Here is a 120,112-nt window from a genome sequence, read left to right as displayed (position 1 = left end):
GGAGGGGCGGGCAGGTGGGACAGTGCGGGCCCCTGACCGACCCTTGCCAGAACCCTCCCCAAGGTGGGGGGCTCAGCCACCCGCTGGGGGCAGTCTCCCGGGTGTCGCCTGCCTGGCGTGCACACGTGGGGAAGGGGCGGCCTGGCAGGGACTGAGGCCCCCTGGGGTGGCCCTCGCACACCCCGCGCCCCCCAGGCTGTGAGCGGGCACTGCTGCCTGGCTCTGCAGGCGGAGGAGGAAACAGACCAGCTGAGCCGCCGGCCCACAGCACTCACACCGGGCACAGCCCGCATCCGAGCCTGGCACACCCCCGCCCCCGCTGAGCCGCCAGCCGCCCACCTGGGCCCCGCTGGCTGACGGGTGGTCCGCTCAGCCCCTCCCAAGCTGGGCGGAGACCCCGGTTCACTCCCTCCTGCGCTCCTGCATGTTCATGCCGAGCCCAGCCCCCAGCACGCCCACCTCACCTCTGCGCGCTCCTGCCTCAGGCCCTTTACGCCAGCTGTTTCTGCCCAGGTGGGGCTGGCGTAGCCCCCTCCTCATGCAGGCCTGCCTGGCCACCTTGCCTGAGGGCTCGCACACGCCCTGCCCCCCGCAGGCCTGGCGCCAAGCGTGTGGATGAAGGAGAGGCCCACCGAGAGGCCCAGAGGTTGCAGGGAGGCTGGAGGCCACAGGGAGGAGTTTCCCAGGGCTCCGCACCCCTGGGCTGGCAGGACTGAGCGGGACAGCAAGGCCTGGGAGGTGCCCGGCCAGCCTTGGGGGAGTGCCAGCCTTCCCTCCCCCTCGTGAATATTTTTGAACTTCTGGTGTTCCAGGCGGTTCCCGCGCAGTGTGAACAAAGCCCCAGGAGCCCCACCGGGCAGCAGTCAGTGGTGGATGCTGACAGTGGGTGTGTGTGTGGCCAGGGTCGGGGGGTGGCCCTGTTCAGACACTGAGAGAAGGGGGCCCTGCTGATGGGGGCCGTCCTCACCCCTCCTCCCGGGATCCAGGAACTGAACCGTGCGAGTCGGAGCTTCGGGCCCTCCAGAGGGACACTAAGGCCCAGAGAGGTGCAGGAATCTGCCCAAGGTCACACAGCTAGTCAAGAACAAAAATGCAGGAGAAGGAGCTGGGGAACTGGCCTGGGGGTGGATCTGTGCCCACGGAGTGGGGGTGCGGGGGGAAGCCTGCGGACCATGGCTGCGGGCAGAGGAGGGCCACCCCGACCCTGGGGGCAGCAGGACAGTCGGTGCCCTCAGCCAAGGGGCGCTGCAGTGGCTGCTGAGGCCACAGGACTGGCACTCAGCTGGAAACTGGACCCTTCAAGGGGGCGCGGTGGCCTAACGGGGGTGGGGGCGCTCCAGCTCTGCCAGGGAAAGGTGACCACAGAGGGCAGTCAAGCCAAGGCAGAGCCGGACACATACGGGGACCCTGGGCCCACCCGTGCCCGAAGCAGCTGTGCAGCGGACCTCCTAGTTACTGGGAGAAGTGCTCCGGGATGTGTGTCTTTGCCCACTCTGACCCCGTCCTGCCTCCGCTCAGTATGGCGCGTTGGGCAACGGATGCTCCTACGCCGAGCCCAGCAGCCCCGGCTCCTCCTGTCCTGCCCCCGTCAGTCTGACCTGGAGCTGCAGCTGTGACCTCATACTTCGAGTCTGGCTTTACCACCACATCTTCCAGGAAGCCTGCCTTGACTGCTGTGAAGGATGGAGCTTCCTGTCAGCCCTACAGGTGACCAAAGTCAAACTCAGGACCATAAAGACCCACCTTCCCCATCCCAGGCTGGGCTGGGGGCCAGCCCATCAGGTAGATCCTGCACTGCTGAGCTCCTGAGTGCCCCATCCCAGCCAGGAGAAAGGGTGGGACAAGCTGGTGGGCTCGCTCCCTCCCTCCCAGTCAGAGAAGTCGCTGTCCCACGGCAGAAAGTGATCTGAGTGCCCCCAGCAGTGGGCTCCATCCTTGGAGGAAATACCTTGTGTGGGGGAGAAGCAGAGACTAGTCAGAGAGAAAAGCGCCCAGGACAGGAGGTCTGCAGGTGAGGGTGGCCTGGAGACAGGCAAGGGGGAGTCACTCCCCTTCACTCTGCCTGCACACCCACCTCCACAATCTACCCTTTGACCCGTCCTTGCATGTTAATTCATGAACCACAAGGGCATCCTGAAGCCAGGGGCCCACTCGCCATTCCTTTCCCTCCCATCAACCATAACCAACCAGGCATCATGCGTTGGTCTCCCACCATCCACCGATCACCCCATTCATCTCACCATTCATTCCCAGCCTGTCCCCTAACAATCAGTTCACCATCCACCCATCACCCATAAACCCGTCATCCAGGTTACCAAGCCCCATCCATCTGCCCACCCACTCCCTCTCTGCCATCCCATCACCAGCAAATCCATCCACTCCCCACCACCCACCCCCATCCCTGTATCCCATAGAGAGAGCCAGGCACCCTTCTCTCCGATTAAACACAGCCATCCACCCGGTTTCATCCTTCCACATCCCCCATCCTCCACCCATTCACCCATCCTGCACTCATTCACTCTGCTCACCTGTCCATCCACCCATCCATTTATATCCGGTCACCACTCTACCCTCAGCCAGCCAGCCACCACCATTCTACTGATCGCTCATTCACCTGCGTCCCATTTGCCATTCATTTATCTGCCATCGATACCTTCATCCACCATTCAGCTCATTTACCATCCATTTCCATCCATTCACCATCAAAAATCCACAGACTTGTTTTCATCATTCAGGTATGACCTAAATCAAATCCCGCTATACAGGGGAAGTGACCGATTCAAGGAATTATATATATATATATAATATATATTTACATATGTAATATATATTTATAATATATAATATATAAAGTATATATATTATATGTATGTAATTTAATTTATATATAATATAAATATATTAATTATAATTTATATTTATAGATATTAAATATATAAACAATATTTTATATTAATATATATTATATATAATATAATACATTAAATATATATTATAATATATCTAAATATATATTATGTTATATATAAATTATATATTACATATATATGTACATATATATTACATATAATATATTATGTATGTTATTTATATTTATATTATATACATATACTATATATAATATATATTTTAATATTTAATATTTTAATATATAATGTATATTAACATATAAAATTGTTATTATATAGGTTATATATATAGATATATATAGATTATATATAGATAGATAGATTCAAGGAATTAGATCTGATACACAGAGTGCCTGAAGAACTATGGACAGAGGTTATTGACATTGTACAGGAGGCAGTGGTCAAGACCATCCCCAAGAAAAAGAAATATAAAAAGGCAAAATGGTTGTCTGAGGAGGCTTTACAAATAGCTGTGAATAGAACAGAAATGAAAGGCAAAGGAGAAAAGGAAAGATATAGCCATTTGAATGCAGAGTTCCAAAGAATAGCAAGGAGAGATAAGGAAGCCTTCCTCAGTGATCAGTGCAAAGAAATAGAAGAAAACAATAGAATGGGAAAGACTAGAGATCTCTTCAAGAAAATTAGAGATACCAAGGGAACATTTCATGCAAAGATGGGCTCAATAAAGGACAGAAATGTTAGGGACCTAAAAGAAACAGAAGATATTAAGAAGAGGTGGCAAGAATACATGGAAGAACTGTACAAAAAAGATCTTCATGACCCAGATAATCACGATGGTGTGATCACTCACCTAGAGCCAGACATCTTGGAATGTGAAGTCAAGTGGGCCTTAGGAAGCATCACGATGAACAAAGCTAGTGGAGGTGATGAAATTCCAGTTGAGCTATTTGAATTCCTAAAAGATAATACTGTGAAAGTGTTGCACTCAATATGTCAGCAAATTGGGAAAACTCAGCAGTGGCCACAGGACTGGAAAAGGTCAGTTTTCATTCCAACCCCAAAGAAAGGCAATGCCAAAGAAACTTCAAACTACTGCACAACTGCACTCATTTCACACGCTAGGAAAGTAATGCTCAAAATTCTCCAAGCCAGGCTTCAACAGTACATGAACCATGAACTTCCAGATGTTCAAGCTGTATTTAGAAAAGGCAGAGGAACCAAAGATCAAATTGCCAACATCCGCTGGATCATTGAGAAAGCAAGAGAGTTCCAGAAAAACATCTATTTCTGCTTTATTGACTACGCCAAAGCCTTGGAGAAGGCAATGGCACCCCACTCCAGTACTCTTGCCTGGAAAATCCCGTGGACGGAGGAGCCTGGTGGGCTGCAGTCCATGGGGTCGCAAAGAGTCGGACACAACTGAGCAACTTCCCTTTCACTTTTCACTTTCATGCATTGGAGAAGGAAATGGCAACCCACTCCGGTGTTCTTGCCTGGAGAATCCCAGGGATGGGGGAGCCTGGTGGGCTGCCATCTCTGGGGTCACACAGAGTCACACACGACTGTAGTGACTTAGCAGCAAAGCCTTTGACTGTGTGGGTCACAGCAGACTATGGAGAATTCTGAAAGAGATGTGAATACCAGACCACCTGACCTGCCTCTTGAAAAACCTGTATGCAGGTCAAGAAGTAACAGTTAGAACTGGACATGGAACAACAGACTGGTTCTGAATCGGGAAAGGAGTATGTCATGGCTGTATATTGTCACCCTGCTTATTTAACTTCTATGCAGAGTACATCATGAGAAATGCTGGGCTGGAAGAAGCACAAACTGGAATCAAGATTGCCGGGAGAAATATCTATAACCTCAGATATGCAGATGACATCACCCTTATGGCAGAAAGTGAAGAGGAACTCAAAAGCCTCTTGATGAAAGTGAAAGAGGAGAGTGAAAAAGTTGGCTTAAAACTCAACATTCAGAAAACGAAGATCATGGCATCTGGTCCCATCACTTCGTGGCAAATAAATGGGGAAACACTGGAAGCAGTGAGAGACTTTCTTTTTCTGGGCTCCAAGATCATTGCAGATGGGGACTGCAGCCATGAAATTAAAAGACGCTTGCTCCTTGGAAGGAAAGTTATGACCAACCTAGTCAGCTTATTAAAAAGCAGAGACATTAACTTTGCCAACAAAGGCCCATCTAGTCAAAGCTATGGTTTTTCCAATAGTCATGTATGGATGTGAGAGTTGGACTGTGAAGAAAGCTGCTGCTAAGCTGCTAAGTCACTTCAGTTCAGTTCAGTTCAGTCGCTCAGTCGTGTCCGACTCTTTGCGACCCCATGAATCGCAGCACGCCAGGCCTCCCTGTCCATCACCAACTCCCGGAGTTCACCCAGACTCACATCCATCAAGTCAGTGATGCCATCCAGCCATCTTATCCTCTGTCGTCCCCTTCTCCTCCTGCCCCCAATCCCTCCGAGCATCAGAGTCTTTTCCAGTGAGTCAACTCTTCGAATGAGGTGGCCAAAGTACTGGAGTTTCAGCTATAGCATCATTCCTTCCAAAGAAATCCCAGGGCTGATCTCCTTCAGAATGGACTGGTTGGATCTCCCTGCAGTCCAAGGGACTCTCAAGAGTCTTCTCCAACACCACAGTTCAAAAGCATCAATTCTTCGGCGCTCAGCCTTCTTCACAGTCCAACTCTCACATCCATACATGACCACAGGAAAAACCATAGCCTTGACTAGACGAACCTTTGTTAGCAAAGTAATGTCTCTGTGTCCAACTCTGTGCGACCCCATAGACAGCAGCCCACCAGGCCCCCCCGTCCCTGGGATTCTCCAGGCAAGAACACTGGAGTGGGTTGCCATTTCCTTCTCCAGAAGAAAGCTGAGCGGCAAAGAATTGATGCTTTTGAACTCTGGTGTTGAAGAAGACTCTTGAGAGTCCCTTAGACTGCAAGGAGATCAAACCAGTCCATCCTAAAGAAAAGCAGTCCTGAATATTCATTGGAAGGACTGATGTTGAAGCTGAAACTTCAATACTCTGGCCACCTGATGCCAAGAACTGACTCATCCGAAAAGACCCTGATGCTGGGAAAGATTTAGGGCAGGAGGAGAAGGGAACAGAGGATGAGATGATTGGATGGCATCACCAACTCAATGGACATGAGTTTGAGTAAATTCTAGGAGTTGGTGATGGACAGGGAGGCCTGTACCTTCCCACCATCCTCCACACACCAGACACCAGGTGCCACCGGTCTGCCACCATCCACAGTCCACCAGCCTAGGAGGCAGGAGGGCCTGCCTGGACCCGGCCCCTGGACAAGCCAACACACGGCCCCAAAATGCAGGCAGCTGAGTGCAGCCCGAGCTGCATCTGGGGCAGAGAGGCGCCCCGCCCGCAACGCACCGTTTCCTTGGGAAATGGTGCCCTCAAGCTCCCTTTATGAGCGCCTAAGGTCTTCAGGTCCTGGAGCTGGGTATGTGGGAGGGGCCAAGGAGTCGCTGCGGGCGGGTCGGAGGTGAATGTGTAACCCTCCCGGCCGCCCCCACCACCCCGACCCCGCCCGGTCACGTGGGCCCCGCAGGGCAAAGTCTCAGGGTCCGAGACGGCGAAGTCCGGCGGGATGAGCGCGCCGGGCCTGGTGCTGCTGTGGCTGCAGCTGTGCGGTAAGGGAGTGGCGTGGGGGTGCGCCGGGGGCCCGATGCACCCGGAGACCCATGTCCCCGGGGGGCGCGCAGCGGGAGCGCGAGGGGCTGCGAAACCCGGCCAGCCGTCGGGCTCCTCCTGGCGCAGCGCCCGCGGGGCCGAGCGGGAGGCTCTCCGGGCCCCCGGGCCAGACCGACGGCCGGCCGCGCACGCCTTCCGCCCCTACTCCGCCCGAAGCTGGTCCCCCGCCCCGCACCCCCACCCCCCGGCCCCGGGGCGCCTCTGACCACCACGTGGCCCCTAGGCGGGGGCGTGTGCTCGGGGCGGCCCCCTAAGCCCGGGAGCTGTGAGAACTGCAGCCCTTCCCGGTTCCCCTCTCTGAGCCCTGGGCGGATCCGGTCTGCCGGCCGCCCCCCGCCCGGTCCCGCAGTTTCTTCCCCTGGGCCGAGGCCTCCCTGGCACGATAGCCTCAGCCCTGTGGTTGCCACCGTTCTGGCAGGGCGAACTGGGGGTGGGGAGACCCTGAGGAAGGCACGTTTGAACGGGCTCTGCAGATTCAGAAGAAGTTGGGGAGCCTCGGGGCCAGGCTCCCACAGGGTCTGGTCCCACACCTGGACCCTCTAGCTCCAGGTCTCTCTGGGCAAGGTCATCCTTCCTGGGCACTGGGGGTTTTGGGCAGGAACTCCAGTGCTCAGCCGTCCTCTCCCCAGCCCTGACGCGGGCCACCTACAAAGTCTGGGTCCCCAACACCAACTTTGATGATGCCACCAACTGGAGCCAGAACCGGCCCCCGTGCGCGGGCGCTGCTGTGGAGTTCCCCACGGACAAGGTGCCTGACCCCACTCCTGGGGCCGTGGGGGGGTCCCGGCGTGGTCCAGGCCCCTGGAGCCCAGGGAGGGGGGCACTCGCTGACGTCCTTTCTGCCTGCAGACGCTGTCAGTCCTGGTGCGAGAAGGTCACAGCATCTCAGACATGGTGAGCAGGGCTGGGAATGGCCTCCAAGTCAGAAGGGGGCCCGCAGGTCCCGCCTCAACTCGAGGCCTCTTCCTGACTGGCCTCCACCTGGGGGGCAGACCCTTCAATCCACTGGCCCTTAGCCTGTGGAGGGGGTTTCTGGAAGGGTGGGGAACCACATGGGAGGGGACCCCGGTCTTACAGTTGCAGCCCAGGCTGTGCCCAGCTTCGGAGCAGGTATGGGGGCGCCTCCTGTCCCTCCTGCCCCTGACTCGGCCCTGTCACCCAGGAGTCCATCCTCTCTAGGTCTGCCCCAGGGAAGTCCCCTCCCCGCCCCACCAAAGCCTTTCCTTGTCCTGTGCCTCGGAACTCCATCAAGGGGCCTTTTTCTCAAACCGCTTCACAGTGTGAGTTCCAGGGCGGGGTCCTCACCCGGAGGCCACTGGACTTTGTCGGTGAGGGGGGGCTGCTGGTGGCCTAGGAGGCCTGGGCACCACTCACTCGGCTGCCCAGATGCAGGGTCTGGGTACCCCTTATTTCCACCTGGAGGCAGCTCTGTTAATTGATGGTTTTTGAAAGCGGCATCAATTCTGGGAGTCTGGCCCCACGGGGGACAGGGCAGGGGGCGTTAGAGACCCCAGCCCTCACCTGCAGCCTGGGAAGGGGCCTCGGGCGGGATGTGCCGGTTCCTATAGATCCCGGGTCCAGACGCCCTTCCCACGTGTCCAACCCAAAGACTCAGGTGTGGAGGGGGCAGTGAGGGGGACGAGGAAGTGGCAGAGCCAGGGGGGAACCGTGGCTACACTCAGGAGCCCCCACAGCCCTGGCGACCGTGGCAACCAGACAGGGGCCTGGAGAGGGCAGGGGGTGCCTGGAACTGGCAGGAACCCGCGTATAGAGGAATCAGTTGAAGATGGGGGTGCTGGGACCTGGGGATCCCTTCTGGCCATCTTAGTTGCCTGGATGATCTCCTTGGGGAGTTCAGTTCTGTTCAGTTCAGTTCAGTCCAGTCACTCAGTCGTGTCCAACTCTTTGCGACCCCATGAATCGCAACACGCCAGGCCTCCCTGTCCATCACCAACTCCTGGAGTCTACGCAAACCCATGTCCATCAAGTCGGTGATGCCATCCAGTCATCTCATCCTCTGTCGTCCCCTTCTCCTCCTGCCCTCAATCTTTCCCAGCATCAAGGTCTTTTCAAATGAGTCAGCTCTTTGCATCAGGTGGCCAAAGTATTGGAGTTTCAGCTTCAGCAGCAGTCCTTCCAATGAATCTTCAGGACTGATTTTCTTTAGGATGGACTGGTGATGATCTCCTTGGGGAGTGCTTGGGGATCTCAAAAGAGACAACAGTCATGCATTCATTCATTCTTCACTCCCTCTCTCTGCCCTGTCCTCCCCCTGGCCCAGCCAGCCCTCCTCTTTGTCCTGCATGTCTGTACCCCTTGCATGGTCCCTTGGGGTGCCCCCCTCACTTCCCCTGCTTATGCTCTGCCCGGAGAGGTCAGCTCCCAGAGGTCCTGGGTGGAAACAGCCCAGGGGCACAGAGACGGCCGAAAGGACCCAGTGCTGTCTGAGGGCCCTCCTCCAGCCCTACCCGTGGGGCCCCAGTGTGGTCCAGCTGCTGAGATGTCGCCTGTGATGAGGCACAGCAACTCAGTGATTTAATTTGCATTTCTCTTGGTTTGGAACGTGGGCTTCCCAGGTGGCTCAGACGGTAAAGAATCTGCCTGCAATCCAAGAGACCTGGGTTCAATCCCTGGGTCAGGATGATCCACTGGAGGAGGAAATGGCAACCCACTCCAGTACTCTTGCCTGGAGAATCCCATGGACAGAGAAGCCTGGCAGGCTACAGTCCATGGGGTCTCAAAGAGTCAGACACAACTTAGCAACTAACACTTTCACTTTTCACTTTGGTTTGGAACTTCTCTCCCTGGGATTTTTCTCTTCCTGAACACCTCCCCTCCCATTTCTGGGCAGATTGCCTAGGAATCTATTATTTTCTACCCATTAATTGTCGAGTTACTGCAAATGTCTTCTCACTATGGATTCTGCCTGTGTTTCCCTTTGCTGATAAGAAACCCCCGCTATTAATCTATCAGATGCAAGATCGGTTGCTTTAAACCTGTGTTTTCGGTGTTTTGTTTAAGCGTCTCTTCCCTGCTTCTCGGTCACAACCATAATCAGCCATATATTATGTCTATCGGGTCATGGTTTTCCCATCAGGGGCACATGTCTGAGTCAGACGATAACTAGGAAACCAGCTGTATTCTTCTCCTTGGATTAAGCCCAGTTTCTCATGTCCTCCTCCAGCCACCAACCTTGCCCCTTGCTTTGCGGCACTGGGGTCACTGCTCACCAGCTGCCCAAGGTGTGGTGGGGGTTCTCCTCGAGCTTTGCCAGCAGTTCCTTTGATCTTTCTGCCTGTTCTCCTGCCAGCACCACAGTGTCCCCACTCAGGCTCTGTGAGTTGTCTTAAAATCCACTGGGTCAATTTCCCCCGCCTCTCCCCCACTCTGAGAGGCCAACCCTCAGAGGACCCAAGTGGAAACCGGCCCCCCTGCGCCACCTTCACCCTTCTGTTTCAAGGTTGACTAGTTCTTTGTGGATCTGACTGTTGCAGAGAAATCATAGCGTAGGTTTATCAGATAACACCAGTTCAGTTCAATTCAGTTCAGTCGCTCAGTCGTGTCCAACTCTTTGCGACCCCATGAATCACAGCATGCCAGGCCTCCCTGTCCATCACCAACTCCCGGAGTTCACTCAAACTCACGTCCATCGACTCGGTGATGCCATCCAGCCATCTCATCCTCTATCGTCCCCTTCTCCTCCTGCCCCCAATCCCTCCCAGCATCCGAGTCTTTTCCAATGAGTTCACTCTTCACATGATGTGGTCAAAGTACTGGAGTTTCAGCTTTAGCATCATTCCTTCCAAAGAACACCCAGGACTGATCTCCTTTAGAATGGACTGATTGGATCTCCTTGCAGTCCAAGGGGCTCTCAAGAGTCTTCTCCGACACCATAGTTCAAAAGCATCAATTCTTCGGTGCTCAGCTTTCTTCACAGTCCAACTCTCACATCCATACATGACCACAGGAAAAACCATAGCCTTGACTAGATGGACCTTTGTTGGCAAAGTAATGTCTCCACTTTTGAATATGCTGTCTAGGTTGGACATAACTTTCCTTCCAAGGAGTAAGCGTCTTTTAATTTCATGTCTGCAATCACCATCTGCAGTGATTTTGGCCACCCAAACCCTGGAATTTGATTGGGAATGAATGACAACTTTATATACGCAAGTCATCCACTTGAGAGTATGGATTTTCTCTTCAAATATTTCAGGTCGTTGGCTATAAAACTCTTTACTAGAGTCTTAAAATGGTGCACGTAGAGGTTTTGTGTAGTAGTGGCTAATTTATAAATCCTTTATATAATTTGGTTCCTGTTGTGAATGGTGCCCTATTTTTAAGAATGATATCGTCTATGTGGTTATCTTTGTAAACAATGACCATTGTTCCTCTTCCTTTCCAGTCCAGACTCCTTTTATTTCCTTTTCTTTCCTTATATCACTGTCCAGGATCTCTACCCCTATGTTAAACAAAAGTGACGAAAATAGGCCTTCTTGTCTTGTTCCAGCATAAAAGAGAAGACATGTCGAGGTTCTCCACTGTGTGATGTTTGCTGTAGCATTTTGTAGATAACTTTATTTAATTGTGGAACTTCTGATCTATTTCTAGTTTGCTGGCAGCTTTTTGAAAAATCATAGATGGGCTGCTGAACTTGCCAGTTTTTTTTCCTGCACTGACTGAGATGTAACCCCCCTACCCCCGTAGCCTGTTAATGGGGTTTTCTGAGGCGGAACCGTCCTTGTGAGCCGGATGCCTTCCTGGCACCTTCCTTCGGGTACAGGTCGAAGTGCGCCTCTTCCAGACACTTGCCTTCCCTGTCACACTGATTTTGGTGGCACAAGACTCTCCACTGCCATCTGCTGGGACACCATTGCACACGCTGCAGAGAACTTGGGATGGGGGCCTTCTCATCCCTTCCTTCCTGCGTTCTTGGGACGTGATACATTATTGGATCCAATCAGCTAATATTTTATTTAGAATCTTCAGATTTCTGTTTGTAAGTCAACTGAGCCTATAATTTTTTTCCTTTTGTTGTTCATTTGGTTTTGGTTTATTTATTGTTGGTTGCAGTGGGTCTTTGCTCCTGAGGGGACTTTCTCTTGTTGCGGGGGGCTGCTCCTCTTTCTGGGGATGGCTTCTTGTCACAGTGGCTTCTCTTGCAGAGCACAGGCTCCAGGGTGCACAGGCTTCAGTAGGTGTGGTGCATGGGCTTAGTGGCTCCGTGGCATGTGGAATCTCCCCCAACCAGGAATCGAACCTGTGTCCCCTGCATTGGCAGGTGGATTCTTACCCACTGTACCACCAGGGAAGTGCCTTCATTTGGTTTTGGAATGAAGGTTACAGTGGCCTCATAAAATGGACTGGTGATTTTTCACTCTTTTTCTGTTTTCCAGAACAACTTCGGGAAGAAGAAATTAAATTTTCCTTGAAGGTTTAGCAGAGCTCACCTGTAAAACCCTTGGTTGGACTGGGAATTTGGGGAATAGGAGGTCTTTGACTGACATTTAAAATTCTTTAATGCTTACTTGTCACTTCAAATTCCCTATTGCCTCTTGCATCAATTTTTATATTTTAAACTTTCCTAGAAATTGGTATATTTCATCTAGGTTTTTGGCAGTGTTACTGATTTCTTAACCTTTTCAGTATCTGTATTTTCCTTTGAACAAGTGAGGTCTTTATTGTATGTCCATGGCCTTTCGGTCTCTCCCTCCCCCATCACATTTTAGTCCTTGATTTAAACATTTATTAAGAGACAGCAATAAGTATTTTTGTTATTTCATCACGAAAGTATTTCACAAAAGTATTTCATCACGCTGCTTCCCATATCTCTTCTTAGCTTCTGCCCTTACTTCCTCCAAGCATGTTTTCAGCGTAGGTTTGTCTGTGGCAATCCTGAAGTCTTTCAGGCTTTCAGTTCAGTTGCTCAGTCATGTCCGACTCTTTGCAACCCCATGGATCGCAGCACGCCAGGCCTCCCTGTCCATCACCAACTCCCGGAGTTCACTCAGACTCACGTCCATCGAGTCAGTGATGCCATCCAGCCATCTCATCCTCTGTCATCCCCTTCTCCTCCTGCCCCCAATCCCTCCCAGCATCAGAGTCTTTTCCAATGAGTCAACTCTTCGCATGATGTGGTCAAAGTACTGGAATTTCAGCTTTAGCATCATTCCTTCCAAAGAAATCCCAGGGCTGATCTCCTTCAGAATGGACTGGTTGGATCTCCTTGCAGTCCAAGGGACTCTCCAGAATCTTCTCCAACACCACAGTTCAAAAGCATCAATTCTTCGGTGCTCGGCATTCTTCACAGTCCAACTCTTGCATCCATACATGACCACTGGAAAAACCATAGCCTTAACTAGACGGACCTTTGTTGGCAAAGTAATGTCTCTGCTTTTGAATATGCTATCTAGGTTGGACGTAACTTTCCTTCCAAGGAGTAAGCATCTTTTAATTTCATGGCTGCAGTCACCATCTGCAGTGATTTTGGAGCCCAAAAAAATAAAGTCTGACAGTGTGGATCACAATAAACTGTGGGAAATTCTTTCAGGCTTAGAGATTGTTATATTAGCCTTTAATATATGACACACTATTCTGCAGGGCAGAGCCATGTCCAGGGCCGTGTCTGCTCTACGGACTTGGGACGTCTTCAGGCAGCCTGTTCCACTGTCTGCGTGCATCGTTGCTGAGAAACCCAATCCCTGAATGTTTTTCCTTCCTGGGTGATTTCTTTCCCTCTGCCGCTTCTACAGCGTTCTCTTTGTCTTGATATTCATAAACAGAGTGTTCTGTGATTTTCCTTATTTGGCATTCAATGAGACCTTTCCTTTTTAAAATATTTTTTATTTTTTACATACATAGTTGGTGGTGCTGTGTGGGATGTTAGTTCCTTGACCAGGGACTGGTCTGGAGCCCCTACACTGGGAGCAGGTTTAACCACTGGCCTGCCAGGGAAGTCCCCAGTGAGAGCTTTCAGGCGGTTTCCCAGCTTTCCTCGGATGCGGAGAATTCCTCTTCGCGGTTTCTTCAGACGCGCCCTGCCCTCGTATCCGAACGCTGGCGCTGGTGTCGAGCTCCCACCTCTCCTGGTTTCTCTTGGTTTCTCTCTCTCGGCCGTTTCCTGCTGTCTTCCAACTATGGCATTCATCGTGTATTATTCACACTCCCCCTCTTTGGCTCGGTTGAAAACCAAGTTCTTGTTGGAGCCTCACACTGTGGACACCCACCGCCCCTCCCGATGCGCCTGCGCCCCTCGGTCCCCCGGGCTGGGCCCTGGCGCCTGCAGGGGTGGGGGGGTCTGCCTGGCTGGCACGGGGCTGCACCCCCAGCCACGGACGAGGCTGGCCCGTGACCTTCCCTCTGCCCGGTGTCAGCCTGCGGTCAGGCCCAGTGCCTGGGGGGCTGAAGAGCAGACCCTGCGGAGCAGGCTGGGGCCTCTCCCCAGAGGTGTTAAGCGTCGGGGACCCCCACACGGAGCAGCCCCCCGGTCCCGCCCTCACTTCCGCCCCGATCCCACGGTGGGGTGGGGTCCCCCGCTCCCGGCCTCCGCGCGGCTCCGCGGCCCCACCACCCCAGTTCCCTCTTCCCCAGCCGCCCCGCTGCCCTTCCTCACGGTGAGGGCTGCTCCAGGGGCGCCGGCGGCTTGGCTTCGTGGAGCCGACGGGCCCTTGAATTGTAGTTTCTCGGGGGGCCGGCCGCCCTGACGGGAGCCACGCTGCCGCAAACTCCCCGCTCCCTCGGCCCAGCGGACCCTCAGCCCGGGCGAAGTGCCCCCCGGCCCCGACCTCAGCGGCCCAGTCGGCGGCCTAGACTCTCCCGCCCACAGGGACGGGGCTCGGGGGTGGGCGCACAGCCGGACCCTCCGGTGCCCACGCGCCGCCTCAACCCGTGCCTCCTGCAGCTCTTGCCGCTGGACGGGGAATTCGTCCTGGCCTCGGGAGCTGGATTCGGCGCCGCGGACGCCGGCTCGCGCCCGGACTGCGGCCCAGGTGAGGGGGGCGCGGGGCCAGCGGGGCGCGGCCGCGGGAAGGGCCGGCCTGGAGGGCGCGTTCCCGGCGCAGCTCAGGGTCGCGCGCCCGCCCAGGAGCCCGCGCGCGCTTCCTCGACCCCGACCGCTTCCTGTGGCTCGATCCGCGCCTGTGGCGCTCCGGGGACGCGGGGCGCGGCCTCTTCTCCGTGGACGCCGAGCGCGTGCCCTGCCGCCACGACGACGTCGTCTTCCCGGCCGACGCCTCCTTCCGGGTGGGCCTGGGCCCGGGCGCCGGCACCGTGCGCGTCCGCAGCGTCCAGGCGCTGGGCCAGGTGGGCCGGGCGTGCGCGGGGCGGGCGGGGGTCTCCCAGGAGCGCCTCCCACCCTGCTAGCCTGGTGGGTTCCGGGCGCTCAGGCACGGTCTCTGCTCCGGCCGGCTCCCGGGCTCACCCGGCCACCTGCAGACGTTCGCGCGCGACGAGGACCTGGCGGCTTTCCTGGCGTCCCGCGCGGGCCGCCTGCGCTTCCACGGGCCGGGCGCTCTGAGCGTGGACCCCGAGGCCTGCGCGGACCCGTCGGGCTGCGTCTGCGGCAACGCCGAGGTGAGGGCGGCCCGCCGCGGGGCGGCCGGAGTGGCGCGCGGCCGGGCCCGGAGCTGGGCGGGAGGTAGGGGCTCTGCCGCCGCGCCCCGCCGTCTCCCGCTCGCTCTCTCCCAGGGCGCGCGGCGCTCTCTCCCGGTCTGGCCGTCGCTCTCTCCACGCTGACCCCCGCTCCCCGTTTGCAGGCGCAGCCGTGGATCTGCGCCGCACTGCTCCAACCCCTGGGTGGCGGCTGCCCCCAGGCCGCCTGCCTGGAGCCCCTCCGGCCCGAAGGGCAGTGCTGCGACCTCTGCGGTGAGCGCCCCGCCGCGCCCCTCAGAGCTGGGGCGGCGCGGCCACCCTGGCTCGCCCCAGCCTGCTTCCCTGCCGGGCTCGGACCTACGGGGCTGACCCCTCCTTCTCTTCCTGCTGCAGGAGCTGTCGTGTCGCTGACCCACGGCCCTGCCTTTGACCTGCAGCAGTACCGGGCGCGGCTGCTGCACGCCTTCCTGGCTCTGGTACTGAGGCCGCGCCCCCAGCCCAGCCCCCACCCTTCCGCCGCCGGGGTCTGGGAGCACCCCCTCCGCCGCCTCCCTGATGCGTCCGCTTTCCGCCTGCAAAGCTCTTGTCCCTGCCCTCTTTGTCCCCGCAGGTCCGAGGGACGGAGTCCCCGGGCCAACTCGGTTTCCCTCTCCAGCCCCAGTACCAAGGGCTGCAAGTGGCCGTGTCCAAGGTCCCGCGCCCGCCCGGGCTCCGCGAAGCCTCAGACGCGAAGGCGGACACGGAGATCCAGGTGGTGCTGGTAGAGGCCGGGCCCGAGACCGGCGGCGCGGGGCGCCTGGCCCGGGCCCTCCTGGCGGACATCGCGGAGCACGGTAACCGCGGCGCCCCTTTCCCAGTCCGCCCCCCGCCCCGGTCCCGCCCCGCCCCGGGATTCTGAGCCGGCGCCCTGCGTTGCAGGCGAGGCCCTCGGAATCCTCTCGGCGACCGCTCGAGAGTCGGGCGCGCCCGTCTGGGGCGGCTCGGCGGCGGGGTTGAACGCGCCGGCGCGCGCGGGGCTGGCGGGCGGCTTGGCGGCCGCGGGGCTGCTGGTGCTAATGGCGCTGCTGGCGGGGGCGCTGCTGCTGCGCCGCGAGGGGAGGCTCAGGTACGCGGGGCGCGGGGGCTCGGGGACGCTGGCCGGGGGCTCGGGACTCCGGTACGCGGGGCAGGGGTTCGGGGCTCGGGTGTGTCGGGCTCACACGCGTCCTCGCCTCCAGGTGGAGGAGGCGCGACGAGGCGGCCCCCGCTCGGGCCGGGGCGCCGCTGGGCTTCCACAACCCGGTGTTCTACGCGGCGGACTCCGCGGAGGCGGTGAGGGGCGCCCGGGGTCGGGGGTGCGGGACCTCCCTGCGGCCGGGCTCCCTGACTCTGCGCTCCCGCAGCTCCCGGCCCCGAAGTCGGACCAAAGGAGCTCCAGCCGCAGCTACTTCCTTAATCCGCTATTCGGCGAAGCGGAGGCTGAGGCCTGAGCGGCCACGTGACCGGCCCGTCGCACCCCGACCCCAGCCCCATCCAGCGGGCATCGCGGGCCCCGCGGGATCCCCCACTCTCTGCTGGCCTAGGATGGGGGTGTCCTGGCCCAATAAAGCTATTTCTTGCACCTGCTGTCAGCGTGGACACCCCGTGCTTGTCCTGCGCCCGTCTGTCCCTGCCTGGTCGGAGCTGGGAGGGCCAGTTCAAATGGTGAGGGGTGGTCCTCAGAGCCCGTGCCCGCTGACGCCTAGCCACCCAGGACAGTCCTGGGTGCTGCCTGTCGGCTGGGGCGGCCCAAGGTTCCGGCCTGAGAAGGTGTTTCCAGAACTAGGACGGGCCTGCTGTGTTCCGGAGGAACCCAGGAAGAAGCCCTTACTGGTGGCGTGTGGGGGGGAGTCGGGAGCCAACCGAAGAGGGTGGCAGAGCCGGCTGCCAGCTGCTCAGGCCCAGGTTGTGTGGGCTGTGCTGGGGCCAAACAGTTTGGCCTGGACTTCCGACGGGCTGGGCACTGGCCTGCCCAGCAGGCTGGCCCAGCCGCATAGTGGATCTGTCCCCTCCGCGGGCGGGGGCAGAGCTGCCTGCTCACCGTGGTCACAGGCGTTGGCGCGCTGGCGTGTGTCCTGCTGGGTGGGGGCTCTTTGGTGTCGGAGGCCAGGCCTGGCCCGTGTCCCCCTCCTGCGGGCGGCTGTGAGGTCTGCGGTGGGTGAGGGCTGAGCCACTCTGACTTGGTAGGTAATGACAGACCAGCGTGGGATGGTGGTGTGTGTGTGTACGGATGCGTGCCAGCTTGAACTGTCAGGGAGACACCTGTGTGACCAGCGTTGGACACACCTACCCCCGCTGAGGGTGACCACCCGTGACCTTCTGACGGTGGATTCGCTCTTAAGCTCCCGTCCCTCTGTGCTCTGTGGCCAGTACCTTTTGAAGCTCGCCCACATTGTGGGCGGTGGTTACTTACAATAGCTAGTATTTCATTTAAAGACGGCTCACACCTGAGCCCCTGTGTTTCAGACCGGTAACAGGTACTCCTGTGGGGCAGATGCCCGGGCGGGTGGGGCGGGGTGGGGGTGATACGCCATGCCCTCCGACCCGGCTGCCTGGCTGCCCACTGCCTGCTCACTGTGGGCCTGCACTTGCGTCTGGTTTTCCAGATGCTGGACGTTGCCTCAGGGGCATCTGCCTGTGCCTTGTGTGGGGACGGGGGAGGCAGCTCGTGGTGCCCCTGCCCCACCAGGGGCAGTTGCGGGGCCGCTGGCCGCGCTGACTGGCAGAGCTGCAGGGGGCCCGGGACGCTCCCCAGGGACGGCGCATCAGCTCTCTGCGTCCTGTCCATCCTCAGCGCCCCCTGCCCGTGTGTCACCAAGGGCTTACTGCGGGTCAGAGCGAACAGTGTACCCAGTCAGCCACAGGCTCCTGGGCCCCCAGACCCCCGCCCAGTGCCATGTACCCACCCTTGCCTCCCCATGAGCACCCCCTCCAGGGGGTGGTCAGCCCGGTCCTGTTTTCTCTCTCTGAAGCCTAGCAGGGACAACGGGCCAGACAGCCCGCTCTCTCCAGCCAGAAGCCCACCCCAACCCTGCCTACACACCACGCAGGGCATCCCTGGAGGCCCCCTGGGATCTGCACAGGCGAGAGGTCCCGGCCCTGGAGGCCGGCTCATGCCACATGGACTCCGTCCCCCACTGCTCCAAGGCAAGATGGTTCTTCCCAGCACAGGGTGGGCCTTCCAGTGCTGGGGGCCCCAGGCACCAGCTGACTGCACATGCCATTCAGACAAACCACCCAGAACTTTAAAACTGCCGTCTTCTGCTTTATTGACAGGTAAATTGTTCAAAAATGTTCTCACAATTCAATAATTACAAAGACTCAGACTTACATTAAAAAAGTAAAAACCAGAACCCCCAGCAGGTGCCAGCCCCAGCGGAAGGCCCGGGGGGCAGGCAGGCCGTGGTGCCCACGTTGCTCAGTGCCGACTCATGGAAAATGCGCGTCTTCCACAGCGTTGCGAGGACGTCAGCTGGCACGGGGCAGAGGGAAGCCTGCCGGTGGCTCACGGCGAGCTTTCAGAGGCCGCCCCAGGCCCTCGTGCTGAGAGGGGAGGCAGAAGCGCGCGGGGTGGAGTGTGGCGGTGTCTACACCATCCAGTAGAGGGCACGAATCATGGGGCTCCATGCGGGGCAGGGCGCCCCCGGGCGCGGACTCTTGGCCCGCGGGCACAGGGCCCAGCTACCCGCCACCCACTGGTTTCAGGGCCGGAGGCTGAGCGGTGGAAGCGAGCAGGACAGAGCACAGCTGACTTCACAGTAGTAGAGACTGGTGACACGTGTGGCTGTGACTGGGAATGGACTGACTCCAGAGGCCTCTGTCCACGGCTACAAGGTCGGCAGGAGGACTTCCGCCTCTTGACTATGTACGGGCTAAATGAACAAAATGGCCACAAACTAACCTCCACGTTTCCTGTCTTCAAGACTCTAGTGACACTGGGAATGATATACAACTTCCTACGATGCTCCTAAGCGCCTAGGAAACGGTTTCAGGGAACAGGGGCCGGACGCGGCACGGAGGCCGTCCTGAGCTGCCTGCGTCCCGGGGCAGCAGCTGGCCCTGGGTGGGCGGGAGGGGCCGGGGGCATCCTTCATGTGCAAATGGAGCCGCGTGGCCTCACAGCCGCGCAGAGGGTGATCTGGTCTACCGCCAGACAGTGCGGCACGGAACTGGTCATTATTATAATAAAGCATTTTCTTCATCTCATATCTACACGCCGACTCGACGCTTCCTTGGACAACAACACTGGAGGCTCCGCTCAGTCTTGGCACTGGCGTCGGGGGCCGCCTGGGCCCCGGCCCTGTGGCGGGAGCCGGCGGCTTCAGGCGTCGCGGGACGGCTGCTCTAGGCTTTCGAGGGGCAGCTGGCTCCTGTGGGGGGAATTGGGGCTCGGCGGGCCGCTGGGGTTGGAGCTGTTGGATGGAGTCGAGTGTTTGGTGGAATCTGAATCAGGCTGTGAAGACAGAACGGGGCCAGCGTGAGAACCGTCGCCTGGGCCTGAGAGTGCAGCTGCCTGGGTAGGCCCCGCTGTCTCCTTCCGAGATATGAGGACACACCCTCTACAGACTTTTCATGTGGCCCCTGCAGGAGAGATCACAAGCCAAGGCCCAACACCACCGATGACTCGTGCAACTATTACAAAAAGGAGTAACTCTGCCGTGAAGAAACCAGGCGGTGTGGCAGCCAAGTGGTCCAAGGCCACAGACCTGAGGCTCTTGGGTGGTAAAAGCACAGGGGATAGAGGGACTTTCTCCACATGACAGAGGTGTCAGGGAGCAGCCCCCTGACTGCACGCCCTGTGGTGAGAGGCAAAGCTCCCATTCAGAGCAGGAGCGAGGCCAGGCTGCTGCCGTCACGCTGCTCAATACCGGCTACAAGGTCCAGCCACTGGGCAAGTAAAGACGGCGTCCACGAGGGACAGTAGAAGGAAAAGCATCTCTGCTCACGGCTGACCAGACTCTGTAGGAATATAAACGCTAAAGAGCTTAACGAGTTCAGTAAAGCTGCAGGATGCAAGGTCAACACAAAAATCAGTTCTGCTTCTATGGAATCTGAAAAGGAAACTAAGAAAACAATTCCATTTACAATAGCATCCAAAAGGATAAAATATATCTAAGAATAAATTTAACCAGAGGTGAAAGACCTGTATACTAAGACTATAAACACTGCTGAAAACATTTTTTAAAAAGACCACCTGAATAAATCAAAGGCATCCCATGTTCATGGATCAGAAGACTACTGTTAAGATGGCAACATTCCCCACGTGATCAACCTACAGATTCAATGCAGTCCTTACCAAAATCCTAAAGGACTTTTTCGGGGAGGCATAGAACTGGAAAAGCCAATCCTCAAATTCACATAGAATTGCAGAGGACCCAGAAAAGTCAAAAGAAAACTGCATAAGAAAAAGCTGGAGGACTCATACTTCCCAAACTAACTACTTCAAAATGTACTATTGGAACATCCCTGGTGGTCCAGAGGCTAAGAACTCGCCCGCCAATTCAGGGGACATGAGTTCGATGCCTGGTTGGGAAAGAAAGATCTCACACGCCACGGGCCGACTAAGCCCATGCTCCACAGCAGGAGAAGCCACCACGATGAGAAGCCTGTGCGCGACTGGAGAGCCGCCCCCACACACTGTAGCTAGAGAAAGCCGGGCAGCCACCAGTAAATAAAGCTGAGCGAGAAGCTGAGACTCCTGAAAACCGGGGACGAACAGGTGCGTTGTGCTAGCTCTCAGGTTGCAGGTGGTGCAGCAGAGGCTCCAGGAACAGAAACACGTAAACACAAGAATTTACTAGAGGGTAACCCACAGGATAGAGGGAAGTAAGTGGTGCCACGTGCTTTAGAGAGAAAGCGGCTCAGATCCTCACCCATACACGCTAAGACACACTTACACACTCTCACACTCCCTCAGACACTTTCACAACACAGGGACAAACAAAGGAAAAGCCTGCCCAGTTCTCAGAGTAAAAGAGAATTTACCTTAATTGAAAAAGATAGACTAGACTGTATAAGAAGTAAAAATTTCTATGTGTTAAATTTCTACATGACAACACCTTTACAATTAAAGACAAAATTAAGATGTCAGTGATACTGGGAAAAGTACTTGCAACAGGTAATACCCATAGTCCATGAAGAGTTTCTGTGAACACGTAGGAGGACACAGCCCCTCAAGAGCAGCTGGGTGAAGGGTGCAGAGGTGGACTTGGAGGAGCAAGCGGCCGACCCACACACCTCGAGTTCCAGGTGTGCCAGGAAGGTGAGGGACTCGTGCAGCGGAGCCCTATTTCTACCGTCAGCTCAGCAGCCCTGCGCCTCTGGCCTCCCGTCACAGAAGTGCCGCCGGGGCCCAGCCCTCAGGCCACCCTGCCTCCTGCTCTCCTCCCGCACCACACGGGGACTGAGGACACTGCCGTCTGCGGTGGGACTGCCCGACAGCACTGTGTTGACCCTCAACACTCCGATCCCATGGGGCTGTCGGAGGAAGAGAGAGGGCAAGACGCACAGGCCACCTGTGCACCTTCTGGCGTTCCAGCCATATGTGCAAGACTACCCAGAAAAGTCTAGACAGGAGCAGCCTCCCTGCATGCTCCAAGCACGCGGACGCCCACCCAGTCAGTGCCCGGGAGGAGAGCTGGGCCCCAGCACCTCAGGGGCCCTTGGCTGCACCCTCCTCAGTTAGGCCAGGGGGCCAAGCCACTGGGCAGCCGGGCCTGAAGGAGGCCTCGGTCTCCTGAGGCCACGAGGAGGAGGGGAGAACCCTCATCTTTCTCCCGACAGACTCACGGCCGCGGAGCCCGTGTCCTCCCCTCTGGGCGGAGCCTGAGCAGTCCAGAGAAGGCGGTTCTGGGGGGCTGGGGACCACGGAGGCCCAAGGTGACCACTCCAGGGCAGACAGAGCCTCAGACCCCAGGCCTCCGCCTTCGCCAGGCGAACCTCACCTCTTTGTCAAAGTCCTGGTCAGGGTCAGACATACTCCTTAGCGGCACAGCCACTCCAGGTTCCGATCCCCCTACAAAACAAAGACGGCCATCACCCTGGGGAAACAGTTGAGAGCAGAACCGCAAACCCAGCCCCGTTTCCAGGTCCCCCTCTGGGCCCCTACCTGACGAGGGCCACGAGATGTAGGGCTTGTTCCTGGGCGGAGGCGGGCGGGACAGGCTGGTGGGGGCAGGGCCCGGCCTCTCCTCCTGGGCGGGGGGCACGGCGCTCTGCGCAGAGAGCAGTATGTCAGCTCGGGAGCATGCACCGGCTGCCGCAGGCGGGTAGCCAGGCCCCGGGTAGAGTGTGCAGGCCATGTGCGGAGCCTGTAGCACCGCCAGGCGGAGGCCCTGGGCCTCCGTGGGGAAACAGGCTGGGAAAGCCCTCTGGACAGCTGCATCGGGCCAGCTTTGGACTAAGAACTGGCAGTGAGTGAGGGCAGTATGCCACCTGCCCTTACTGCGCTGTTCCAGCAGTCATTTTTGACAGCGATTTCCTCACGACACGGTAAGAAACGGTGAAGGCCACAGACCCTTAGGGAGCTGTGGGGAGGGGGTGTGGCGGGGGCGGCCGGGGCTCACCAGAGGCAGGTCCATGAGCACCTGCATGCCGTCGCCCGGGCCCATGTGGGCCACATGATTGAAGTTGGTGGGGTTGGAGATCATCTTGGACCGCAGCTCCGGGTCTCTGAGCATCTCTCTGCGGAGGGAGGGGGCATGAGGCCCCGTCCCGCCCCCGCCCCCCACGGCCCCGTCCCACCCCCGCGGCTCCTACCGCCGCTGCTGCAGCCGCTCCTCCTCCGGGACCTTGAAGACAAAGCGTCTCTTGCTCCGGGTCCGCAGCATCTGCTTCCGGCTGTTGTCCGAGGTGTCAGGCACGTTGAGCACGGTTCCTGCGGGCCAGGGAAGGGTCGCACGGCTGCTGACTCCTGGGAAGCACCCCCCACCCCCCTCCATCCTCCGCAAGAAGGGCTCACCCGAGGCCTTGCTCTTGAAATAGATCAGGCGGGGAGGCTCGCAGTTGAGGAGGTTGAGGCTGCCTTCCAAGTTCAGGGGACGGATCTGCGTTGGGAACCAGATGGGTGAGGTGGCTGCCCTGCGCAGGCGGCGGGCACCGCGCACGCACCCCGAGCCTTACCCTGCGCAAGCCGACCGTCTGCACCCACTCCATGGTGCGCACGTCGAAGACATCCACGCCGTACTCGCTATACACCGTGACGTGCGTGGGGCTGCAACCTGGCGCACACGGAGCAGAGGGGTGAGCCCGGGCTGCCCGGTGGCAGAGGCCACCAACCCGCACGGGGGTGCGTCGGCCCAGGCCCCGGGGCCCCCACTGTGGAGGGAACCTCCGCTCCTGACATCTGACAGCGTTAAATACCACCGCACATTGAGCGCTGACGACGACCTACTCAAAACTTCGTTTTTCATTTAGCTTGCTTGTTATACAGTTATAGCAGAAGCTTATTACTGCTCAGGCTGAATGCATCGCAAATCCAGGCAGGGACCTAACATTTTTTCCTTAAGGCAAACAACTCCTTTGAGATTCCAGGAAGTCAGACTTCTGAGTAAACAGTTAAAATCTCGCCCAAGAAACTATCCCTGTGCTCTGAGTGAGGTGCTGGCCTTCCCTGAAGCTGTCTACAGGCTGCCCTCCTGCAGTCGGTCTGAACATACACGATGACAATCACTCTCCTGCACGGGCTGGGGGCCTGCTGCTCTCCCCCTCCCGCCACAGGTCTGGATGGAAAACCCTCCTGGGGCAGGGCTAGGAGACGGAGGCCTGCTGGCCCGTGGCACCTGAGGTCCATGGGGACTTCCCCACTGTTAGGACAGCGGGGCAGGCGTGAGCCAGCCCAGAGAGCATCCTCGAGGGCGCAGCTGCCATGCCAAGCGGGCGGGGGCTCTGGCTCAGCCTAGGTTCCTGTCCTCCTATGTCCCAGGGCTGAAAGTCACTCCTCACCACATCACACTTAACTGAATTTCTAAAAAGCTTCTGTTATGTTGATATTAGATTCCAAACGGGCTGCCTGATCACACCTGTTCTTTGGAGCACAAAAAAGAAAATACAACAGGGTTTAGGGAACAAAAGACGCTAAAACTAGTCGCCAAACTGTCCCGGTAGTGACATTTCAGACAAACCGTGAGGCCTCCTGAGTGCCACACATGATGAAGATGGCCAGAGGGCCCTGAAGGACCTCAAGAGACCTCACCCACGCGGGGGCTCCGGGGGCCGCTCCCCTCACGCGGGAGCATGTGGGGCTCCATCTGCAGACAGTTTACTGACAGACTAATACACTCAGCTGCCCAGTTAAAAAAAAAGTAACCGGTTAAATCAGCAGGAAGGCCCCTGCTGTTGGTGGGCAGGTCACTGCCCTGTGTGGCTCCCGGAAGGATGGGGCTCCTGTGACCAGGGTGGGGTGGTGTCTGTGTGTGAGGACACGTGTGTGCTCACGTGGGGCTCGCGATGAGCAGGAAGCAGGGCTAGGTCTTCACCCTGAGAGCTCCTGAATGAGTCCTGTAGCTCTAGACCTGGCTGGTGTCTGTACCGTGCACAGAGATGAACCGAGCACAGAGGAGGAGAGGGGGCTGGACTCGGAAGAGAATGCAGCAACCTCACGGCCAAGATCAGAGTGCGCGGCTCCCAGCGACCTGTATCCTGCTGGAGTTACCAGGTGGCCGCGAGCCCATTCTTGCACTGGCCGCCCACAAGGACAAGGGGGCACGGCGGGGGAGACCAGGAGGGGAGATGCTGAGGCCACAGCTGCCCGCATCGTGCCCGGGCCCCGGCCAAGGGCGAGCAAGGCCGAGAAAGAGCCAGGTCCCCTCGGGCCCTGGCTCCTGGTCCCAGTGCCCGTAGGTGTTCTGCCAGTTTGGTGAGGCCAGCGACAAGGCAGACCCAAGAGGTACCTTTAGGGAATCAGGGAAAAACAGAACACCCCCTCCTACCCTGCCAGCTTGAAGTAGATGTGTGACCCGCGAGTGACCACGCAGACCACCTGCTACGCCCTGTATTGAGTGGGTGGGATCTGAGGTCAGGCTTTTTGACATGAGAGCAGACGGCAGGCCAGCAGGGCGTGGAGCACAGACTCCAGTGGCTGGCGCCATCATCCTGGCAGACGGACGCTCGGTTGACCACCCAAAGTGGTTCCTGCCCGCAGCATGGCGTCTGTCCTGAGAGGACCCCGACCCAGAGGTCAGGGCCATGTACTTTCTGCCCAAGGAAACCTTTAGCTTGTTGTCATGACTGTGTAAAGTTTACACGTCACCAAGAATGTCTTTTAAAAAGTGAAACAACGCAGATCCTTCTCCCATCCGCCTTGCTTTCCCCTGGCGAGGCCAGCCGGCTGCTCGGCTCCTCGGCTGAGGGCCCCCCGAGGGAGGGGTGGGCAAGCCCAGCTGACCGGCCAGGGAATGGCCCCAGGCCCACCCTGTCCTCCGCAGCAAGCTGGGGAGTCCGCCTCTCCTGCCGCCCACCCTGAGCGCTCGGCTGAGGGGCAGGAGGACAGACCAAGGCAGAGAGGACACGTGCTGACCGGCGGGGCAGCAGCGGCGACGGGGTATGGCAACAGAAAACATATACATACTACAGGCAATGGGCGCCGCAGGCCACATGAGCTCCTGAGCGCGTGACCTCCGACCTTGTGGGTCCACGTACAGTCCCATGTGGCTGAAGCAAAGCAGGTACTCCTCACTTTTGAGCTCCACAGCACAAAGGGCATCAAAAGACTGTTGTGAGAGGAACGTAAGCGAGGGGTCATTGGGATTTACCAGGTTTAGAGCCTGCCCATCTCCCTGGGTGCTCAACAGAGAGAACCCGGAAGGGTAGCCAACACAGAGCCTGTCCTTGACCGCGGCCATCCACTGCACATTGCCAGGGGCCACAAGCTCGCTGAGCTTCCTGTGCAAAGGCTTAGTTCTCTGGATCTCATAGCAAAGGACCAGCCGCTTCACTGCCACAAACAGGCAGGTGGGGCCGCTCTTCTTCAGCGTCCCGGTCGCTATGAGCTGGCAGCCTTTTGTCTCCGGAAGCTTGATGTCCATGTTGCTCTCTGCCCCATCGAAGGAGGACCACGGACAGAGGTGGACGTGGTGGTTCCGGCCGCAGAGGAGGACAGCGACTCTCTCTTTGGGGGCGAGCTCGATCTGGTACACCTTCTTGTAGTCAGCCACACGGACGATCACTGTGGGACGGGGCGGGAGCGTGAGGCCAGGGTTCTGCAGACGCCCCCCGGAAGCCCTCCCGGTTCACGCCCTGCTGTCTCGTCTTTCTTGTACCCCTGGCTGGGAGGTGCTGAGTGCAGGGAGGCCCTGAGGGTGCACCCTGGATACCCCCTCATCCCTGAACCCAAGACCCTGCATCTGGAAAACAAAGGGCTGTCACCAGCTTCATTGGACCCTTAGATATACTCACAGGATGCAGCCACCTATTCCTGAGGGCCCCAGACCAACCCAGGACCCTCGACACCCTCCCCGGGTCAGGACCTCCACTGGGGTTTGAGTCAGAGCCCTGGGTCTGGATCCTGATGGGGAACAGCTCTGCAAGAGCAGCCACCACCCCAGAGCCACACACGCTCCCCTCTCTTCCCTGGGGCTGGAGTGCCGAGACCCCAGGCTCCCGGGGAAGGGGCCACTGCCCTCTCAGGGAAGCCCCCTGTTCACCAGGGAGATCCCTGGAGCCAGGCCCGGGCAGACTTGGGGATACTCCTGCTTTTTCTTCTGGGAGGAATGAAAAGTCAAAACGTGAAGCGAAGGAAGGAGCGTTTTGTCTGATAAGGCCTTGGTGTGCCCGGGAATTAAGGACCCGTCTCCCCTTGCCCCGTCCTTCCCAGGAGGACTCTCGAGACTGCTCTCGGCATCTCACTGGACCAGGCGGGCGCTGGGGCAGGCGGACAAGCGCCAGACAGCTGTCCACCATCGGTCTCATTTGTGGCCTGTTCCTCTCCTCAGCCGCTGGCTGATCTCCTTCTCTGTGAAGCTCTCTGATGCGGAGACTGAACTCCGCCATCCAGGGAACCCACCTTAATGCCCACGCGTCCCCACCACTGACCCCTGCCTGCGGCACAGAACGGACGGCCCAAGTGCCACACACTCACCATCCCGGGTCACCTCTATGACGTAGAGCCCTTCCTCGAGGCCAATGGCGATCCGGTCCCCGTCTGTGGACGACGCAAAGGAAGTCACGATCCTCTATCTCCGGAGTAACTACGAGTCCCCATGCTGCCCACCCGCCCTGGCCCCCTGCGTGGGCACCGCAGCGCGGGACACGCACCCAGGATGGCGGCCGTGAGCACGGCCTTGATGAGGGGCAGCGAGCTGTCGTAGGCCTCCTGGGGCACGTGCACCGCCTGGCTCTGCAGGCGGTTCTTCTGGAGGATGGCCTGCAGGCCCTCCAAGATCCCCACCCACTTCCGCTTCTCGTTTTCGTTCTCCGTCAGGATGAGCAGCGAGCTGGTCTTAGAAGGGGCACCTAAGAGAGAGGCCGTCACCTTCAGGACAGAAAACAAGACAAACGAGTCATAAGACAACGGCACACGGAGCCAGTGCCAGGCAGCCTAGAGGGGCGAGCACGAGGCCGCTGCCTGGAGCGTTCCCTCTGGGGGCCACCGGGATCCCGGTGCAGCCGCCCGCAGGGGCCGTGAGCAGCCTGACCTCTGAGTGCAGGGCACTCCACTCTCACCAAAACCAGCTAACTGTTCTTTCTAACTGCTCTTGTCACAGCCAGGAAACCCACTCTCAGAATGCGTCCAGCTAGAGTAGGAGTTCCCTGGCAGTCCAGTGGTCAGGATGCCACACTCTCACTGCCAAGGGCCCAGGTTCAACCCTAGGTCAGGAAACTGAGATCCCAAAAGCTGTACAGTGCAGCCAAAGCCAAGAAAACAGACAAAAAGAAAGGGGAAAAACAACATAAAACAACATCCACGGACAAGGCACTCTCGCACACCCACCTCCCTGGGGGCTCCCCAAACCCCAGGCACCGCAAGCGACCCTTGCTGCTACAGAATCATCTGGCCACAGCGATGGCAACTCTCTGTACGACATACAGAGGCAGGTTCTGAATAGAGACGCGATTTAACAGAAAATGACCCGTGGTCTTGGTTTTGTGGTCAACCAGATTTTACTGCAGCTGTGAAAATTCCCAGTGGAGGGGGAACTCAGTCTTCTGGAAGCTTCCTGAAGCCACAGCACCACCACCAGCCCAGCAGGGTGCGCCCCCCCTCCGCCAACAAGGCTGCTGACAGCAGCATCTACTGATTTCTTTCCTGCTTTGCTCGGGTCAATGGCCAGCGAGTCCCGGGAGGGAGGCTGAAGGGCCCGTTTCCCTACAGCCAACCCATGAGGCAGCTTCAGCGGCCAGTACCCTGGACGGAGGGGCCAGGACAGACTGCAGATGAGGATGGAGCTGGAAGGCCTGGCCCTGGGGGGCTGGTGGCTGGATGAGCCGAGAGGCCCACAGTCTAGAGAAACAGGAGGTCCCTTCACGCAGGCCCCTTGCTACCACACTAGGAAATGCTCAGTAACAACCCTTTCATTTTAGCCACATGCACTTCTTTAATGATTAATGAAACATGTTGAAAAACCAGGAAAAAACGTACCCTGAATATACATGGAATATCTCGGCGTGAGGCGTGTATGACGTCTGAAGCCAGGACGGAGCTCACAGAGAACTCTTCATCTCTGTAAGAAATAACACGTTCAGAACACAGGGCCTGTCCTCCACCCATGGGACCACGATGAGAGAGGACACCTCTGGGAAAACCTTCCAGAACACAGTGGCGGCCCCCTGCCTCCACCCGGATAGGAAACACTGGTACTGACAAAGCCAACCTACGCAGGGTGAGCCTCGCGCACGCGTTTCGATGGTGGGGGGCGTCGGGCACTTAACCCCTCCCCGAGCCACACTGCTCTGGCTGTGCCAGGCCGCGCGGCAGGCACACACCACATCTCTGCTGTGTCCTCTGCTTGGCCGTAAACAGGGGAATGAAGTCTGCTGTGGCAGCCAGGGAGTCCCAGCCACTCTCGACCCTGGGCTGTGAGCAGCAGACGCCCGGGACGCCCAGTGCATCCTCAGCACGGCTGGGCTGGGCACACCTATGTGTGTGTGTGCACATGCATGTGCGTGCGTGTAGGGGGGATGGGCAGGACCACCTGGGGACGTTTCCAAACCACAGGTGCCCCCAGTCACCCCTGCCCCACGGGCCCCCAGGTACCGATGCTGCAGAGGCAGCTGCAGGGCAGGTGGCAGAGCAGGTGGCTGGGGCAGGTGGCAGGCTCTCCACGTGGGGGATGTGGCTGCCGTGGCAGCTGCAACCCCAGGCTCCAAGCTAAGCTCGCCCTGTTTCTTAACTGGCTTAGTCTTCCCACAGCCCCAGGCCTCAGAGTGCTGCTATTCTGCCCATTCCAGGGAGTGAGGTGTTAATGGGGGGCTCCGTGCTTTCCTGTGCTGATGGCAGGAGGGAGCTGAGGAGGCACGAGGGGGTTACGAGAGGTGCCTCTGAGCGGGCGCGGCGGCCACAGGGAGTCAGGGCTCCCAGAGGCAGAGCAGACAGGCCGCCCCGGCTGCGCACTGCCTGGGCTGTATTCTCTCTGTATTCTATCTGTGCATCATTTTCTCATTAGATGCCTACTTGGCAAATCTTCCAGGGCAAAAACATCCACAGCGGGAAGGTTTCTAGCGGGCCCGTTTCAGAGTGGCACAACGACTAAGGATGTGAAGGAAGGAACAAGGTTAAAGACGACCAAGCAGTGAACCCCCGCCGTAAGACACGCAGGTCAGGCGACAGGCCCAGGACGAGGGCGGGCCGCACACACTGACCTGAGGTCCAAGACTTGGCTGGCCAGGACGCCGGGCTGGGCGGACTTGCCCTCGGGCAGGTCGTACAGGAAGAGCCTGCAGTCACAGACCACCGCGAAGGCTCGCTGCCACCCCTTCTTCACCCCGGTTGGTTTGGGGATCTGCAGATCAAAGTGACCGTGTTCCCCAGGGCCAGGGCGCCAGCCGCAGGCAGTGCAAAGGCAGGCCCGGGAGACTTCTCTGAGGCGGCTGCCGTGCCAGGGTCCTCCCCCGCTGCTGCTTGGCCAGCCGAGGCTAGGAGCAGAGCTGCGTCTGGGCCCAGGAAAGCTCGCGACGCTGCTGGGGAGGAGCCCCCCATCACCAAAGGGGTTGCAGGAGACAAGGTGGGTGGCTCAGTGCATGGGCGTGCTCAGAGCAGACATGGCGTGCTGTGACACGTGGCGTGTCATGGAGTGCTGGGCCCGGCACAGCACCTTCAGATGGCACTGGGCTTAAAGCCCATCAGTCCAGGGGGTGGGACAAGAGGCCTTGGATGAGTGTTTCTGCGGGGTCCAAAGGACCCAGGAGGACAGTGCACCCGGAACCGGCACATGGGGCAAAGGGATGGATTTCCAGTGCAGCCGGACTTGGCTGTGGGCAGCAGGCTGGCCGCCCGCCTGAGCACGGCTGCGGGTCACATCCTACCTTCACGTAGCCCTTGTAGGCTGTCCCTATGCCTCTCTGCACGTCCACACCTAGAGGCCGCTTGGACTGCTCGGGGGGGACGGGGCACACCTGGGGGGCGCGGTCTCTGCAGGACGCATGGCAGGCGAACGAGCACACTGCAAAAGCGGGGAGGTGCCGTGAGACTCGCACCCCACAGCAGGGGGGTGTCACGAGGGACGCGTGGCGCCCCCAGAAGGGACAGTTCCCACAGACACTCAGGGACACGGGTGTCGATTAACTTCTCTGCACACTCATTGGCCCTGGCACAGGGCAGGCACACGACTCGGAGGCGTGAAATGCTGGTAATGACAGACCCGGAAGAACAGGCCACACGGCGGTGCTTCTCCAGACGACTTGGTAGTGAAATACTTTAAAGCTCTTTTTACTCTGCTTTCCCTTACTTTGGAAAACAGACGTGGATGTTAACTTTACAGCAAACAAGGATGAGAGGTGCCCTGGCCACCCCGGAGCAGCGCGCTGTCCGCTGCAGCAGGACTTCAACCTTGGCTGTGCCTGGCTCAGCCAGCAGAGGAGCCTCCGGGGCCCCCTCCCGGTTGGGCCACCCCGGGCTCCAGGCCTTCACCACGCCCCAACCCCGGGCCCTCGCGGCGGGCAGGCGCACTCACCATCGCAGGCGTAGCCCTGGCGGATCAGCCCCACCATCAGGGAGGTGCAGTGGCTGCATTGTGTGGGGCTGGAGAAGGACTTGATGCTCAGCTGGTGTGCCTTTGGCTGCAGGAAGGACGTCGAGGGTGAGACAGGGAGGTGGGGATGGGGCCACCTGCTCGTGAGCAAACGTTTCAACCTCCGGGGCGCGACCTCTAGAGGCTGAATCGCGTGCTTTCGCCATGAGGTACACGGCTCCCAGGGGTGCCATCCACGGAGAGGCTGACCCAGAGAACGAGCCCACATGCGCCTCCCACAGCGAGCACCCTCTCTGCCCACGCCGGTGAGGCTGGCGGGCCGGGGCGCCGCAGAGACACCACTGAAAACACACTGGCGCGAGCAGGGGCTCCAGGGCTGACCTGGGCCACATTTTGGGGTGCACAGCCCCCCACAGCAGCTCATTCCTCCCAGGAAGAGTCTGTAAAAACCCAACACTCCTCACTGGCAGACCAGACGGGGACGCCATGGACAATGGAATGAGAACCTCAGCGCTGGTGAAGCTCAAGGCAGCAAAGAGCAGGGATCCGCGCCCTTCAGGGCCCAGAAGATGTTGAGCCGTTCGTCAGAATGAGGGCTCGACCAGCACAAAACCCAGAGCCCGGTCTGCTCTCTGCCTCCCTGAGAGCCGCAAGCCCAAAGCCTGGCTGTTGGCTAGACTCAAATGAAACCAAGCCCCCTGTCTCTAGCAGGCACGGCTGTCTGCAGCTTCAGCCTTAAGAGAGGCCATGCCTAAGTTAAAGAAGAAAAGCACCCAGCACGTGAGGCCAGATGTCTGCTCAGCTGGGAACCTAGGGCCTCATCACACCCTCAAAGTCGGGCTCAGCTCTCCAAGATACACTGACGAGCACGACAAGTTAGGAAGCAGCACGTTCAGCAGCTTTCCATTTACGTGGGGGGAAAATTGCCTCCCCAAAACCACATGCTTCTCTAGGGCTCCAAGTGCAACCAGATACATGGGAAAACATGTGAAGCAGGGACTTAACAGACACTTAACGGAGAGCGGCACACTACCAGGGAAGGAGACGTGGTCTGGGGAGAGAGGGAAGAGGACCAGGGAGACCAGACTCTGAAATTTTCCAATTAAAATACATTCATGTGTCACTGGTTTAATTAAGAAAACACAGGGTCCTGACACTTTATGGCTCAACACACTACTCAGAACAAAACATTACTCTGTAAACGAAAATATTAAGTTCGGCTTGTTTACACAAAGTCACCTAAAACCAAGAAACCCGCCTGCCCCCCAGGGAAGAGCAAGCAGCCCTACCTTTGGTCCCGCCAGAGCGAGGGTCTGTGCGGTGGGCAGCGGTACGGCGGGCAGCCTCTGAGGGGCCCGGGCCACGTCCTGGGGACAAGCGGGGACAGGTGAGCAGCGTCCAGCTCAGCGCACGCCTCACTCGGCAGCACTGATTAGCAGGAACCGTTCTGCAGTCTCAATCCACTGTGCTGTCGGGACAGCCGTGGAGCCGCCCTCAGCAGGCTGAGGCCCCAACGGGAATTCTCAAACGAGGCTGCCTCAGAGGGACAAGCTGCCAGGGCAGTGCCTGTGAGGGTCCGCGAGGCGCACAGACATGGGGAGGGGTCAGAGCCCGGCTCTTGGGGGTCGACGGGGCGATGCTCACCTCCGGCTGCTCTGCGCCCGTGGCCACAGAGACCACTAAGGACGCCTCTGGCTTTGGAGCTTGTGTTTCTTGCTCACTAGTGGAGCTGGTCTGAAAACAAAGGCAGAGAAACACTGTGGGGATAAGGGAACTCATCCTGCGGAAGTCAGAGGCTAACTGCACGTTCTTCATTTAAAAAGTGCGTTTCACTCGGGACCTGGGGTCCCAGCCCAGACTCAGTCCCACCACGGACCCCACCTCACTCACAACTGTCTTGCCTTCCCGAGACCACTGCCCTCAGCGTCCTGGGGTGGGGGCGACTGTGAGGGAGGGTTACCGCCGAGGCCTCACCCTCCAACCGCAGCCTGGTCCGCCCGCCCTCTGAGCTCGCAGGCCGTGACTCACTCTACACCCGGGAGCCCTAAGCTCAAGTGGCCACATGCTCCAGAACCTCATTTCTGGGACCGAGAATAAATTCTAACATTGAAAAGGGCTGTGGACCTATGACCAGAAGGAGGAATTTCCCTTTAAGTTCCATGACACAGGGAAGCAATGCTTGGTTCTAAGAATCCAAGACTCTCAAATTACTTTTACAAGCTGAAGCTAGAGCCGCATTCTAAAACCACCTACAGACGACCTCAGGAGTGCTCCCGACTCAAACATTCCCCTGTCACCAGCAACTGTGTTTTACGAACACACACAATTTACGTAGTGTTGTCTACAGGTGACCCAGGGTAGCTGGGCAGGTAGTTCCACACTGAAATCCCATCGAACCACATCAGAGAAACACTTTCCACTGGCTCAAATTAACCAGGCTGCTGCCTAAGGAGCCAAATTCACAGGGAAGGCAGGGTGCACACAGAGACACACGCATGACTATGAACTGCGATATGTAAATCCAGTGAGCACACTCGTAAGGGAAAGGCCAGATCCATTAGCCACAGATATAAGCAACTTTCCCCCATAAATGAGGTATATAAATGAGTTTTTAGATAAATGCATTTTTAGATAAACGAAGGGCAAAAGAACATTTCGTAATTTAACTGCAGCCAAGGAACAGCCCTGCTAGTTTCATTTGGCCGGACAATTAACCGAAAGGGTGTAGACGGGATGGGGAGGGGTCCGCACTCGGAGGCGATGAGCGCAGGCCCCACGCTGGCAGTGACTGACTTCTTCCCAAGAGGCTGGCAGAGAGGACATGCGGGAGGAGACGGAGCCCTTGCTTGTGACAGACGGGAGGAACGAAAACCAGCATTCCCACCTGATATAAACCTCCAGGAAAATCTACTGATTCAGTGCTGTGGCCAGCATTTTAGTGTAAAGCACAGCTTCGCACGGGGAAGGCAGATCAGGAGCTTCTATCAGAAGATTCTCAGGTCTGCAAACCCTCCTAACACACCCGACTCTGACCAAGCAGTTTTTCATCAGTAACTGTTCTTCCTACTTAAGTCACGGGGTAGCGAGGGACGAAAACTAAACGTGAAAAACGGCAGGAGTGCTGGCTACAGGGGACGGGGTCTCGGATCACGCGCAGCCTGCCCCTCTGGCCACCCCCTGTGACAGGAGGGACGCGCTAGAGGCCACCTGGCCCATGGCCTGCTGCCGTCCATGAGCTCTAGAGAAAAGCCACCCCATCCTGGCCATGACCTGAGTCTCAGCCTCTTGGGAGTCTGTGGCCCTGCAGCGCTGGGAGGAGGCACGGGGCTGACCAGCAGCCTGTGTCTGGAAGAGCCACCAGCGTAAACAGTTACATGTATTTGCTTCTTAAAAACTGAGGACTTAAGGGAAAAGGCGGCATCACACATTCGATAAAAACCCCTCTTGACAGGTTCATGTAAATAGGTGGGTGCCCAGAATGCTGAGAGCAACACAGATCTGCTTTGGTTTTGTAACAACTGGTCTAGGCTAGGATCATGGTGGTCCGCTAACCCACAGATGACCACTGGTGCCTCCTGAGTCCCTCTGGGGCAGGTCCGCGGACACCACCTCCACCTCAGGGCCAAGAAGCTTAGCATCCCCAGTGCTGAGCCAAGTAGCCTCCACTCGCAGGAAGAACACACCATCTCCGGTATAGAGTTCACATCAGAACTTCCAACCCATGTCTAATCAAGAGGAAGAGTGGAGGATAATCTACAAGACAACCGGTTTGGACACTACAAAAATATCAGGTTATAAATGGGGGTGGGGGGGCGCGACTCCAGATGGAAGGAGACCAGAGAGGTGCTGGCTCCTGGGCACAGGGGGGTGGCCCTGTGCTCAGTGACCTCAGCAAAGAAGCACCGGACAGCTTAGTGTCTGCGGGTCACAATGCTGCACCTCACACTCAGAAAGCTCCGTGTGTACAGAGAGAGGGAGAGAGCAAGGGGCAGAACGCCAGGCGAGAGGCACGTGTGTGTTCACCGTGCTGCTTTCCGCTTCCTGCAGGTGTACAGTGTTCTGGTAAAAAGGAAACAAAAGCAACGACAAACACATCAGGGGGCCCGTTAGTGAGACCTGCCGGCGTGTCTCAGGGGTGGCCAGGAAGGGTCCACCCTGCAGTTTGGCGGAAGAAGGACCGACTGCCCCGCCTCCAAGGGGTGCCGTGAAGAGCCTCAGCGGCCGAGGAGGACGGGCCCAGCTGCTCCCAGGAGCTGCTTTCTGTGTCCCAGGGGCTCTGGCTGCCTCTGGCGTGGTCACCCCGAGCGGAGGCACTGAGCTGCACCACCAGGACCTCAACAGGGGGCCCGCAGCCGGGCTGTTCTTCCATACCAGCCACCCCACCCATCGGCGAGTCTGCACAGAAGCCCCTGAAGGGGTAACGTGACCGGCTGCCCGGGGAGAATGTGTGTTTTAAAAACTGTCTGAAACACTCACTGCCCAGGCGGAGGCTGGCGGGGGTCTCTTTCCTGAAGGTGCCAAGCACTTCCTTCACCCCATGTGATTTGAGGAAGTGGGAACACTTCTCTGGGTGCACTTCACGTACCTTAACTGTCTCAAACTGTCACATGTTAACTTACTGGTATGTTTGTGGTCACAGGTAGCCAAACCAAATTAAACTATTAATACTTCTAATTTATCATAAATTCATTTGTCACTTAAAAAAATACTTACTCTAAATGTCAGATCATGTGCAAGAGGTGCAGTGTTGAAATACTCAAAAATAGAATCCTGAAAATCTGGAAGTTTGAGTCCTGTAAGAATAAAACGAGACTTGTCAAGGTATAAAATTTAAGACTGTTTCTTAAGCTTTATGGGAAGAATCAGTATCATCAAGATAGCAATTCTCTGTAAGTGAACTGACAAATCTGATGCGATTACAGTAAAAATACCATTAAACTTGCCCCAGAGCTGGACATCTGGAGTAACCAAGGAAGACTACCTGGCAAAAAGGTGGTAGGAAGACTACCTACCACCCCTCTAAAAATTAGGGGGTGGTAGGGGAGGAGACCTACCAAATACTGACGCCGATTCACTGAAGCACATGTTCTAATTAGAAGCATGGGTCCTGCCTGTGGACAATGAACAAGGTAGAAACCCAGAAACAGCCCTCAGCCCCCATAGCAACTCATCTCATCTATGGTGAGGCTGACATCTGAAGTCAGCATCGAGAGGAACTGTTTAATGACTGGCATCAGACAGCTAACAAGTCTCGGAACAAAAGACAGAACGGGTCCTCCTCAAGCTGTACGTCACAGTAACTTCCCGATGGGTCAGTAATCCAAAGTTTAAAAATGAAGTCACAGAAGTATCTGAAGAAAACATGGGTGAATTACTTGAACAACTGGGGACTTGGGGAATATTTCCCTATGACTTAAAATAGGGAAAAAAACTAACAAATCTGACACATAAAAATTAAAATAGCAAAACAAAATGAAAACGGTAATAAAAAAAACATGTAATGCTTGGCAAAAAAAAAAAAAAAAAAAAATCGGGCTTCCCTGGTGGCTCAGTGGTAAACTGCCTGCAGACGCAAGACGCACGGGTGTGACCCCTGATCCGGGAAGACCCCACTGGCCGAGGGGCAGGTAAGTCTGTGCCCCACGACTACTGAGCTCTGTCTCTAGAGCCCAGGGACCGCAGCAAGGGAAGGCCACATGCCCTGGAGCCCGTGCTCTGCCGTGAGAGAGGCCACAGCGACGAGAAGCCCACTGCAGGGGCTCCTGCAGCAACAAAGACCCAGCACAGCCAAGGATAGATAAAATAAAAAAAAATAAGCCAAGTAAAAAGACAAAAAGACAAACTAGGAAGATTATTTGCAACTTTTGTCAAACAAAAGACTCTAGCCCTCAACATATAAACAGCTTCTAAGAATTAAGAAAAAGCCACAGTCTGAACTTATACAAATGGGTAGAAAATACCAATCTATAAACCACAGAGTGAGGTACAAACTGCCCTCAAACACGTGAAAAGATGCGCAACCTTGCTTGTAAGAACTGTGAACGTGGTGCCACTTCTCACCCGCTCCAAGCGAGGTCACCCCTGGTGGGCGAGGCTGCAGGGCAGGGACCCCCGCCTGCCCTGTGCCGGGGACACAAACCCACAGCACAGGAGCAGAGCCCAGAGCCGGCGCGGCTGGGCCTGAGTGTGCGCACGCTCCCCCTCCACCAGCAGCCCTGCAGCAAATGTCGCACGCACGCGGCACGCCCCGCCACAGGGGACCGGAGCAGCAGGACTCCCAGCGGGTGCTGTGCCGAGCTGGCTGCACGAAGGACCCGGGCCGCCAGCCAAGGGTCGTGGCCTCACCCGATCACAGGTCAGGGCAGGCCAGGCCTCTGTGAGGCCTAATGACACAGACACAGGCACCGGCTTTATATTTTCAAGGTAGAACAAAGGGAAGGACACACCGAAAACTGTGGCTGCCTTTTTGGGAAGGCGTCTTTGGACAAACCCTATTTCAGAATTTGGGCTTTGGGATTAGGGCAAGCGCTTTCCTTATAGAACTAAAAACCATTAAAATTAAAAGAAATTAAATCTAAAATAAAACCATTTCATTAAAAAAGGTTTATATGTAAACAATTCAGAAGCTTATGATACTAATTTACCAGTATCTGCTCTAAACTTTTCTTCCATCTTCTTCTTCAAAATTTCCATTTCTTCTAGTAGTTCTCTATTTTTGGCTTCAGAATCCTTTAGTTTGCTAAAATACAAAATAAAAGGCTTTAAGTGCCCTGAGCTCAGGTCATCTCTGTGCTGGTTCAGAGCGTCGAAGTAGGTAGGTTGGTAGGAAGGGTGTGTGTGTGGGGTGTGTGTGTGTGTGTGTGTGTTGCGGGGGTTGCTTCTCCCAGGTGTCTGGGAAAGCACCCAGACCCACTTGACAGACACTCAAGCCCACTCTCAGCATCAGCTGCTGCTCACTGCGTCATGGATCATACATGAGCGTCACTTAAAAAGTCACAGTTTACAAAGTGTATCTCATGAGGCCCTAATGGAGTCCCCGATGGCCCCGCCTCTGAGGACGCATGGCTCAGTCACTCAGCTGTCAGGCCCCAGGCGTCTTCCCTGGAATGAGCGCGACAGCGGGCCGCGCCGAAGACCCACACCACTGCACGCGCAGCGGGGCCTCTGCTCCCAGAGCGGCGAGGACGGGCCAGCACCGGGCCCAGCGGACCCCGGCGGGGAGGCAGGCAGCAAGCCTCGCTCAGAGCCCCGTGGTGATCATGGTGACGCCAGGGGAACCGGTCACCGCCCGCCCCTCACCCCGCTCTGTGAGGCGGGGGGTGTACACGCGCTCGCCTCACAGGGATGCTGGAAGGGTCATGTGCGTTCACAGTAACGGTCTCACAGCAGCTCCAAGCAGAGGCAGTATATTTAAACAGCAGCTGTTACCACCATCAGTTTTTCAGCCCCAAACTGACACGATTTCCTGTCACTGACACCATCACTTCCAGGTCCCCCCCTCATGAAGACGTGTCAGGGCTTGGCCAACCACGTGGACAGGTCCACCGCAGGCAGGTCGGCCCAGCTTTCTTAAGGCTGCAGCTCATTACAGATCCTGAGGGAACAGAACAGAACCCACAGACGGCAGGCTCTCATCAAACGTCTGCTGAACTCACTGCCTTGTCAAACAGTGTTTTCTATGACTGCTTGAAGGTGGGGAAAAATTCTGAATATTTTAGTGTGTTGATTTTAGCTTTTAAAGAAAAAAACGCTAAGCTGAAGAGGTGGACAGGAAGGCCAGAGAGGTGTCCATGGATATGTGGGTCCTGTCACCCAGCTCAGGGCGGCAAGCACCCTGTTCACACTCAGAAAGAGACACAGATGCTTCAAAACTGCAGACTCACACACGCTCATTCTGTCCTGAAAACCCTGCACATGCTTATCCGTGCCCCAGGCCTGAGCACCGAGCGCCAGGAACAGCACTCTGCTCGTCCCAACAGCCCCGGGTTGGCAGGCACCTTTCAAAGGAGAGGTTCATGTCCTTGACCTTCCTCAGCTCCTCCTGCACGAGCTGCTTGGCCCGGATCTCCGCCTCCAGGGCCGACTGCAGTTCCAGCCGTGCAGACATGTCCAGCTTCTGACTGCGGCGAACTTTCCAGAGCGGGTCCTGCAGAGGTGGTTTCAGACGTTAAAACACATTCTGAACCAACTCACTCCTTTAACAACATTAATGCTAACAGGTAATTTATCTTCTTTGAATCTTAAGACTTTATTATATTTAAATATTAACTCTCGGATGTTATTAAATTCCATGGGACCCAATTTTAGTTTTGGTATTTTGTAAGTTCTTTCTTAGAGATCTTCTAAAGAATACAATTTACTTTCTTAAAAATAAAACTGAGCTGATAGGGTAATTTCTCTACATGGTCCCAGTACACTCTTTTACCAATTTAAGCTATATTCTAGGATCAGAGTTATTCTTATTTTTCTACCTCTTGAAACATCGTGCCCTGTTATCATCTTAGTAATTACATCATTAAAAGACTGAAATAATAAGAGAAAGGAAGCGCGATGGGATGAACTGAAGGATGAAGCTATAGTGAAATAAACCAGCTGAGGACAGCTTCTTTCTTATTGAGACTCCAGATGTATTTCACTGACTTTCAAGAGTATAAGAGAAATCTGGAGAGACTGTCTTGGTAGGCTTTTATTTACGTTTTCACTGAAAACAGTTAAGAATTTTTCATATTTCCTCCGTAGGAGTAAAGAGGAGACGGGGGTGTGGGGAGCACATGGGGCGCCACCTACTGGCGACGGAGGGACCAGCCACAGAGAGGCTCAGGTGACCAGACCCAGGAGGAAGTAGGTAACACACTTCCAAGGATGGAGCGGCGAGCTGCGCGGCGCTGGAGCAGCGAGCGGCCAAGAGGAGATACCCCACGTCCAAGGTCACAGAAACTCCAGTAATATGGTAGGGCGCTGAGAGGGCATCCGAGGGCAGACAGGCAGAAACCACAATCACAGAGAACTAACCAATCTGATCACATGGACCAGTCTTGTCTAACTCAATGAAACTATGAGCCATGCCGTGCAGGGCCACCCAAGACAGACAGGTCATGGTGGAGGGTTCTGACAAAATGTGGTCCACTGGGGAAGGGAATGGCAAACCACTTCAGTATTCTTGCCTTGAGAACCCCATGAACAGTATGAAAAGGCAAAAAGATGGGACACTGAAAGATGAACTCCCCAGGTCAGCAGGTGCCCAAAATGCTACTGGAGATCAGTGGAGAAATAACTCCAGTAAGAATGAAAAGACGGAGCCAAAGCAAAAACAACACTCAGTTGTGGATGTGACTGGTGACTGAAGCAAGGTCTGATGCTGTAAAGAGCAATACTGCATAGGAACCTGGAATGTCAGGTCCATGAATCAAGGCAAATTGGAAGTGGTTAAACAGGAGACGGCAAGAGTGAATGTAGACATTTTAGGAATCAGCGAAATAAAATGGACTGGAATGGGTGAATTTAACTCAGATGACCATCATATCTACTACTGCGGGCAGGAATCCCTCAGAAGAAATGCAGTAGGCATCATAGTCAACAAGAGAGTCCGAAATGCAGTACTTGGATGTAATCTCAAAAACGACAGAATGATCTCTGTTCGTTTCCAAGGCAAACCATTCAATATCACAGTAATCCAACGCTATGCCCCGACCAGTAACACTGAAGAAGCTGAAGATGAACGGTTCTATGAAGACCTACAAGACCTTTTAGAACTAACACCCAAAAAAGATGTCCTCTTCATTATAGGGGACTGGAATGCAAAAGTAGGAAGTCAAGAAACACCTGGAATAACAAGCAAGTTTGGCCTTGCAGTACAGAAAGAAGCAGGGCAAAGGCTCATAGAGTTCTGCCAAGAAAATGCACTGGTCATAACAAACACCCTCTTCCAACAACACAAGAGAAGACTCTACACATGGACATCACCAGATGGTCAACACTGAAAGATTGATTATATTCTTTGCAGCCAAAGATGGAGAAGCTCTATATAGTCAGCCAAAACAAGACTGGGAGCTCACTGTGGCTCAGACCATGAACTCCTTATTGCCAAATTCAGACTTAAATTGAAGAAAGTAGGGAAAACCACTAGACCATTCAGGTATGACCTAAATCAAATCCCTTACGATTATACAGTGGAAGTGGGAAATAGATTTAAGGGCCTAGATCTGATAGATAGAGTGCCTGATGAACTATGGATGGAGTTTCATGACATTGTACAGGAGACAGGGATCCAGACCATCCTCAAGAAAAAGAAATGCAAAAAAGCAAAACGGCTGTCTGGGGGGGCCTTACAAATAGCTGTGAAAAGAAGAGAAGCGAATAAACAATGGAGAAAAGGAAAGATATAAGCATCTGAATGCAGAGTTTCAAAGAATAGCAAGGAGAGATAAGAAAGCCTTCCTCAGTGATCAGTGCAAAGAAATAGAGGGCAACAATAGAATGGGAAAGACTAGAGATCTCTTCAAAAAAATCAGAGACAGCAAGGGAACATTTCATGCAAAGGTGGGCTCAGTAAAGGACAGAAATGGTATGGACCTTAACAGAAGACGTTAAGAAGAAGTGGCAGGAATACACAGCAGAACTGTACAAAAAAGAGCTTCATGACCTCGATAATCACGATGGTGTGATCACTCACCTAGAGCCAGACATCCTGGAATGTGAAGTCAAGTGGGCCTTAGAAAGCATCACTACAAACAACGCTAGTGGAGGTAATGGAATTCCATTTGCGCTATTTCAAATCCTAAAAGATGATGCTATGAAAGTGCTGCACTCAATATGCCAGCAAATTTGGAAAACTCAGCAGTGGCCATGGGACCGGAAAAGGTCAGTTTTCATTCCAACCCCAAAGAAAGGCAATGCCAAAGAATGTTCCAACTACCACAGAATTGCACTCATCTCACACGCTAGTAAAGTAATGCTCAAAATTCTCCAAGCCAGGCTTCAGCAATACGTGAACTGTGAACTTCTAGATGTTCAAGCTGGTTTTAGAAAAGGCAGAGGAACCAGAGATCAAATTGCCAACATCCGCTGGATCATAGAGAAAGCAAGAGAGTTCCAGAAAAACATCTATTTCTGCTTTCTTGACTACGCCAAAGCCTTTGACTGTGTGGATCACAATAAACTGTGGAAAATTCTGAAGAAGATGGGAATACCAGACCACCTGACCTGCCTCTTGAGAAACCTGTATTCAGGTCAGGAACAAACAGTTAGAACTGGATATGGAACAACAGACTGGTTCCAAATAGGAAAAGGAGTACGTCAAGGCTGTATATTGTCACTCTGCTTATTTAACTTATATGCAGAGTACATCATGAGAAATGCTGGGTTGGATGAAGCACAAGCTGGAATTAAGATTGCGGGGAGAAATGTCAATAACCTCAGATAAGCAGATGACACCACCCTTATGGCAGAAAGCAAAGTACTAAAGAGCCTCTTAATGAAAGTGAAAGAGGAGAGTGAAAAAGTTGACTTAAAGCTCAACACTCAGAAAACGAAGATCATGACATCTTGTCCATCACTTCATGGGAAATAGATGGGGAAACACTGGTAACAGTGGCTGACTTTATTTTTCTGGGCTCCAAAATCACTGCAGATGGTGACTGTAGCCACGAAATTAAAAGACGCTTACTCCTCTGAAGGAGAGTTATGACCAACCTAGACAGCATATTAAAAAGCAGAAACATTACTTTGCCAACAAAGGTCCGTCTAGTCAAGGCTATGGTTTTTCCAATAGTCATGTATGGATGTCAGAGTTGGACTATAAAGAAAGCTGAGCGTCAAAGAATTGATGCTTTTGAACTGTGGTGTTGGAGAAGACTCTTGAGAGCCCCTTGGACTGCAAGGAGGTCCAACCAGTCCATCCTAAAGGAGATCAGTCCTGGGTGTTCATTGGAAGGAATGATGCTAAAGCTGAAACTCCAGTACTTTGGCCACCTCATGCGAAGAGCTGACTCATTGGAAAAGACCCTGATGCTGGGAGGGATTGGGGGCAGGAGGAGAAGGGGACGACAGAGGATGAGATGGCTGGATGGCATCACCGACTCGATGGACATGAGTTTGGGTGAACTCCGGGAGTTGGTGATGGACAGGGAGGAGGCCTGGTGTGCTGCGATTCATGGGGTCGCAAAGAGTCAGACACGACTGAGCGACTGAACTGAACTGAATTTGTAAACGTGATGGGAAGAAAAAAGTAGAAATGAGAAACATAAACTGCTTGTTCTAATCGGTGTTTATAAATGTAAATACGAAAATGTTTCCAATCACAAAGAACACAGCTGTTTTTTTCCTTCAATAAGATCATGAACCGTCAATATTTTCCAAAGTATTGTGTTTTGATGATGGAAGCATGAGAAGAGTGAGATGTGAGGATGCGCTGGAACCCGTCTGGGAGGGACTCCCGAGGTTCTGGGTCTACGGGCCGGGTGTGCTGCGGGTTCTGTGTGCTGGGACAGGCAGCTCAGTCTCCCCGGCCCCCGCCTCAAACCAGAACATGGAATAAAACTGTGGGTCCACGAAGTTTAATTCTAGCTGGAATTCTAATGAAGTTGTTCCTCTTTCCCTGCACTCTTACGCTGCGATTCTCACACGCGCATGTTTAACAAGGGGGACAGAGGAGAGAGGGACCAGCACCACCAGCCTGGCGCTGGCCGCGCTCCGGGCTCACAGAGTCACACGGGTCACCAGACAACGGATCATCACACTGACGAAGCACCCTCTACAAGGGCGGCTGCTGCTGCTAAGTCGCTTCAGTCGTGTCCGACCCTGTGCGACCCCATAGACGGCAGCCCACCAGGCTCCCCCGTCCCTGGGATTCTCCAGGCAAGAACACTGGAGTGGGTTGCCATTTCCTTCTCCAATGCGTGAAAGTGAAGTCGCTTAGTGGTGTCCGACTCCTAGCGACCCCATGGACTGTAGCCCACCAGGCTCCTCTGTCCATGGGATTTGCCAGGCAAGAGTACTGGAGTGGGGTGCCATTGCCTTCTCGGTACAATGGCGGAGTCCCGTGCTAACTTAAGCCTGCTAACTCAACAGGGATTTGCTAGACAAATGAATGGTGGGGAAGCAATCTGTGATCCCCTGACAACTGACAAGGCGCTGGCTGCAGGCGGTAACGAAGCTGCCTGCCGATGCAGGGGATATGGCTTTGAGCCCCGGTCTGGGAAGACCCCACCTGCCGCAGAGCGGCTACGCCTGCGCACCACCACTACTGAAGCCCGTGTGCTCGCAGCCCGTGCTCCACAGGAGACCCGCCCCAGCGAGAGGCCACACCGCGCAACTAGAGAGCAGCCCGCGCCGCCACAAAGACCCCACACAGCCATCAATTCCTAAATTAGAAAAAAGACGCAGGCCTCACAGGAGCCTCTGACATCACTGAACTCACACTAAGGTAGAGCCACTGACAGTCACAAAGCAACACAGACGCGGCTTCCAGACCCAGACCCACCAGCGTCCTCGACCCCAGACTGGAGCTCCGCAGCGTCTCGAGCTCTTCGGTCATCTTAGACGCCAGGGCCTGGAGGTAACCCCGGGCGTCCTTCTCGTCGCTGACCCTAGAGGGGAAAGGGCCGTCCTGTGAGCGAGCACTGCCTGCTGTCCCTCCTCAAGACACGGAGGCTCAGCACCTCGCCACCCAGGCACCGTGACCGCTGACCCCTGGTCAGGACAGTCCCAGCTCACTCTCTGGGCTCCCGGAAGCCCTGCTCCATCGCCACATGCGGGGCCAGCCGGACCCACACCGTGGGCCATGTGGGTGCTGTCTCCCACTTGCAGTCCCACGTCACGGTCACTGGACCGAACTGCTGCCCCCGGACGTTACCGATTTGGGGGAGATGAGGTGAACTGGGTACCGAGCCCGCAGAGGAGCAGCGTGAGGTGTGGAGGCAGGGGCAGTGGCTGGGGAACTGTGACCAGGCCCGCGGGCACGTACCACTGGATGATTTCCGCAATCTGGGCCTCCCAGTGGGCGACCGACTCCTTCTTGGCTGCCAGATCCTGTAGCTCATCCTCCAGCTGCCTATTCTGAGCCGTGAGCTTGTCCACAAAGGAGCAGAGCTAGTGGGAAACAGTCGGGACACATGACTCGTTACTCGTTTACACATGATGTCAGCACCGCAAAACTGCAGGCTCTTTCGAAAGGTCTTCACATTTTCATTCACCTTTATGAGGGTTTGCCAACCTAACTTCCAACGTGGGGTTCCTGGCCATATGTAACTTAAGCCCTGCTTCAATAGAAATGTGAGTGTCAAAGTGATCAGAGCTAGTGGTTACAGGTAATCAGCAGCTTGTAACTAAATGAAGACATCCCACTTTGAAGACCAAACATATTCCATCATTTAGAAATTAAGTTACTTAAAACCTCAACTTCTAAGACTCAAGAGTGAAAAGAATGGCAGCTTCCACAGAGTGACACTCAGCCCTTCGATCACCTTCTCGTTCTCGGCAGTCAGCTTCTTGTTCTCCTCGAACAGCATCGCCCTCTCCCGCTCGTACTTATCCCTGATGGTGCCCACGGCCTCCTCCATCTCGCTGTGCCTGAGGACGCAGGACAGGCGTCAGGGTCCCCGGCCGCCGGCGCGCCCCCGGCCCTGCCCCCGCGCGCACTCACCGCTCTCGCCTGGACTTCTCCAGCTTGTCCTTCAGCACCATCACCTCTTTCTGCAGGGCCAGCTGCTGGCTTTCGGAGTCGTGCACCTCCTTCTTCACGTTCTTCACCTCCAGCACGTGGGAGGCCTCACGTCTCACCAGTTCCTCTTCATAAAACAGGACTTTCTTCTCGAGCTCAGATTTTATCTTGGAAATCTCCTGCTGATGTTCTAGGGCGGCACCTGGCCCACGGCCCCCCTGCTTCATCTGAGGACAAAGGTTGGGACAGATCAGAAATCTCTGCATCCTCCTCGAGGGCCCCGCCTCACCCCGCCCACGGCAGACACAATAAGGGCTCCAGATGGCGTGCACCGATCCTTCCCACAGCTGCAGGGCAGGCTTTGCGGGGGTGGGGGGTTCTGCCCTGGAAAGGGTGAGTCCAGATTTGCCTGGGACCCCGAGGCCCTGCTCACACTCAGACGTGAGTGGCCCTCAAGGTCTCGTGTGGTCTGTTCATTCATGCCAGAGGATTCTCTGGAGGGCCCTGAGTCAGGCACCTCCTGCTGACAGGGTCACACAGGGTTTCTGCTGTCACGGGTGGTGACGTGGGCACTGAGCTGCCAGGCTAGGAGGGTCGTGGGGGTGAGGGGGTGAGGAGAGCGGGGTGGGGGGCGAGCTGCACGAGGCTGGAGAACAGGAGGGCGTCGGGGAGGCTGGAGGGTGGGGTCGGGGTTATTCGAGACCGCGGGAAGCCATCAGCGGCCAGTAGAGACTTGACGGGCTCTGACTCTGGAGTGACATGCTGCCTGGAGAGGGCAGACTACAGAGGTGAAGAGAGGGACCGGGAGACGCAGTCACGGCACCAAGTCTAGGCGAAGGGCCAGCTATGAGAGGGAGGAGACTGCTGTCTCCATCGCACAGATGAGGAGACAAGCTCAGAAAGTGGAGGCCCGTATCTGAGGGCTCTCAGCTAACAGGGAGCTCCTACAGCCCAACCCCACCTCAGCCCCCTGTGGACGACCAGCAGGACATGGGCTGTGAGGAGCCCTTCCAGAATGACCTGCACTGAATTCACAGACCAAGACACAGAGAAAGCAAGAGGTGTCAGTGTACAAGGGCTGGTTCTAGGAGGTCAAGTGAAGGATCTGGTTCTGAAAAGCAAAAAGCTCCCACGAGCTTCCACGTCGGGATCCCGGGACTCCCACCCAGCAGCTGCCAAGGACCACGGCCTGCCCCGCTCCCTCGGTGAGGAGAGACTCGCAGCGCTACCTTGAGGGCCTCGAGCTCACTCTCCACTTGCTTGGAAAAGTTCTCACTGTGTTCCCGCAGCTTGCGCTCCTTGGAGGCCTCGGCCACCGCGTCCTCGAGCTGCGCCTCCAGCTGAGGAGGGAGAGAGCACTGCTTACCGCCACGTGCCAGGCCCACCGTGGCTGGAGCCCTCCCGGGGAGGCAGTCCCAGGGAACCGAGCCTCCAGAAAGCTTCCTGATTCTTCATGCTCCCTCAGATTCCATCCAAGTTAATGGCTGAGAAATACACGTTGGGACTTAACTAGAATGGCTGGTTAGCTTAAATTCTAATTTAAATGGATACACTGAAACTAAATTTCAAGAAAAGATACAAATTTGTGAAAACAAGGATTTCTGATGCCTGCAGAACACAGATTCATTGTCCAAAGGGGAGATTCCAAACACACCAGCGTGAGAGAGTAAGGAGGTCTGTGTACCATGACCCTGCCTCAAGCTGAGCACCCCAGGCCCAGCTGCTTTGGCTGCAGGGCTACCCCCAGAACCGGAAGGGCTGTGCCCAACCAGGGGTTCACTGAAGAGAGCTGTAGTTGGCTGTAATTATTAACAAGTGTCCTGGGCTTGCACAACCAACCGTCTAAGAAGAAAGCACAGCCATCTTGAGGCCAAAGGACAAAGAGCCCTGAACATGAATGAACAGAACAGGTATTTCCAGGCCCTCCCGGCAGTGTACTGAGGGAACCCCAACAAATTTATAGGTAGGGCTGCAGGAAATATGCTGCCTGTTAAGAGCAGAACATATCGAACCTTCTAGGATAGCAGTTCTCAAAGTGGGGTCCTGAGGCCCTTGAGGATCTGCAAGGCCTTCCTCCTCTAATTCCCTATCTTAGGAGCTGGGTTTTCTTCATGTAAATTATACAGCAAAGGTTATCACTACAGACAACACAGAAACACATATGAGAACCTGGGTGCTTTCTACTAAATCAGACATTAAAGAAACGCGCAAAAATGATCATGGCATCCAGTCCCATCACTTCATGGCAAATAGATGGGGAAACAATGGAAACAGTGAGAGACTTTTATTTTCTTGGGCTCCAAAAATCACTGCAGATGGTGACTGCAGCCGTGAAGTTAAAAGATGCTTGCTCCTTGGAAAAAAAGCTATTAAGAACCTAGACAACATATTAAAAAGCAGAGACATTCTTTTGCCGACAAAGGTCTGTCTAGTCAAAGCTGTGGTTTTTCCAGTGGTCGTGTATGGATGTGAGCTGGACCATAAAGAAGGCTGAGCACTGAAGAATTGATGCTTTTGTGGTGTTGGAGACTATCGAGAGTCCCATGGACTGCAAGGAGATCCAACCAGTCAGTCCTAAAGGAGATCAGTCCTGAACATTCACTGCAAAGACTGATGCTGAAGCTGAAACTCCAATACTTTGGCCACCTGATGCGAAGTACTGACTCCTTGGAAAAGACCCTGATGCTGGGAAAGATTAAAGGCAGGAGGAGAAGGGGATAACAGAGGATGAGATGGTTGAATGGTATCACCGATGGACATGAGTTTAAGCAAGTTCCTGGAGTTAGTGATGGACAGGGAAGCCTGGTGTGCTGCAGTCCATGGGGTCGCAGAGTCAGATACGACTGAGCGACTGAAATGAACTGAACTGAATCAGTCTGTGGTTATGTGAACATTTTTCAGTTTTAACTTCTAAGTTGTTAAACATTAAGGCCTGTAACCAAATACACATAAGCTCCCTGGGGCCTTGGTGATCTTCTGAGTGTCGAGGGTCCCAGAGTCAGTCTCGGTCCCTGGGCTGAGATGGGCCCTCCACCCGCTTCTAGCCTTCAGTTCTCGGAAGCCATGCCACATCACGTCACAGCATGTTTCTATGGTACTTTTGGGGCACAAAGCCCTCTACTTTACTTTAAAATTTTACTACTACAGAGACCTGTTTTAATAATTTCACAAATGTATGAAGGGCTGAGAACTACAAGATAAACACTTGGCAGAGAAACTTACTTGGCTTCACATGAAATTTAAGATCCATTTTACTTCCCAGTGATTTACAGGATGCAGCCCGAGCTCTCAAAGCCACCTTACTGGGACCCTTCAGACACCCATCAACACAGCCCGACGCCCCGAGACGCTACCTCCTTCCGGCCCTTGTCGGCCCTGCGGACCTCCTGCCGCAGCGCGTCAATCTTCTGCATGGCCGCCTCCACCTCCTCCTCTCGGTCCCGCAGCTGCCGTGACACCTTCTGCTTCTGGGAGCGCAGCTCGGCCATGCGTTCGTTGAGCTCCGAGAACTCCTGCAGGGCCAGCTTCCGCTGCTGGTGGGCGTCTTTCAGCTCTCGGGCCTGGGACTTTAACCGCTCGGAAGCCTCGATCAATTGCTGAACACAAAGAGTTACAGGCTGTTTACATTTGCCTAACAAGGACCGGAAGGTGAGAAGCATCACCTGTTGCTGTGTCAAGGGTTTGAAATGACAGCAAATGCTGGTGAAAGGCTGCAGCCTCAGCCCCAAAAACTGAGCTCCCCAGGAAGGCCCTCTGTCGGCCCCAGCACAGCCTGAAGGCCGCCCGGGCCCAGGGAGCCCACGAGGCACCCAAGCTTGCCTGGCTCGGGAATCCCGACCTGTCCCGTGTCATCACACCATCACAGAGGCAGATGAAGGCCTGCAAGTCTCCAATGTCCCCAAGAACGCAACCGCACACTCCGTGAAGCCATGCACTTTCCCACAGACGGGTGTGCCTACCTTGTGGAGGTCCTCCTTCTCCTGCCGCACCACGCGGTACTGCTTCTCCAGGCCCTTCAGCCGCTGCGCGGAATCCTCGTGCTCCTGGCGGAGAGTCACCGTGTCCTCAAGCTGCCGCTCCAGCCGACTGGAATCTGAGCGAAACAGGAAACAAGCCAGGATCCCTTACACACGCGTGGCCGCCACACATCTGACAGACCCCCCAGACTTGGCTCTGACGTGTGTCCACACCCTCTCCCTGGGGACGTGAGCCCCGGGGCACCTGCGGCCCCGTCTCGCCCTCGCTCCCGTGTAACAGACGAGCACAGCTGGGCGGTGCGGGAGGGTCTCGGTGAGTAAGGCACTCAATGGCAGCCTTTTCTCGGATCAGGATGGTGGGTCCCAGAAGGAAGCAGAGAGACGGCCACTGATTCGGGGTTGATTTGAGATGAGTCAGGTGTAGCGCCGACCCACATGTCAGGCTAAGGGCTGGGACTTAACGGTGCCTTGAGTCTTCAGGAAGCTCTGATAACTGGGAGCCACAAAACATGACTCTGGTGACACCAGATCTAGCACTTTAACATCGAAGAGGAAGCCCAGCCGTGGGAGAGAGCTCCAGAAAGACAGAGTTACGGCTCTTCTGTCTCAGAGTGACAAAGAGGAGAAGTAACAGGGAAAAATGTGAATACTCTGAGAGATCATATATAAAGCATTGATTCTAACAGCTCAAATCAGTTCCTACAGTGTTAAAGTTAGGCACGTTAGAGAAATCATTTAAAATAAACTGGCAAAACACCAGAACTCTTTGCTAAAGTTTAACTTTTTTTTCCTGCTTTTCCATCCAATGGAAAGGACTCCGAGAATGTTCTTTGCAGAAAGGAAGATCTGAGAACAGAGAGACTAAGCAGGGTGACCTTAGAACACTCACCTGCTATCTTATTCTTCAAACGGTCGATCTCTTCGTTCAGCCGTTTGATCTCTTTGTCCCGGGCTGCTCCGCCCAGGGTCCGGGCTGAGCCGTGGAGGGACTGGACGGTCTGTGTGGACTCTGGGGAGGAGATGCGTGTGAGCACGGGCCGTGGGGGGTAGGGGGTGGTCCCCGCGCAGAGGCCCCGCCCCTCACCCTGCAGCTTCCGGCTCAGCTCCAGCCTCTCCTGCTCCAGCCTCCGGATGCGTCTCTCGTAGGCCTCCACCTGCAGGCTGGCCTCCAGGTCGCGCTGCACACCCTCGTCTCTGGTCAGTGTGCTGGACTGCAGGATGCTCTTCAGAGAGCCCCGGTCAGAGAAGCAGCTGCAGATAAAGCGACAGCGTGTTCTCACCCAGGGAGACTTTACAGGGACTTCATTAGTGTTTAGAAACTTCCTGAGGTAAAAGATAAGCCTTTTCAAACTGGCAAACAAAATCACCTGTGAAAAGACTGTTGATTATGGAGCCAAAACCAGACAAGAGTCTTCCTTACCCCAAACCACTGGGTGACAATGGGCAGTGAGAGGGCTGGTTAGACAGAGCACCTCTGCAGGGCTGGGAAGTATAATTCTCTTTCTTTCTTTTATTGAAGTACAGTTGATTCTGGACAAGGCAATAGGAACCCACTCCAGTATTCTTGCCTGGGAAATCCCACAGAGGAGCCTGGTGAGCTATAGTCCGTGGGGTTGCAGGAGTTGGATGTGACTTAGTCACTGAACAGATGACGTGGATTCACTTCACTGTGATGGTGCCGAGTGTAATCTCTAAGTCACCGCGCACACCTAACCAGGAACTGAGGGAGAAGGCCTCCTGCACGAGGGCCTGGGCTGTCGGGGCCTGGGGGGCCGCAGGCAGAGGCGCCCTGATGCTCAGTGGCGGCTGCAGCATGATGAGGGGCGAAGGCACGCTGGCTCTGCCCTCACCGGGACCGTCCCCTCAGCCTCTGGGGCTTGTCGTCCCCTGCAAACTGTCAACACCCTGCACGGCTCCTTCAAGTCCAGCCCCTGGACCAGCATAGCCAAGGTCCTCACCAACCAGCAGCGACTCACGACACGCCTCTGCACGAGCACACTCTGATGCACAGATTCGGGCCGAGGAAGGTTCTCTCCGACAGAGCTGAACTTGGGGACAAGCCACTTAGCTCCTCTTGCTTTTAACGTGGTGACAGTGTCAGGGGCGTTTCTGAGTTCTACACAGTGAGTGAGGGTGCACGCGCGCACACACACACACACACACACACACACACATACTCCCTCACAGAAGGGCATGGCTGGTGTTTCTCAAAGGTGGCCCACGGGTGCTGGGCCAGCCAGCACTGCTGGGGTGTGTTTCAGGAAGAGGTCCCTGGCTTAACCTGCCAAACCTGGAGCCTCGCTGGGGGCCAAAGGTCCACAGGTGTGACAGGCACCCAGTGAGCTGAACGAGGTGGAAGGGCCTAGAGCCTCTGCAGAGGGGCTAACAAGTCAACACACCCAGCACACCCAGAACGCCTCCACTGGGCTGGAAGGCATCTGCCATCACTCTGGTCTAAGCGCTACTAACTCCAGCATCACACCTGAAGAGAGCTTTCACAAGCTTGGGCAGAAGTAGGCCGCTTCCGTGGAGAAGGCAAAGGCAGCCCACTCCAGTACTCTTGCCTGGAAAATCCCATGGATGGAGGAGCCTGGTAGGCTGCAGTCCATGGGGTCGCGAAGAGTCGGACACGACTGAGGGACTTCACTTTCACTTTTCACTTTCATGCATTGGAGGTGGAAATGGCAACCCACTCCAGTGTTCTTGCCTGGAGAATCCCAGGGACAGCGGGGCCTGGTGAGCTGCCGTCTATGGGGTTGCACAGAGTCGGTCACAACTGAAGTGACTTAGCAGCAGCAGCAGGCCACTTCCGTAGAAATTTATACCAATTTAGGCACCCGCGGCTGGAGGCAGCCAGGAAGCAAGCTCAGTGACCTCGCTCCAGGCGCTGAGGCAGCCCCATTTGCCTTATTTTACTGCCTTTCTTCCTCAGCCCCCTTTGCTTGGCCCAGGGTCCTTTTAAAATCGAGTTAGAGCACCATGGGCACCACAACTCTGTGGAAGCCCCTAGAGACAGGCCACACACACAACCCCCAGCCAGGGCTCCGGGGGTGTGCTCACAGGCGGGGTTCGGCTCTCATCTACGGCCCCTCCCCGTGCCCCCGGGAACCCCAGGGCTGCAGCAAAAATCCCCACGAAAGCCAGCAGAGCCCAGATGAAGGGGACGCTCAGCCGGGGTGACCAGACACCCTGCCGCCGGCCAGGGACCCCAGTGTCCCACCTGCGCAAACCCCATCTGGCTGAGTGGCCAGCAGAGGTCGTGGCCAGCAAACTAGGGCCTGCGGACTGTACCCCCTCAAGTCTGAGGTAAAAACAGCTTTTCCATTTTTAATGGGTTGTTAAAAGAGAAGCTCCCTCAAGCACAGAACGCGTCAGAGTCCCTGGCTCTGACGGGGCTCTGCCCCACATGGAAGCTCCTCCACCCCACGGGAAGATCCCCACCCGCGGGGAAGGCAGATGCAGTCCTCCACCCCACGGGAAGACCCCCGCCCACGGGGAAGGCAGATGCAGTCCTCCACCCCACGGGAAGACCCCTGCCCACGGGGAAGGCAGACGCAGTCCTCCACCCCATGGGAAGACCCCCGCCTGCGGGGAAGGCAGATGCAGTCCTCCACCCCACGGGAAGACCCCCGCCCACGGGGAAGGCAGACGCAGTCCTCCACCCCACGGGAAGACCCCCGCCTGCGGGGAAGGCAGACGCACCTTTCCGTGGTGAACGTGAACCCGATGAACGGCAAGTGCAATCCAGAGAAGCCCGCATGAGAACCGGGGGGCAACACTTCCTGCAGGAGAACACAGACGACGTGAACAAAACCATGTTCAAACCAACGGCAAACAGGAGGGGAGAGCATTCCAGGGGAGTTACGGTGCAGCGGGGAGCCCCACAGGGCCTCCCAGAACGCTGCCCACGCGGGGCTGGGTGCCGGCCGGTTCCCGCTTCATTCCCGGCTTGAGCCAAAGCACGAGGCTGTGAAGGGGATAAACACACTGCTTCTGAGACAGCGAAGCTCAGGCTGAAGTGGGATCAGGTAACTGCAAACCTTCTAAAGCGGCAGGAGCCGCTGCTCACCGTGACCCTGAGCGGGGGGACATGGGGCGGAGGCAGGGGTGCTGGGTTCCTGCCCTGAAACAGGCCAGAAGCGGGGTCTGGAACCCACGGGGAGACTGTTTTACATGGCTTTACTGCTATTTTTCAGTTTGAGGATCCTTCTCTATTAAAAATAAAAGCAAAGTTATTTACCTGGGAAATTTCAGTGTGGAAATACGTTTATCTGAAGTTCAGGAAAAATCCTTTCAAAAATAATATTAATACTTTCCTCGGTCTTTTCTCACATCATCTAAAGTTCCACTCTTATTTAACTAAGAAAGAGCCTCTAAAGCCTCTAAATCAAACACAGTTTTCTTTTCCCCGGTTAAACCTCAGTTTCTCTATCCCCAAGACTCATGTTAAAGGGTTTAAAGTAACGCATACTGAATGTTGAGTCTGATGAGACCAAAATAATTTCATAACACGTGAGCAAAACTCTCCGGGCCCAAAAAGTACAATGACGAGCTCCTCAGCGGCCCTGTGAGACCAGGTCAGATACCAGATGGGCCCCACGGCCGGCACCCAACGTGGAGAACCACAATTTGAGACATACACCAGGTGGGCCCCACGGCCAGCACCCAACGTGGAGAACCCCGGACCTGAGATAGCAGCGCCTCAAAATCGGCCTCTCATCCCTGTTGCTCCCGACCTCCGGCCATGTGAGCAAACAGTCATGCACATGCTGAACACGCGTGTCAGCAGAAGAGCGGACATGTCCTCGAGCACAGGGACAGTGAGGAGGAGCAGAGACCCAGAGACCCATGCCACCGTGGGGTCACGGGCAGACCCCTGGCAGGGGGACAGGGCAGAAGGGACACTCTGATGCAACAGAGAACGTGACACTGTTCACAAAGGCATCAAATAATTCTGATGAATCCTAAAACAGAACAGCTATTTAAAACTGAGTAAGCCATCTCTTTAAGGACCAAGCTGAAGGCTAGAATGAGAGGTGCATTCCTTGAGGCAACCACCAGTTTCGGAAGTTGGCACAGTTCTCAGATTCGCCACCTTGATGAGCAAGCCATGTGCACGCAGACCTGAGACACGGCGTGGAGGGCAGGGTGCCGCCACACTTACGATGTTCCGCAGCACGTCGTCGTCCACGTCAAAGTTGGACGTGTCGGAAGGACTGCTCACATCCGGGATGTAGGGCGCCTCCAGGTTCCGGATGTTCTCCCAGTTCAGCCCTTGGAAGAAGGCGTGCTTCTTGAAGTCCTCCACCCCATTCTGCCCCAGCCGGCGCTCCCGGCTGCAGATCAGCCTCTGGATGAGGTCTTTGGCCTCCTCGGACACGTCTGTGACGTGGGACGGGAACTGAAACCGCTCCTGGGGGGGGCAGGGGGGCAGTCAGGGGACCCGCGGTGCGCAGGTATCACGGGGAACACAGCAGAGGCGCAGCTGCAGAGCTACAGTCCCTTTCTGTGTCCCAGTGGCCAAGCGCAGCCGAAGCTGATGGAGCTTCATTCCAGAAAACCCTCAGTCTCGCTGGTTCTAGTCATGGCAGACTTGTTATCACCCTGCATGTAAACTAAAACGGTGATAAATTTTCACCTATCAAGGTGGCAAAGAACACCGAGAGCAGGTTGTAGGTGGGAGAGAAACGGGCATGCCCTTCAGTACGCATTTTGCCGACAGCATCAATGAGAACACACGACATGCTCGTGACGCCCTTCTGCTCTGACCAAGGAAATTGAAAAGTACCTCAAAGCTCATCACAGAGGGACTTGCTAAAACAAGATACACTGCACACATACACACGGTAAGTAAGGTCTGCCTTTGAGCACTAGTAGAAAGATGACCGGAACCCTGGCCATATGTGACCATGATCCTGTTTATTTAGACAGTCCCCACCTCTCACATGCTAGGGGGTTCACAAGGCCACACACGCACCAGGGCGCCGTGGGCCTGTGTGCCGAGCCGCCCCTGCGGCCCAGGCCTCACCTGTAATCTCTAGAAGGGACGGCAGCGCTGCCTCACGGGGCTGCAGCGGAGACGGAATAAATGGTCAGAGACACCGGGGCGGGGGTGGGGGCCACAGGCGGCAGGCGCTCAGGGAGACAGCGGGTCTTAGAATGCAAGCAAGTCCCACTTATTCCCTTCACCACGCTTACCACCAGAAGTTCACAGGGTGCCTTTCATCAACTTACTGCATGCACTCCGGCATGTCTGAAGTTTTTAATAGTATATATTAATTTATAAATAAAAATACATTTCTACTTTGAAAACAAATTTTTTAAGGAATAACTTTTCTTGAGTTAAAATAAAGATGCTTTAGGACTTTAATGTTAATCTGCTCCTTATCTGAGCAAATACTGGGAGACCAGGCTGGGAGGAGAGAGCAGACAAGTGAGCACCTGTCTGGGTGAGTGACCGGGCAGGTGGGGAAGGGTGCTGTGAGCCAACCGGCAGAGAGGCTGACCCTGGCGTCAGAACGATGTGGGGAAAGGCGTAAAAAGAAAAAACACAGATGACAAAAATCTTAGAAGGAAGAAGAAATAAACAGAAAATGAGGGAAATAGAAGTGAAAAATGAATACCTGGGAAAAGGGGGGAAAGCAGGAGGAAAAGAAACAGGCTCAAGAAAGGACTAAGAGCACTACTGTGCTGAGACGTGTGATCCACTCCTGACGACTTTGGGGCACAGGCTGGAGGGGCAGAGCTGACACCTAACGGAAGGGTGGGCACACAGGCGGCAGTGGCCCGCGAGCCCTCTTGGGCAGTTCCCGCCCACCTGGCCCCGCACGGACCTGTGTCTAGCTCCCGAAGCCCTCGTCTCCTGCAGGGGTTCTGGCCCAATGGACCCGCCACCCTCCACCACGGAATGGGAGCGTCCCCCTCCGCCCTCGTCTCCCGGGTCAGCAGCCCACTCGGACACCCATCTGGCCGCCCAGCCTGCTCCACCCATCCCTCTTCACCAGGGACTCGAACACACACAGGGTGGAAATGCGACGGCTTACTTCATGGTTCATGATCTTCCCGTAGGTCTCCACGAGGGATTCGGCATAGAACGGGGTCTCTCCATACAGCATCTCGTACATGCAGACGCCCAGAGACCACCAGTCGCACTCGGGGCCGTACTTGCCCATGCCGTCCTCCATCGCCTGCAGGATCTCTGGGGAGATGTAGTCCGGGGTGCCCACGGCCACGGAGGACTGCACCTTAGGGGAGAGGGCGGGCAAGGTGAAGGGAAACCCGAGGACGTCTCTAGGAGACAGTGGATGAAGAAACAATCACAGGATAAACCTGGCATATAGTTATGATCTAAAAACCTCCTAATGAAAAATTCAATGCAAATAAATGTTCCTATAGCACTAAACCGGGGCTTCCCGCGTAGCTCTGTCGGTAAAGCATCTGCCTGCAATGTGGGAGACCTGAGTTCAATGCCTGGATCGGGAAGTTCCCCTGGAGAAGGAAATGGCAGCCCACTCCAGTACTCTTGCCTGAAGAATTCCATGGACAGAGGAGGCTGGTGGGCTACAGTTCACGGGATCGCAAGAGTCAGACACAACTTAGAGCTCTTTTTATAGCATTAAACATCAGGCAGTTTCCAGAATGCACCAGACTCTCCTGCCCGCCGGGTTTTTCAATCCCTAGATGCCCACCCAGCCCCACACAGCACTGGAGCCCCACATTCCCCATCGCGGCTCAAAGTGCGGTCCAGGCACCCTGTGTGTCCAGGCCAGGCCGCCTCAGACTTGTACGTGCATAGATACCACACGGTTGCGAGACAGAGATTCTAAGATCCTGCCTTTCTGACACGCTCCCAGGGGAAGCTCGGGCTGATCACCCACACCCTACCCTCGAGCTCCAAACTGGAACGTCTGGAAGTAGGTCCAGGGACCCACTGGGTGCTGGACACGCCCTCCGTGGGGAGCTGCAACCATCATGGAGACAACGTGGGGGCTGGGTGTGCTGAGAGGCCACAGACCGGCCTCAGAGCATGAGGAGTCCACAGGACTGGGGTCAGCAAGACGCGACGACAACAGCCAAGAAGGCCCGTCCTCGAAAAGACCAGCCTCTCCCTGGTCACAGCCCAGGGCCCGGTGGCAGGACTCAGCGGGGAGTCCTCAGGAGTCGGACAGGGCAGCAGGGGACAGCTACCGGGAGGTAAGGCGGGTGAGCCCCCGGGGAAAGGTGCCCAGCGCACGGGCTCGGACCAAGGCCAGAGCTCCCTCGTTAGAAGACTGGCTTTGGGGACAGCACCAATAGACCCATCACATTAGAAATAAGAGACCGGCTTTGTGGAGAGAGAGAGTTAACCGACTTGCTCTTTTTAAAACACTGTCACGTGCTGCCAGCTTTATGTTCTTTTACTGCTGCTTGAAAACCCACAGCAAGGGGTGGGGCAGGGGCTGCTCTCTCTGGAGAAGCAGTTATAGTAGACTTTATGACGCGTGTAGGTTTTTAAAAGACTCCCAAAACACCTAAAAGCCAAACTGCGACAGGGGCCACCAGGAAGGATGCAGACGAGTCCCTGACGCAGTGGAGCTGCGTGCTGGAGCCAGCTGAGGGGGGCAGGTGGGCCCACCGAGGCCACCTGGCTGGCGGGCTCGGGATGGCCACTCCGGGGGTGTCCTCCCGCTCTGCAGAGGGAGCGTCCGCTGGCCCTTGGGAGGAGGGTACCCCCATTCAGGAAGTCCTGCCCCAGACAGAAACGAGACGGCACCGACACCCGGCTCAGGTCTGCCCACTGGCCGGCTGCCCCTCTCTCACCGTGGGGTCGGCGCCCGGGAGTCGCCCCGGGGATCTGAGGACACCTGAACTCCTCTCTGCAGAAGGCACACAGATCACTTTCGCGAACACAGGAAGCAATCAAGATGTTTTAACCGTAAATAGAAAATTTCAACTGTTTTCTAAATAGACTTGTCTTCTTAATTTACATTAATAAACTTGGTTTCTTAATTGTATCTCAAATTGAAAATGTAAACAAGCCCCTTCTAACTGCAAGCAAAACACAAAACCAAATGGAAAAGTTTCAACAAAAATACCTACAGTTCCATCGTCATTCATCTTCAAACAGGATCCAAAGTCGGCCAGGCGGATATGACCATTTACATCCAGAAGGACATTGTCAGGTTTAATGTCTCTGTTAGTAAAATAAACACACAGATGAACCATTTCCACCAACACTCAGGTAGGTCACAGCCCTTCACTAGTACAGAATCACCACAGGAAGCGCTAGTTCGTCACGACAGGACCTAGGAGAGCACCCCTGGGGCGGTGTGGTTGGCGTGCAGCAGCAGTGAGCCCCCATTAACCGCTGGGACCGGTCACGGACCCCACCCGCCACCACCTGCCAGCCCAGGCCTCCCGCGTGCTGGGCGCTGCTCTCGACCCGGGCCCACAGCAGGGGCTGGGCACTTCCTGGATGTCAGGACATGAACACGCCAGGCACAGCCGCACAGGGCCTCGGCATCACAGGGCACAAGCCGTGTGGCAACTGCTACGAAGAGACACGAGCGAACAGAGGAGGAGGCAGAGGGACAGCGTGCAAAGGCGGCCAGGTGGCCGAGGCCACCAAGGAGACGCCTGGGCGGGGACCTGATGCGTAGCGGGTCGCATGAGGAGCTGGGGCAGGACGGTGTCGCACGTGTATCCCGGAGCACCACGGGCCCCTCCCCAAGTGTATGTTATAGACGATGACAGGGAAGCTCAGAGCGCAGCAGTCTGCCAGTCACCCCGCACAGGAAAGGGAAGTCTCTCACTCAACCCGTCATCCTACCGACCGTCCTGTGTACTGGCCAACACCGGGCGGGGAGTGGGGGGCGGCGTGGTGGACTTCAAAGGACTAGTCCTCCTTCCTGGCAGAATAAGTCTGTGTGACCAGACAGCATGACAAGGAACACAGACTTTACAAGGAAGGTGTTCACCAAGAAGACCGCAAGGATGCTCCCAGCAGCACAGCTGGTAACAGCCGCCAAGAGGGGCTGTGACAAGGCCCACCTTCTGCAAGGGGGCTTGAGCGTGGACCACCTCAAGTCCCCCTGCAGAAGGGACACAGAAGCCGGGCCACTCTGGCCTGACACAATGCTACCCCCTGATGCAAACACACAAAAGCCCCTGCTACTCCCAGAGCACAGAAAGTCTCACAAACACATGAGCAAAAGAGGATTAATCCAAAAAAAGTAAAGCAAAAAAAAAAACCCCAAAATCCCTCTAGCCAAGCACTCCAGACTGAAATAAATCTTAAATAAATACTCAGGAGTACGAAAGAGAAAACAAAAGAATCCCTCGATGCCTCAGAAAAATAAAAACTACTTTCCTGTTCTAGTGGTTAAGACTGAGCTTCCACTGCAGGGGGCAAAGGTTCGATGCCCAGTCAGGGAACTAAGATCCCACCTGTGACAAGTCATGGCAAAACCAAAGAACAGAACTAGACAAAAATAAGGAGAAGAGAAAAGAGATTTGATTTAACCCAGGGGAGAAATAGAAGAAAAAGACGATCTTAACAGAAATGAAAACGAAAGTGTAAGATACCACCGAAGAATCAATTTAAATAAAAATCTAGGGCTGCTCTGGCGGCTCGGTGGTAAAGAATCCACCCACCAACGCAGAAGACACAGGTTCAGCCCCTGACGTGGGACGAGCCCACGTGCCGCAGAGCAGCGCAGCCCGTGGGCGCGCCACAGCTCCTGAAGCCCGCGCCCTGGAGCCCGCGCTCCGTGGCGAGAGAAGACAGCCTGCTGAGGTCCACCCGTGTGCTCCGCAACCAGAGCAAAGCCTGTGCAGCAACCAAAACTCAGCATAGCCAAAAATAAACAAAAATTAAAAAAAAATCAAATGAAAGGCAGTGAAGAAACGGAGGAAAGATCTGAAAAAGTAAAAATGGGACAAATAATCAAAAAGGGTCAGGGACAAAGCAGCTGGAGACTGAAATGGAAGACAGGTAAAGAAGGCACAACATATACATAACAAGAGTCCCCGAAGAATCAAAACAATAAAACATCATATCTGAACCTGAAACCCAAGACAACGTTCCAGACGTTAAAAAAAAAAAAAAAAGACCTGAATCTACAGACTGAAAGGCTCATCAAATTTAAAAATAAATAAGTGTCCTGCTTTTTTTGGAGCCAGACCAGTTGATATTGAAAGCTGATATGGAACAACCAACATTAAGAACAGCTAGGAAAACACTGAAAAGAAAGAGGTGTGATGGGGGACTTGGCCCCATGGAATTTCAAGCCTCCATGATGTGGTCCCACAGCAGAGACAGAAAGACAATGGAACAGAATAACACATCCAGAAAAGACCAAACTCAGAAAAACCGAGCGTATCATGGAGATGCCGCCTCAGATCAGTGGGCAAAGACATCTAAGTTCGTGCTGGGACAACCGAAGAGCCTTTTAATTAGAGATAAAATCAGATCCATTCTTTATATAAGAATAAACTCCAAATGAAGTTTATGTAAAAAATAAAACCATTAGAAGAAAACAACCAATAAATTTAATACATTACAAACTCTGCCCGTGGGACTTCCCTGGAGTGGCTGAGACTCTGGGCCCCCAGAGTAGGGGGCCTGAGGTCAATCCCTGATCAGGAACTAGATCCCTCGTGTCACAAGTAAGACCCAGCACAGCCAAATAAACAAATTTTTTTTTTTTTTTTAAAACAAAGAGTTGAATGGAAATGTTAAAATTAAAAACAAAACTCTGCCAGGCTGCAATCCCCGGGAGCCTGTGCTCTGCTGGTTTCTGAGGCTGACCTCCTAGGAAGGGTGGTGCCCACCGGGTGCTCGGCTAGGTTGGAGGTCACCGCTGCTTCCTGCAGGGAGCCTCGCAGGGGTCCAGCTGCCAAAGGCGGGGCGCAGCCGCTCTGTCTGCAGGAGCCCGGCTCGGGGGCAGTGGGCACTGCCTGCAGAAGTCGCCATGGCCCACATCCTCCCATGAGAAAGGGGCCCAAAGCTATGGTCTGAACCCGCCCGTCATGTCCACAGTTCTGATGGGAGTCACTCACCTCCGGCCCCACCACAGGCAGCCTTAACTTACTCAGGCACACCCCTGAGACAGGGGTAGGACTGACTTCCTCTTCTATCTAACGCTGCGAACTCTGTTGTTAGACTAGGTCATTCAAGCACTTGGTCTGAATACTGCGTTGACTTTAAGAATGTCAAATTATGCATTTTAATGTTTCCTACTATGCCCTGAAGTTAAAAGATAGAGCAAAGCTTCTACACAACCAATTAAGAAAATGAACAGAAAGCCTTCTACTTAGGGAAAAACAGGAAAGAATAAACTGTTCAAAAGGCAGTCAAATTAATTTCCCTGGAGATCTGTGACAAGACATTCATCTCTCCGTAGTGAATTAAGCAAAATTCCATCAAGAAGAGTATAAAATCTGATGTTGAAAACAGAAACAGTGCCTGTTATAAAAGCAGGCATAGTGGCATTACAGGACACAGGAGAGGGAAGAGCAGCTCTGGCCCAGACCTCAGTGCCCTGAAAGCAGCACCCGCTAGGGGGCAGCACCCCGGGCTCCCCGTGGCACAGAGACGAGTGTCTGGGCAGGACCGCGTGGCCCCTGGAAAGCTGCCCCCTCCCAGGGCAACACAGTCACACTCATGGCAGGGCTTGAAGGGCTGTTCCTTTGACACTGGGCACCATCGCCACCCTAGAAGCATGAGCTGCATCTGGTTAGGAAAATCCCTGACAGGCTCAGAGGCGTGGAAAGAATTAGTGAAAGAAGCCAGTGTAGAATCTGCGACCCGTGCAGTTCACACTCAGTTCACACTCACGGTGTTCGAGGGGGAACCGCATGACGCTAACTGGGCCCGGGCGGGAAGGAGGGATGAGAGAGATATACCTACTTATGTAAAAGAGTCAAACCTCCACTTAAACAGACGTGCTCTGAGACCCCGCCCCCACTCCATAAAATGCAGCAGCAATAGAAACACATTTCTGTTAGTTGGAAATATGCAGGCAAATACCAGAAGAAACAACTATAAATTGACGATAGTTACCTATGGCAGGGGCGTCAGGATGGAGCAGGACTGAACACTCATGTTTTGTTATAAGCCCTGTACAACTATTTGAATTTCTAAAACTATTGCCATGAAACATTTTGATGAAAAGAAGTAAAACAGAACCAACAACCCCTGCCCCCACCACCACCCAACCCTGAAGGACTGAATCCCTGTCTTAAACAGCAGAGTGAGACGGACACAGAGGTGCAGGCTGGGCAATGACTAAGGCCGCTGTCCTGGCGGCCGGGGCGGGGGCCGTGCGGCGAGCAGGAGGGGGCCTGTCCCACGCTGCCACCCCCGTCTGCCACGCAGGAGCAGTTACACTCGCTCGAGTCCTTTATGCTGCTGTGATGGGAGCCCCCTCAACTCAACCCCCCTAATGTTCTGTGGGTGACTAGGAAACGAGCTCTGGGGGGGCGGGCAGGGCAGAGCACGAGCCAATGGCAGGCAGACACCAAAGGACAAGGTGACCTCAGCTGACAGCAGCTGCCACAGAGCAGTGCCCCGGGAAGGCACCCCACATCGTGGCAGCCAAAGGGAGGACCCCAACCTCCCAAATTCTCCACAGAGCCTGGCGATGGGGCTCTGAAAGGAATGCTTCAACACGTTAATGGTGGTTTCCATAAAACACGAAACAAGGTGATTACCTGTGCACGTAATGAAGCTGATGGATGGAATCGATTGCCAACACCATTTCACCAATGTAGAATCTTGCCATATCTTCTGGAAGCTTGTCCTCAAATTTACTGAGCAGGGTTAGTAAATCACCACCCACGTAGTAATCCATGACCAAGTACTGCAAATAGGCAGGGAAGACAGCGTCCATCACCACCAGACCTCATGATCAGAGGCCATGCTCCTGCCGCAGAGCTTCTGGACCCGCGGGGTCTGGACGGACGGCATCTGAGTGGCTCCTGTTGCCCAGGACGCACCCCCGAATGCGGACCTTGAGGCACTCTGGGTGTGAAGTGATGCATCCGCCAGGGAACAGAGCTCAGTAAATATCTATTCTTGTCAATAAAATTTCTGCCTGCACAACACAACCAGAGGGTATCAATACAGAAGCCACACTCAATTTACAAATTGACAGAGGACTGTTGATTTAACCCTAACCCTGGACCCAGAAACTGTTCATGCAATGGTGAAAAACCATGGATGCCTAACTCGCCCGCCACTGGGAAGACTGACTGATACCCAACAGGCTGTGCCCAATAAACCCCAGCTGTCCCCCCTCAAAACAAACATGTATTTTTTCGAATCTAAACAAACAGTCTAACACACTGTGTTACCTAGTCCTGGCCTACTGAATCTAAGGGATTTCTCTGAGGTCTGAAAGAGATTATCTTAAGATAAATAAAAGAAATTCTACATGACTCCACTTCCTGGAAGCACATGGAGTCCACCACTCAGAGTGAACTCACATGTCACCTGAGGCTCTGCCCTGCAAATCCTGTGCAGCCACGGCTGGGGAAACGTGCCGGCCGCTCCCGGGCGGAGGAGCTGGGCTGAGACCAGTTTCCCCAAGGCCGGTGCAGACTCCGTCCACTCAGAGCTCCATGGCGTGGACATTTCCAGGTTCAGGCAAACCTGGCAAGTCCTTCTCAGAGTTAAAAGTCCTAACAACAAAGCCATCATGAGTCACTCGGGGCCCAAGCCAAAGGTCTGATTTACCTTTCACTCCAAACTGGTTGTCCTGCACCTGTTCGTTTTTTTAATTAATTTATTATAATTGGAGGCTAATTACTTTACAATGTTATGGTGGTTTTTCCCATATATCGACGTGAATCAGCCACAGGTGTACGTGTGCCCCCTATCTCAAAGCCCCTCCGCACCCCTCCCCATCCCCTCCCTCTGGGTGGTTCCAGTGCACCGGCCTTGAGTGCCATGTTTCCATCAAACCTGGACTGGTCATCTGTTTCACATATGGTAATATGCATGTTTCAGTGCTATTCTCTCAAATCATCCCACCCTTGCCTTCTCCCACAGAGTCCAAAAGTCTGTTCTTTATATCTATGTCTCTTTTGGTATCTCACATATAGGATTGTCGTTATCATCTTTCTAAATTCCATATACACATTAATATACTGTATTGGTATTTTTCTTTCTGACTTACTTCACTCTATATAATAGGCTCCAGTTTCATTCATCTCGTTAGTACTGATTCAAATATGTTCTTTTTAATGGCTGAGTAATACTCCCTTGTGTTTATGTACCACAGCTTTCTTATCCATTCGTCTGCCGATGAGCATCTAGGTTGCTTCCATGTCCTAGCTATTGTAAACAGTGCTGAGATGAACATTGGGGTACATGTGTCTCTTTCAATTCTGGTTTCCTCAGTGTGTATGCCCAGCAGTGGGATTGCTGGGTCATATGGCAGTTCTATTTCCAGTTTTTTAAGGAATCTCCACACTGTTCTCCACAGTGGCTGTACTAGTTTGCATTCCCACCAAGAGTGTAAGAGATTCCCTTTTCTCTGCACCCTCTCCAGCGTTTACTGTTTGTAGACTTTTTGACAGCAGCTGCTCTGAGTGGTGTGAGACGGTACCTCATTGTGGTTTGGATTTGCATTTCTCTGATAACGAGTGATGCTGAGCATCTTTTCACGTGTCTGTTAGCCATCTGTGTGTCTTCTGCACCTGTTCTCTTACACGTCCAAGCTCATGCTACCCACACGCACGAGTCACAAAGTGATGAGCTGACACTGCAAGTAAGCCCCAGCTCCAGTCGGAACAAACAGCTGACAAGAACACGGGGACCAAGAGTCACCCCCAAACCTATGTCAGCAGCCCCAGTGGGCAGGGCTGCAAACCAGCATTTGTTGTTCGACGCGCCCGCCAGGGAAACACGACAGAAAAGCCACTCAGGTCAAGGCACCAATGTTCTGAATTCCCAGTTTCTTATTCTTACATATAATTCAAGATAGAAAACCCCCATTTCATAATAAACCAAGTGAAGAAAATAAGCACGCTATCTAACGATCAGAGGGAAAAAGTTCACCTGATGATCACACGGAAACCAACCCTCGGTTTTATCGTCAAATGCACGTTTGGGCAGCGACAGTCCCAGAGAGCCTTGCTCGTTCTCAGTGCTGGTGCACAGGAGTCAGAAGCCCTGGCACGGCGCCACGGGACGGCGCCCGCGGGGCCCACGCTTACCAGGTAGTTCTCGTCCTGGAAGGCGTAGTGCAGCGTGGTGATCCACTGACAGTCCCCGTTCACCAGCACGTCACGCTCCTCCCGGAAACAGGCCGTCTGTGAGGTGGGGAGAAACCAGGCTGCGTCCACTGGGATGGCGCCTGCAGGGCGCAGCCCCAAGCACACGCAGGCTCCGAGGCCACGGCCCCCACCCTGCAGTGGACGGAGGCTCTGAGCGGATGCAGGCTCTGAGTGGACAGAGGCTCTGAGCAGACGCAGGCTCTGAGGCCACGGCCCCCACTCTCCAGGCCTGCAGCGGACAGAGGCTCTGAGCAGATGCTGGCTCCAAGACCACGGCCCCCGCCCTCCAGGCCTGCAGTGGACGGAGGCTCTGAGTGGACGCTGGCTCTGAGGCCACGGCCCCCGCCCTCCAGGCCTGCAGTGGACGGAGGCTCTGAGTGGACGCAAGCTCTGAGGCCACGGCCCCTGCCCTCCAGGCCTGCAGTGGACGGAGGCTCTGAGCGGACGCTGGCTCTGAGGCCATGGCCCCCGCCCTCCAGGCCTGCAGTGGACGGAGGCTCTGAGTGGACGCAAGCTCTGAGACCACGGCCCCTGCCCTCCAGGCCTGCAGTGGACGGAGGCTCTGAGTGGACGCTGGCTCCAAGACCACGGCCCCACCCCCTGCCCCCCAGGACACAGGGACCAGGCGCATGGCGTCTCCTCGTGAGGGCTCCCACAGCAGCAGCGGGATCTCTGCTCTCTCCTGCCCCCGTGGCCCCACTCCGAGTGTGTTGGGGCTGCTGAGAAGTCACCTCCCCGCAGGGGGCTCGCACCCACCTCTCCACACGCCTCTTCCAGGGCCAACACATGAGATTCAGCCCAGCTCACACTTGGACTTGGTGCACAGTATGCCAATTACAGGTTCTGTGTAACCAGGTTTAAATTTAGAAAGCAATATTCAACTCTTTAAATGTGCTCACACACCATGACTAGTGTGATAAGGTGAGTCATCTACCCCTAAAGCTTTTATAATTTTTAACGGTTACCTTACACATATGTCACTCGAGATTAACGTAACAAGTTACATCACACATGGCCCAACTAGCTTCTGTCATAAGTCGATCCCTTCTGTAAAAATTTAAACTTCAACAGAATTTGCTACTAGTATTTCTTTCCCCGAGTACTTTATTCGGTTCCCAAACTTTCACGTAACAGTATCTTTTCTCCTGAGAACTGCTCCAGTGACTTTCCTGTGTTCACTGACCTGCCAGCGACGACAGGAAGAAGGGCTGCTGGGGCCGCTGGTGACGGATAAAGACGGAGAGGGGAGACGCGCAGTGGACGGGGAGGGGCCGGGGGAGGGACGTGGAGTGGACGGGGCGGAGCCGGGAGGGGAGGGGGGACGCGGAGTGGACGGGGAGGGGCCGGGGGAGGGACGCGCAGTGGACGGGGCGGAGCCGGGAGGGGAGGGGGGACGCGGAGTGGACGGAGCAGGGCCAAGAAGGGGGCCGAGAAGGCCGAGTCATGCGACGCCTGCATTTCGAGTCCAGGTGACCACAACACTGGTGACAACGCAGTCAACCAACACATGTTTGAACAATGACACGTGTAGGACCTTGTGATGAGTCCAGCTGCAGACGGAAAGAGGACACGAGTGTGGACAGGGGAGGGGAGAAGCAGCATGTGGTTTAAAAGGACAGAGCTGGGTGGCCAGCAGGGAGCTGAGGCGGGAGCACTGGTGAGGGAGGAGGGACGGCCTGCGCTCAGGAGAGCCTCGTGGCTGTCAGCAGCGCCGTGTACTGTCCACACAGCGTGGCCACTAGCATCAGCAGGTCAACATCCACGAAAACAGCAAAGGGGCCACCTGGAGTTACCAGGAGGCGTCAGAGTGACGGGATGAGGAGGAATTTCCAGAGGAGGAGGTGGTGGTTCTGGAGGGGAGTGCCCGGGGCAGACAAAGGGCAGCAGCGGCCTGGTGGGGGGTGGAGGCGGGGCGGGAGAGCGAGGCCAGGGGCATGAAACAACCGCCACCCAGGTGGACAAGGAAAAGAAACAGGCTGCCCTGCAGCGGTTGCCTACTTTTATTTATAACCATCCCTCCCCTAGAGGAGGGAGGGCAAAACATTCCCCGATTCAAGAATCCCTTCTGCACTGGTAGCAGAACTGAGATAAGATGCCTGAGGGTTTTTTCCTGGCTGCATCACGCCCTGACATCTCAGCTCCCCGACAGGGGCTGAACCCACGCCCTGTGCAGTGGAAGCTCGGGAGTCCTAACCACTGGACCGCTGCCCCCGCAGACACACCCAAGGGGGCTCTCGAGAGAGAGGCACCTGGCCGGAGCCGACACCAAGAGGGATGGGTGGGAGGGGCTGAGGGCCTGCTGACAGAAAGCAGCGGCTCCTGTCAAGAAGGGAAGGACGGACAGACGGAAGGAAGGACAGACGGAAGGAAGGAAGGTCCAGATGTGCGAGGACTGCAGCTCTCACCAGCTGGGCTCCGTCAGACCTTTCCTGACATAGAAACTGCCTGTTTATGGATTTATTTAAGGCGCCTCACTTACTTCTGCTCTTTTCAGCATTTCCCACTTGTTAAGGATTTTCATGGCGTATATTCGTTCAGTGTTCTTCATTTTGACAACAGCAACCTGTCATACAAATGAGAGTTCAACAAAAATTCAGTTAACGAAGCACAAAAGGTCAGCAGCACATTTCATTAATTACAGAGAAAACTTAACTGCCTGGAAACCCTGGAAAATGAGCTGTTAAGGAAAGTAAAATTTTCTATATAAGTAAAAATTTGCCCTTTTAAGCATCAAAACCTCATTTTAGGACTTCCCTGGTGACACAATGGGTAAGACTCCACCTGCCAACGCCAGGGACAATCCCCGGTCTGGGAAGGCTGCATGTGCCTCGGGGCAACTAAAGCCCGCGTGCGACAACCCCCGAGCCCGCGCCCCGTGCTCGGCCACAGGGGAGGCCACCGCAGGGGAAGTCTGAGCACCACACCCAAGAGCAGCCCCTGCTCTCTCACAGCTAGAGAAAGCCCAAGCAGCAACAAAGGTCCAGTGTAAACAAAAATAAAAATAAACTGATTAAAAAAAAAAAGTTGGTTCTAGCCACATGCGGCCTGAATGAACCTCCAGCTGTCGCTGGCTCAGCCCCCATCACTTCGGAGCTGAAGCACCAGAGCACACGGTCTGCCGGCCTCTCTCTGGGGTCTGCGCATTTACACAGCGATGGCTTTGCATTCTGTCAGGGGCTCCCAAGCTCCCCCCCTGCATTCTGGGGCTTCATCTCCCGGCACACCCACCTACCTCCACCTCTCAGTCCTACGGCCAGCCCTGCACGTGCCAGGACTTGCCTCTGGGATTTTTTCTTCACAAGGGCAGTGAGTAACTGGGGTAGGGGATGTCTTCCTATATCTCACTGCTCGCTGAACCCAGTGTGGGCAAGACACACTGGGCAGAGCAGCTGGTGCTCTCTCTGGGCTGCACAGCAGCCCTACCGCCATGTAGCTCCAAGGGCTTTTCAGGTGGAGCTTATATACGCTTACAGAACAAAAGCGGCCCATGGGGTATGTCTCGACACGCACGTGCAGTGCTGTATGTGGTCTCAGCTGTTACATAACCATGTATTTACAAAACGCGGGTGAGAGGCTGTGGGACAAGAGAGCCTGAGCACCGCCGTCTCGGCTAATTTGCTCTTTCCCTACAGGGAGCTCCAAAGTGTAAGCTGGGCAGATTCACTTCTTTGTGCCTCCATTTCTACAACTAGGAAATGGACAACAGCAGGACTGCCCTAAGCCTGCCATGTGAATCAAGACTCGACACGCTCAACACGGCTCAGGGTGGTTTAGGAACATAGGTATTAGCCCTCAACATGCTGGCTGTCAGCCATATTCGTCAAGGGACAACTCAAATGCCACCTTGTCCAGGAAGTCCTCTTGGACTGCTGCTGCTGCTGCTGCTAAGTCACTTCAGTCATGTCCGACTCTGTGCGACCCCAGAGACGGCAGCCCACCAGGCTCCCCCGTCCCTGGGATTCTCCAGGCAAGAACACTGGAGTGGGTTGCCACTTCCTTCTCCAACGCATGAAAGTGAAAAGTGAAAGTGAAGTCGCTCAGTCGTGTCCAACTCCTAGCGACCCCATGGACCGCAGTCCACCAGGCTCCTCCATCCATGGGATTTTCCAGGCGAGAGTACTGGAGTGGGGTGCCAGTGCCTTCTCCTGGTCCCCATCAAATCTAAGATGAATTCTTCCATTGCTGCACATGAGATGTGATGTCTGCACCATCGTATGGCGCATCCTACCCTATATAAATAAATCACTCACTCGTTGCCCTAAGTCCCCATCACAAAACCATAAGCAGTGATACTGACCCCTGCACCTGGGCTCTGCTGCCAGGGGCTGCCACACACAGGGATGGGACAGAGAGTTCCAAAAGTGAACCACTTATTCCCTTGCTTTCTAATCACCACCACACAGCAACATCATCGCAGCAGCCACAGGGGCGACACGCACAGAACACAGGCTGTGCGGAGCAGCGGACCCTCTCCCTCAGCTCGCCCGCTCCAGTCCTAGATGGTGGCTCCTCTAACACCGTCACAGGTGTGCCATCTGAGGTGCACAGCCTCACTCCCTCAGGTGAGTGCTGGGAAGGGCTGTCTTAGCACAATGGTCACAATTCGATATAATCCTCCCAGAGCCTGCAGAGGGTCGGAGGTACGTGCCCTGCACTGCTGGGCTCCCAGCCAGGGTCCCCTCCGCACGAGTGCCCACGACCACTCTCTGGCCCTCACCCCCTTCACCCCGTCAGCGCCACTCCAAGGGCCGCTCCCCTCACACCACACCTAAGCGGCTGTCTGTCCACTGCCGATTCAGAAATCACTGACCAAACTCGCTACAATTCTGAATAAATTAAGAACAACAACAAATGAACATTTAGTGGGGTCTCCAACATGTCTAAGGACAGGAACTCTGAGCACACGCTGTCATCATCTGAGGAGTGTCTATTTCTTCCTGGGAATCAGCTATAATCTGGGTGGGTAAGATATTAAGTGGAGAAAAAAAATCTGCTAGTACTTAGTACAGAAACGGTCTAACCTGGTAAGCAAGGCAGAGCTGCTGACCTTTGAGAAAAAGAACGCGATTCTGAAAATGACAAGCATCAGTGACGATCCAGACCTTACCAGGAATGAGACGCAGACCACAAGAGAGCGCGGCTCTCGAGAGGAGCCCTGCCGGACAGAAAGCTTTCAGAGAACACCCAGGACGGTTCTGATGAAGTACACACGCACAGAGGCAGGGAAGGAGGGGGAAGTACACACGCACAGAGGCAGGGAAGGAGGGGAGGAGCTCAGGCGAGAGCAGCACAGCTATAACACGCTCAAGAAAATGAGATGCAACGCCAACAAAATGGCATCTGAGTAAAGGGCTGGAGCGGTCTCTGAACCGCTCTATGCACACAGCTGTTCTCTTAATTTGAACCTGTTTCTAAACAAAGCTTTCACAGCTCTGCTTCTTTAAGTCATCCTAGGAACAAGGGGCAGCAGCGCAGGGTGGCTGGACACACAGGCTTTGTGTCAGGCACAGGGGTCAGCGCTGCCCCCCACCGCCCACCCGGGGCCAGGCCCCCGCTCTGCGCCTCAGCCTCGCACCTTCTCCATGTCCGTGAAAGCATGTGAGGCCTGCGGTGCCCGGCACACGGTCACTCTCAGGGACCTGCCGTCACGTCCAAAGCCACGGCCCTGGGCACCGCATCGCGGAAGCCGGGGAGTAAGCCCCCACTGCACTGCAGGGTCGGAAGAACCTCCCGGGCCGCTTCTCCACACTGAGGGGAGGACAGAGGCGTGTTCAAAGCTCAGGAACAAGCCAACACCCTGAGACGCCAAGCTCTGGCTGAATAATGACCTAGAAATTTCGCTGAGCTCTGCTACAATTTTGAGATAAGATGGCATACTCCACTCCAAGCGGACTCTGCAAGTTCCTTCTACAGGCAGGGCTCTTGAACAGTGCCGCCATGGTGTCAGAGGCACAGGTGCACACCCCTGTCTGTGTATGGGTACACACACCTATCTGTGTACAGCTGCACACACAAGGCAGATCTGCACACACACTCTCCCCCATCCCTGGCTTGTCACAAGGGTGCAATCATTCAATTAGAACCACGTGTGAAGAACACTCAGGACACAGCAATGATTAGGCTATTCCCATTCCCATGATCCGCTGGGTGCTCTGGAGACAGAGGAGCTGAAACGGGGCCGGTTTCAGGCACGTGATGACAAGATCACTCCCGGGAGGAACGTCGGTGGTGGGAAGGTGAGCCGCAGAGCCCAGAACTCCAACTGTGCTGGTGAGGGCGGCGCCCGTGCGCAGGCGCGCTGACGGACACAGGACACCTGGCCAGAGGAGCTGGGTGAGGAGGCTGGTGTGGGGGCCCAGGCCACAGAGCCCAGGAGGGCTGACTGTGTGCCTCTCACAGAGAAGCTGCTAAACCTGGAGAGGGAGCCAAGGCTGGACTCCCAGGATGCATCTCTCTTGATCCGGGAGGAACTGAAAAGTGATCAACGTTATCTTCTTTGAAAATCGGAAACTGACTTTTGCATTAAGTTCTTTGGCAAAAAAGAGCACTAAAGATAACTGTCTACTCTTCTGGCACAACAACGTCCCCCTTGTGCTTTTGTTTTCTCCTCCCGAAGGCCATCCCTGTCCTGCCCTGGGGTCTCCCTCCTGCCCTCCACCCTGACACCCTACAGGGCTTGCTGTCAGTGTGGAGCTCTGCGTGGCCAGCGCTGTGCCCAGCAGACCGCCCCGCTTCTGGCACAGGGGAGACAGTCAGTGGAAGGGTACACTGAACTGAGCTGGGTTTCAGTTTGAAGAGAGATCTGCTGTTTCTCCGAGGAGCTCACTTTTTCCCTGCTGGGGGAGGGCAGGGCTCCCAGGAGGTAGGGGCTCCGGGGAGAAAGGGGAAGGACTTCTCCGGGAACAGGATGCTCCGTACTGACTGGGAAGCTGGTTGCAGAGGAGCAGATGACTGTCGTAACTAGAACCGTTCACCCAGATCTATGCATATCACGGGGAGGTACACCTCAGTATCTGAAAGCAAGTATTTGAAAGCAACAGCCAACGTCTCCGTCCCGCCCCAGCCCACAGCCGGCCTGGGGTTGCCCCGGGTCAGAGCTGCCCCCAGTGGCAGGCCGCCTCCTCCCTCTGCAGCCTGGAGAGATCTGCTCTCAGGTCTGCGGGGGGAGAGGAAGGTATGAGGATGACAGGTCCCCACAGAGCGTGGGCCGGGGCCTGACGCGAGGCTGGGGGTTTCCACGGAAGAAACAAGAGCCCGACACACAGCCGCCCAAGTGTACGCCAGCAGGCCAGGCTTTCTCATGCAGGTACTCGAGGCGTTTTCATCGCAGCTGTCTCCTTCTGTGTATTCTACTCAAGCCCTGCAGATACAGCGGGGCTGTCCTCAGGTGCTGGCAGTGCAAGAATCGTCAAAAATGCTGAGATGTTTTCTAAAACAGATGCCAGTCTGCAGCACTCATGAGAAACTCCAGGGCAAAGATGCCATCTCATTAAACCCTGCTCTGCTTCCTTCCACGTGTAGTGTGAAGTGTATGCCGCGCACGCGGGGTCGCTGGCGAGCAGAGCACACGCACGGCTGGGACGTGACAGGGCGCTTGGCTCACCAACACACACGGCTCCCGGCCCAGGAGCGCTGAGGCAAATCTGAAGGAGCGGCATTACTGCCGTTCAGTGAAGGCCCCCCTGCGAACGCACCGGATCCCGGCCGGCTGCTGGGCGGCCTGCGGACGATGCTGGGCACGGAGACAGGAGGTCAGCGGCTCCGGCCTGGGTGCACAGGCTGCTCCCATCTGTACCCCCCCCGACACACACACGCCTGGACTCAACCCCACGAGGACAGACGGGCGGCGGGCAGGCTACCAACAGTGAGCACTGCTAAGACGATGGTTCTTTTTTTCTAAAATGGCTGCCAAGACTTTTTTCAGCTGACAAATGGATAATTTTAAAAACTTACTGTCAGAACTATTCTGGTCCAGACAATATTTAGGGTAATTCACCAGTCACCACCTTTTGTTTTTTTTTTCTCCTTAATTCTATCTTTCAGATTTTATCCACCAAGAACTCTCCAAATGATACCAATAAATTACCTCATCTCAAAATCAATGTACAGGACCCTAGAAACGCTAGACAAGAGTTGATAGGCAAAACTGAAGGACGGGAGGGAAGGGAAGAGGGAGGGAAGAAGTCTACCTTACCTCACCAAAAGCACCTCTTCCAATCACTTTAATGATCTCAAAGTCTTCTCGATGAAGCTGCATTTCCTTCACCAGTTGTGTAAACGGTTTTGCTACAAACGAAAAGAAGTCAAATTAACAATTTAATAAGTTGATAGCAGATAAAAATTTTATAACTGGGGCATTCTAAGAAGTTATATTTTACTTAGAAGCAGTTTACTTTGCAAATGAATACTTTTTAAAACATGTAATATATCTGTAAGGGTTTCCTTGGCAACTCAGTGGTAAAGAATCCACCTGCCAACGTAGGAAAAGTGGGCTCAATCCCTGCAGAAGGAAATGGCAGCCAACTCCAGTATTCTTGCCTGGGAAATGCCATGGACAGCCTGTGGGGTTGCAAAAAGAGTCAGACACAACGTAGCGACTAACACCAACATTTGAGAAGTCACGGACAGCTGGAGAGTCGGCATGTACACCAGATTAAGGTGGGCATTCATACTGGACACGTACTTCAACATGTGTCGTAACAAACACCATCACAGCAATGGCCCCCTGGGAAACTCAGGGCAGTGGGGCTCTCCCCCGAGCGAGCTGTGGACGCTCAACTCTCCCACAGGGCAGCACAGGCCCGCGGGCCAGGTCCGTGAGCTCTGGGTGCCACGCATCAGCCTGTTGGACTCCAGGCACTATCCCGACTCCCGGTAACCACCTTGAGTTGCTGGAGCCCCTGGTGGTGCCGGGGGCAGGCTGGGAGCACTGCGCCCCCACGCGGGCCGCACGCCATTCTCGAGGTTCACTGCGTGATCACCCACGCTTGACGGAGAAGAAAACGGAGCCAGGTTTCTGTGCAACGTGGACCGGGTTGGATAGTGTCTCCCCAACAACCTGTGGATGTGATCTGACTTGGGAGTGGGGTCTCTGCAGATGTCATCAAGCTAAGAGGAGGTCCCAAACAGGAACGGGGTGGGCCCTAAACCCAGCATGACTGGCATCCGCATACAAAAAACCTAAACCAGAAGAGACGATGAGGGCAGTCACGTGAAGATGGAGGCACAGAGCCCAGGGGTTCAGTGACAAGCAAGGGGCGCCCCCAACTGCTGCTGCTGCCAGTCACTGGGACAGGGAGGGACAGGCTTTCCCCAAGGGCCTGCAGAAGGAGCATGGCCCTGCTGACCCCCTGACTTGGGACTCCTGGCCCCAGAGCTGTGGGAGAACAGGAACTCTCTTGCTGCTCTGGCGCCCCAGCTGGTGGTGAGCTGTCAGAGCAGCCCAGGGCCGGGAGCCCACCGACTCAGGACGCAGCGTGACCGCCGTCTGCCCCGCCCTCGCCTGCCCGGCACAGCGCTCACACCCTCAGGCCTACAGCCCCGTGTCCGGCCGACCTGGACCTGTTCTCCACAGCTCTCTTTCAGGTCCTCCATGATGACAGCTTCACGAGCACTGCCGTGAAGTGACGTGGGCAAACGTATGAAGGTTCTCCCTGGGTTGTCTGTTATAACTGCATGTGCACCTACATTATCTCCCCCCAAATCCTGCAAATCTCATCTCTTCTGGACTTCCAATTGAGCTCCACATTCTTAATCTAACTCAATTATTTTCTCCTTAAGTAGCTGCTTAGTCCACCAAGGTTTGACAAGCAAGGTTTGCTGGTCCAAGGAACAGAGAGCAGCAGCAGGTTCCTGTCTCCTGCTGGTAGTAAATTACCGCCGCCACTGTAAACACCCATCAGCGCTGAGATTAGGGAACAGAACACACCAGGTCTGAATTATGTAGGGGCGAAAAGCAAGGCTAAAGAAAACCCTTGAGCTAGAACTTAAAAGGTCCCCTATGGCGCCTCATGATTTATTTCAAACATCACCCAAAATATCCATTCCCAGGAATCCTCATGGAAATGCAGACTTTCAACAGCCACTGAAGACCATCACCTCTCTCGGCATCTTCTGGGGGAACCACATGGTACCTTCATTTTACTGTGAAGAAGACACTCCAGGCAAAGCTGATGTGCCCAGCACATCCTCCCCCAGCAGGAGAGCAAGCCTGGGAAGGCGATGCTGCGGCGCTCCTGGGAAGGAGCTGAGCCTCGCGCGTACAGCGTGTGCCCGGCAGGACAGGACCGAGGAAGACAAGGAAAGGGGAAGAGCCACCTTTCCAACAGGGCGCCAGTGTCAGCAGAGAGGCCGGGGCGCCCCGCCGTCCGGGCCAGGCAGCGTCTAGGGACAGAGCCCACAGGGGTGTTTGAGGAAAATGTAACAGACAGGGCTGGTGGCTAGGTAACCGAAAAGACGGAAGCGCATGGGATTATCATGAAACAGCAGGAGCAGGAAGCAGCCGATACACCCAGGGACCAGGAGAACCACAGGGAGAAGCAGGACTGGTGAGGCCGGGCACAGGGCTCCGCACTCGGGGACTCGGAGGGTGGGCGGCGGCTGGGGCTGGCCGTCGGGGTCTCTGAGCACAAAGGCAGGTTGTAGGGGCTGGAGGCCCGCAAGCTGAGAGGGACACTGGCCAGCTGCTGCTGGGGTCTCTGCAAGGGCGGGAAAACACCCGAACTGGGGCCGCGGCCCACGACCAGAAGACACTTCCTGCCAGGAGGAAGCTGGGGGCCAGGTGTCCCCTGCAGAGGTGAGCCCAGATTCAACTCTGAAACTCGGGAAGGAGTCTCAGCTGTGCGGAGCATTCTGCCCAGGGTTCACAAATGCCCCTGGAAAGAAGAGGAGCCAGCAGGAAGCTGCCAGGCCCTTCTCCCTCCTCCAGCCCCCTCCGTCTCCCTCCTGTGCGCCCTGGGCAGAGCCCAACAAGGAGCAGGTTTAGAGCCCAGACTGGGTGATACTGGGGTAAGGAAGACATCCGTGCGGGGGACATGGCGACAGCAGGGACAGGGGGCTTGTTACACACGGAAAGCCTCAGGCCCTCAGTAACCAGACCCAGGACAATGGGGGCCAGGGTCACGACTGTCAGAAAAGGGAGAACAAAGGCCCTGCAGTACTGGATTAACAGTGGAGGCAGCAGGGAGAACTCATTGCTTTCAATGTGTGGACGTAATGGCTGTGCACACACACACACACACACACACACACGGAAGCCCCGCTCTGTCTCCACGGAGGGCCAGGAGGCAGCATCACCTCAACAAGAAGCATCATTAGGGAAAGATCTTGGTTTCTAAACACCATTCTCCAGCTAAGGAACCAGGGCTCCTCCGTCGATTCCAGAGCTGGGTCAGGCAAGCACAGGTGAGCCTGAAGCCCCCTGTTGTGCCCAAAAGTAAGCAAGCACTCGAAGAATGAGAGTGAATGGAAACAGTCACAGATCATCCCGCCCATTAAATAAAACAAACTCAGGAATACACACGGATAATAAATTCATCAAGAAGTTTTAAAATCTGATGAGAAATGGGATATTTACAGTTTTAAAGTACATCCAAACGGATACTAATGGATCAAACAGAGCAACAGTGACCTCACAGTGCAGCCTGGCCGACACGCCGCAGACCTGGGGATCGGAGTGGGACTGCGCCACCCAGGGGACACAAGGAGAATCACCGCGTTCTGTACCCTGAATTCAATTGCGAGGACACAGGACGGAAGCCTAAGCTGTGGAGACAGTCCACGAAATGACTGGCTTACAGAGGCTCAGCTGTGACAGTTAGGCGAGGCCAGGCACATCCCCAGTGAGGGAGGGACAGTAGGGAAGCGCAGGGCTGGGATCTCGGCCCCTCTGCTGCGGGAGAAGGTGGGACGGCGGGCCTGGGGGAGTGCAGTGCTACAATCCTGATCTGGGGGTGCAGACTATGGGGTCCAGGGAACACACACTCAACTCAACCTTCGGGGGGGGGTTATGTAAGCAACTCACCCTCAAACTGTTGAGGGAATTCTTTATACCGCTATCTGCAGCTTTTCTGTAAGTTTGAGACTGTTTCCAAAAAGTTTAACCTCTTTAAAGATCATCAGTTGGTATCTAGAAAGCGGGTGCGGCTGTGGGGCAGGCGGGGGGGGGGGGTGGGGGCGCCTCCCACCACAAGACGCAGCATAGGTGAGGCTGACGATGCTGCACCGGGTCACCCTCTGGAAGAGCACTGCCTGCGATATGGGTGGAGCAGGGGAGACTCCAGGGCGAGTGGATGGGGAGCAGTGATGGACTCTGCTGCAGAGTCGGAGACAGAGATGAGACCAAACGGACTGTTCTCACAAGAGTCTACTGCTGTTTCATGTTTTCAAACAAGTGTCTCACTTCAGAGCAGCCAGCTGACCCCAGGGTGGTTTCCTATTGGGAGGAAACTGGAGCCCACTGGGAGGGAGCTGGGCAGCAGCATTTTGAAGGATGCTCTACTGACTAAGCCTAGAGCTCGGGTAACCCTCAGAATACAGGACTAGGATTCTATAAGCTGTGCCCAATGGGGAGCAAGCAGTTTGTCACGACACTCTTACAACAGACAGGTTGCAAAGCAAAATCACAGCAACCAAAACACCATTAGGGATTCATTTTAAACATAATTTATATTAAGATTCTCTCCAAAGTCAGATATTATGGGTAGCTTGAAGAAAACAGATTCATTGTAATGCTTAAGATAACATTTGCTTTTTCATGGTAATAACGAACCCGTAGACTCTGAAGTAAGACAACACAAATACTCCAAACCTTAGAAAGAGTAAGGTGACCTCTCCTCTCATGCCAGCAACCGGCAAACAGGAGGGCCCTGCACTGAGGCAGTGCGGCGGGCGCGGGCGGGCCGGCCCGTGGGGACCCGCGCTCAGCGACTGCTGGGGTGGGCACCACTCGGAGCCCACCCCACACGCATGGTGACCTGCAGCTGCGGCCTGAGACGCCCCCAAGAGCCCACCCCATCAGGCAGTAACAAAGCCACCACCCCGCCCTCGGGTGCTGGCCTGCTCGCACCCTCAAGCCCCCAGCACCATCTTCTCCCAAACCAGCACCGTCCCAGCACTTCCCTGCTGCCGACTCCTGAGCAGACTCTTGAGCATCCGACTCCTGAGCAGACTCTTGAGCATCCGTCAACAGAGCTTGCCGCCGCCCCTCCCCCACAACACCCAGTGCGCCCCCTCAGTCCCACGACACCCATCTTTCAGTGCCTCGGGCCTGAATGTGGTATTCCGAGGCAGGGCCCCGTGAGGGGTACCCCACTCCCCACAAGTGGAACACGAGGGGACCAGCAAACACAGCTGCCTCAGCACCCAGTCATCAGGAAAGGCGACCATCTCCACTGGTAGCGCCTGTATTTTTTTTCTAAGAATACATTCAACAACTTGGGATATTTTCCACCAAAAAAAGACAGAATAAAGCTTAGCCCTTAGACAGCTAAACCTTGATTAGGAAAAAAATTTTCCTATTCTCTTCATTCTTCTACAACCTAAGACTCTTCCACAGAACTTCTCATGATTCTAAAGGGCAATGAATCAATCAACCAAGCAATGACAACCACTGGCAAATGTGAGGTCCCAACTGCAAGGGAAAACGGGGATCCCCGTGTTCCCTCTAAACAGAGAATGGCTTTACCAGGAAGGACTGGGGCAGAGGGAGACACTTTCGCTGAAATTGACTGAAAATGTGAAATGAGAAACTGATGCCCCACCCTCTGGTTTGTTTATCTAGAGAGGAAAGAGCAGACCAGCTGGAAGGGGTGCCGGGAGGGGCGGCCTGGTGTCGCAGGGTGGGGCATGCTGGGCCCCCACCCCCAGGCCCGGCCTGAGCCCCGCGGCACTCACACCCGGGGAACTGGCAACGGCCTCTCAGATCACCCAGTCCAAAGAGTAGACATACTGGGGAGGAAACACGAGCCCAAGGGCCAGGAGACACGCAGAGGATGTGAGGGGCAGCTCTGCTTCCTCTGCGAACAGTCAGCCCCAATCCTGGGGAGGCCCGTTGGCTCCGGGGAGCTCACGCTTCCCAGACGGGGTGAAGTCTGTCCCTACAGCGCAGATCCGACATCCCAATGGGAGTCACACCTGTCCCAGAGTTTGTGGAAAATGTGCTTATGTTACATTAAATGGACTTTACTTGTTGCAGCAACAATGATCTTTTGTTAAATGACAGAATACTATACTTCATAAGAAGCTGAGAAAGTGGAAGCTTCCAAGAAACCCTGTTAACGCCCAAATACAAGTTCTCCAACCATGAACTCTTCAGATAAGCTGATAATCAGGGACTACAATACTGTGAAGTGAACACACATTAATTTTAACCTAAAGCAGTGTAAGATTTTAGAGGACTGAAAAGGAAGTCCTTTAATGCTCTGACTGAGAAGACAAGTAAGGTTCAGACTGAGTCAGTGAATATCTGAGAAGCAGGGGTGGGGAAGGGGTGGGGAGGCCGCAGTGAGTCAACAGAAAACCAGGAAAAATCTCATTCCAACTGCCTGCTGTCATGTGAAGGCAGCAAGCCTTCCCAGACTGACCCTGGGGTCAGTCACGTGACCCTGCATCCTTGCCTCCACTCCAGAGCTGATGGACTGCTTTCCTCAACTTCTCTTCATGTGGTCCCTCTTGCTTTGACATCACTGCAGTAAAATCCTGCTGCCTCACTGACAGGCATCACTCAGAACTGCCTGCCTTCCTGCCTGCAGCTCCCAGTCAAGGAGGCCGTGACTCAGAGACTACGAAGTCTTCCCCGCGAGCGGCCGCGGCCCTGTTCTTTGGGATTCCTTTGTCAAAGCAAAGACCTGTGTAAAGTGAGTGACCGTCACCAACACACGTCTCTTTTCTAAAGCCAGATCCCTTGAGGATGTGAATACAAATATATGCTTTGTTTAAAAAAAAAAAAACCCCAGTGTACAATGCCACGTTATGAAAAAGCCAACAGTCATACACGGGTTCCCCCCTACCCAAAAAAAGTGCTCCCAGGAAATCTTCCCTGGGGCTTCCCTGATGGCTCAGATGGTAAAGAATTTGCCTGCCATGCAGGACACCGGGGTTCAATCCCTGGGTGGGGAAGATCCCCTTGGAGAAGGGAATGGAAATCTTTCCTAAGCCGAGATGCCATCACCTCAGGACATGTCTGCCAAGTGATCCGCAGAGACGATGCAGAGACACTCACAGACGCTGCAGAGCTGGGGGGCTCCTGGGGAGAGAGCCTGGCGGGGCCCCCTCACTGCTGGGGGTGCTGCCTCAATAAACGGTGCTCTGCAACATAAACACTCTTCAGTATTTTCACTTTCTGCCTTTTTTTCCTAAGCGTGAAAACTGTCCTAGAATTTCTTGTTACCAAGAACAGGTACTAATGTAGGTCCTGCATAAAAACCTAATTTTTGACGAGCAGGGAACACTTGTGCACATGTTGCAAAAATGTGACCTAAGAACAAGAGACGACTGCACGATGCTTCGATGGGTGGACCAGGCAGACTGCACATCCAGGCCCTTCCATCTGAGCCATAGTCATCCTGGCCACCTACCTGCTAAATTTAAGAAAAAGAAAATTCAGGACTACAGAATGAAAAGTGGGTAACCAGCTCGCGGGGGAGGGGGAAGCTCGCTGAAGATGACTCTCCCGTCCCTCAGTGGAATGCACACCCATGCGGCCAGGCCAACTACAAACACTGTGGGTCCAGGGGTGAAGCCCCAACAGCACAGGCCGCTGCAGGGGCCTGGCAGACTCACGAGGCACCCCTGAGCTTGTCTCCTCCCCTGCAGACCGAGAGTAAGAGTGCACACCCAAGGAGTTACAGGAGCGTGAGACCCGATCCACCCACAAAGCTTTCAGCACCGGGCCAGCACACGGTACGTTCTCACTACTCGGGAGCTCTGCCATTACTACTGGGTGACACATCTCTTTCTGTTTTTGTTTATATGTCATATTTACCAAGGGGATCAAACCAGCCAATCCCAAAGGAAATCAATCCTGAATATTCAACTGGAAGAACTGATGCTGAAGCTCCAATACTTTGGCCACCCAATGCAAAGAGCCGACTCATTGGAAAAGACCCTGATGCTGGGAAAGACTGAAGGCAAAAGGAGAAGAGGGCAACAGAGGATGAGATGGTTGGATGGTAACACTGACTTGATGGACATGAGTTTGAGCAAGCTCCGGGAGACACTGAGGACAGAGGAGCCTGGCATGCTGCAGTCCATGGGGTCATACAGAGCTGGACATGGCTTAGTAACTGAACAACTACAACCAGCAAATCAACAAATGATGCCACCGTCTACGTTATCCTAGATCCAGCTATATTACCAACCAAGAAGGTACACGCATTATGAAGAAGCTCTACCAGGTAGGTTACATGTAGAAGACTCCTGGGTAGCACTCAGTAACTGCCACTGAGCAGCCTGTAAACCAAGTACTCCAAGAGGGCCCTACACAGCCCCGGAGGACGGTCTCCAGAAGGGTGTGACGCGACTCACAGGCACGCCTTACCCAGCTGGGCTGCCTGGAGCGGAGCTGCCTGGAGCTGCCACATTAGTGGAGGGAGGGCAACTTCATCCACAAGGTCCAGACAACCGACAGTGCCCTTCTGCCTCCCCCTCCCCCAGGGAACTAGCGTCGCTGACCCCCACTTTAATCAGCTTTTCTACTGCCCGCCCTGGACACAGCAGAGCAGCCGTGACTCGTGGGAGGCGTGGCAGAACCTTCTGACCGCTGTAATGACCTTCGCATCTCCACACACGTGACTCACTTTCCTTCAGTTTAAGAACCTATTTCTAAACCTAAAACACAAAGGGTCACTAAAGTAAAACTTCTGCCTGAGGCACAGACCCATAGGCCCCTGGCTCAGGGCTTTCAGCCGCTGTCAGCTTCCCAGACCTGCTCAAAGGCTCGGCATTAATCACAGTATGGTGACCAGCAAAACGCACGTGCTGCAGAGAGGCCTGAAGGAGCACAGCGGGTACGTCGCCCTTCTGCTTTATGGGGAAAATGGGACAAAAACCTTTCAAGAGATTTGTATTTTTTTCTGCAGTAAGTAGAATTTCTGATATAAAAGTTTTAGCTCTCTTTCTGTTCTGTTTGACCTCATTTTGGTAAGACAGGTAGAGGGCAGAGAAGAGGGCGAAGTCTACAGGGAGCGTCACTGTGAAACAGGACCCCATCGACTCAGAGCCTTTCCTAGCGCGTTCGCGGCTGAGCCAGCGGCCGAGTGGCCACTGAACGGCAGCCCTGAGTGGGCGCCAGACCTGGGCAGGTACGGGCTGAGCCCCGCGCCCGCCGGTCCACAAGCCTGGCAGCCTCAGCACTTCCTATGAGCGAGAGGAGTGTGGATCTGCACCCTCACCCGAGAGCTTCTCGAAGCCAAAGCCGGCGCAGCGCCTCAGGCCTGGGTCTTCTCAGGGCCCTGTGGTCAGGTTTCCGGGGCTGGTGGGAGCGCTGTCTCGCCCTTCTGTGTCCTAGATAATCCAGCGGAAGAAAAACGAGGCACCAGCTAGAAGCTTAGGAGGTGCTAAGGCCGAGTCAGGAGGGTCAGTTCTAGTAATCTTCCTCAAGAGACCACCTAAGCTACCTTCTGGCTTTGGGGGATACACTGGAAAGACACATATAAATGGAGAAAAGCTTTAGGTTTTGTTACCCTCTAATGTATCCCATTCCAGAATTTAACTCAAAAAGTTTTCACAATTTAACAGAATCAGGGAAACAGAGAATAGACTGTGGTTGCCAAGGGGGAAGGGGCTGGGAGAGGGCTGGACTGGGAGCTTGGGATCAGCAAATGTAAACTATTCTGTACAGGATGGACAGACAGTGAGGTCCTCCTGTACAGCACAGGTAACTATACTCAACATCCTGGGACAAGCCATAATGGAAAAGAAGGTGGGCACTTAATAAATATCTATTTAACGGATTCTGATTTTGCGACGTGTAAACAAAGCCCTTTGGGTTCTTACTGGTTAGGTGGTAGCCACTACATCACCAGAGCAGGGACAACAGCATTTTTACACAGGACCGCGCCCACTACTTGCAGAGAACGACACTAAGCGGCGTGAATATACCTGTGAACAAAAATCCCTAACGTCATCAAGCGCACATTTTAGTGGAAAGGACAGAAAAGAAACACACGTATAAGGAACAAGTAAATGATGCAGAAAATAGTAAACCCTTTGGATTAAAAAAAAGGCAGGGAAAATGGGAGTGTGGTGGGGCAGGGAGATTCACATGCAGCTCGCGGGGCGACAGTGGTCTCCACAGTCGGATCCTGGTTGTATTCTGAAGGTGGAGCCGACAGGATTTCCTGCTGGACTTGATGTCCAGGAGAATTATCCAAGGCGTGGCCTAAGCAAGCGGGAGGAGGGAGCTGCCTCGGATGAGGCGGGGCCAGCGGCTCGCGGACCTCGGGGTGAGCTGCAGTGTCCAGCGGGCGCTCCGAGGTGGCCGCTGCAAGCGTGGATTCTGGAGAGGAGACCAGGCTGGGGGTGGGAACTGGGGTCTTGGGACCCGACTGCATCAGGGTCAGGAGCCTGGACGAGGCCCCGGGGAGTCAGTGGGGCAAAGGAGGAGAGCAAGCACGGAGCTCAGGGAGCTCTGGGAGGAGGAGGAGGAGGACGGGCGAAGAGAAGGAAGTGGCGGGAGCCTGGGGGAGCGGCCAGCACGGGCTCAGGAAGCCAGGACTCCAACCTGAGGCTGAGAACTAAGGGCCACCGGCGGCCCTGACTAAGGTCTGAGGGGGCAGCAGTCTGATTAAACTGAGGCTGCGAATGGGGAAGCGGGAGTGAAGATACAGAACAGACAACTCCACAGAGCTTGCTGCTTTAAAGAAAAAAAACGGGGGGAGGGGAGCCTAGTTTAAATGTCTGACTTCATTTTCACCAAATGTTTTGTTAAGGAACGAGGGGAGGTCCCTGTGGTCCAGTGGTTAGGACTCTGCTCTCACTGCCAAGGCCAGGGGTCCAGTTCCCGGTGGGGATCCTAAGATCCCTCAGGCCACATCCCCACTCACCTTGGAGTGGGGGGAAAGTCCGTCTATTCCAAACCCGTGCTGGCATCACAATGACCACCTAGCCCACCAGCATGGGGCTGGGTGAGTATTACTGACTATCAGAGATTGTAAACAAAAAGTTCATTTTCACTGGCTTGGCTGTTAACAACAAACCATGACTCTAGGTTACAAAGATCAATGTCTCAAGCTCCCACCATAGTAACCCACAGAACACAGCGATCTCTTTAAAACGAACTCAACGGCCCAGGATGCATCTCTGGCTAGCGCCAGGGCCTGGCAGTGCTCTTCCCGGATGGGCCTGCTAGCCTGCATCAGGCTCCCGCCCAGGCACCCTCCCGAGCGCCTTGGGGGAGAAATGAGTGATTTTACAAATTGTTTTTCTTCAGTTTTTCCTGTTCGATCTCCGGGTCGGGAAGATCCCCTGGAGAAGGAAATGGCAACCCACTCCAGTATTCTTGCCTGGAAAAATCCCATGGACAGAGAAGTCTGGGCTACAGTCCACGGGGTCGCAGAGTCGTGTGGGAACCATGAGCTATCACCACCACCCACAGAGACAGCAGGCAGCACCCAGCGCGCCCTGTGCTGACAGATGACGCCCTGCAGGTCACCTGGTCCGGCCTGCACACACCCAGGGTGAGACGCCCTCCAAGGGCGGGCCGTCACCAGGAAATGAGCTGAGTGCTGTGCGGAGCAGGAAGAGAAATCCCTGATTCCTCACCCTTTCCCAGCACAAAGCCAGACCCGCCACCCTCCCACGCACTGACAACTGGGCGGAGACCCGCGGGCAGGAAGGAGGCGTGAGCAGGACAAGGAGGGGGGTGTCTGCAGCTCTTCTTCCCAGGATGCGTCGGATTCACAAAGCCCGCCGGACTGAGACAGGAGGACAGAGGAGCTCAAAGCTCCCGCCCCCAGAACCCTGTACCAGAGTGAGTCCTCATTCGCTCTTCCTGGCCCCCAACTCCCAGCCTTGCTGGCACATTTCCTAGAAGACACTGCTCTTTAACAAAGGACATTGATAAAAATACTATCTGGGAATGAAAGGGCAACTAAGAAGGAGTGGGAAGAGTGAAATAAGAAGTTTGCAAATCACCAGCAAATTGATACACTGAAAAGAAGGCAACTTATTTTCAGTAATCAGTCATTTGGGGGAACTTTTAGCAACCAAAAATATCCACTGGCATTCCGTTATGATTACATCAAACTTACGGCATGGTTCAATTTAAGAAACCTAAGAACATAAAATCTTGACTTAATACTTTAAATTTGTCTTTTACTCTCTCTTGCACCCCAAATAGTTTATAAAATCATCACCACTTTCTGAACATCTACATATGTTTCAAGAATTTCATAGTCTTTAAAACCTGCAGGATAGATATCATCTGCTTCTGATTAAAAAAAAAAAACAACTGAAAACACAAAGCCCAAGTTCATATAAATATACAGCATTTTTATCCCCTTGCTATTTATCTTTATTTCTCACATAAGTGACTCTTCATGTTTCATAAACATTAAAAATTTTCAATTTTAAAAATCAAAGGAAAAAATTAACTCCACTATTTTTGCTGTTCTTAACTTAATCACTGAGTAGGTGGTATATTATCAAAATTTTGTGTACTACTGCTGGCAATTCAGAAAAGCCTGGTTTTCTTTCTGCACAGGAAAGCAATAGCTGCTTCTAATTTCGTGATTAGTAAAGCTTCTGAGGAACTAACAGTCAATGGTAGCCAGTATCACCTTAGGTGAAAGCGAACTGTCTCATTCAAATTCTTTGAAAATTGGTAATCCAAGTAAACAATTCTTTCACTATCCTCTAAACAGAGTATTTGATGTGTCCTCCTTCCATTCCCCCATTTGTGTCTGTATCTCTTAAGTTAACATACCCTATGACCTAGTTAGTTACATCTGCCGAAAAGATACAAGAATTTCCACAGCAGCTTTATTTATAACCCTCAAAAACTGAAAGCAACCCAGATGTCTGCTGACAGGGGAATGGAGAATAATCTGTGATAACAGGTTATTACTATAATAATAATCTAACAATATTATATTATTTATAATATATAATATTATATTATTATTGCCTGTGATAATAATAATAATCCTAGTCCTGCAGTGGGATACTTCTCATCAAGAAGAAAGAGTGACCCGCTGCGGCACACAGCACTGATGCAGCTCGAGGGCAGAGCGGGACGCTCAAGAAATCAGACACAGGGCTTCCCTGGTGGCTCAGTGGTGAAGAACCCGCTTGTCAATGCAGGAGACACGGGTTTGATCCCTGCCTTGGGAAGATCCCACATGTCATGGAGCAACTGAGCCGGTGCGCCACGACTGAGCCTGGGCTCTAGAGCCCGGGCGCCGCAGCTACCGAAGCCTGCACACCCTAGAGCCCGTGCTCCACGGTGAGAAGTCACTGCCAGGAGCCCAGGGGCCGCCACTGGGGAGCAGACCCCCGGCTCCCACCAGAGAAGGCCTGAGAGCAGCAAGGAAGACCCAGCACAGCCAAAAATAAAGCACACACTATGATTTTTTAGAAAAGACACACGTCAGACACAAAATACTCATAATTTCATTGTATGAAGCTCAAAACAGACACAACTTGAAGAAAATTCAAAGGGTTTAAGGAAGTCTCTTCAACCAGTGGCGCAGGGACAGTGGACAAGCACACGCAGGAAAACAACTGCACTCCTGCCTCAGACCGAAGATGAAGACCAACCGAGGGTGCTAAGAGCAGCCAAAGCCTAAAGCAAGAGCTAAACTCCAGCCTCCCAGGAAGAAGGTGATATAAACCTCTGTGACCTTGGATTAGGCAATGAATTTTTGAAAGCACAAGTGAGAAAATAATTTAAAATTTTAATTAGGCTTCATCAAAACTAAAAATGTATGCTTCCAGTCATAAGATGAATAAGTACTCTGGTGCAATGTACACCATTATAAATGTAACTAACATTGCTGTACATTACATATGCAAGATGTTAAGAGAGTAAATCCTTTTTTAAAATCTTTTCAAGTTTAAGGTGCAGAGAGTAATGATCTGACTTACATACAGTGTGAAATGATGACCATAACAGGTTTAATAAATATCCATCATCTCATGGACATCTCAGTGACAGACTTTCTTTTCTTGGGCTCCAAAATCACTGCAGATGGTGACTGCAGCCATGAAGTTGAAAGACACTTACTCCTTGGAAGGAAAGTTATGATAAACCTAGACAGTGTATTAAACCGCAGAGACATCACTTTGCTGACAAAGGCCCTTAAAGCTATGTTTTTTCCAGTAGTTATGTATGGATGTGAGAGTTAGACCATAAAGAAGGCTGAGTGCCAAAGCATTGATGTTTTTGAACTGTGGTGTTGGAGCAGACTCCTGAGAGTCCCGTGCATTGAAAGGAGATCAAACCAGTCCATCCTAAAGGAAATCAGTCCTGAATATTCATTGGAAGGACTGATGCTTAAGCTGAAGCTCCAGTACTTCGGCCACCTGATGCGAAGAACTGAGTCACTGGAGAAGATCCTGATGGTAGGAAAGATTGAAGGCAGGAGGAGAAGGGGATGACAGAGGATGAGATGGTTGGATGGCATCACCGACTCACGGACATGAATCTGAGCAAACTACGGGAAACAGTAGCGAGAGGAGCCTGGCATGCTGCAGTCTAGGGGTTTGCAAAGAGTCGGATGTGACTTAACGGCTGAGTGACAACAATCATCTCATATAGACAGGACATTAAACAAATTTTTTAAAATGTATTTTTCCCTGTGATGAGAACTCTTAGGATACATGCTGCTGCTAAGTCGCTTCAGTCATGTCCGACTCTGTGCGACCCCAGAGACGGCAGCCCACCAGGCTCCCATCCTTGGGATTCTCCAGGCAAGAACACTGGAGTGGGTTGCCATTTCCTTCTCCAATGCATGAAAGTGAAAAGTGAAAGTGAAGTCGCTCAGTTGTGGCCGACTCTTCGCGACCCCATGGACTGCAGCCTACCAGGCTCCTCCATCCATGGGATTTTCCAGGCAAGAGTACTGGAGTGGGGTGCCATTGCCTTCTCTGCTTACAATACATAATTACACGTAATTACTGACTGTATTCCCCATACTGTTCATTTCATACCTGTGACTCATTTATTTTGTAACTGAAAGTTTGTGCCCCTTTATCATATTATAAGGAAAATTTCTTTTGTTTCTTTAATTGGATAAATGTGGTCTATCCATACAATGGAATATTAGTAAGCCATAGAAAAGAAATGTTGATACACACTACAACATTGATGAGTCCTACAAATGTTACGCTAAGTGAAAGAAGCCAGTTTCAAAAACCACGTGTTTTATGATTCCATTTATATGAAATGCCTGGAACAGGCAAACCCATGGAGACAGAAAGGAGACTACTGGCTGCCGAGGGCCAGGGGCAGGGGGATGGGGATGGGGAGTGACTACTAATGGGTATAGCATTTCTCTGCGGGGTGATGAAAATGTTCTAGAATTAGGCAGTGGTGATGGTTGTACAACTCTGTGAATATACAAAAAAAGAAAAAAACCACCAAATTGTATACACATGAAAAAAATAAACTTTAAAAAAAACCCGGGCATTAACTAACGTGTGATGCAGGTCACGCAGTGCTCCCCACTCTGGGGAAGAGTCGTACACTGATGGGTGAAGAGGGCACGGCAGAGCCTGTGTGGATCCCTGACTCATTCATTCATTTATTCAAAGGTATTAGGAATATTTAAGGAAACTACTGGGATTTCCCTAGTTAAGGATCTACCTTCCAGTGCAGGGGACATGGGTTCAGTCCTGGGTTGGGGAACTAAGATCCCACGTGCCGAGGGGAAACTGAGCCACTGCCTGCCGTGACCAGAGAGCTTGTGCATTGCAACGAAGACCCAGTGCAGCCAAAAAAAAAAAAAAATTACTGAGATGAGGCAGACAGTGACTGACAGCATGCACTTGAGCTAAGACTTAGCTGCCCCGCTGGTGTTGCAGGATGCGTGATCCGAGCCCCGGCTTCCTCAATGGCAAATTAGGGATAATGCAGGACTGAGGATTATCAGGAGAATTACGAGAGCCATGGTAGGAGACCATGAGCTCAGTGTCTCCAGACACGGGTCCCTATACGTGTGTGTGATCACAGGCTCACCAGAGAAGACTCACTGTGCCCCCCACCTCAACTCTCCTCCCAGGGTGAGCCCACGCCCAGGCAGGTGTCCTGGGCCCTGCCTGCCTTGCTGCACTGAGCCCCACCCGGCCCCGCGGCACTGCCTGCGCTGCTCTGCTCTGCTAAGGGCCACTCCCTGCCCGGCCCTGAGGAAGAGCCCCTGAGCGCTGACCCAGGCTGAATAAAGCAGAATCTACTGCTTCCAAGAAGGCTTTCCCAACACCACCGTGTAACCCTCTTTACACGCTGTACTGGTGATCTGTGCATATGGCGTGGACTCTCCTTTCTGGGCGCAAGTGTGTGGAATTCTTGGTTAACAGGAGTGTTATTTACTCTTAAACTCATACAACTGAAAACAAGAGAAAAACAAATTTATGTCACGGTTCTAAAAAAAAATTTCTAGCACACATCCTGAGACCAACAGGACATGTTATTTAAGCTCCTAAACCTTCTCCACCTAAACAACATCAGTGTTCATAACAATTGTACAGAGCTGAATACTAAATGATCCAAGTCCAATCTGACAGTCTCGGAGTTGCAAGGAGTACTGTGGTGTTTAAAAAAAAAAAAAAGGTTAAATCTTTTCACAGGTAATCTTCTCTTATCCAAAATTCGTTTAAGCTGTTTACCACACTTAGTGACTAGTGTTGTATATTTTTACACAAGGAATAAATATCTCTGGAAGGAAAAGAAGTGTTTTTACCAAAAATTATATGCATCTTCCAGAACCGAATCCTATGTCAGACATCTCAGGAGACAAAAATATGGTAGCCTGAAGCCCCCCGTGGCCAGACATGAAGAACAAAAACATTCAAAACGGCAATAGTAACTCGCCCAGCAACTGCAGTCCTTAACCTACTCTCAAGGCAACTGCTTCTGAACCAGAGGAAGAACCAAGCAAGCGGCCCTCCGAGCAACGCACTCACTTCCCTTCCCAAAGCGGGAAATGAGGAGCGGCAGGCCCCTCCGCCTGCCCCGGCTGCTTTGACCTCTCACAGGCTGTCACCCACCTCAGTCCCACACAGGCTTGTGCTTCTGCGTGCTCAAGGCAGTTTCAACACCCTTGCCCTGCAAGGTTAAGATGGAAACCGTGCATTTTCAAAATGCTCGTGAATGTACAGAAGAACCAAGTTGTGTGATTTCATTTTTTTTTTTTAAAGACGCTTGCTTAAGGAGAAGTTGTATTTTACATGTGACAAACATAGCTTCACTCATGTTCAATGCTGTTTATTTGAACATCAACAATTAGATGTGTCCACGACTGGATGCCACACTATCTGCACTGAATTACCCGACTGAACCTATGCATTTCTGAGCCACTTTTTAAAAAATAAGCAAACAAGCCCCCTGCTTGGTATTTTTTAATAATAAAACGTCAGCATAAAGAGAATGAAACAAAGGAAAATAATCAAGCCACGAAGTAGAGAAAGAGGATAAATGCCTTCCTTTGTCTTTTATCTTTAGCTCACCATCACAAAATAAATGAGTTAGTATGTAGAGAAAGCTGTTCTGTACATAAGACTTTTTAAAGCGTCACTCTGGTTTTATCCAGCCATTGGTAAGCTGGTCATCTTCCCACTAGACGGCCAGAGATGAGACACATTGAAAATTAGCAAATGACAAAAACTTCCCATAAATCAAGAGAATTTTACTGAAAGGTTGGCACATGTTTAACATTTCAAAAAAAGAACACTTAGCTTTGTGGAGCCTACATTTGCATGCTCTAAGAACTAATCAAAAAACAGCCTTCTTCTTAAACAATCCTCCATTAAAAATGAAAGATTTATATTACAAGTGTTAGTCGATTTTTTGTTGTTGTTCTGTTGTTTTTAACCACGCTTTCCCAGGATGTCTGGTGATTGAATGAACTGACTTTGCACACACACTCCTACCTAGTTCTTCCCATGAATGTTCTCAGCAGGAAGCTGCCCGGCTCTCCTAGTATTTCCAGAGCACAGGATTTGTCCGGCCTGTTGATTTTTCAGAGCTGGATTAAAGAAAAAGTAAGACCTGGATGCACTGCAGGTCTGTCAGACACCGACAAGTAGGAAACGCTTTTTCGGAAGTCAGATTAAAAAGACAAAACCTTAAGATGTTTTAAAAACTGAGAAGTCACAATGTTAATTCCAAAGTGTCTCCAGCAAACAACTGTTAGGTTCTGTGTAAGACCTGTCTTGTATTAAAAAAATATCTGATGCTATGAGCCCAAGGTGTCTCTCAGAGCTCCCTGCCGGTCACCCAAGCTGAACAAGCATCTGAAAGGGCAGCGCGGGCGTTTCTGACACGAAGGACCCCGGAAGCGACACCGCACCTCTCGTTTCTCACGCTGCGGCTTGGTCTCAGAACGCCATCCCAGTCCCCATGGGGAGGTGCAGATGACACGCTCAACCTCCCAACTGGCCTCGTGGACAGGGTCCCATCCTGAGCCTGACCATGCGAGCCCCAGTGTGAGACGAGAGCCTGAGAGTCACGGTGACTTCCCCGTGGGACGAGCCCCCGCACGCCCAGAGGCCCTGGACCTCTGCAGCGGGTCGGGGAATGGAGCACCCGACCGACACAGGACGCTGAGCCGGCAGGGTGGGCAGACGGCACAGAGGGACCCCGAGCCCCGTCCACCGCCGCCTCCGGCTGGGCTCCGGCCTGCCCTGCATCCCACGCAGCCCTCCAGAAGCCTAGAGGAAGACAGGCGGAGAGCGCGCCCCCAGGTGCAGACCCGAGTGGAGGGGCCGCACTGGCGTGAGCAGGCTGGCAGTTAGAACTGGCAGAGGGGCGTCTGGAGTCGGGTGAGGGGGTGTGCGGTGCCACCTCCTCTCCCATCACCCCAGGGCCCCTCAGGGGGCGCCCGCCGGGGGACGGCCGGTGGGATGACCTGGGGCTGGCCTGGCTGCCACACGCGGGGGCCTGAGGCAGGCAGTGGCTTCCAGACCTGTCTACACCTCCTTCCGCTCCCAAAGTGGCTGCCGCCCTGTGAGGACGGCTCTCGCCCCTCCGTCCGCCCCGACCCACCTTCCCTGCCTCCCAGCCTGTACCTCCACGAACCTCTTCGGCATCTTACAGTCACCCCCGCCACCCCACTCCCCACCACCCAGCAAAACTCCATCTTCCCCTGGGACTAGCTCACCTCAGCGAGGCCTCTCCTCCAGACGGAGGAAGCTGCTGAGAGAGCTGGTGACAGGGCCTAGCCGACCCACCATCCGGCACGGAAAAGGAGCGGGGCACACCTGGCACAGAACTGGGGGAACCCACCACAGGAAGCGGGGCATGTGACACAGGAAGTGGGGGAACCCAGCACAGGAAGCGGGGCATGTGACACAGGAAGTGGGGGAACCCACCACAGGAAGTGCGGGCATGTAACAGGAAGTGGGGGAACCCACCACAGGAAGCGGAGCATGGAACACAGGAAGTGGGGAATCCACTACAGGAAGCGGGGCATCTGACACAGGAAGTGCGGGAACCCACCACAGGAAGCGGGGCATCTGACACAGGAAGTGGGGAATCCACTACAGGAAGCGGGGCATCTGACACAGGAAGTGGGGAATCCACCACAGGAAGCGGGGCATCTGACACAGGAAGTGGGAGAACCTACCACAGGAAGTGGGGCATCTGACACAGAACTGGGGGAACCCACAAGAAGTGGGGCATCTGACACAGGAAGTGGGAGAACCCACCACAGGATGTGGGGCATCTGATACAGGAAGTGGGGGAACCCATCACAGGAAGGGGCCAGAACGGGAAACGTCAGACCCTGGCACCCTCCACTTCAACTTGCAGTATTAAAACTAAGAACAAAACACCAATAAGTGTTAACAAAAACCAAAGGAAAACTATCAAGTACAGAATACAGAAAAGAGGCTAGGCTAGGCTAATTCCTCTAATATAACAGGGACATATTGGGGACTATTAGAACATAAATAGAGAAGGCAGTGGCACCCCACTCCAGGACTCTTGCCTGGAAAATCCCATGGGCAGAAGAGCCTGGTGGGCTGCAGTCCCTGGGGTCGGGAAAAGTCGGACACGACTGAGCGACTTCCCTTTCACTTTTCACTTGCATGCATTGGAGAAGGAAATGGCACCCCACTCCAGTGTTCTTGCCTGGAGAATCCCAGGGACGGGGGAGCCTGGTGGGCTGCCGTCTCTGGGGTCGCACAGAGTCGGACACGACTGAAGCGACTTAGTAGTAGTAGTAGTAGAACATAAAGTTCTAAGAAATTTCTAGCAACAATCCAACATGAAGTGTGGAGAAAGGGGAAGGATGTCAGCTAGACATTAGTCAACTCTTCAAGTAGTCACACAGTGTTCATTGGGGGAGAGGGGCAAGGGGACAGGAGGGGCAAATCAGACATGTGGGCTCCAGAGAAAGGCAGGTGCCCACTGCCAAAGTGGTGCCTCCACGTCTCCATAGGGACCGAGGGGAAGGGAGGCAATAACTGCCCCAGCCCCCACCAAGCCCCTGCATCACCACCCAGAATGCCAACCACTGACCTCTGGCACAGCACCGTCGGGCACCCAGCCCACACTCAGGATCTTAGGCCAAGTCAGGTACCGACTGCAATACTCCTCACAAAAGGGGGATTTCAAACGAAGTAAGAAGTATCTTATTTTTTTACATCAGTTTGGTCCCCTAATAGCTCTATTTTCCACAAAATATACAGGGCCAATAGCATAGAAATGATTTGCCAAAAGCCAAATTTGTCCAGCTAGAAATAAATTCGAACGGTAGGAGTATAACAAGACAAGTGGCCTGGTTGCTTCAACAAATAAACTGCAACTGGGGAGAAGACAAAGAGGGAGCCTATAGATTAAAGGAGAACCGGGAGGTGGGCAATCCAAACGCCCTGAGTGACTTTGTTTTGGCTGCTACAGAACAAATTAACTGAAAACAGCAGCAAAAAAGGAGACATTTAAACCCTGACTGCGTATTTGATGGTACTGAGGAATTATGGTCATTTTTTCAGTGACATGATACTACGTTTTTATGTTATATGTTATGTGTATATGGCTAAGGCCTTATCTTCCTGAGGCATACAGGGAAATATTTACAAATGAGATGACAGATGTCTAGGATTTGCCTCAATATCACTCTTTTTGGGGGAAAAGGGTATCAAAATGGAGACGGGGGTGACTTAACAACTGTTGAAGGGAGTGACTGAAACAAGGGGTTGATTAGTCAACTATCTCTACTTTTTAACACGTTCAAGATTCCTATAATAATTTTTTTTTTTTTTGGTTGCATCGGGTATTTGTTGCTGTGCAAGGCTTTCTCCAGTTACGGTGAGTGGGGCTACTCTTCAAGGTGCTGCACAGGCCTCTCATTGTGGTGGCTTCTGTCGCAGAGCAAGGGTTCTACAGCACATGCTCAACAGTTGCGTCACATGGGCTTAGTTGCCCCATGGCGGGTGCGATCTTCCAGAACCAGGGACAGAACCTGTGGCTCCTGCATTGGCAGATGGATTCTTATCCACTGTACCACCAGGGAAGTCCCTATAATAAACATTTTAAATGGAATTATAATCAATAGCTATCACTTTTATGAACACTAATTATAAAAACAAAGAGTATCAATATGTGAAAAATTCAAGCCCCTCCAAAAAGGAACAATGACGTTTTCAAACATGGTGTCCTTGACTATTTCATATCTAAATGGAGGACAATTGAAGGCATGACAAGGGATATTAGGTTAGAAGTTTTTGAAAAATTAGTTTCCTTTTACAAATACTCAAACCAATTGAATTCCAAACAGAATGAATCCAGATCACCAGAGCTCTGCTCTTGTCACAAACCACACAGCAGTTTTCCTCACCGGAAGCGTATCTGGGCACGAAAATCAACTACATGCTCAGGTTATTTGTTATGAGTTCGTTTGCTTATTGCTGGAATTCCTTCTGGGTCATAAAACAGTTTTATGAGCTGGTAAACATTTCATACGAACTCTGAAAAGCTGCCATGACTAACAGCTTCAGTATTCGGTGTAACAGCTCTCTCCCCTGACCTGACTTATGCTAGCTCAGCACTGAGTATCCTAGACTCCACTTTCAGAAGGGCCAGGTGATGCTCTGACTGCTAAATGTTTACCTAAGGATCCCCTTCACTGTGGAGAAATGAGAATGCTATGGGAAAAGTGGGGAAACAGTTAAATTTCTCCACTCCAAACTTCATTTTAAAAAACATTTAAAATTCATTTTATTCCCAGATATTTTTCTCAGATAATAAATGTAATATTTTAAGCATCATTAAACTTACAATACAATCCAAAATAATTACTTTAGTAGGGGAAAAAATAAGCCATAAGATACACGTGTGGTACTGTGAAATGGACATTAAGAATGGCATGAATTTTTTTTTTATTCTTATGAAATGAAGTTTTATCTATGTTACAAACTACAGTTATTACAAAAATGCTATCAGAGAAGAAAAACTATCAAACCTGATGGACTAAGGATCTAGAAGTACTCAAAAACATCACCCCTCAACAGGGACAACTAGTAATTCTATATTATTTTTAGGGAAGCTTTCTAAATACTACATGACAAAAAGAACCACCAAGGATTATCAGTAATTGAAGGAAAATCATTAAGAAGAAAAGTTCCAAGGTGAACCAAGAACTGACTCCAGAGAAAACAGATAAATCGGGAAGAAGAAAACTTTAAAAAATTCTAATTAATGGACTTCCCTGGTGGTCCAGTGGCTAAGAATATGCCTGTCAATGCAGAGGACATGAGTTCAATCCCTTGTCTGGGAAGATTTCACATGCGTGGAGCAACTAAACCCATGGGCCGGGATTACTGAGCCTGCACTCTAGAGCCCATGCACAACTACTGAAGCCCATGCACCTAGAACCCATACTCTACAACCCAAGAGAAGCCCCCAACTAGAGAGTAGCCCCCATTTACAACTAGAGAAAGCCCACCTGCAGCAACAAAGACCCAGTGCAGCCAAAAAAAGAAAAAAAATCTGATTAATATTCTCAGAAAGAGGAGAGATTCTAGCCTCCTACCACCCCGCACCTCACCACAATCATAGAGCAGTGTCTTCTCCAAGAGGGAGACATTCTGACCCCAGCGTTCCATTCTCAAACACACACCACTAAAATGAGGGTAAGGGAAGACATTTTTAGAAATGCAATAACTTGGAAAGATTACCACCCTTGATCCTCCATGGGGGGGAAATGCTATATACACTTATGTGTATGTGTATGTGTAACATATACATATCCCCCCCTCCCCCCCACAACCATGAAAGGCTTCCCAGCTGGCGCTAGTGGTGAAGAATCCGCCTGCCAACGCAGGAGAACTAAGAGAATGTGGGTTCGATCCCTGGGTGGGGAAAATCCCCTGGAGGAGGAAATGGCAACCCACTCCAGTATTCTTGCCTGGAGAATCCCATGGTTAGAGGAACCTGGCACACTACGGTCCATGGGGTCACAAGGAGTCAGACACGACTGAAGCAACTCAGCATTAGTCCACCAGGAAAAGACTCTAGCCAATCATCAAAATGAAAGAATCCAAGAAAGTGACGTGAGCATAAGAAACAGAGGCAGCTGTGTATGACCCAGAAGCAGCAAAGGAAGTTAGGAAGGAAGTCCAGAGACTTCAATACCAGCACCTAGATGACTCTCCCGCTCAAGACAGAGGACGGGTGCGTTCTCTCTGGGTCCAGTCACACAGCTGGGTTTTACAGTGGATAACAGTTACATACCTATGCTAAGTCGCTTCAGTCATGTCTGACTCTGTGCAACCCCATAGACGGCAGCCCATGACGCTCCCCCGTCCCTGGGATTCTCCAGGCAAGAACACTGGAGTGGGTTGCCATTTCCTTCTCCAATGCATGAAAGTGAAAAGTGAAAGTGAAGTCGCTCAGACGTGTCCGACTCTTAGCGACTCCATGGACTACATACAGCCCACCAGGCCCTCCGTCCATGGGATTTTCTGGGCAAGAGTACTGGAGTGGGGTGCCATTGCATATTTTAAATTCTATTTATTAGTTTCCAAATCATACAACCAACTTAGACAAAACAAAAAAGACTTCTCTAAATCACAACATAACATAAATGCTATTAACTCTGACAACATAAAATTGGTGAAAGTGAAAGTCGCTCAGTCATGTCCAGTTCTTTGCGACCCTATGGACTATATACAGTCCATGGAATTCTCCAGGCCAGAATACTGGAGTGGGTAGCCTTTCCCTTCTCTAGGGGATATTCCCAACCCAGGGATCAAACCCAGGTCTCCCACATTGCAGGTGGATTCTTTACCAGCTGAGCCACAAGGGAAGCCATATTCCAACATTAATTTTTTATGAAAAATTTTAAATAAATATAAACATATTTTGATGTTAAAAAAAAACCTTTCAAGTCAATATTTAATTTTAATGGAAATTCTAGATTATGCTCTAAAATCTAAAAAGAAGTTAAAAAAATTGTAACACAACTAGAGGGAAGAAGACTTTTTACTCTGTGCCATACCCTTCTATACTGCTTGAATTCACTAAATCATGAGCATACGTTATTTTTTATAATTTTAACACTATTAAAATAAAAATTGTACTGGCCAAATACAATTTCTGTGATACAGGTGCTGACATTTTTAATACTCGGTACAAAGGACAATCCTAAATGACAAAGAACTGTGACTTGAACCGTCTGTGTCCACCCTCCACAAACAATAACAGAATTCAACATTAAGGGAAACAGGCAGTGGATTTAGAAAAATCATTCATTCTCTCTGGAGAATTTTAAAAGCCAAAACAATTTCTGGTAGTATCACTCTTCATTAATAGCCCCAAGCTGGATAGCTGAGATGTACCTTGAATGAATGGATAAACTGTGGGGAAGGAATTCAGTGGAATATAGCAACCTGAAAGAACTAGCTGTTGTTACTTACACTCAATAACATGGATGGATTTCAATTACTTTTACTTGCAATTACTTTTTGTTAGGGTAAAGATATATAACATAAAAGTTGCCATTTTAATCTTTTTTAAAAAATAAAAAAGAGACTCAAATGTCTAAAACTGAAAGAGGGACATTCCTGCAGATCTTACAGAGATAAAAGGATTAAGAAATACGACAAACAACTGTATGCCAACGAAATGAACAGATTCCTAAAAAGACAAAACCTACCAACTGACTCAAGAAGGAGCAGAAAACATGAACAGATCTAAAAGTACAGAGACGGAGTTAGTAATCAAAAGACTGATCACAAAGCAAGCCCAGCTGGCTTCATAGCTGACTTTTATCAAACACAGAAAAAAGCATACTTAATGGTGGAATAAGAATGCCCATGCTTGCCACTTCTATTCCACACTGTCCTAGAGGTTTTAGTCAGGACAAATAGGCAACAAAAATAAGCAAAGGGCACCCAAACTGGAAAGGAAGGAATAAAACAACCTGTATTCACAGGTGACAGGAATTTGTATATAAAATTAATTTGTATATAAAAATACTAAGAAATCCACTTAAAAAAACCATTAGAACTAATAAAAAAAGTTAAGCAATTTTGCAGTATACAGAATCGCTTTTTTTTTAATTGTACTTGTATACATTTGCAACATACAATCCAAAAATGCAATTAAGAAAACAATTCCGCTTATAATAGAATTTTTAAAAAGACATTTGGGAATAATTTAACAAAATAAGTACAAATCTTACATGCTGCATTGCAAAATGAAATTAATGCAACTAAATGAACACTTAAAAAGGCAAATTTTGTATCATATATATTTTACCACAATAAAAAAGTAAAAAAAAGTTAAACTCTGAAAACTACAAAATATATATATATATATACATTTCAATTTGGAGATGTAAATAAGCGGAAAGTCATGTCATGTTCATGCACAGGAAAAGCTAATACTGTAAGACGGCAACACTCCCCAAAGTGATCTAGAGATTCAGCATGATCCCTCTCAAAATGCCAGATGGCTTCCTTATAGAAACTGACATACTGATCCTAAAATGCACATGGAAAGTCAAGGAACCCAGAATAGTGAAACACTCTTAAAAAAGAACAAAGTTGGAGAACTCAAACTCCCTGATTTCAACACTTAGCAGAAAGCAACAGTAATCACGAGAGTGTGGTAGTATATTGTACAAAGACAGGCATATACATCAACAGAACAGAACTAAGAGCACAGAAATAAGACCACACATTTATGGTCAAGGGAGCCAACACTATTCAATGGGGAAAAAAAAAGTCTCTTCAACAAATGCTGCTGGGAGATCAGGACAGCTACATGAAAAAGAATGAATTAGAACTTCCCATCTCACACCTTATTTCTAAGAAAAAAATCGAAACAGATTAAACACCTAAATGTGAAAGCTAAAACTATTAAACTATGAAATTCTTAGAAGAAAACACAGGTATAAAATCCTTGTGACCTTGGATTTAGCAACGGATTCTTAGATATGACACCAAACACAGCAAAAGTTAAATAGGATTTCATCAAAATTAGTAACTTGGGCCTCAGAGGAAACCTGTAAGAAAGTGAAACGACAACCTACAGGAGAAAATATCTGCCAATCACGTCTGATGTAGGATCTGTATCCAGAAGGTACATAACTTACAAAACAGACAGACAACACAATTAAATAATGAGCAAAGAAACGGAACAGACATTTCTCCAAAGAACATATACAAATGGCCAATAACAAAACAATATACAAGATACTCAACATCACTGGCCTTTAGGCAAAAAGCAAAACAAAACCACAATGAAACACCACTTCACACACACACACCAGGATGGCTAGAATGAGAAAGACAAATAACGACAAGCATCTGTGAGGATGAGGAGAAGCTGCCGGTGAGAATGTAAACTGGGACAGCTGTCGTGGAAATCCACCCGGCAGGTCTTCAAAATGCTAAGCATAGTCTTACCAAAGGACCTATCAACTCCACTTCCAGACACACACTCAAGGGAAAAGGAAAACGTGTTGCATAAAAACTGGCGCGTTAACGTTCACGGCAGCGTTATTCACAACAGCTCCAAGGTAGAAAGAGCCCAAACGCCCATCAACTGAGGAATGAATGCGAAGCAAAATGTGCACCAGCCATACGACGGAACATTATTCGGCAATAAGAAGGAACCAAACACAGATATACCCTTGAAAACATTACACTAAGTGAAAAGAATGCCATCACAAAACACCACGTGTATTGTATGACTCCATTTGTAGGAAATGGCCAGAATGTGCAAATATGTAATAAAACTAGATGTGTGGCTGCCTGGGGCTGGTGAGGGAAAGGAGGAGTTAGGACTGACAGCTAAAGGGTTTAGGATTTCTTTTTAAGGTGATGAAAATATTTGGAAATAAATAACAGAGATAGCTACCCAATTCTATGAAATACTAAAACTACTGAACTCTACAATTTAAATAGGTAATTTGCATGTGGATTATATCTCAATAAAACTGTTACAAACAAATCATCTGGTAACTGTAAATGGCAGAGAAATCTTCCTTTTTCACTAAAATAATCAGTTAGCCGTACAGTTCAATTCAAGCTTCATATCGTCGACAGACTTCTGGTTTCTGTTCAGTAACCTTAACATATCACTTCACAAGGATTATCAAAACTTCTTCATGAACACAAATCTTGCTTTTTTTAAAAAAAATTATATATTTGTAGAAGAAAATTTATCCAGGCTTATCACTTTGATTACATAAAACCACAATAATGCCTGATGTTTTGAGAACATTTTTTATGTCCTAATACAGTCTAATATAAATGCTACCCTTGACAGTTTAATTGGTGAAACTGGCATAAAGCATCCTCAATAATTTCCCAATCTGCTGCCAATTAGACAATATATCCTACATATTTGAAAGCAATACTTCATCAGCATTCTCCCAGATTCATGTGAAAGATGATTTGTTAATATACATAAAGATGTTTCAACAATCTGATTTCAAATACTTAGGGTTAAAAAAGAAACAAATCTGAGCTGCAAAACTGTTTTTTTAAGAATTGCTGCAAATCCATTAATTATAAAATCAACATCTTTCTCAACAAAGAATCAATACAAATGCTATTTCAAGTTAAAAATAGTAAGTTAAAACATTAATTTAGCCCCCTAATTTAAATTTTTTAAACAAAGAAAGAGAGTAACTCAGTGTTTTCAAATGAATTATTTCATATGAACGAGTAAAGCACAAGAAAAGTGCAGTTTGGGTGTCATGGTTAAGGGAGGCCTGTCTAACTTTGGATTTCATTTATTTATGGTTTTAGAAAATCATGACTGGCAAAAGCATTTCTTATTCTATTGTTTTAAATTAATGATTTCTTCCTACGTACCAAAAGCCTTGGAGTTAAACAGAACCAGTCTGTGTCACTTCAAGAAAGATCAAGTTCACACACAGGGTCCCTGAGGCACAAGCAGCCAATTCAGACACCACCCCTGCCTCGCCCCAGCCCACCCAGGGTGCCGCCCCAGCGTCCCTCCAGCCACTTTCCAGCTCTCAAAACATCCAAGTCCCCTGTCCTCACATCGTTTTACTCATTCTCCTTTCTCTTTCTTCCAATGCTGTGCAATTACCAGAAAAAAAATGTTGCCCTCCCATATTTGCATTTCTCCCTTCTACTTAAGAGGGGAAGCTTGCTAATAAATGAGTAAATGTAACAGAAACACGATCTGGCCAATAAAACTAAAATGGTAACTATACACCCAGACTTCATTTAGAGATGAAAACCAGGGTACCTTTCTAGTGTACAGAACAGCCGTATCTCTGCACCATCTGGAAGCCCTACTAAAATGATTGCATGGATTACAATGGGACGTAGCCTCAAGGATAACATGAGCTCCAGAGAACAGGAATTCTGTTCACCACTGCAGTGCCTAGGCACTCCTTAAGTCCTAAAGAGTACTTGCTGAAAAAATGACAGAAGATGACGTGACTTTTCTAGAAGACTAGAAAAGTCAACACAGTTTTGCACAGAAGAAATGGACAAGCAGCATCTAATTCAGCAAAGATAGAAAGTGGAAGTTAACCATGTGAAGGAGGGGTAAGAAACAGCCATCACCCGCAGCACCAGTACTTTGCAGACTAAACAGAGATGAGTGTCACCAGGCGGCACAGCGGTGAAGAACCCACCTGCCGACTCAGGAGACACGGGAGACATGGGTTCGATTCCTGGATGGGGAAGATCCCCTGGGGAAGGGAATGGCTACCCACTCCAGTATTCTTACCTGGAGAATTCCATGGACAGAGGAGCCTCGCGGGCTACAGTGGGTCAGACAGGGCTGAGTGACTGAACACACACACAGTAAGCGACAGGGCACAGAACGGGCTGTCAGTCTGCAGGAGGAGCAGTTACACTCCAGATATCTCCCACCCCCAACCCATTGCTCCCCATCCCCAGCTCACCCCACTTTCCCAGAACGCTGGCAGCTGGGCCTGTACCACACTCGCCACCATCTAGGCTGGAGACCAGAAGCCCTGCTCTGGGAAAACCGACAGGCCCAGAGAAGGAACTACTCTAGCAACTCTGCTAGTGCCCTCAGATGGGCCAGGTCCCCATCCCATTTCCTAATGGTGAGGCTCACATTTACAGATTATGCACACAGAGAGTTTCCAATCAGTCCGCTCATAACTGTGGAAGACAGCCAATAATCACCAGGCATTTGAAGAGCTTCTGACATCAAAGACAAAGACCAAAGTAGGAAACCGGATAAAAAGGACTCAGAAGAAACAGAGACAACGCAGGGAACAAAAGAAAACATCTACATAACTCAAGTGTGTGCACATGCAGAGCACATCATGCGAAACGCTGGGCTGGATGAATCTCAAGTTGGAATCAAGACTGCCAGGATAGATATCAACATCCTCAGATATGCAGATGACACCACTTTAACGGCAGAAAGTGAAGAGAAACTAAAGAGCCTCTTGATGAAAGGAAAAGAATGCAAAAGCTGACTTAAAACTCAACATTAAAAAAACGAGTATCATGGCATCCGGTCCCATCACTTCAAGGCAAACAGATGGGGGAACAATGGAAACAGGGACAGACTTTATTTTCTTGGGCTCCAAATTCACTGTGGATGGTGACTGCAGCCACAAGAATAGCTATGACCAACCTAGACAGCATATTAAAAAGTAGAGATACCACTTTGCTGACAAAGGTCCATCCAGTTAAAGCTATGATTTTTCCAGCAGTTGTATAAGGATGTGAGAGTTGGACTATAAAGAAAGCTGGGTGCCAAAGAATTGATGTTTTTGAACTGGGGTGCTGAAGAAGACTCTTGCGAGTCCCTTGGACAGCAAGGAGATCAAACCAGTCAATCCCCAAGGAAATCAGTCCTGAATATTCACTGGAAGGACTGCTGCTGAAGCTGAAGCTCCAATACTTTGGTCACCTGATGGAAAGAACTGACTCATTAGAAAAGACCCTGATGCTGGGAAAGATTGAAGACAGGAAGAGAAGGGGACGACAGAGGATGAGAGGGTTGGATGGCATCACTGATACAATGGACATGAGTCTGAGCAAACTGTGGGAGATACTGAAGGACAGGGAAGCCTGGCATGCTGCAGTCCATGGGCTTGCAAAGAGTCAGACACAACCTAGCGAATGAACAACAAAGAGAAATGGTTTTTAAGATGACTGCCTTCATGAAACAGAAACAAGATGTTATAAAAAAGAATACTAGGGACAATGAAAATACTAGAAATGAAAGATATGATGATGGCAGAAATAAAACTGCAATGTAAGGACTAGAAGATAAAGTCGAAGCTCTCTCCCAGAAAAGAAGGATAAAAGGTCAACAACTAGAAAAAAGTAGGAGAAAGGAAATTAACAGAAAACTCAGAAGATCTGACATATGAATAACAGGCGTTCAAAAAGGCTAGAATGAAGAAATCAGAGCTCATAGAGAATACAGGAAAGTTTTGGAGAGCTGAAAGACCCACGTGGCCCACCCCCCCAAGAAAGACCCCCAAGGAACACTAGGGATGAACAAATCTCACCAAGGCGTGGGGATCACAACAGTCTCGGGCCTCCCCTTGTAACAAGAGCCAGCAGACACCTGAGTCAGGCCTTCAAAGTTCTGCGGGAAAATGACTTTTACCCTAGAATTCAATACGCAGGTAAACTGCCATTCAAATACAAAGGAAGAAAAGGCATCTTCAGACAGTTTACTTCTCAAAAACATTTCTCTCTGATGGATTCTTTCCAGGGAAGCCACCACAACATAAGACATTCATAAGTTCAGTTCAGTTGCTCAATCGTGTCCGACTCTTTGCGACCCCATGAATTGCAGCACGCCAGGCCTCCCTGTCCATCACCCAGAATTCACCCAAACCCACGTCCATCGAGTCGGTGCTGCCATGCAGCCTTCTCATCCACTGTCGTCCCCTTTTCCTCCTAACATAAGACATGGGGTCCTGGAATTCCCATTCAACAGAGGAGAGGCACAGAAAGAATTCCCGTAAGGAAAGAAGAGAAACCCCAGGATGGCAGCGAAGCAGCAGGCCTAGAGAAGACACAGCCTCAAGTGGAACAGGAAAATGAAAGGCTCTCCAAGGGCTGAAAAGTGAGAGATCACTTGAGGTGGCTGACTGCTCTGGGGAGTTCTAGTTAAAACCTGCACTGAATTCGTAACTATACATTTGCATCCACACTAAGGGAGAGAAAAAGTAATTCATCCCAATTAACACAAAAATAATTCCTTGTCTTAGTAGACTGGGAATTAACTGCATCCTATGTGGCTTAGCCATTAAGTGTTTACCCAATGGTAACAAACACTGAATATCAATTTAAACAGTAATTATTATCTAGCCAGATTTGGAAAAAGGAGGAGGAAGGAAGGGTCTGTGTGTCTCGGCAATGCAGGGGAGGAGACACCTAAAATTCTACGGCCTTCTCTTCCACAGGAGAAGTTAACAGATAGCATATGAAATGGAAAATCAGAAATCAGCAGCATAAGCGTGCTACAGAGACGCATGAAATTTGAGGCAGGAATTGCTAAATAAGTAACCGTCACTGCCAAAGACCTGATGCTTCCAAATTGTGGTGCTAAAGAAGACTTTTGAGAGTCTCTTGGACAGCAAGATCAAACCAGTCAATCCTAAAGAAAATCAACCCTGAATACTCACTGGAAGGACTGATGCTGAAGCTTCAATACTTCAGCCATCTGATTCGAAGAGCTGACTTACCGGAAAAGACCCTGATGCTGGGAAACAGGGCAGGAGGAGAAGGGGACAACAGAGGATGAGATGGTTGGATGGCATCACCGACTCAGTGGACATGAACTTGGGCAAAAACCAGGAGATAGTGAGGGACAGGGAAGCCTGGTGTACGGCAGTCCATGGGGTTGCAAAGAGTCTGACACGACTTAGCGACTCAACAACCCCCACCATCAGCATCCAAGGCTCTTCCCCCATCCACCTAATAACACCTTCACCCTCTGCCTGACCTAATAACACCTTCATCCTCTGCCTGGAATGTAGGTCGGAGGGTCACACTCAGACCAGACAGTGGACTGAGCAGGAAAGGGCAGGTCCCTGAAGACTTCTTGGAATGAGGCTGTCAAACCAGCCATGGACTGCTCACAAGCCGCATGAAAGGCAAATCAACCTTGATTTTGTTTGAAGTGAAGTGAAACTTGCTCAGTCATGTCCAACTCTTTGCAACCCCAGGGACTATTCAGTCCATGGAATTCTCCAGGCCAGAATACGGGGGTGGGTAGCCTTTCCCTTCTCCAGGGCATGTTCCCAACCCAGGGATCAAACCCAGGTCTCCCGCAATGCAGGTGGATTCTTTACCAGCTGAGACACAAGGGAAGCCCAAGAATACTGGAGTGGGTAGCCTATCCCTTCTCCAGTGGATCTTTCCAACCCAGGAATTGAACCGGGGTCTCCTGCATTGCAGGTGGATTCTTTACCAACTGAGCCATCAGGGAAGCCCTGATTTTGTTTAGGTCACTGTTATCTGGTTCTCTGTCACTGGCAGCCTAAGACAGTTGATTATAAGGAGAAATAGAAGGGTTAAAACTGGTTGCTTCTGAGAAGTGAGAACCCAGAGCAGGCCGGCTAGTAAAGGGACTTTTGTCTTTCATCCTAACTCTATAGAACTACTTCACTTTTAAAACTGAGTAAATGCATTACTTTGATAAAAGTAAAATTACATTTAAAGAAAATCACTCCACAGGGTATGGTCAGATGTGCCGTTCATCTCAACCTTTAAAACTAGGATTAGCTGTATCTTTTTAGGTCTTTATTCTTTTCCCTTCTTTTTCTGTCGTGCTGTGCGGTGTGCGGGATCTTAGTTTCTCGACCAGGAATGGAACCCGTGCCCTGCTCTGGGAGTGCAGTGTCTTCATCACTGGACCAGGGAAGTCTCTCAGATCAATTTTATTTATTTACTTTGAAAGAGTAATGTTCATTCATCCACTTTTTTGTGTGTGGCTGCAGCAGGTATTAGCTGCAACACGCAGGGTCGTCGTTGAGTCTGCAGGATCTTCTGCTGCGGCTCCCAGGCTCTGAGTTGGGGCGTGCAGGCTCAGCAGTTATGGCCCACAGGCTAAGCCACCCCACAACACGAGGGATCTTGGTTCCCTGAGCAGGGATAGAACGCAAGGCCTTGGCGTTGCAAAGTGGATTCTTAATCTCTGGACGACCAGGGAAGTCCCCTTTAGTTCAATTTTAAATTTCAACGTTGGACTGCAGATTTCAGATCTGATTTTTCTCAAGGCAACAGAATCCACAGTCATAGCAGAAGTTTTGAAAAGGCAAGGGATGAAATGCAAGGCAGTGTTGAAGACTAAAAAGCAGAGATACTGAAATCTTTAAGGGAGAAAGGCTTTCATTTAGGTCTTAAGACCTTCAGCTAGGCCAGTGAGGATGGGAATGAAGAAAAAAAAAGGTTAAAATAAAACAGAAATATTACATAGCAGGTGCCGGCAAGGCAGCCCATGGCTGACCAGGAGCCCATGCAGGAGAGAAACCCTGGCTGGAGGGCGAGCTGCTCAGAAATGTTCAGGGGAAAAGTCCAGAGCCTGGTTTACCCAACAGAGAGGGGAGATGTGGGTGGAGGACAGACCATGCCATCTCTCAAATTCCCAACAGTTTTCAAACCCATAGCTTGGAAGCGACAGGAAGCATCATCACATCAGTAATGTCAGTGGTGCCCTTAGAAGAGTAAATCTCATATGTCTTCAAAGATGCTCCAGTAAAAACAATTAGCCTCCAATTAAAATAAATAAATTTATATTAAAAAAAAGAAATTATATAATTCAAATTTTTCTTCAAATCTCTAATTCAAATTTTTCTTCAAATCTCAATTACCATACAAAGTTTATGTTGGCCAAACACTCATGATTTTATTAATTTTAAAAAAAAAAAATTTTGGCCACACCCCCAAGGACCATGGGACTTCAGTTCCGAAACCAGGGGTGGAACTCCGCCCCCTGCAATGGAAGGTTGAGTCTTAACCATTGGACCTCCAGGGAAGTCCCCAAATACTTATGATTTTAAATCTAAGGAAAGTGTATTTTCCTCTCATGCATTTTCATTAGCAAGAGAGCTTCTCACACAAATTTCAGGTAACACTAACATACCGTCATTTGGAACTTAAGAATCAAATTCAGGACAGGGACTAAAAGATGTCATATTATGGGGGCTGGGGTGAGGGAATTACAGGGAATTTTGTCTTTTTAATTCTTTCAAAATCTTCTTTACTTGCATTTTATCACCTTTTTGATGGGGAAAAAAAAAGGGTAAAAATATGTATTTGGTTTCTTCCAGCATGATCCTTTCACTTTATTACTCACAAAAAAATACGTTTTGCCTCTTTACCAAGAAAAGAGTCTAACAGTTTTGTTGTACTTAATATAGTTTGGAATTAACAGTCCTGTTTGCTCGCATGTTTATCCGGCGTCACTGACGTCAGCACAGACAGGACGCGACTTCAAGGGCGTCAGGTGCTACAGCAGCTGGCAGGGCAAGGCCAAGGGCGGCTCCCGTCCACACTGCGCTGTGTTGGGAGTTTCTACCTTACGTGCATTTGCAATTGAAGAGCAATGCACCGCACCTCCTAAGCTCTTTCAGGCAGTGGTATCTTCAAGTGAGGGCAACTCACTCCAACTCCAGTTTCATTTACCGCAGGTCTAGGCTTAACAGAGACACTGCTAAAGCCCAACTGTTAGTGGAGGAGGTTTCAAGAGAGAAAAGGTAAGGCTGGCTGGTTAATGTTTAACGGTTTCAGCTGTTCCGTCACAGTGCCATAGTCAATATCGCTCTGCACTTCAAATAGCTATTTACAAAATCAAATTGTGTTAACCTAATTTTTATTACACAATCCCAGTATTCCTCTACTAAGCTACATCTTACTATTCAAAAGATGTTTCTCAATATCTGTTACTTTAAAAAATAAAGTGTTCCCACGTCATGCAAAAATTCTATCTCGAGAAGCCCCTTAGATTAAAATGTATGTTGAGATATTTAGCACCATCAGTTAAGCCCTGAACACATTCAATTTGGTAGAGACATCCCACTCACACTGGGTGCTGAGCATCCCCATGCCAAAAGCTACAGGAATTCACACAGATGAGAGAGAACTCCGACAAGGTAATGCTTCATTCATAAGAAAAATCACCAATGAGGAAATTAAACAGAGATGAATTCTACCCCTTCCAAAGGAAGTATGGTGGCACAGAGCGAGAAGAGGGCCTGGACTGGGCATCGGGGAACCAGGCTGAGGCCTGCCTCCCGCCTGGTCTGCAAGCCACATGGGGGCCGGGGCAGAGGACCACCATGGTCCATCCAACGCCAATCGGCCGGAACTTCCAACATCGGCTCTGTCCAAACATAATAGCCGTCATTATTTTTTTAAGTCAGGGAAAAAAAATTTAACACATGTACAAGTATTTTTATATAACGAAGATGAAAGACAACTTCACCTCATTTAGTCGTCCATATTTGTCGCTGTTTACTTGTGGAAATTTCAAAGTGTTTCACATGCTCTGCTTCAAATGGTATCAAATTTGCATTTGAAAAATAGCTTAAAGAAATACACATGCAAAGCAGGGTACTTCCAACTTTTAATTAAGGTCCAGGATTTCATAGAGGAAACTAATCAAACTATAAACATAATCAAGGGAAAATTAAAGGCAAAACCTACAGTGAAGGCTAGGATGAATCTAGTCCCATGCAACCACTGCGGAAAATTCTCTTTTAAAACTTTATTACTTATACCTTCCAAATTTCCTCAAAAATCCCCAATAATTCTCAAATCTGGGCTGAATCGGGTATTTTTCTTCACTGAGCTTCCAGACTTCTACATAACTGTCAGCAGATACCTACCAAGTTTGGTCCTCTGCATGCCAGCACTCGATACAGTAGAGGTCGCAAACATCATGCAGGTGTGAATCAACAACTTGCAGGGTGACAGCCTATATATATGTTTCTTGAGTAGAGTAGAAGTAATTCCACTAGGAAGTCAGAGTACCTAATAAAGCTCCACAAACAATTCCATTTGAAAGACCACTCTTTGCTTTCCAACGCAATAACTGGGCGTTCTGAGCAACACTAAATTACGACCACCCACATCCTAACGAGTGATACACACTGTGGAGTTACAATGGTGCATATGTTAACATACATGACATTAAATGCTGCTTCTTAAATATATTACTATTCCATGAAAAATGCCACCTAAAATAGAGTCCATTCCTCTTCTCTGTAATTTAAAGCTCAATGCAGACCGAATTCTTAGGAGATAATGTCATTTATTTGTAATCATAATTTCCAAAGAGTCAAAATATTTCTATATTACACCACACAGCTTCTATTTAGACTTGGGAAAAGTCAAACCTCATAAAATAAGGCCTCCTCACATGCTGAGAGCTTCCTCCAATGAAACCCACCAGTTCACAGTGGCTGGTACTGTCTGGTTTCAAGAGGGCTGCACGGCAACCACTGGTTCAGCCTTCGGGATAAGTAAGCCCCTCCTAGGCACTGCAGGTTTCCAGGCCAGAGGACTTTGGGACCACACCTCACCTGCTAACTCAAGCTTCCATCTGCTTCCTCCTTTCAGTCACACATTGACTCACATGCCAAGCACTGAGTTGAACCTGATTGTGAAACTGTCTGGATTCCAAGATCAAATGCTCAGCAAGGAAGAGCAAACAGGATCCTCCGAAGGCTGGGATGTAAGAGGCCCCAAAGACTTCACTTTCAAAGCAACGGTGAAGTCAAGTTCATTATTCAGCTGGCGGTCACATCACTAATGAAGGACGCCAGAAAATGAACAGTATTTTCATTTTATTGATACTGTATGTAACCAGGAAGGGTGGTCAGCACCAAAACGAAGCCCAAAACAAAGCCAAACAGGCTGTCCTGGGGCTGTGGGCCTCCTTTTCCTGCTGCTCTCAAAAAATTTCACTAAAGAGGGAAGAAGAGAAAGCTCTCTAAAAAATGTAACAACTTAAGTTTTATTTGGTAAACAAAATCCCAAATTCCAATTACCATTTTGGCAGACCAGGGGTCCTAACTACAGAACACATTCATTTCTTTATGTAAAAAAGTCAGCTTTATCAGCCCCAAAGGTTAGAAATTACTGGCCCAAACGGCACAGTCTGAGCCCAACGACGCAAACGACCCAAGGCTAAGATTTTCATAGCTTTGACCTGAACCCTGAACAGAAGCATCTCATCTTCCTTCTAGGTAGTTTTAAACGAGGCTGAGGGTCTTGACAAGACGCCCAAGTTAGAGAGAGAGAAAGATACGATGTCGCTTTACACGTGTAGTTGTTTCTGGGGTTCTAACCATTACACAGCTTAATCAAATTTCTGTCCTAGTAGAACATAATAATTTAGCTGACCAATTATTAAAAAGCATACAGAGGTCTAGTGAAGAAAGTTTTACAGTGCCTCCATAGACTAACAGTTCCAGCTGCCCTCCCCTCCCCAAGCATTACCAGGGTCTGGCAAAATTACAATGAAAAAAATCAACCGACTCTCCCATGGCGTTTCAAAACAAGGCTTTCAACTTTAAAATTCCCTTGGAAGTGGTACAGTAAAATGGATGTTGAGGCCCTGGACACCAAGGGATGCGGACAGGCTGTCACCTAGGAGGGGCTCCCAGGAGACGCGCGGGGGTGGGGAGGCGGATGCACAAGGCACGCGCCGCTGCCCATACGACCCAGCAGGGCGAGTGGGGTGGGGGGAGCGAGGAACTCGACGCGGACTCGGGACCCCAAAGGCGGGGGCCGGGGACGGATATCCCGGGGAGGGCTGCAGGAAACGATATCCAGGCTCGTGGAGGGTGGATCTAGGAAGCGGCCGGGGCGCGGGCCCGGCGGGGCGTTGGGGGCGGGGGTGGGAACGGAGGATGTGGCTCCGAGGGGCAGGATGAAGGGGCGGGACGGCCCAGCGCGGACGTGCGAAGGCCGGGGAGGAGGGCAGGGACGGGCCGAGAGCCGCGAAGGGCGCGAGCAGCGGCCGGGCGGGCCTGGGAGCGGTGACGAGGCGGGACGGGCGGCCGCCCGAGGACCGGGAGGGCGCGCCCGGGCAGGGGGTCGCAGGGCCGCCGGTCACTTACCCCACTCGAGGAACTCGGCCACGTACTTGTCGCGGCGCAGGGCCGAGTGGCTGCACTCGGTGTACAGGCAGACGAGCACGTCGAGCAGCGTCTCCACGCTCAGGGCGCTCTCGTTGCGCCAGGGCCCGTCCAGGAGCAGCTGCTCCAGCTTCTTGAGCCGCACCTTGGCCGACATGGTGCCGCGCGGCCCGCTCCCAACGCGCCGGGCCTCTTGCCGGCCCGCTCGGCCGGTCCGTCAGGGCGCGCCCGCTGTGGCCCGGCGGCCGCGAGCCCCGGCAGCCGCGGCGCCTCGCCGCCGCCCCGTCCGCGTCGTCGCGCCCCGGCCTAGGCCGACCTCCTGGGCTCGGGCCCGGCGGCGCAGCGTCTGGGGCGCCGGGCCCCGCGGGTCCATGGGCCGCTCCCCTCCCCTCGCCGCCGCCGCCCGCCCCGCCCGGCGCCGCTCGCCTCGCCCCCGCCGCGCGCCCCGCGGCCCCACCCGCGGCCGCGCCCTCCCCACAGCCCGCCGCCGCCGCAGCTCGCCGTCGGCCTGGAGCAGCGCGGAGGCCAGCACTGCTGCGCAAAGCCCGGCCGGCGCCCGAGCCCCGACCCCAGGCCCCGACCTGGCGGCCCAGCCCCGCGGCCCGCAGCCAACCAGGGCGCGGCCAGCGCGGGCGCAGCCAACCACGGCGGGGCCGGCCGCCGCCGCCGCGCTGACCTCAGCGCGCCGCCCCGCCCCGCTCTCCCGGCTCCCGGCTCCCGGCGGGGCCGGACCTCGCCGCTTGCCGTAGCGGGGCCGGGATGCTGGGAAGGCCGGACGGGCGGGGTTGGAGGGCAGCACCGCCTGGCGGGGGCGGGCCGAGCGAGCGGCCAGCGCGCCGCCGAGATTGCGGGGCCGGCGCGCGCGAGCGCGTGGTGCGGGACCCGGCGCCTGTGTGCGGGGCCCGCGCTCCCGCCGCGCGCGCGCGCGACGCGGCTTCAGGAGGGGCCCCCGAGACGCGCGAGGGGACGCCCGCGGGCTCTGGCCTGCCCGGGGGCTTCGGGGTTGGTGCGCTGAGGCGAGCCTCAAGGCTGCCCCGCTGCCGCAGTGCTGGCGACTTCGACCTCACGACGGGGTGTTTTAAAGCCGGGCCACCTCTGAGCTGGGAGCGGCCTTTGGGAAAAGGCGAGCCCTGCTCCTACTTAACGGGCTGAAGACTGAGGCCCGGGCTGGGTGGGGTTGCCGGAGAGGGGCCACCCAGCGCCCCATGAATTCGTGATGCACCCGCTTCAAACTCTACTGCCCACCGTCCCCTCCTTGCAGATAGATGCCTTGGGGTGGCAGTTTGGTAGGAAGTGGCCTGCCGTTCCCTCTGGGCTGGTACTCAGATTGCGGGTTTATGCGTGTGTCTGGGGAAGGAGGGTGACGGTGGATATCTGCACCCAGAGAAACCCTTGGCGTCGGAAGAGGAGGGGCAGCCTAGAACTCGTGGGGGGTCACAGTGAGGAACCCTACTGAGGATATAGGGTTCAGTTCCGTTCAGTCGCTCAGTCGTGTCCGACTCTGCGACCCCATGGATTGCAGCACGCCAGGCTTCCCTGTTCATCACCATCTCTTGGAGCTTACTCAACTCATGTCCATCGAGTCGGTGATGCCATCCAGCCATCTCATGCTCTGTCGTTCCCTTCTCCTGCCTTCAATCTTTCCCAGCATAGGGTCTTTTCCAATGACTGTGTAGGGTTCAGTTCAGTTCAGTTCAGTTCAGTCGCTCAGTCGTGTCCGACTCTTTGCGGCCCCATGAATTGCAGCACTCCAGGCCTCCCTGTCCATCACCAACTCCCGGAGTTCACCCAAACTTAGGGAATCCCTGAAGTGGGAGGAGGGGCGAGCGGGCAGCTTCAGGAGGAGCCGGGCCAGCCAGGCCGAGCAGACGGCGTTGCAGACGGCGTTGCAGACGGCGTTGCAGACGGCGTTGCAGACGGCGTTGCAGACGGCGTTGCAGACGGCGCACTAAAGAAGCCTGTGAGGAAACTAACCTAGGGACATAAAATCAAAATAGCGGCTACCTCTGTTGGGGAGGCATTGAGTGCCCTGGGTAGCAGCGAGCCTTGTGGGCTTCTAGGAATGTTCTGTAATTTGACTTGGATGGTGGTTATGCAGGACTCCATATAAAGAACAGTCTTAAACTGTACACTTGAGTAGGGCATGTCACTGCTATTACACTTTAATTTTTAAAAAGCAGGCATAAACAATCTTTGGTGTTAGAGGTCAGAGTAGTGGATACGTCAGGGAAAATATGTGCTGCAGGACTAGGAACATTCTGTATTGACCCATCTTGCTATATGGGTCTATACATACATAAAGTTTAATCAAGAAAAAGGAAAAAAAAATTTTTTTTTAAAGTCACTGAGTCCTGTCCGACCCTTTGTGACCCTATGGACTATAGCCTACCAGGCTCCTCTGTCCGTGAAACTCTCCAGGCAGGAATACGGGAGCGGGTTGCCATTTCATTCTCCAGGGGATCTTCTTGACCCAGGGATCGAATCCAGATCTCCCATGCTACAGGCAGACTCTTTACCGACTGAGCCACCAGGGTACAAAACAAAACAAGAAACCATGCTCTTAAATATTTGTACTCTTGTGTGTGTTATGGAGCTTCCCCAGGTGGCTCAGTGGTCAAGAATCTACCCTCCAATGCAAGCGATGCGTATTCAATCCCTGGGCCAGGAAGACCTCCTGGAAGAGGGCACAGCAACCCACTCCAGTATTCTTGCCTGGAGAATCCTGTGGACAGAAAAGCCTGTCAGGCTACAGTCCACAGGGTCACAAAGAGTTGGACATGACTGAAGCAACTCATCACACAAACACATGTATTATACCTCAATTAAAAAAAAAAGGCCAAGCCAACAAAAGTGGCCCAAAACCAAAGATGCCCCACTGGTTTTAGGGTAAAGACCAAATTCTTCAGTTTACCTTGTTTTGTTTGTTTGTTTGTTGGAGTAGAGTTGATTTAAAATGCTGTGTTAGTTTCTGCTGCACACCTTACATTTTAAGTGATCAAATGTCTGAATTTGTCTGGGACAGTCCCAATTTTTTGCCATTGTCCCAGCATACATATAACAACGTCCTTCCTTCCCGTCATGTTCCCATTTATACAGTATGCTCTCTCATCCCCAGACACAGCAGGGGTGGCCTGGGCCTGCTCAGTCCTCTGCTGCTGCCAAGTCACTTCAGTCATATTCGACTCTGTGCGACCCCATAGACGGCAGCCCACAGCCTCTAGCCCTGTCCTTCTCTCTTGTCTTGGGTCTCTGACTCCAGTCTCACTGCCTGCTTGCTGTTCCTCTGCCGTTTCTGCTCCCTCCTGCCTCGGGGCCTTTGCACTTGCCAAGCCCTTCAGCTTGGGTGCCCCTCTCTGGCTATTTTCACTTTGTCTGCTCAGAGCAAATCTGTTTCAGAATTGTCCTTTCAGGGCTGCCTTGCCTAACTCCCCAGGCACCACTCTATAGTTTTCCTTAGCAGTTGGCAAAGTGGGTACCTGTGAGTCTTGCCCATTAGTCAGGATACTAGAAATCTTCCTGTGCCTCAGTTTCTTCAAAGATAAGAAAGAGAATGATAATAGGACCTACTCCAGTGTTTCAGTAAGTTTCTGGAAGAACTAAATTAATACCCCAGGAGCACCTTGAACTGCCTTTTGGCTCACATGCTCACACACTGATAGCTGGTGTCATGCACTAGAATTGTTATATCTAAAACCAGGGGCAGGGGCTTATGACCAGCTTATGGATGGAGTGTCTTGGGTTCCCCAGAGCAGGGAATCCCAGTGTCCTCAGGCATCCATCCTTGAGGTTCCTCTGTGTCTCTTAATCACTTTGGGCTGCTATAACAAAGCACCATTGGCTGGGTGCCTTATAAACAACAGAAGTTTATTTCTTACAGTTCTGGAGGCTGGAAGTCCAAGATCAGGATGCCAGTGTGGTCTGGTTCTGGGTGACTGCACTGTCCCTGGTTACAGAGGGCTGTATTTCTGTGTTCTCACATGATGGAAAGGGGTAGCTCTGGTCTCTTATAAACAGGCACTAATCCATTCACAAGGTCTCCAGCCTCATGACCTAATCATTTACCAAAGCCCCACCTCCTAAACATCACACTAAGCCTAGTCTTATCCCTAGGCCCTGAAACATGCACAACATACAGTAATCAAGCCACAACACAGTTTCACCTAATCAGTGTAACAACAGGTCAACACTCACAGAACACTCTCGCCTGGCCTCTCTTCTTACACAGCTCTGAAACTGCAGGGAAACTTGTTTTTGTGAACCTGAGAAATGGGGCCCGATTCCAAAAGCAGTGTTTTCCCCCGTGAAAGCTGGATAGTTGCAACCTCACTCCTTCCAGAAAAACACACAGGTTCATTTTTCTCTTCTTTACAACAACAACTTTTTCAAGTATTTGAGTTTTCTGAAACAGCCTACGTGCCATTTCTTGCCGGGAAGTCTTCTAATAGTACTGCTGCTGCTGCTGCTGCGTCGCTTCAGTCGTGTCCGACCCTGTGTGACCCCATAGACGGCAGCCCACCAGGCTCCCCCGTCCCTGGGATTCTCCAGGCAAGAACACTGGAGTGGGGTGCCATTTCCTTCTCCAGTGCATGAAAGTGAAAAGTGAAAGTGAAGTCGCTCAGTCGTGTCCGACTCTAGCGGCCCCACGGACTGTAGCCCACCAGGCTCCTCCGTCCAATAGTAAAGTTTCGCCTAATTAGGGTAACGACAGGTATGGCAGTCAACACTCACGGAACACTCTCCCCCAATTTCTTTTCTCATGGAATTGAACAGTGTGTCTTAAGAGCATCTTTACACAGCTCTGAAACTGCAAGGAAACCTGTTTTGAGATAAGGACGCAGAGCTGAAAGTCTGGCAAGTAGAAGACTCGGGACAGAGTTCCCAAGAGGAGTGAACTGCGCTGAGAGAGGCCCCTGGAGATCTGCAGGGGTCCCCCAGGATTCCAGCAGCATACTGACCAGTGCTTGTGCAGAAGGAAACTATCAAAGGCTGGGAAGAACCGCTCACAGGGCTACAGCAAGTAGTGCCTGGCGCTCACATATACTGCAACTAGTGTGGTTTTTCACCAGCCAAACTGGAAAAGCTTGATAATTCAGTACTGGGCAGAAGTCCCTAGAAGTTTGTGCTTTGGGTCTGCGAACTAGCCTGGGACTGAGGATTGCTCCAGATCTGCCTACTAACAAATCATAAAAACAACACCCCAAAGTATCAAACTGTTTCCGGGTAATTTAACCGCATCCCAGAACCAAATTCCAGAAAATGTATAAGAACACAAAAACTATCCAGCACCCAAAAAAGATCAAATCACAATGTCTGGCATCTATTCAAAGACTTCTAGGCAAACAGTCAGGGAAATTCAACCCATAATGAAGAGAATTATCAAATAATCAAAACTAACCCAGAACTTCCACATATGTTAGAATCAGCAGAGAACGGCACTACAGCAGTTGTTATAGCTATATTCCACATGTTCAAAATGTTAGTAGAATCATAAAAGACATTTTTTTTAAAAACCTAATAGAATTTTTAGAGATTAAAACTATACTTTCTGAGATGAAAAACATACTGTATGGGATTAATGCCAGATTAGACATTGTGTAAGAAAATATTATTGCATTTGAAGGTACAGCAGTAGAGCTTATCCAAAAAAATTAAAAAGCGAGGAAAAAAAAAAATAAGGGGCTTCCCTGGTGGTCCAGTGGTTGGGAGTCTGCCTTCTAGAGCAGGAGATGTGGGTTCTATCTCTGGTGGGGAAACTGAGCCACCACAAGCCATGGGGCAGCTAAGCTTCTGCATAGCAACTACTGAGCCCAGGCCACAGCTTGTGAGCCTGCGTGCCACAAGGAAGACCCTGAACAGCCAAAAAAAAATTATTTAATTAAAAAAAATGAACATCATTGAACTGTGGGACAATATCAAGTGATCCAATATATGGATTGGGGTTCCAAAAGAGAAGAACAAGAAAGAGAAGGGACAGGAAAAAAAAAAAAATCTGAAGAAGTAATGGCTGAAAAATTTCCAAACTCGATCAAACCCATAAATGACAAATCCAAGAGGTTCAGTGATCACAAGCACAAGAAACATAAGAAAAAACAATAAAACCCCCCAAACAAACAAGTAATACTAAAGCACATCATAATCAGATTGCTCAGAACCTGTTGATAAGGAGAAAAAAAAAATCAGCCAGAGGGGAGAAAAGATACATTATATGTAGAGGAATAAAGATGACATCAAATTTCTCGTTGGAAATTGTGTAAATGAGAAGACGTCTCATTGGAGTGGCATCTTTAAAGTACCAAAAGAAAAGCAAAATAACTGCCACCCCCAGAATTCTATACCCAGCAAAAATATCTTTCAAAAAATGAAGGTGGAAATAAAGACATTTTCAAATATATGAAGGCCCACCAAGAAGGCAGAGGAACAGTACCTGATTGCCTTCTTTGGCTTTTCTAGATATGTTTACCACTTGGGTAAGCTTCTCTGATTCATTTGCTGGGTACCCACGAAGACTGTCAATTTTGAGGGAAGCCCAGAGAAAAAGTGGGTTCAGAACAATGCAGGTCCAGGCTTTGGTGCAAACTGCCCTGCCACATAAGCAGTTAAGCCCCAAGATCCAACAGACCCTGGGTTTGTTTGCTTGTCTGTGGGGAGAGTGCTGTGCTGGGTCTTTGCTGCTGCATGCGGGGTTTTCCTTGCTGTGGGGCACAGGCTCTAAGGTGTGGGGGTTTCAGTGATTGTGGCACGTGGGCTCAGCAGTTGTGCTGCACAGACTTAGTTGCCCCACAGCATGTGGGCTCCTCCAGGACCAGGGCTCGAATCTGGGTCCCCTGCATCGGCAGGTCGATTCTTAACCACTGGACCACCAGGGAAGTTGCAGACCATGTCTTCTTCCGCCAACAACTCTTCTCCATTTCAAGGTCTGTTCCTGGCTTGCTGTTGGATCTAGATGGAGACTTAATGCCTAACCATGGATAACCAAGAAATTATGACTCAAGATGTCCATCATAAAATAGATATTGTCTTACCTACTAAATCTTAAATGTAGATATGTACATAGCATTCCATTGTAAAATGAAACTGATCCCAAACAGACTTGGAAGGAACAAGTAAACTTCATGAGTAGGTGACTTAGACTCCATGGTATCTGTTTT

The 120,112-nt window shown here is 52.5% G+C and overlaps 2 protein-coding genes across 4 annotated transcripts; one reads left to right on the top strand and one right to left on the bottom strand.

The window, feature by feature from the left end:
* The first annotated feature begins 6,391 nt into the window (after positions 1-6,391).
* AMN (amnion associated transmembrane protein) lies at positions 6,392-16,792 on the top strand. 2 transcript variants are annotated; one of them, XM_025271187.3, is made up of 12 exons: positions 6,392-6,540; positions 7,231-7,349; positions 7,451-7,495; positions 14,499-14,586; positions 14,682-14,899; positions 15,032-15,169; positions 15,352-15,460; positions 15,581-15,663; positions 15,843-16,020; positions 16,106-16,292; positions 16,405-16,498; positions 16,570-16,792. In XM_025271187.3, exons 1-12 carry the CDS (start codon positions 6,498-6,500, stop codon positions 16,654-16,656), a joined length of 1,389 nt encoding a protein of 462 aa, XP_025126972.3. In that variant the 5' UTR covers positions 6,392-6,497; the 3' UTR covers positions 16,657-16,792. The 2 variants fall into 2 exon arrangements, with proteins under 2 accessions (XP_025126972.3, XP_044788854.2); XM_044932919.2 differs by having other exon boundaries at positions 15,798-16,020.
* A 1,657-nt stretch (positions 16,793-18,449) lies between these two features.
* CDC42BPB (CDC42 binding protein kinase beta) lies at positions 18,450-113,146 on the bottom strand. 2 transcript variants are annotated; one of them, XM_025271444.3, is made up of 37 exons: positions 112,947-113,146; positions 74,420-74,511; positions 68,705-68,788; positions 66,166-66,261; positions 63,658-63,806; positions 59,044-59,137; positions 57,009-57,209; positions 55,130-55,378; positions 53,668-53,747; positions 51,050-51,216; positions 50,855-50,974; positions 49,948-50,081; positions 49,342-49,584; positions 47,218-47,328; positions 45,971-46,215; positions 45,792-45,897; positions 45,293-45,417; positions 44,810-44,915; positions 39,327-39,475; positions 37,974-38,068; positions 36,043-36,122; positions 32,974-33,063; positions 32,619-32,696; positions 31,312-31,417; positions 30,665-30,801; positions 30,002-30,141; positions 28,782-28,863; positions 27,458-27,674; positions 27,282-27,344; positions 25,773-26,369; positions 23,327-23,424; positions 23,166-23,250; positions 22,964-23,081; positions 22,771-22,888; positions 22,314-22,419; positions 22,150-22,220; positions 18,450-19,658 (listed from the first exon to the last, which is right to left on the bottom strand). In XM_025271444.3, exons 1-37 carry the CDS (start codon positions 113,119-113,121, stop codon positions 19,527-19,529), a joined length of 5,139 nt encoding a protein of 1,712 aa, XP_025127229.3. In that variant the 5' UTR covers positions 113,122-113,146; the 3' UTR covers positions 18,450-19,526. The 2 variants fall into 2 exon arrangements, 1 of the variants encoding a protein (XP_025127229.3); XR_006547079.2 differs by lacking the exons at positions 18,450-19,658; positions 22,150-22,220; positions 22,314-22,419; positions 22,771-22,888 and having other exon boundaries at positions 25,957-26,369.
* Between the last annotated feature and the right edge of the window lie 6,966 nt (positions 113,147-120,112).

The sequence above is a fragment of the Bubalus bubalis genome, chromosome 20 (genome assembly GCF_019923935.1).
Source record: "Bubalus bubalis isolate 160015118507 breed Murrah chromosome 20, NDDB_SH_1, whole genome shotgun sequence".
NCBI classification, from domain to species: Eukaryota; Metazoa; Chordata; class Mammalia; order Artiodactyla; family Bovidae; genus Bubalus; species Bubalus bubalis.
Note: the sequence above shows the minus strand (reverse complement) of the source record. Positions and strands in the feature narration are given on the sequence as shown.

Coding starts and splice junctions, on each gene's coding strand:
- AMN (XM_044932919.2), top strand. CDS start 6,498: ATGAGCGCGCCGGGCCTGGTGCTGCTGTGGCTGCAGCTGTGCG. Junction 7,496..14,498: donor GTCACAGCATCTCAGACATG/GTGAGCAGGGCT, acceptor TGCCTCCTGCAG/CTCTTGCCGCTGGACGGGGA. Junction 15,461..15,580: donor GCAGTGCTGCGACCTCTGCG/GTGAGCGCCCCG, acceptor TTCCTGCTGCAG/GAGCTGTCGTGTCGCTGACC.
- CDC42BPB (XM_025271444.3), bottom strand. CDS start 113,121: ATGTCGGCCAAGGTGCGGCTCAAGAAGCTGGAGCAGCTGCTCCTGGAC. Junction 28,864..30,001: donor AGCCAAGTCTTGGACCTCAG/GTCAGTGTGTGC, acceptor TATTTCTTACAG/AGATGAAGAGTTCTCTGTGA. Junction 22,221..22,313: donor CATCTCGTGGCCCTCGTCAG/GTAGGGGCCCAG, acceptor TTTGTTTTGTAG/GGGGATCGGAACCTGGAGTG.